Below are 109,654 nucleotides of genomic sequence, written 5' to 3'. Positions count from 1 at the left end.
GAAGTTTTTCTCATAATACTAGAGCCAACCAATCCTCTTTTAAAGCCATCGAGAGTCACCAATCTGGATGGCTTTAAAAGAGGATTAGACAAATTCATGGAGGACAACGGCTACTAGTCATGTCAACAATGTTCTGTCTCTGTTTTGGAGGCCGTATTGCCTCTAAAAATCAGCTGCTGGGAATCACCTATGGGGAGGCGGCTGAGACACTCGGGTCCTGCTTGGGGCTCCCCCCAGGCACCTGCTCAGCTCCTGTGAGAATGGGATGCCGGAGGCCTCTTCTTTTGCTCTTTCTTCTCTTCTCACTCTTGGGCACTTTCTCCTTATGTTATACAGTAAACCTCAGTCATTGAAAATGGACAGCCAGAGACTCTTGACTCAAATTAAGCTGTCTCCCTGCCACTTCCTTTTCTTCCTATGTTCAGTCTCTTATCTGAAACACAAATTTCCCTAAAGAAAATGGTTGGGACCAACTGAAGCTGCCTCTTCTATCTACCATGAGGGCTGGTTTTCCAAATCCCAGATACATTGTGGTTGGCTATGGTTGCAGGGGAAAGGAAGAGCATTCTGTGTGTCAAACTGCTGACAACACACTCCAAAACTCCGGAGGACTACACTCAGCAGCCTCATGTAGATATTAAGCAACATGAGGGATAGAATTGAGCTTTGAAGGACCTCATATTGAAGGTCCCATACTGCTGAAAATCAGTCCCCAAGCATCCCAACTCAGATAGCCTCAGATAACTCAGATAGCCTCTCCAGGGGAATACAGTAGTTGATGAAATGAAAAGCCACCAAGAAATCAAGGAGGATTAGTTTTCTCCTGACAGAGGTAACCAGGCCTAAACCCTGATTGAAATGGATCTACAGCTCCTGGATCTGGTCAGTGACCACCCACCCAAGAACACTGCCTAAGAAAGGGATATTGGCAACTGGCTGGTGATTACTTAAGTTCTAAGGATCTAGGGATGGTGTCTCAAGAAGCGCTCCTTTCACTGCCACCTTCAACTTGGCAGGAACCACCCCTCTCATAAAGAGGCACTGACCACCCCCTGGGCCCACATAGATCTGCTCCCTGATGGATTTCATTAGCCAAGAGGGGCAAAGATCCATCCAGGCCCCAATCCAAGCTCTGGTAGATGTTGTGGAAGTGGTGAGGGAGCGGGTGGCACTGTGGTTTGAACCGGGGAGCTCCCTGCTCCTGTCAACCTGGCAATTCAAAAGCACACCAGTGCAAGTAGATAAATAGGTACCACTGCGGCAGGAAGGTAAGCGGCGTTTCCGTGAGCTCTGGTTTCCATCACGATCCAGCGCTGCACCCCATCACTGAGGGGCAGTATTTCGATATAGGTAGGAAAATGAGAAAACCCCTAAACATTTATTTAGAAAAAAAAGCACTGCGTCTATCTCCATCCTGGATTGCGTCCTCTGCGCGAGGTCCTCCCGCCCCTCCCCCTCCGGCCACGTGCTTCTGCGCGACATCAGGAGCCACGTGCTCCCTCGCCCCTCCGGGCGACCGGCAACTACATTTCCCAGGAGGCACCGCAGCCCCGCCCCGCCGGCCGAACCACCCGAGTGGGGCGTGCGGGGGGGATTCCCCCTCTGAGCTTCCCCTCCGTGCCCGCCCGAGCGCCCTTTTCCCTCAAGGAACCCGAGAGGAGGCCAAGGCCCCGACCCCACCGCGCCGCGGCCCGGGAAATGCGGCGGGACGCCCGGCAGCTCGGCCTGGGGGCGCGGAGGGACCCCGCCCCCCCTCGGCCCGCGTGGTCTCGGCCGGCGCGCTCCTCGGCGCGGGGGGCGGCGGCGCGCGGCGTCAGAGGCGGCGGCGGCGGCGGCGGGAGCAGCAGCCGGAGCCGGAGCGGAGCGGGGACGCAGGCGGCGCACGGAGGGGGGGTGAGAGCCGGGCGGGGAGAGGGGGGCGGGCCGGGGGGGGAGGGAGGGAGGGAGAAGTCCGCGACCGCCCCCCCAACCCCCTCCATTTGGGGCGCGTTCCCCCGCGCGGGGTCGGGCTGGGCGAATGGCTGCTCCCAAGCCGGACATCCTGCCGCCTTTCCCCTCCCGGAGCCCCCTCCCCTCGCGCCCCCTCGGCACCTGGGAAGCCACCGCGGAGCTCAGCGCCGAGGCTCTGCCATCGTCGTGAGCGCGCCGCGCGCGACCTGCGGGGGGGGGCAAGGGAGGGAGAGGCCCCGAGCCCTTTCGTGTCTCCGTGCCCGCCAGGCACTCGAAGCCAGCTTCCCCTGGCAGCCTAAGTGACACCTGTCATTGCAAGAACAGGGTCAAGGATCATAGGATCATGCAAGGTGGAGTTGGAAAGGGCCCTGAGGCTCGTGCAAGGCAGGAATCTTTCCCCCAATGTGGGACCCACAACCCTGAGATCAAGAGTCTCACGCTCTGCCAACTGAGCCTTTATGCACCTTTGGTCTTTTGCAGGCTCCTTCCTCTCCTCCCCTCCATTTTTTTAGTCTCCAGATTATTTCTCCTCAAGCAAGGACTGTTGTTAGTACAGCTATAAGCCTGTTTTAATTTCTAAACCTAGTTTCCTTCTTTTGGAAGGAAAACCCAAAGGTATGAGACAGAGTCTCTCTGAAGTTCCTCTCCAGCCATTGTCAATGCTTGGTCTGCCCCCACCCCCTAGTTTTACTGAGCTGGTGAATGGGCTGTATTGCCAGACAAAAATCTGGCTTCAAGTCTGTGTCCGCTGGTTTTCTGTTTTCCAATATGTTTGCAGACTCCTGCCTGAAGGTTGGCTACCTGTGAATCACATTTCTAGGGTTAGGAATCAGGTCTCTGTGTCAAATAGCAGGACATCAAGGCAGCCTTGTGTGCTGACATTTTTTATTTCAATCATTAATGGATGTTTCATTCTCAGCTTGGGGAGGAAGGGGAGAATTGGGCCAAGTAGTATGGATGATCCAGACCTGCTGGCTTATATGGTTTGACCCTTTGCTATGCTTTCTGTTTCCTTGACTTGTAAGAAGGGAGCTGGTTAAGAACCTAATCTCAAGAGACTGTAACAACTTCTCTAGGGATGGGCTAAAGTGGCATGGTATCTGTAAGCAGCCTCCTGTTCTTGAACAGCTACCTAGATGCATTCCTATGCTAGTGCCTTTTGCTCCTGAAATAGTTTTTGTTTACTTTGTTTCCCTGAAAGTTTATAAATTGGACCTTGAATTTCCCCCTTCAAATATAGGGGACTGTTCATTGAATAAAGGTGTTAGTTTTTAAAAATTGTCTAGGTAACCAAAAGTCAAAGAATCAACTTAATTTTCATATTTATAAATATAATTATTTGTAAATATAGGTGCCATTTTGATATAATTAATGCTACTGTACAAATGATAATAACAGAGAGAACATTAAAATGCAATTATACATTGCATTTGCATTCCTTCCCTTAATGTTATCAAGATGGCACCTATATTTACAAATAATGATATTTATAAATATGAAAATTAAGTTGATTCTTTGACTTTTGATTACCTACATTATCTTGGTCATTCTTACAACAGCCCTGGCAAGGCAATAATATTCCCATACTGCAGATAGTGGGAGGGAGGAATGCCAATGAGGTTGCATTTGAACTGAAGAATTCCCATGTAGAGCCAAAATATAAAAAGGGTGCCCATCAGCCTCAATCCTGACAACTAATAATAATAATAATAAAATGTCCAGTAGCACCTTAGAGACCAACTTAGAGACTTAGTTGCTCTCTAAGGTGATACTGGACAATTTTTTAATTTATTTTGACTGTGTCAGACCAACACCTACCTGAATCCTGACAACTAAAACTAGCATGAATTAAGACAGTTTACCAGATGTGGTCACAATAAGAGGGGAGTGGAATAGTTTTTTATATTGAGTCAAGAGATCCTAGAGAAGATCCTAGTTATAAAAAGTTTGTGCAGGAGTAAAACTGTGGATCAAGAAGGCAACAGACTCAGAGCAGGCTAGCTAGCTGAGATGGTTTATGGCAACTTTTGACTGAGCTGCTTCATGTACTGAAATACCCCAGGATGCCAGCTGTGCTCTGTGTACTTTGTGTTGTGTGTGTGGCCTTAAAATTTGTCAGCTTTAGGCCCCTGAGTTAAATCTGCTCCTTTGTGGTGTAGTGGTTCAGAGCGGTGGATTCGTAATCTGGGGAACCGGGTTCGAGTCTCCACTCCTCCACATGCAGCTGCTGGGTGACCTTGGGCCAGTCACACTTCTCTGAAGTCTCTCAGCCCCACTCACCTCACAGAGTGTTTGTTGTGGGGGAGGAAGGGAAAGGAGATTGTGAGCCGCTTTGAGACTCCTTCGGGTAGTGATAAAGCGGGATATCAAATCCAAACTCTTCTCAGCTGCCAGCCTTGCGGCAAAAAGGGACACAAAAGAACCTGTTGAGAGGGCCAGGCCCTTCTGCCTCCCTCATTCCTCAAAGTGGATCTGCAGCAACAAGTACGTTTCCCTTGACTTGCCCAACCTGCCCCCCATCCCATTCCTGGAGAATTCCATGTCAGGTTTGGGGTTCAAACAACTCCCTAAAATGCTCTCTTTGTCTAGCCATGTTGGGAAAATATTAACTGTTCCAGACACTAAATTCAAGGTGCAAAAGTCAGCAATATTTGTGTCCTACAAGTTTGTGATTCTGTGTAGCATTTGATTTTTTTTTTTAGAATTACTATGCTGCATACCTATCAGAGTATCCAGTATAGATCTTGAAAACAACTTCAGATATGTTCATTTCTCCTCAACCCTGCAAAACCCCTTGTGGAAAATGCCCTGAAATCATTTTAGTTCACAGGGAAAGAGTCCTCATCAAATTCCATTAACTCAGACTCTGATGAGACACTAACAATGCTTGACAAAGATTTTCTCACACTGTTCCTTTGTTAAGGAGCAAAAAGCCCAACTCGGCTTCCCTTTGGCCACTTTTCTTCCTTCCCCTGCACAAACATGCATTAACCCAGGTCATTCCCCACACAGAAATTTAGCTTTTTTCTTACTGGCAGCTGAGAATGGGTAAATACTTCTGGTCCAGCAGCAGAGATTCTTGATCATCATAGACTGTCTCTAATGGTTGCTTACCCCAACTGCTGTTTGAGAGAGTTGGATAAATCCAGCTGAGAATGGAGTCTGATATTTTAGGGCAGCGGAGAGGAACCTGTGGCCCTCCAGATATTGCTGGACCTCAGTTCCCATGAGCCCCAGCCAGCCAACTAGGGCACTATCTGGTTTTCAACATTTTTAGCTGGTATATAACCAGCTAAAATCACGCTATCCCGATATATCATGATATATATCTGCGGTGGCGAAGGGCCTTGCAGGATCTCCCTGTGGCGGAAGAGGTTCCTGCGTATCTCCCCACAGCATCAGAGGGCCTTGCTGGGCCTCCCCATGGTGGTGGAGGGCCTTAAAATGTAAGGAAGTCGTAGATTTAATAAAAATATTAAATAAACTTCCATATACAGTGGTGGGACGCGGATGGCGCTGTGGGTAAAACCTCAGTGCCTAGGACTTGCCGATCGCATGGCCGGCAGTTCGAATCCCCGTGGCGGGGTGAGCTCCCGTCGTTCGGTCCCAGCGCCTGCCAACCTAGCAGTTCGAAAGCACCCCCAAGTGCAAGTAGATAAATAGGTACCGCTTTATAGCGGGAAGGTAAACGGTGTTTCCGTGTGCTGCGCTGGCTCGCCAGATGCAGCTTGTCACGCTGGCCACGTGACCCGGAAGTGTCTTCAGACAGCGCTGGCCCCCGGCCTCTTAAGTGAGATGGGCGCACAACCCTAGAGTCGGACACGACTGGCCCGTACGGGCAAGGGTACCTTTACCTTTATACAGTGGTACCTCGGGTTAAGTACTTAATTCGTTCAGGAGGTCCGTTCTTAACCTGAAACTGTTCTTAACCTGAAGCACCACTTTAGCTAATGGGGCCTCCCGCTGCCACTGCTGCACAATTTCTGTTCTCATCCTGAAGCAAAGTTCTTAAGCCGAGGTACTATTTCTGGGTTTGCGGAGTCTGTAACCTGAGGCGTATGTAACCTGAGGTGTATGTAACCCGAGGTACCACTGTAATATATTTAATATATTTTCAACTAATTTAAGAGTAGTTTAAGTGATTTACTCTTCAAGTTGCATATGCTTCCCCAACTCAGAAGTGTAAGTGGAATCTGTGCATGCATAAGCCCCACTGAGTTAAACTAAACTTACTTCTACTTTCCTGGGAGTAAGCCCCATTGAATTCAGTAGGGCTTACTTGTGAGGAGGCACGCATTTGCTTTCGCTGCTTACCAAAAAACACCCTCCCCATCATTTTCACACAGTACCCAACCTCCCATTTCAGCATAAGGCAGCCGCCTAAATCTTCTCCCCTCCATTCCCCCCCAAAGGCCCCCCAAAAGCTCTCACCCCACCAATATCTCCCTTTTTATCAAAGGGAGGGAGAGAGGGGAAGCAAGCAAAAAGAATAGTTTCTTTTAAATTTAAAAAACACCCTTTTTAATATGGAAGAAAGCTATTTAGGGGGAACCAACAACATAAACACTACCAGAAAATAAAAATAGAAGCTCTTCCCCCCTAGATTTTTCAAGGTGGGGGTGAGTGTGAGGAAGAAAGAAGTGCTTTGTTTGTTTATCTGTGGGGGTCCCTCCCGGATTGTTAGCAGGCTCTGCATAATTACTTAAGCTCTAAGTGGAAAGCCACCAGTGAAGCTGAAAGAGTTTGCTGCTTTGTGTGAGGGCTTGTCCACTTTTCTTACAGGGGGAGGGAGGGAGCAAATTATCTGCAAAGCTGAGCTACCCCCTGGGAAGCTGTTAAGTCTCCACCTTTTGTTCACTGGTGTATTGCCTTGTTGAAACACTTATCAAGATGTCATTCGCTCAGCCCTCCAGCCAACAAGGCCAATGGTCAGGGGTGATGGGAGTTGTAGTCCACAACCTCTGGAGGGCCACAGGTTCCCTAGCCCTGCTTTAGAAAGTACAGTGCTGATAGCAACTGCAGAGATGAATGGGAGCAGCGCAAGAGCACCGCCGAGGCTTGACTAGCTGCTGGCAGAACAGTGTGGGATTTAACAGACCTCTGGTTTGATCCAGCAGAGCTGTTTTTCTGTTCTTAAGCCGCTTCCCATCTGGAAATATTTTCCTATGGCTGCATTTCAAGCAGCAGGTAATATGGATGAGGATAACGAGCATTGTTCACATGTACCCTACGGAGAGTGTGTCAAAGTCCATCCTTCTTGGTTTACCCTGCTCTTTCCCAACATGTCATGTCAGTTGGATTGCTTTGTCTTTGTAGCAAACAAGGCTCTAGTCCGTTGCCTTAAGCGTCTGAAGGTACCTGCCTGTGGAGAGGCAGCTGGCACAGCTTTGCTCCGGTGCAGCTCATGCTGTAGGGAAGGAAAGAGCCACATCGCCGTGGTGTTGAGCAATCTCAAGGAAACCCTCCGGCTAGCTGAAGAAACCTGGGGAAAGATGGCAGAAAGGAAGCCTGGGACTGTCTACTAAGACTGCCCCCCCCCCCGAGGCAGATAATGTACTCCCATAGGTTAAATGTGCACGAAGGCTAAAGACATAAGAGGTTTCCTCCTCTGAGCAACTCATTATTGTTATTCATTACATTGGTCTTTGGTCATTAGGACCTCACAGCAGAAAAACTGTGGCAGCAGAGTAGCCAGAAAGGTGCTGGGTTTCTATAAGGCTGGAACCAAACGGTTCAACCTCTCAGACCCAGTGGGCTGCAAGAGGACTTTGACACAGAAGCCGCAGACCATACACTGAATTAAATTTCCATATCATAAATTAAAGTGTTTGCAATATAATTAATATTATTTAATATACACAATAGATTGAGTCTCTTGTGAAGCCAGTAAATAAATGCAGCCCATGAGAAGGAGGAGGAGGGGGCACGGGATGGGGGGCAACAGCTGCCTCATCCTCCTCACTTGCCTGCTGGTTGCCCACAGCTGCCACCATTTATCCCACTTGCCCCCCCCCCCCATACACCACACACACAGCCTCTTCAGGCTGGTTATTAACTAAGGAGGGGCAGAGATCTGTAGAGTTGGAAGGGGACGCCCGAGAGTCATCTAGCCTGACCCCCTGCAATCCCTGGCAGGCAGCCAGCAGCAGAGCCTCCCTGCCCAGGGCAGCCCAACCACCCTCAGAGGCCCCTCCAAGGCCCCCTGCATGTCGCCCCACACCGTGTCTCTGCTGGGCCCAGGCTGCATCACAGCCTCCCTCTGGCCCTGCGGCTCCACTGCCATGGCCGCTTCCCTAAGCCCACCCCTTGGGAGAGGGCCCAAGAAGCAAGCAGGGAGAAGAGAAAGCTTCCTTCTCCACATTGGGTAAGGGCTGCCTGAAAAGGCCTTGTGGGCCATAGGGTGGACCACCAGCTCCCAAAGCAGTGGGCAGGCATCATCTGTGTGACTTCAGGGTAGCCCTCGGGGTTTCCTGCTGTTCCTGTTCCCCAAGTGAGTCATGGCCAGGTGAGGAGGTGCTTTGGGAGTCTTCTGCACCTGGGAGCTGTTTACATTCCGAATCCAGGAGCATCCTCATGGCATATGAAACGTTCATACAATTTGAAACATGGGGAGAAACTGGTTTTTTTCCACTGTCTTTCCTTCATCCATCCATCCACCCTTTCAATTACTTTTGTAAATTAAAATTATGTAAAAAGAAATATATGCTATATTTATTTTCTTATCTGATTCAAATATTTCTACTTGTGGGATCTAAAAGGCATTATAATATAACAGTATTGGAGAGCTGCATTTCTTCACAGTCACAATGTCACCTTTTCTCTCTCATTCTTCTTCCCATTTTGCATTATCAACCCCTTCTCCCTCCCTCTTTCCCGGTGCCCAGGGGGCTGCAGATCGTTCTAGCCAGAGATCCGGACATTGAACCGTAGTAGCTTGAAATGCTCCATCCATTTTGGCTCCCTTCCCTCCATCACCCCAACTCCTCTAAACTGCTTGCTTGCAGAGGGTTTTTTCACCTTTCTTCCATTGTGCTGCCTTTCTCCTCTGCCCTCTTCGTCTCCCTTGAGGTTCCCCACTACTATGGAAGTAGGTTCCCTACCCCAGTTTATAACTCACCACATAAATATATATATTTGCGATATCTTCAAGTCTAGAATCATAGAATCATAGAGTTGGAAGAGACCACAAGGGCCATCGAGTCCAACCCCGTGCCAAGCAGGAAACACCATCAGAGCACTCCTGACATATGGTTGTCAAGCCTCTGCTTAAAGACCTCCAAAGAAGGAGACTCCACCACACTCCTTGGCAGCAAATTCCACTGTCGAACAGCTCTTACTGTCAGGAAGTTCTTCCTAATGTTTAGGTGGAATCTTCTTTCTTGTAGTTTGGATCTATTGCTCCGTGTCTGCTTCTCTGGAGCAGCAGAAAACAACCTTTCTTCCTCCTCTATGTGACATCCTTTTATATATTTGAACATGGCTATCATATCACCCCTTAACCTCCTCTTCTCCAGGCTAAACATGCCCAGCCCCCTTAGTCGTTCCTCATAAGACATCGTTTCCAGGCCTTTGACCATTTTGGTTGTCCTCTTCTGGACACGTTCCAGTTTGTCAGTGTCCTTCTTGAACTGTGGTGCCCAGAACTGGACACAATACTCCAGGTGAGGTCTGACCAGAGCAGAATGCAGCAGCACTATTACTTCCCTTGATCTAGATGCTATAGTCCTTTTGATGCAGCCTAGAATTGCACTGGCTTTTTTAGCTGCCGCGTCACACTGTTGGCTCATGTCAGGTTTGTGGTCAACCAAGACTCCTAGATCCTTTTCACATGTACTGCTCTCAAGCCAGGTGTCACCCATCTTGTATTTGTGCCTCTCATTTTTTTTTGCCCAAGTGCAATACTTTACATTTCTCCCTGTTAAAGTTCATCTTGTTTGTTTGGGCCCAGTTCTCTAATCTGTCAAGGTCGTTTTGAAGTGTGATCCTGTCCTCTGGGGTGTTAGCCACCCCTCCCAGTTTGGTGTCATCTGCAAATTTGATCAGGATGCCCTTGAGTCCATCATCCAAGTCGTTGATAAAGATGTTGAATAAGACCGGGCCCAAGACAGAACCCTGTGGCACCCCACTAGTCACTCTTCTCCAGGATGAAGAGGAACCATTGATGAGCACCCTTTGGGTCCGGTCAGTCAGCCAGTTACAAATCCACTGAGTGGTAGCATAGTCAAGACCGCATTTTACCAGCTTCTTTACAAGAATATCATGGGGCACCTTGTCAAATGCCTTGCTGAAATCAAGGTAGGCTACATCCACTGCGTTCCCTTCATCTACCAGGCTTGTAATTCTGTCAAAAAACGAGATCAGGTTAGTCTGACATGACTTATTTTTCAGAAATCCATGCTGACTATTGGTGATCACAGCATTCCTTTCTAGGTGCTCACAGACTGTTTTGCTTAATGATCTGCTCCAGAATCTTCCCTGGTATTGATGTCAGACTGACTGGGCGGTAATTATTTGGGTCCTCTCTTTTCCCCTTTTTGAAAATAGGGACAACATTTGCCCTCCTCCAGTCTGCCGGGACTTTGCCTGTTCTCCAGGAATTCTCAAAGATGACTGCCAGTGGTTCTGAGATCACATCTGCCAGTTCTTTTAATACTCTTGGATGCAGTCCATCTGGCCCTGGAGACTTGAATACATCTAAACTAGCCAAGTATTCTTGTACTATCTCCTTAGTTATTCTGGGCTGTGTTTCCTCTGCTGAATCATTTGCTCCAAATTCTTCAGGTCGGGCATTGTTTTCTTTATCGGAGAAGACTGAGGCAAAGAAAGCAAGTCTAGCTGCTTTGGTTTTCTTCAGACAATGATTGCAAGTAAACTTAGAGGTGAGGGGTACCTACACATAAGTTAGGTTTTGCCAATAGGAAAATTAGATTTTTGTGGGGCGGGGCATTAAGGATAGCAGAAAACAGAGCCGTTAATGTTGTTCTAAGCCAAAGGACATTTTTGTTACCTAAATTATGAAATGACCTCTCCACACAGTCAGTATTATCCAGAAACAGAAGAAACCGTTTTTAAAAATCTGCCTCTCCCCTTAACTCCAAGCAGTCTGGCCAGTGGTCAGGGATAAGGATGAGTTGTCACCCAATAACACATGGGGGGCACCACATTTGGTACCCCAGCATAGCTTATTGGGAAAGGGTTGTGGGGAGCCCGGAGCTTGTCTGCTCCCCAACCTTCGCATCGAAACAAATGACAGTTTTCCATACGGACTCTGGGAGCTGTAGTTCTTGCCAAAGCAGGACAAGGTCTGAGTGGTCTGAGCTTATGAGAGTGCCCTTATGAGCGTCACTTAAAGTTTAAATCAAGGTGATAACAGTTTCTGAAAGACCAATAGCAGCTGATTATGACCTTCCATTTTTATCTCCATGGTCTTCAGAGAGCTGAAGGTTTGCACAGATTGAAACTACCGTATTTTTCGCCCTATGGGACGCACTTTTCCCCCTCCAAAAATGAAGGGGATTTCAAAATTTTCCTTTATTCCCCCCCCCCCAAAAAAACTAGGTGCGTCCTATGGGACAGAGCGTCCTATGGGACGAAAAATACGGTACCTTTAAAATCAGCTTGCTTCTCAATTTGGTATTGTGCATTTCCAAACATAGATAAATTTCTTTCACGTGCTGCAGTGTTTGAGGAACCTGAGAAGATATGAGAGTTGTACATGTCTTAACAGAATACCGGAATTGTAATTATCTAAAATGGTAGATGAACTTATGTAGTCATGGCAGAGTTACAGTGTTGCCCCGCAAGCTGAATGCCTCGCAAGACGGAAAACCCGCTAGACGAAAGGGTTTTCCGTTTTTCAATGCGCTTCGCAGGACGAATTTCCCTATGGGCTTGCTTCGCAAGACGAAAATGTCTTGCGAGTCTTTATTTTTTTCCGCTCCCCACCCCCTTTTTCTAAGCCGCTAAACCGCTAATAGCCTTTTAGCAGCTAATCCGCTAATCCTTGGCTTCCTTGGGAGGAGGAAGAAAATCCAGCCGCAAACACTGATCCAGCAAGTGACCAGGAAGAGGAGGAGCTGCCTCAGGGCCTAATCCAGAACTCCCTGCTTCAGCTCCCACATGCTCTGGTCATGGAGACTTTGTGGGAGGTGAAGCAGCTTCTCCCCATTTTGCATTCTGGAGGTTCCCATCTCTGCTCAACACAGCTTTTCAGGGCTGTCATGGCTCACATCTTAGGAACTGTGACATGTCTTTTCATGGACATCTGACCTGGGGAACTGGTGGGGTATATGTCGGGGGTCACCAATGTTTTCCAACCACTGGACACATTTTGATTAAAGGAAAGTGTTGTGGGGGTGTGGCATAACACAAAATGGCTGGCGTGGGGGCAGAGTTTAACACAAAATGGTTGCCACAACCAAAATACAGTGGTACCTTGGGTTACATATGCTTCAGGTTACAGACTCCTCTAACCCAGAAATAGTACCTCGGGTTAAGAACTTTGCTTCAGGATGAGAACAGAAATCGCGTGGCGGTGGCGCGGCAGCAGCAGGAGGCCCCATTAGCTAAAGTGGTGCTTCAGGTTAAGAACAGTTTCAGGTTAAGAACAGACCTCCAGAACGAATTAAGTACTTAACCCGAGGTACCAGTGGTACCTCTGGTTGCGAACGGGATCCGTTCCGGAGGCCCGTTCGCAACCTGAAAAGAACGCAACCTGCGTCTGCACGGGTCGTGATTCGCCGCTTCTGCGCATGCACGTCATGGCATTTTGCGCGTCTGCGCGAGCGGCGAAACCTGGAAGTAATTCGTTCCGGTACTTCTGGGTCGCTGCGGGACACAATCTGAAAACACTCAGCCTGAAGCAAATGTAACATGAGGTATGACTATAGGGGGGAAAAAGATTTAAAAAAGACATTGAAAGGGTGTGGACACCCCCAGTAGCTGTCCCATCCTTTGGTAGGCAGGGGGCACCTACATCAGATACCACTGTATTCCCTCACAGAGAGATGCTGTTTGCACCTCTCCTGTGTTCAAAAGGGCTGGGTGGGTGGGAGCCCAGTCCGGGCATCCAGTCAGTTGAGGCATGTTTAAGTGAATGTGTTCAGCAGGGCTGGTTTTCTAGAAAAAGAGGTGCCAGAACTCACCAGGAGCTCCTCCGTCATTCTCTTAGGATGGCAGTGGCGCCTCCCTGAGAGCTGCAGCTGAACAAATGTGCTGTGTGGGCAAGGCCAAGCAAGGAAGAACAGAGAAAACAGCCTCTTGAGGCTTGTGGAGTTTTGAGGGGATATTTTCAGAGACCTTTCATGGGCTCTGGCCTGCAGATCCCAGTGTATATGACACATATTTAGTGGACAGTGGAGGGCTACTCAGATTGAGAACCAAAGATATTTTTGTTGTTGTTTTGTTGTTTAGTTGTTTAGTCGTGTCCGACTTCGTGAACCTAGGGACCTGAGCACGCCAGGCACTCTTGTCTTCCACTGCCTCATATTGGTAGCTTCAAGAACACCGTCCCACCATCTCGTCCTCTGCCGTCCCCTTCTCCTTGTGCTCTCCATCTTTCCCAACACCAGGGTCTTTTCCAGGGAGTCTTCTCTTCTCATGACGTGGCCAAAGTATTGGAGCCTCAGCTTCAGGATCTGCCCTTCCAGTGAGCACTCAGGGCTGATTTCCTTCAGAATGGAGAGGTTTGGTCATCTTGCAGTCCATGGGACTGTCAAGAGTCTCCTCCAGCACCATAATTCAAAAGCATCAATTTTTTGGCGATCAGCCTTCTTTATGGTCCAGCTCTCACTTCCATACATCACTACTTGGGAAACCATAGCTTTAACTATACGGACCTTTGCTGGCAAGGTGATGTCTCTGCTTTTTAAGATGCTGTCTAGCAGCATGTTGACATTTGGAGTATTGAATAGGAAGGCAATGAGCTTTGTCTCCAAATAAGCATAGCCTGAATTATGTTGAAGACAATGCCCCTATATGGCACTTGAGGGTGCAGACCCACAGCAAGCGAATAGGAGCTATGCACTGTGCTAGGTTGCAATGTTGGAATATTCACTGCGGCCTCACAGTGCTATAGTGCAAGACATTATTTTACACCCACCCACCCACCTGCTGTATACCCGGAGGTCTATAACCCACTTCCCTGCATTAACCCAGAGGCAGCCATTTCTCATTCCTGGCAGTTCACATCTAACCCCAGCCTTGACTCTCTTGGTGATCTTAGGCAAACCTTTCCCCCTCTTTTTTAAATCTCACCCCCCTCCCAAAGGAGTCCAAGTGAGCAAACAGCAAAATCACTGAAAAATACTTTTTCTTTTTTAAACAAACCAAATATCTTCCATGTTAACATTAATCAGTCCATTAATATTTCAAGAGTGCCAGCAACAATGTCTCTCAGCGCTGCCCAATGCCTGAGTGAATAGGAATGTTTTAAAATTCCACTTAAATGTCAGTTATGAGGAAGAGAGTTTAACCTCAGCGGAGAGGGCATTCCATAAGTGGGGGACCACTACCAAGAAGGCTCTGTCTTGGGTTGGCATGTGACAGGCAGCCATCAGCGCCAGCCACACGGCCTCCCCTGCCAGGCGGGGAATGCGAAGCAAGATGACATTGGAGGTGTTTGGGTTGCAGGCTATCGAGAGCTCTGTGCGCTAGTTTGTTTAACTGCAATCCACCGTGGTGCGTGCTTATATTTCTTGCATGTGTATTGTGCTTTCTTTCTTTTTTTATAAGTATTTTATTGGATTTTACAATAAATATAAAACAACAAAAAGTAGAACACAACACAACAAAAAATAGAAAAATACAATGACATAACATATAAACACAAAACAGCAAAAAACATGAAAAATAATAATAAATAAAAACAATCTTTATCCTCATTATATTCTTAGCATTAACTTGTGTCTCTGACCTCCCCAGACCTTCCTTCTCTGTATTCCAGATCATATATTCTGTCAGCAAATTCCTTCCCTCTGTCTTAATTTAATTTTGTCATAATTTTAATATCTTAATATAAACACATTTCCATGTGTATTGTGCTTTCAGGCCTCTGTATCCAAACACACCACAAGTGTAAGAGGCCGCCTTTTGGGTGTCTGTTAATTTGAGGAATGGTAATCCTTGGGCAAATACCTCTGTGCTGTTCTTAAGAGGCTGGTGTGCACTAAACGTGTGCCCCAAAAGCTGAATTCTTTGACGACGAATGTGTTGTGCTAATTTGCCTACTTTGTTTTTTGTTTACTATTTTTATGTTAGGCATAAAAGGGGAATACTGCTCAAGCTCAGCCCTGAATAGGAGGGGCTGTAAGTCAGTGGGAGACCTCATGCTTTGCAGGCAGAAGATCTCTGGTTAAATCCTTGCTGTCTCCAGTTAAAGGATCTCTCTCTTTTTTTTTTAATACTATTTATTAGATATTTTATACTTATAAAAGAAAGACAGTAAAAGAAAAACAATACACAAATTCAACAAACAATACATCAACAACAAAAAGAAATAAAAAAGAAGAAAATACAATACAACAATACAACATAAGAAAAAGAAAAAAAACACAAATCCAAATTTTTATATCCAAATCTTTCATTAGCTTATTTCCTCGACTTCCTCGCATCTCCCTTTTTTGTATTCTGGTTCAAATTATCTGGTTCAACAAATCCTTTCCCTCTTCTTCAATTTAATCTGTAATTTATCAAACACAATTTAACTTTCAATTTCCCAATTTAACACATTAACACTTAATGTTCATATAATTCTTAATAACCCTTCTGCTAAAACCATATAACTTCATTCCAATATACTTCTAACATTAATTAATTTTGCAGTATTTGTGTAAATATACTTTAAATTTTTTCCAATCTTCTTCCATCAACTCTTCTCCCTAGTCTCGGATTCTGCCGGTCATTTCCGCCATTTCCATGTAGTCCATCAGTTTCATCTGCCATTCTTCCCGGGTGGGTAGTTCTTGTGTCTTCCAGTACTTTGCGATAAGTATTCTTGCTGCTGTTGTAGCATACATGAAAAAGGTTCTATCTTTCTTTAACACCAATTGGCCGACCATGCCCAGGAGAAAGGCCTCTGGTTTCTTCAGAAAGGTATATTTAAATACCTTTTTCATTTCGTTATATATCATTTCCCAGAAGGTCTTAATCCTTGGGCACGTCCACCAAAGATGAAAGAAAGTACCTTCCACTTCTTTACATTTCCAGCATTTATTGTCGGGCAAATGATAGATTTTTGCAAGCTTGACTGGTGTTAAGTACCACCTGTACATCATTTTCATTAAATTCTCCTTTAAGGCATTACATGCCTTAAATTTCATACTGGTGGTCCATAACTGTTCCCATTCAACCATCATGATGTTGTGTCCGACATCCTGTGCCCATTTAATCATAGCAGATTTCACCATTTCATCTTGAGTATTCCATTTTAACAGCAAGTTATACATTCTTGACAAATTTTTAACTTTGGGTTCTAACAATTCTGTTTCCAACTTTGATTTTTCCACCTGGAAGCCTAATTTTTTGTCCAATTTATATGCCTCCATTATTTGCTAATAATGGAGCCAATCTCTCACTCTATTTTTTAATTTTTTCGAAACTCTGCAGTTTTAGCCTGTCTCCCTCTTGCTCCAAGATTTCCCAATATTTTGGCCACTTGGCCTCCATATTGAGTTTTTTCAATGCTTTCGCTTCCATTGGTGACAACCATCTTAAAGGATCTCAAGCAGGAGGGCAAATCAGCACCTTGGGCTGCCTGAGGCCCTGGGGAGCCACTGCCCACTGCAGTAACCCACTCTGCATCAGGTGGGCCAGTGGTCGGAGGTAGGGCTGGATATTGGACTATTCAAGATAGATTAGGTCAAGTGAAGCTCAAGTATTTTTAAGGCATTAAAGTTGTGGGGAAACATGAGGTTTGGTACTAATGTTAATTAATAGAAAAGTACTAACTTAAATAATTCATTACTTTTTAAAAAAAGTTATTTTTAAAATTACATCCTTCCCTCAAAGAACCTCAAGCAACATTCATTGTTCCCCTAGCCCCTTTTATCTTCACAACAAGCCTGTGAGGCAGGTTAGGTTGAGAGATGGTGACTGATCCAAGGTCAAAGCAGCCCTTTTCCAGTTGGCACTTTGAACAGGGCTTCTCCAACGCTTTGCAAGCACCGTCAGTCAGCCGCAGACTCCCTGGAGGGCAGCTGGCCTTGGCTTGGCTGAAGTGACCCGACAGGCCTAATGAGGTCTAGAGGCTGGAGGTTCACTGACTAAGCAATGACTCTTCAGGGTTTCAGGTGGGTTTTCCCCAGGCCTGCCTGGAGATGCCTGCAGAGCAGATGCTCTACCGCTATGACTCTTCCCCAAAGGAAGATGCCACTCTATAAATGAAGCTAGATTGGCATGCAAGTGGATAAGGGCATTCTCAGTGGTGGCTCCACAATTGTGAAATGAAATGCCATGGCTCATCTGGCAAGCCCCCTCCGGGGTAGGTTTTAAGACCTGCCTTTAGCAGCTACTTTAACCTGACTTGCAGAACTCCACCATTCTTGCCAGATTTTGCTGCATTGGCATTGTTTTCGGTATTACAGTGGTACCTCGGGTTACATACACTTCAGGTTACACACGCTTCAGGTTACAGACTCCGCTGTACCTCAGGTTAAGAATTTTTCTTCAGGGTGAAAACAGAAATCACGTGCGGTGGCAGCGGGAGGCCCCATTAGCTAAAGTGGTACTTCAGGTTAAGAACAGTTTCAGGTTAAGAACGGAGCTCTGGAATGAATTAAGTACGTAACCAGAGGTACCACTGTATTTTGAAATAGTGTTTTGATATTTTGTGGTGGTTTATGGTCTTAGATCGTGGCTTGTAAATAGCTTTGGGAAGAATTTTTCTTGAAAAGCCATATAGGTATATACTGTAATTAAAGAATGCATTTCTGCCCTGGATCATAGGGCTCTCATAGCACAATTCTATACATGTTTACTTAGAAGTAAGTCCAACTGAGTTTAGTTGGGCCTGTTTCCAAGAAAGGGAATACAAGCCTTCAGCTTCATTTAACTGATCTTCATGCTCCGAAGTCTGGTCTCAAATTTGTTAGATTTATATCCTGTCTTCTCAAAGGAGTGATGAAAGTTAGAGCACATATATGAGGTGATATTGCTCACTAGAGAGTAGATCTTCCTAGTTCTGTTGATTATATGGACTTGTTTCTAGCACTGGGAGGGCACCTCCAGAACCACCTCTGCTTAGGTTCTCTTGTCCTTGCCTTGAATGAGTTGGGTTTTGTGGCCTGGAATGTTTGTCTTCCTGGCACATGAGTATGGCATGAGTGATGCCACTGGGTTCTTTCCTCCCCGAGGTCCTGTGATAGGCAGTAGGAGCAATCACAACTATAACGTGCATATTTGTGGCAGCCTGTTTTGACACTGATTTAAGTTGCTGGTTATGGTCATGGGCAACAATTAGTTTTCTGAAACATTCTGAATTGTAAAATAGGGTGATTTCCATTGGGTAACCTGCATCAGAAACATTTCTGCTGTCTGAGAGCAGGGGTCACCAGCCTTTTTGAGCCAGGAGGCCCGTTTGGAAGTCTGAGAAAGGGCCATGGGTGCCAGTCACAAAATGGCTGTGTTGGGTGTGTGGCATAACACACAGTGGCTGGCATGTTTAAAATAGAGCAGGAAAGGAGACAGGAATGCAAAATGGTGTGGGTATTGCCCATCAATGGGGAGGGAAGGCACCTTAGCTCTTTGCACCTCTCTTCTGTTCAGAACAGGTGGGATGATGGTTGTCTAGGTGCCAGGCTGGCGACTGCTCTCCTAGAGAATGATCTAATTTAGCATGTTAATTTTACTTGTATTTAGTAAACAAAACAAAAAAAATTGAAACTGAAAGCTTACTTCATATTATGCTTACAATAACGTCCACTCATTGTGTTCTCTTCTGCATTGGAGCCTTAATATAGCATGATGACTGCTAGATTATTCCAGGACAAAAAAATTAATGTGGATCTGATCCTCACTCCACAAATCTGATTGGGCCAGATTTGGAGGCTTCAGTGGATGTTGTTGGATAAAGCTTAGACAGATTGTGAGTGACAGGGCCCAGGAGGAGCACATGATGTTGGTGTGCATCAGGTCAGTCTTTTGGATGAAAGATTATGAGGAGCCCCACAAAAGAGTAAATAAAAATATGAAAATGTGTTTAAAAGCAGCAGCCCATTAATGAAGATGGACCAGAGGTTAATGGATACCATGAATAAGGGTCCTATCCTCATCAGTTATAGTCCTGTCCTCATCAGCTTTATAGTCCTGTCCTCTGGATTTTTGTCCCATGTTTTGCAACATTCTGTAGCAGTGAGTTCCAAGGAGCATTCATTTATTGTTGCTAGAAGTTTTGTTTTATTTTTGCCTGCTTGTGCTCCAAAATATTTTGGAATTGCAAGTAGTTGACCCATTGGCCCAAGAGAATAAAAAGCAGGAAATGGGTACATATTTGGATGCAGTTGCTCTGCTTTTTCTGTTTTGAGCACCAGCCTTTTATTGATATTGAGCAGATATCATCATCATCATCATCTTATTATTTCTACCCCGCCTTTTTAAATTTGGGAGTTTATTTCTTGGGGACAGTTTGACTCTTAATTGCATTGTCGAGCTTTCAATTAGTCCTTGCAGACACTAATTCTGTGCCGTAGCATAGGTTTGAACTGATTGGTTCAAAATTGGGAAAGGAGTACGACAAGGCTGTGTATTGTCTCCCTGCTTATTCAACTTATATGCAGAATTCATCATGCGAAAGGCTGGACTGGATGAATCCCAAGCCAGAATTAAGATTGCCAGAAGAAATATCAACAACCTCAGATATGCAGATGACCCAACCTTGATGGCAGAAAGTGAGGAGGAATTAAAGAACCTTTTAATGAGGGTGAAAGAGGAGAACGCAAAATATGGTCTGAAGCTCAACATCCAAAAAACGAAGATCATGGCCACTGGTCCCATCTCCTCCTGGCAAATAGAAGGGGAAGAAATGGAGGCAGTGAGAGATTTTACTTTCTTGGGCTCCATGATCACTGCAGATGGTGACAGCAGCCACGAAATTAAAAGATGCCTGCTTCTTGAGAGAAAAGCAATGACAAACCTAGACAGCATCTTAAAAAGCAGAGACATCAGCTTGCCAACAAAGGTCCGTATAGTTAAAAGCCATGGTTTTCCTGGTAGTGATGTATGGAAGTGAGAGCTGGACCATTAAGAAGGGTGATTGCCGAAGAATTGATGCTTTTGAATTATGGTGCTGGAGGAGATTCTTGAGACTCCCATGGACTTCAAGAAGATCAAACCCATCCATTCTTAAGGAAATCAGCCCTGAGTGCTCACTGGAAGGACAGATCCTGAAGCTGAGGCTCCAATACTTTGGCCACCTCATGAGAAGAGAAGACTCCCTGGAAAAGACCCTGATGTTGGGAAAGATGGAGGGCACAAGGAAAAGGGGACAACAGAGGACAAGATGGTTGGATAATGTTCTCGAAGCTACCAGCATGAGTTTGACCAAACTGCGGGAGGCAGTGAAAGACAGGAGTGCCTGGCGTGCTCTGGTCCATGGGGTCACGAAGAGTTGGACAAGACTAAACGACTAAACAACAAAGCATAGGTTGCTCCACAAGAAAAGGAAGATTTGCACAAAGAGTTTTAAGTGCCCCATTCTTCCTGGCTGCACCACCTTGGTTTTATAGTGGAGTAGCTGTCTTGTGGCAAAAATGAAGTGAAATCCAGGGACTCACTGAAAACTAACCAATGCCTTTTTGTATGAGGACTTTGGAGTTGGTGACTGTGTCAACAATGAATCATGGCCTGGTAGAGTTAGAAGGGACCCCCAGGGTCATCCAGTCCAACCCCTTGCAATGACAGATGGCCACCCAAGCTCTGCTTAAAACTGCCTAGGAATGAGAGGCCACTGTTCTTCCTAAGCATTTTCCACACTGTTTAATGAATGACGATTCGCTGCGCTGCTCTTGACAGAAGGGGGAGAGGACAGGTCTCTGCCCTGAGCGGCTTGCAGTCCGGGGCTCACCTGCTGATGAGGAATAGGACTCTTGAAGCCGCCAACGCTTCTGTGGGCTGAGACCTTGAGCTGCAGCCTGTGCATCGCCATGGGGCGGGGCCACCGAAACGGAAAGTCCCGCCCCGCTTCCCCGAGCTGGGAGGGCGGGGCTTCCCTTGCCTGGGGCTTTCATCATAAAAGGAGGCAGGTCTCCAGGTCAGGGGGCGTGGCCGACGACCGACCGCCTCCCCGCGCCAGCCTATCCGGGCGCGCGGTGCCTGTGAGGGGCACAGGCCTAGCCCAATGGGGTCGCTCCGAGGGCCGGGCGGGGCCCTGTGCGGCTTGGAGGGGAGCGGAGTGGCGCTGAGGAGGTTTTTGTTCCGGGCCCGGCCGCCGCCATCTTGTGTCCGAGCGGGTCGGAAGAGGAGGAGGAAGCGGCAGCAGCGCGGAGCGGTGACTCGGCAGCAGCGGCGGCCGCGGCGGGGCCTGACACAGCCTCATTGGTAACGGCGGCTGGGGGGGGTCGCTCTCGGCTTCCTCGCTCACCATTTCCATAGAAACAGAACCCGCCCAAGGATGCCTGTCGCCATAGAAACAAGGACTCTTCCCCCCGCCCCCCTCCCAGCCGCTCCGGCCTCGGCCTTCGGACTCCCTCGCAGCCCCTCGGGCTCCTGGCCTCTCGCTGCTCCGTAGAAGGGGCGGCGGCCCGCCCTTGAGGAGCCCGGCTGGGAGGGGCGGCGGCCCTTCCGCGTTTCTGTGTCACCCGCCTCTGCCTCGTGTTCGCTTCCTTCAGAAATGCCGCCCCCCGCCACTTGCCCCTTTCCTGCCAGAACCTGAAAGGAGCCCCCCCCCGAAGCGGGAGGGTGCGGCGCTTCCTTCTCGGTCCTCGCGTGACGCGCCTGACCGGGACGCCCCTCGCGGAAGCCGGGAAGCGCCTGCGGCCTTAGCTGCTCCGGCGCCGCGGCCTCGCTTCTTCTCTTTTCCCCCAGGATGGAGGGGGCGGGGATTGCAGAGAAGAGCCAGGATAAAACGTCCAGGGGGTCAGTCAGCTGGGAGCCATGGGAGCAGGCAAGTGCGGGGCGTGCGGGGGACGGGGAGCGTTTTAGCGCCTCTCCTGGCGGGGGCGAAAGGGATTCATTCCAAGGAGAAGGGAGCCCGGGATCTCTGGATACCCCATCCTTACCATTATTGCGGAGGTGCAAAACATGGGACGAGGCAAATAATAGAGTAACAGCTCTTTCAAGCTTGCCTGGAGATGGCATGCCTTTGAAGGAAGCTCGATTTGGGGTGCGATCTGCTTTAGTCTCGGAAGAGAAATTTAAGCTGGTAAATAATTGCAAATGCTCATCGTTATTGGTTACAGGGTTGTGAGGCTGTACAGTTTTCACAAAACGAACCAGCAACTTCTTTTGCTCGGGTGTCCTCCTGCATAGAAATCCACTTTCCTGCTAGGTCTCTTTAGGCTGGAGAGCATAGGAACTCAGGATTGTTGCCTCTTTATCACTGATCCATATCCCTGTAATATATGTATTGCAGGGCAGTTTGAATGTAGGTCTGGCAGGCTGTTGCCCAGAAGGAATAGTGCCTGACTTACCCTGAGCAAGAGGTTAAGTCGGGGGTAGGCAACCTAAGGCCCATGGGCCGGATGCGGCACAATTGCCTTCTAAATCCAGCCCGTGGACGGTCCAGAAATCAGCATGTTTTTACATGAGTAGAATGTGTGCTTTTATTTAAAATGCATCTGTGGGTTATTTGCGGGGCATAGGAATTCGTTCATTTTTCCCCTTCAAAATATAGTCCAGCCCACCACATGGTCTGAGGGACAGTGGACCGGTCCACGGCTGAAAAAGGTTGCTGACCCCTGGGTTAAGTGGACAGTTGCCTTCCTTACTATGACCCTTTATTGGCATCCTTTGTTAGAATGGGCTCCAGGGTGTAAGATAAATGGCAGCTGGTTGGGTGTGGCTCGAAACAACTGAGTGTCAAAGTTCTGCGAGAACTTGCAACATGTTATATGAGTGACCTGATTTTCTTGATCAGTAGTACTGTTAACTTATGGCTAACCTCAGCCAGATACAGTATAGTCTAAATCTATAGAGGGAGAGTAAGGATCTTAGCTTTATTCTCAGAAGGGTTTGTAGCAGGAAGGCTTGGAAAGGAGTAGAACTTCATCCTTGCTAAGGAATCATCTGACAGTTCCATCTCATAATTCTTTCCTCTTACCAAACTACTTGGAATAGACTGTTTCTATCTCCCCTAATCTTGAGTGATCAGTGGTCTGCTTACAATAAGCAAATAAGGTTGGTGGAATTTTATTCCTCATCCTTGGTACAATTGAAAGGCTTGTGTGCTAAAGTTGCCAGACTGAAACCACATTTCAGAAGAGTATATGTCTTACTCTTCTAGTATCGCAGAATTAACATTTTGGCAAGGCACAGTCATCTTAGCTAGCCTCTTTTGCTGTCCAGGTTCCAGATGGCTCAATTAGAATCTTTTTTTTAAAAAAAATGTACTAGTCAAATGATGTTAGTCCCTATTTATTAATATATTAATCCTGATTAAAAGATTGTCCTTGACTAGTTGGAATTTTCAGATCAACTGTTTTCTCCAACTCCCACCACAGTTTGCATTTTGATTACGAGGTCTGGTTATCACTTATTAGTTGACAACCGTGTTCAGTGTGAATGGTTTCTGTTTAGCAACCAGCTACATGTGCCAACTTTCAAAGATCTGATTCCCTGCATATGGTCAGCCTCTGCAAATGGGCACTCATGTAAAAGGAAATAGCCACAGTAATATCAGTCAAGTATGGAAAGGACTAAATCACGTCCTTTATGCGGGCGTTTGGGTCACTCTCACTCTGTTTCCTCCCTTGTCTTTTTGTAGCATTTGCCTGGATGATCAGTTATGACCTGGAATATTTTTTGGCTTATTGCTTTTCTCAGATGCCAGGTTCTATCTGATGTGCCTTATCACATCACCCCAAATGGGTCTTGTGTCAACATGATTAGTTTGGTTTTGCCATACCTAAATTCAAGGTGTAAACATGTTTTTTCACATTGGCCTAAGTGCCTGCATGCTGGTTCTACAGTCATTCAGATTAAACCGTCTGGCTGGCTTACTTGTGTTGAATACTCCATCTGGGGTTCAAATAAGAGTTAAACTTCTTCAAACATTTCTGAGGAAGAGTACCATACTATTGGAGCTCTTATGTTTCCATCAGGCTGGTTTTTATCAGATAATAATATCTCATACACTCTTGTTTCCCGTGATGAAATAGCATTCGGTGCTGGGAGTGTTCGACCAAGGAGTGCCCAGGTTGTCTTTCAGTTCTTGCATTTAAACCAATTGGAACTTGAGTTTTCCTTTATTTTTCTTCAGTAGTTAATTGTTTCGACGTTTTGCACATGAATTTATTTGCTGGACAGCATATCTGCCACAGAATTCCTGGATTTGTGAAGCATTTTGGGGTATTGCCTTAGTTCAGGGGGTGGTACTAATCAGGTTTGTTATCCTTTGTAAATTGAGGGCATCCTAGAGTGTGCCTGACACTCCCCTGTTGCTTTCAGTTGCTGAGGTAGATCAGTAATGCTCAAAAGTTGTCCTTGTGAGAAACCTGCTCTCTATGGCTGACCTTTTAATCAGGGGCTGATAAGCTTCCAAAGGATTCCAAGGTTCATAGGAAAACTACTGGGCGAGACTGTCGCTTGTTCCAAACTCAAGACTAATATACCCCTTTGCAGTTTTCCCTATATGGTGGTACCTCCCGTTGCGGACGGGATCCGTTCCGGAGCTCCGGTTGGATCCCAAGGTTTCCGCAACTAAAGTGACCGCTTCTGCGCATGCACACACGGTGAAATCTGGAAAAATACTTCCGGGTTTGCCGCATTTGCATCCTGAAGGATACGCAACCAGAGGTGTGTGTATCCAGAGGTGTCGCTGTAATCTGTTTTATCTTTGGGGTCTATTGTTGCTGTGCTAGAAATATGCTGCAACATTGGATAAGGTGAATAAGAAGGTGGGAGCTCTTTTTGGGCTCTCCACCAAATGATTACATTGTTCAGTAGCCTTTTAATTCAATTGGATGTGGTGGACCATGCTAGAGTTGCTTTCCTCATTGGAGATGCACCTTCTTAAACAATAGTCACACTGAAAATTGCTGAGCTCACTGATTACCTGCTTTTATTAATCAAAGAGCTGACTGCTGTGGTTTTTGTCAGTCCTCCCTGCGTAGAGAATGCACCAACTCTCTCAAAACCATAGTAAGACTGAAACTTATCAGGACCATGGACCCAAGTAAAGACAAGCTTTTGCATTAAACTAATCTAAGTAAAATAAGTTTCTCAGAAAGTCGGAAGGGAATTTTAATTCTGTTTAACTTCTAGACGACAGTATAGCAAGATTCCTCATCAGTCCCTTTTTAATTGCTTGTTGTTGTATCTGGATTTGTGATGCCAGTTTCTTGGTTCCCGGTACTGCAGCATATTACCTTCTCTGCATTAGCAGGACATGTGGTTTAGCTTATTCATATGAGATTGAACCTGTTTTCCATCTACAGATTCTCCTGAAGGCAACTGATAAAGTACAAAGAACCTTTAATCTGTCTCTCTCTCTGTGTGTGCATATATTCCAGTATGTCCCAAATCTGTGAAAGCCAAAATTCCCCATCTTGTTTGATTTTATTCATTTGCAGAAAATTAACTACAGCCCAAATTTAGAAAAAAAACTGTGGTGGTGAACAAAACAAAATTACATACTTGGATAAAAGTACAAAAATGCAACAAATCACTAGTTCACCTCCCAGAGAAAGCATGGGTGAACAAGCATGGGTGTTTTCGGCAGTTGCCTCCATGCCAATACAGTGGTACCTCGGGATGCGAAGGCGATCTGTTCCGGAACCCCGTTCACATCCCGAACAGAACGTAAGACGCGTCTGCACATGTGCAGGTCACGTTTCGTCGTTTCTGCGCATGTTAAAAGTCCATAACTTGAACAGTTAAATGGTTTCTGTAAATTTTGTCGCACTACCTGGACACCTTTTAAATTATGTCAATAGACCAGGTCAGATTTTGGGCTGTTTTGCAAGTTTTGAGTTTGCTGGCAGACGATTTATTCTTTGATCAGGGATTTTTTTTCTATTCTAAAGCTTTCTCTTTCTTCCTTTTACTATATCTATATCTATCTATCTATCTATCTATATATATATATATATATAAAAGTAGAAACTCTTTGAGGTCTCAGAATCCTTAATGTGAATGCACATGGTGTGTCCATTAAAAAAATAAATTAAAGCATTGAATTTAAAATACACAACAAGGCATTAAATTTTACATCTTTATGTACCATTTATGTCGTGGTGTGTATCCCAAATTTAACTGAACTGAATTGGGTTTCCGTTTGCATGGAATGGCTTCTATTTTGGTTATGCCTTTAAGCTTACCGTTCATAGGTAAGATTCAAAAATTAATCCCATAAGCGGAAGCCTGTGCAAGAACTTCGACTTGTGCAACAGGGATTTCCCCCTTCTATCACCAACACCCTGAAATTGGCTCAGGGTGTTAAGAAGAACCCCCACCCCAGAACAGCGTGCCAGGGAGAAGTTCTTTCTAACAAGCCCAAATGATTGCACCAATGGAACAATCGCTTTAGCACAACATTGAATTCCACCCAACATGTATTTTGCCTTATTGCAGAAATAGTTTAAATTATGTTCTTGTTTGTCCTGAGATGCTTATGTACTTTATATCCTAGCCTAGAATTCCCTTTGCTAGCTGTTAAGGTACCTCAGTTCTCTTTAAAAAAAGAAACGAAGTTCGCTTCAGCCCCATTTCATTTTCTGTTTTAGTAAGCCCTTTCTTAAAATATCCCAGCCTTAACCTATAGTACCCCAAGACACAACAGATAAGTCCTCATGTCCTGCCCAATCCTGTTTCCTGTCTTCTCTTTCCTTGTCCTCTAACCTTTTAGATCTAGGTACTCTTTTCTTGTGTGTCACATTCTGTCAAAGATTGAGCAAATTGTAGATTGCTTTGCCTCTTGGAAGGCTGCATTTGTGCTTCTTTCTGACATGTCTTTCAGATCCTGGTTTTCTCCTGGTTGAAGAAATGTAGTCACTTGTCACCAACTTGCTGTGTCACTGTTGGCTTCCTGTATGGGGTGCAGAGAGGGTGTAGCTCTGCAGAAATGCAAGCAGTTGTTTATGCTGTGGGAGTATAAGGACAAAGCTGCAACTGGAGTGCTGGAACCCAGGCTACTGTCCCAGCTTGTCTGTTTCGGGACCCAAGAATAAAAGCAGTACTTGTGGATGAATTTAAGCTGCCACTGTACAAAAGAACTGGCTCAGATTCAGGACACTGGGCACTGGGATTGGTGTTCAGGGAGGAAGTAGAGATGTAGTGGTCTTTCCCTTCATCACCACTAGTTTGTGATGCTGGATGGTATTTCTTCTTCACCTCTCTTCTGCCTGCCTATGATCTCTCTATTAACAGAAGGTAGTTGATGGTCTGTTGAAAGATCATCGGCCAGTTTCTAGTGGACTACTTGGTGCCTGCCAGGAAACACTGCAAAAAATTCTGAGCTAGGTGTACCTTGGGGATGCTTGTGTCCTGAAGCAAGTATGAATACGCAGGATTGCTTTGTAAATTTTTGAAATGCATAAATGGGAATTTAGGTCAAAAGAAACAGTAGACAAAACAAGACCAAAGTTGACCTGCCTAGGGTTATATGAAGAAACTTCATTGAACTCGGTCCACTTGGATAAATTCACACATTGTAAAAGCTAATGAATTATCTCAAATCAAATAAGTGTAACTGTATATAATTCTAAGAGGTTTTCAGTATAAGCTGAGATCCTGACCATAAACTCCTAGGGAATTAGTCCTGCTGAATTCAGTGGGGTGTACGGTAATTTCTCAGTAGGCACATATTAGGATCTACCTGCATACCTCCAGTGGCATAGAGATTATTACCATTATCTCTGTTACATGGTGTGACCAAGCCCCAATTTTCTACTTAGAGTTCTTTGTTGGTCAGCCATGTCTCTACAAAGTCTCCCTGTTGGGAGAGGTCTTTGGACCTATAAAGAGGGAACTTCATTGCATTCTGCTTTTCCTTGATCTTCCAAGCCCATTGCTTGGAAATTCCGAATGATCTAACCTCTGCCAGCTAAGGCTGATTGTTTCCCAGCTGACTCATATCCAGCCCCTCCCTTGCCAGCCCTGTCTGTGTGACTTATGATTCTTCCTGTACTGAGCTGGAGAACTCTGCTGGGAGGGAGCAGCCTAGAATGAGGTCATGTGGTTCAGATGTCCACATTGCGATTTAGCAGCTTTACACAGTGAGTTAGTCTAGGCCAGATTTGATGAAGTGAACATGCATGAGGGCCGGTCAAAGTTGTTGAGCTTTTTAAAGGATTGCTCCCCTGTAAAATTATTGGGTTAGGGTTATTGGGTTGAGCTTACATTTACACTTCAGTGTTTAGGAGACAGAATAGAACAGTGTCTGTGGTCAAAGTTCAAAGAAACAAGCTGTCCGTTATTAGTGGCATCTCCTTTCCTGGGCTGCTTCAACTCCTGAGGCTCTACAGCAGCCTTTGTCAACCTGGTACCCCAGGTGATGGAGACTACAACATCCAGCAGCAGCAGCTAGCATTGTCCATCCACCTATCTTCCCATTTTTGTTCCACCTGTCTCCAGGGAGATCAAGGCAATCTACGTGGTTCTTCTCCCCTGCCCTCACTTTAACTCTCACAGGGGAGCCATGGAAGGGAGGGGGGAGGTAGGAGAACGGGATGCTGCCCCGAGCGCCCCCCCACGTGATCTTCCTGCCCGTCAGCTGTTTCCTCCACCACTCACATGGGCACACATTACCCGCTCCCTGGAGCGTCCAGCAAGGGTCGATGCTGGAGAGCTGCAGCTCTCCGTCAATGCTGAAGAAAAAGCAGCAAGATCCTCTGCGCTCTGCTTAAATGGGGTTAGGCCATGCCCCGGCTGATCAGATTGGTCGACCAAAGGAGTGACACAGGGGAGAGCTCCATGACAAGCCCGCAACACCATTTCCCTGATGAAGAGAAATGGCTTTGGTGGAGTGTTGGCTGCTGGGCAGAACAAGATGAGCAGCAGGTGCTCAGGGACCGCAACAGATTCATTTCTCATAATTGCTTGGGGGGGCGGAAGACATTGACCAGCGGAACGGATTTGGCCCCCGGGCTGGACTTTGGACATGCCTGGTCTAAGATTTCCTTCTCAGTAACAGCAGGCAATAGGGGGGTCTTTTTATGTTGATAATACAGGACATTTGGAGGGACACGGGTGGCGCTGTGGGTAAAACCTCAGTGCCTAGGACTTGCCGATTGTATGGTCGGCGATTCGAATCCCCGCGGCGGGGTGAGCTCCCGTCGTTCGGTCCCAGCTCCTGCCCTCCTAGCAGTTCGAAAGCACCCATAAGTGCAAGTAGATAAATAGGTATCGCTTTATAGCGGGAAGGTAAATGGCGTTTCCGTGCGCTGCGCTGGTGCTGGCTCGCCAGAGCAGCTTCGTCACGCTGGCCACGTGACCCGGAAGTGTCTTCGGATAGCGCTGGCTCCCGGCCTCTTAAGCGAGATGAGCACGCAACCCCAGAGTCGGTCACGACTGGCCCGTACGGGCAGGGGTACCTTTACCTTTACAGGACATTTGGTAGCACCGAACTTCCTAAGCCAACACTTTGGGAAATCTGTGAGTGCTGCAGCATCATATTAACTGTTAGGACATACTAGTGAGTACCTCCAATGGAATAGCCTCCTTTGTATAACCTAAAAGGCCAGTGGTATCAGTCCTTCAGATGAAGGAGCTGCGTGTCCCATTTGGCAGCAGAGACCTGCTTAGGACTAACATCGAGGGGACCTTCACTTTTTATGACCCATTCATTGCAAGAGTCAAAAGGTTTTGCTTCCTCTCACCCCTGCTTCACATGAAATGACAGTCTTGTATACAGTGGTGCCTCGCAAGACGAAAAGAATCCGTTCCGTTCTGTGAGTCTCTTCGTCTAGCGGTTTTTTCGTCTTGCGAAGCAAGCCCGTTAGCGGATTAGCGCTATTAGCTGTTTAGCGGCTATTAGCGGCTATTAAAGGCTTAAGGGATTAGCGGATTAGCTGCTAAAAGGCTATTAGCAGCTTAGTGCCTTAGAAAAAGGGAGGAGCGGAAAAAAACCCCAGGAATCGCAAGACATTTTCGTCTTGCGAAGCAAGCCCATAGCAAATTCGTTTTGCGAAGCACCTCCAAAACAGAAAACCCTTTCATCTAGTGGGTTTTCCGTCTTGCGAGGCATTCATCTTGCGGGGCACCACTGTATTGGGGCAGAGCCAGAATTCTGCTGCCAGAAGCCATCACAATTAAAGGACTTTGTGCCTTGCAGGCTATAGATCAAGCCTTGTATTCTTAACAAGTTGTATTTTCCCCTTTACTGCATTCAGATGTCCAGCTCGCCGTTGTCCAAGAAGCGTCGCTTGTCTGATTCAGAGACGAAGACGGGTTCAAACTGCTCCTCTGGCAAATCCGTACAGACTGATCTGCGCGAGGCGCCTGCCAACGTAAGACTTTGCGTTGAGCCCATTTCTTACATCCTGATTCTTAGTGGGGAAACTTTAGTATCTGTTCCAAGGAGAAACTAGGTCAGACCCCACAGTCTTGATATTAGTAAAGGGTTTGTTGCCATGATGGGTGGAACAGAAAAAGGGTCTGTTTGTCACCAGGAACTTCTGCAGCATTTGTACAGTGTAGTTCTGCACCATCTTTTGGGTGGAGGGTGGGCCACCCTGTCAGGGCTGAGGGTGAGAAAGATTTGACTACTGTAGTTTCTTGGTGCAGCAGTAATTTACCTTTTCCTCTGAGGTGACAATTACACAAGAGAAAACAAAAGGGCAGCCTCATTTAGATGCAAACTAGACATGCCCCAGAATTTTGCTCACAGACCTCTTGCAGCCATGACAGTGCAGTCATCCCCACCTTCCTCCCCTTGTAGATCTCAGTGGGAGTTGTTGGGAACCTTGTTATCTGCAAGCAAATGTTCAAGGCAGCTATCGTAAAATCAGCACAAGAACTCAACACTCCTATAAAATGTAATAGCTGGTTGGGACTGTCTCTGAATATATTGGAAATCAGTATTTACTAGCCAAACATCCTGCTTCTACCAACTGTTTGGAGCCTTCAGTTATGCTCAATAGCCCAGCATCACAGCCTTAAGCCTCAGGCTTTTGTGTAGATTAGGTTCTCCTGCCCTACCATAATGTGTGCAAGTAGCAGGCAACCAGCAAGAGAACCCTTCTCCTTATTCAGCAGGTGAATTTGGAGAATAAAGGCACCAGCTGCATGACTTACAGCTGCCTTCATTCGTAATTCTGGCTCAGGTCTTGATTTGAGCTGGAAAGGCCTCAAACTATACAGCTGGAAATTCCATTAGTGGGATAAGATTATGTGAATTGAATGTATAGGCATATATATAGCTTGGTCCCAGCCTCGACTAGCTGAGCTGAACTCCTATGTACCTGTCCCATTTGCTGAATGTCAAATATTAGACGGCCAATATTGTCAAATGCTACAAAATAGTTGAAAGGGTGGATGGGTTTGCAACTCTGCTTCCTGACCATGGGCAGCCTTAGCTGTTCCCTTTAGAAACAGACTGTGCATGTTAAGTTTTTGTCAGCAACCAGGAGGCCTGGAAATGCATGTATTTTTTTAAAAAAAGAATGCTTTGATTTCCAAAAAGCTTCAATAGTCATTGCATTTTGTACTAGTCAGTATTCCACTTATTCTGTGGTACAGTCAAATAGCTTGAGAGGAAAACACTGTGTTGGTGCAAGTTCTGCTAGCGATCACCCTCTTTCCTTTCTTTTTTCCAGGGTATGGCCAAGAATGGAAATGAAACGGACATTGATGAGGGTCTGTACTCAAGGCAGCTGTAAGTACCAGAAAGGCGGGGGGGGGGTGTCACCATTACAAAAGGAGTTGTGGTGCTATTCTTCTGTGGCTGTTGATCTTCAGCTGTTTTTCTGCTGCTGAGAGGCAGCAGTTTCGGGGCAAGATGCCTCGGGTTTTGGTTGGGAAGGCAAGGCCCTGAAATTAACCCTTTGGGATTCTTCCCTCCACCCTTTGTTCTGAGCAGATATGTACTGGGCCATGAGGCCATGAAACGAATGCAGAATGCCAACATTCTGGTGTCTGGCCTGCGAGGACTGGGTGTGGAGATCGCCAAGAACATCATCTTGGGAGGAGTGAAATCTGTCACAATCCATGATCAGGGTGTGGCTGAGTGGTCTGACCTCTCTTCCCAGGTAGAGTCCTCCTGCATTTACCTAAATGGCCTAAAGTGTGTTCCTTCTGGTAGGCATACTGCTCCATGCATTTCATACTCTTTCCCCTCACTCTCCAGTTCTACCTGCGTGAGGAGGACCTTGGAAAGAATCGAGCTGAAGTATCCCAGCCTCGACTAGCTGAGCTGAACTCCTATGTACCTGTTACTTCTTACACTGGGCCCCTCAGTGAGGACTTCCTTAGCAACTTCCAGGTACTGTAAAGCAGGATGGCAGCTTATTGATAACTGGTTTTCTCTTCATAGGGGAAATGTCGGCTTGGTTTTCAGAAGAGAGGAGGGTTAGATAGCAGGATATAATAATTACTTTTGAACAGATCAAGGGTCCATCTAGTCTAGAATTTTGTCTTCAGCAGTGGACAGCAAGGTGCTTCTGGAATTTCAGAGAACAATTCAGTATAACAATAGTGGTTGTGATACTTTGTCCCCACCATCTAACATTCCAAATGGCATTGCCCCATACATTAAGGTTCCATTTAATTATCAGGGCTAACAATGTGACATGCATCTCATTTGTACATATACCGAATGTCATCTTCCTCTCCATCTGCTCACGTAGCTTGCGGAGAGCCGTTTTGAATCTCTTTAGTCTACTTGGAACTTGGCCATCATGAACTGTTTGTCATTTGGAGGCCAGGTTCCTTCACTATTTCCTTGACTCTGGATAGTTTAGCAATCTTAGATAACACAAGTCCTAATACAAATCCTTGTGAAGAGGCAGGGGCTGCACTGCTTACTTTAGAGCTCTAGGCATAACTGCTGCTGCTTTTATGTATACATTTCCATGTTTTCTGCTGCAGTCAGTCTAATCCTGTGGGTGCATATAGCTTTAAGAGCCAGCTAGCCACAGGAATTCACTGGTGAGAGATTCTAAGAAAAGTAATATTACTGAAAGCAGAGCTTCTTAATTCTCTGTGCCATAGAACAGAGTGGAAAAATCAGTGTTGTGGAGAAAAGCCCTCTTGTTGTTTAGCCTTCCTGTTCTGCTAAACTTCACTCTAAGAATGAGCCGGTACAGAGCTCAAGATCTGTGGTGTTACCAACAGCGGCAGAGTGTTTGTTGCCTAGAGTAGCACTTAGAAGGATCTTTTGTCCCTCCTGCAGGTGATTGTGCTCACTAACTGTCCCTTGGAGGAGCAGCTGCGCATAGGTGACTTCTGCCATGTCAAAGACATCAAGCTGGTCGTGGCCGATACAAAGGGCCTTTTCGGGTAAGATGTAATTCCAGCTCTGTTCTTTTATCTCTGCTATAGCAACCCTTGACCGTTTCCTTTGGCTGGGCTCTCCATCCTGTCTAACATGGGCAGCTATGAGAGTTCCAGTCTTTATAGCCAATAACATGTCCAGCCCAGCCTTACTGCTTAGGGTATTGTTGCATCAGTGACAGCACTGAGAGTTGGGTTGCAGTGGAAATGGCACTATTGGCCCCTCACCCTGTTTCCTTTTCCTTACAGCCAGTTGTTCTGTGACTTTGGTGATGACATGGTTGTGACAGACACTAATGGGGAGCAGCCGCTCAGCGCCATGGTCTCCATGATTACCAAGGTAATTCCTTCCTGAGGCCGGAAGCCACAACTATTTCCTGTAATGGAGATGTGCAGTCTTCCTTATAGAGGGCACATGTATGCATTGCCTCCTGCAATGTCTTGCATTGATTTCGACTGCGGGTGTCCTTGGAGGTTTTTGTGCAGAAGTTGGCCAGCTTCTGTTAATGGATGCTTTACCTGACATTCCTGCATAGGACTAAATGCTCCCCAGGGTCCCTTCCAACTCTACAGTTCTGTGATTCCCTTGTTTCTGTACAGGGGTGCCCTGGAGAGGTAACCTGTCTGGATGAAGCTCGGCACGGTTTTGAGACTGGCGACTTCGTTTCCTTCACTGAAGTTGAAGGCATGAAGGAGCTCAACAACTGTGAACCAATGGAAATCAAAGTGCTTGGTGAGACCCTGTTGGTGCCTTGACTAAGCAGAGCAAGTCTTGGATGCCACTTGAATGGGATGCTTGCTGGGTTTTAGGCTCTCTAAGTGTCTGCAAAACTACCTGGATAGATATTAATGCCTTTCAGTGGTGTTCTAGCATTTACTTTAATTATTTGGAATTTTAGCCTGCTCTGTCCCCATATACCCTAAGAGGGTTACAATAGATTAAACATGCCAGAAACAAAAAATGTACAATTAGACAAATGTTAATTCTGACCATCCTCTTTCTTGTCCGCTTTCATGATTGTCTTCCTAAGAGCCCTTTTCTAACCTAGACACAGCCTATCAATCCCTAAATCAACAAACATTCCCATTCTCTAGCATTCCATCCCTAAAACAATCATGCAATTTAAGTCTCCTCCTACTGTCTTACACCTGAGAGCACACCATTCCCTTCACTCAAAACCGTATCAACCCCTTTACACATAGGCATAGAATAAAATTCATTTCACAACCTGTTCATGTCTCCTTTTTTTCTGTTTCCTCTGGTATATGGAGACATAACACTTCTCTCCTTCCCCAAATTATAATTTAATCCTATTAAAAGGATTGAAATATCTCTTCCATACTTTTATTATAGAGTGTCCCCAATTGCAATATTGGCAGAGCTGGCCCTCTGGGTAGTTCTACACTCAGAGGCTCAAGAGGAGTGGCAGCTCAGGAGAGGGTCTTCTCTGTGGCAGCCCCTCAGCTGTGGAACTCCCTCTCCACAGAGGTGCATCTGGCACCTTCAGTGTACAGCTTTTGGAGAATGCTGAAGGAGTGCCGCTTTGCTTTTGATACCAGTAGTGTATATTTTTTGGGCCCACTTTATTTTTGTGATGGTAAGCTGTTTTAAACTGTGTTTAATATTGTGTGTTAATGTTGTAATCTGCCCTGGGACCTTAGGGTGAAGGGCAGGTAATAAATAGTTGTACTAATAATAACATTTTGACATGGTTGCTGGAAGCCCTGACCCAAATACCGTTTTATTCCTAGTTTGATTTCTCGCATGAGACTGACAAAAACATGTGTTCTCTCTCTCTCCTTCTCTTTCAGGCCCCTACACATTCAGCATTGGCGACACCTCCAACTTTTCAGACTATATACGTGGTGGTATTGTCACCCAGGTCAAGATGCCAAATAAGATTAGCTTTGTAAGTGTTGTTGCTGACAGACTCTGACTTTTTTGCAGTGCTCTTGTGCTGGAACAGCCTGGTCCCCTTTGGGCCACGTGTGCCATTCCTTGGGAGGCATCATGATCTGGAGCTATCGACTCTCCCCTTGGCCATAGAAAATTGGAGCCATGAAGTGATCTTACGCACTTCCCATTTCACTGGATTGATAGTGCTGCCCCAATTGTAGTGAATGTTCCTATCTAGGGTTTTGGAATGTTTAACCTACAACTGCAGTGAATGTGGCAGTATTGAAGTTCCACTGTTTATATTGGATAAAGCAGGTGTCTCCATGTTCAAAGAGAATATTCATCTGCTTATCAGGGCACACTTTCTCACTCTTCTCTTCCAGAAATCTCTGCGCACTTCTCTGCTGGAGCCAGAGTTCATCATTACTGACTTTGGCAAGTTTGACCGACCAGGTCAGTTGCACTTGGGATTCCAGGCCTTGCACGAGTTTCGCAAGAAGCATGATCGTTTCCCCAAGCCCCGTAATCAGGTAGGCTGTTCCTTCTTGGTGGTAATGTGGTACCTTTATCTCCATGATTAGAAGTTCTCTATAGCTGCAGCTGCTCATACTAGCCACAGAAACCCCAAGTTTTGTAATAAGCAGAACTTCCCTCCTGAGAACATTAGTGCAGATAGCATTTTATGTAAAAAATTCTGACATTATATCAGGCAACTCAATTTTGCTTCATTTTGAAGCTGAGGGCCAAACTTGTTGTGTCATGTTAAATTCACCTCTTCACCATTAAAAATGAAAATAGCATCTGTTTGAGGCCGATAATTATCCTGACTGCAGCAGATGGAGAGGAGTTTGTTGCTTTCCTCCTTCATTACTTGCATTGGGAGAAAAGCTCCTGTGGGCACTACTTGCACTTCAAATGCAAGACTCAGAGTGTCTAGTTTGGCCCTAACCCTTTCAGTTTTTGCACAGTTGCTGTTTCTTTTCCAAAAGGTATTGTTCAGGCAGGGAGTGGAAATGGAAATGGGTGGTATATGGGAAAGAAGATGTGATCATTATTGTATGTAATGTTGTTGGGGTTTAAGTGTGTGCCTGTTTAGTTGTGAACCCTGTCGATGTGAATTGTGCATCCAGAAAAATACAATTCTACACGTGTGATTTTATCATTTTTAGTTGTCTTCATCGTTCTGGCTTTATTACTCAAGTGGAGGGGCAAGAAGTTATGGGAGGGTACTTTGTGCTCTATAACTTATTCAAAACTGCCTGTGCCTCTGTGCCAGGACTGGTCGTTGTCCTCTTCAGATCACCACACAAACGCTTCTTGTCTTTTATAACTTTTTATTGCGTATTAACAAAACAATCTTATAAACGGTTCTTAACTATTATTCCTCAGAGTCACTTCTTTCAGATACCTTCTGAGCTCTGCTTCTCGGTGACCAGCCACCCTCAAAATGGCGAAGGCACCCTTCCCTTCGCTTTCCCGCTCTTTTTCCTACCCTCCTGGCTAGAGCTGGCCTGTATCTCCCCTTCTCCGAATCTGAGCTAGAACTGAACCCTTGCCTTTCCTGGGAACAGCCGGTCCCTCCCTGTTGTTCCTGTTGCTCTCTTCTATTAGATTCACTGCTCTCCTTCCCCCCTTGGGGAATGCTTTCTCCCTCTGAGAAACTGGAAACTTCTAACTCTTCCCTGACACTCTGTGGGGTTAAATACCTACAATCCTTGTTTAATAGGTATGTGTACTTCAGTTCTTGAGTCTCCTGCAGATACTATTATATCAGTTTCAAAAGTATTGCCAGAAACTTTGTAAGGGGATTAGATGTATTTATTGTAGTTTCATTCCATTATCTTTGTCAAATCTCTGCATGCCTGAATGATCCTGCAATCTAACTGAAAATTAGGGGCTTTTCCTAGCCTATGTGTGACTTCTCTCCCTTCCTTTTCAGGCAGATGCCAGTGAGGTTCTAGCTTTGGTAAAGGATTTGAATGAGCAAGCGGCACCCTCACTAAGACAAGAGCAGCTGAATGAGGATGTCATCAAAGAACTGGCCTTCCAAGCTACTGGAAACTTGGCTCCTGTCAATGCCTTTGTTGGAGGACTGGCTGCACAGGAAGTCATGAAGGTAATGTCAGGCTCCAGGAATTCACCCCAGATATTGGGGAAGTTGGCTAGGAGCTCAGGTCCTGGGTTCTCTTCAGAAATAATTTGTAGTTTTACGTTTCCTATCATCATCAATTTCTTCTTCAACCAGGAGCTTTGTATTTGACTATTTAGAACAGCAAAATCTTTGCCTCAGTAATAGAGAGACCAAGGTGGATGAGTTTGGCATGCAGTGTCAACCCAGCCCATGTCCTTAAATGGGACACCGGCCTCTTTGTAAAAAAGCCAAATGACCATGGCATAAGATATGACTGTCTTCCTCTTTCCTCACTCTCTTTCAGGCTTGTTCAGGCAAATTCATGCCTGTTACACAGTGGTTGTACTTTGATGCATTGGAGTGCCTCCCTGAGGAAAACAAGGATGCCCTGACTGAGGAGAACTGTACCCCTGTAAGCAGTGTGGGGTTTGAGATGCATGCCAGCAGTAGGAGGGAAGTTCATTTGAGGTTGAAAGGTTTAAGCCCCGGATAAGGAACATGTTTAAATTTCTGCACTGTTCTGATGAAAAGTGAGAGCTCTAAGGGTAGCAGGACCTTACGGGTGGTATTTTACATACAAACTGGCATCTGATATGTACAGGAGTAAATATGCTGTAACATTGGCTGGAGTTTGTTTTTGGGGACCACAACAAGGTTGAGGAAATAGAGAAATCAAGCATTGGCTAGAAGAAGAGATGAAAGCTGTCTTTGTTTCCTCTCTCTTTATAGAAACACTGTCGATATGATGGGCAGATTGCTGTCTTTGGCAGTGACCTGCAGGATAAGCTGAGTCAGCAGAAGTATTTTCTGGTGAGTGCTAGTACCATTTTCCTATGCCTTGGTCAGTATCCCAAGCACCTTGTTGACATTTCTGCTCTTTCCCACTCTTAGGTTGGTGCTGGTGCCATTGGCTGTGAGCTGCTGAAGAACTTTGCTATGATAGGTCTGGGGTGTGGGCCAGGTGGAGAGGTGGCTGTGACTGACATGGACACAATTGAGAAATCCAACCTCAACCGGCAGTTCCTCTTCCGGCCTTGGGATGTTACAGTAAGTTCTGTTTATCTGCAGGTGCTTTTGCTGGGAGTGGGGTGAGTGACGCTTTAGAGGTCTGTGGTCTTCCACAGTACCTGTTCCATAAGCCCCAATGAACCCAACCATTATAAAAGATTGTGCAGATATGACTTAGTGCTTGCTTAAGCTTTTTTCCTGAAACTCTGCTTGTTCTGGTACTGCATTATGTGTCAGTTTCAAGATTCCTTGTTTGACCAATAAACCCATAATGAAACCGAGTCATAGTTATGTCTGAACATTAATACAGAGCAAAAACAGTCACTGGGATGAAGCTCGTAGCTGTAGTACTGTATCCACATTGTGTGACTTTCTGTCTGCCCAGAAAATGAAATCTGATACAGCGGCGGCAGCCGTGAAGGAAATGAACCCGAACATCCACATCACAAGCCACCAAGATCGTGTGGGCCCAGACACAGAGCGTGTTTATGATGATGACTTCTTTGAGAGCCTTGACGGAGTGGCAAATGCACTGGACAACGTGGATGCTCGTGTGTATCTGTCAGGGGTTGACTTGCTTACCTGTGCATTGCACACAGCTTTTTGCAGCTGATACATTTTCCTTGGTGTCAGCTGCAAGGCATCCTCACAGAGGATGGCTTCTCTGGCATTGTTCTTGCATTACTAGGCGGTGGATAAGAATGCAGTGAGAGTATTGGGAGTATAACTAAATAGGGGGAAAGGACAATCACTGTCTGGCCTCTTCACAGTCTGAACCAAACCCATTCATTATCCGAGGTGGATCCCATTATACAGTGGTACCTCAGGTTACATACGCTTCAGGTTACAGACTCCACTAACCCAGAAATATTACCTCGGATTAATATTACCTCAGGTTGAGAACAGAAATCATGCAGCAGTGGCGCAGTGGCAGCAGGAGGCCCCATTAGCTAAAGTGGTGTTTCAGGTTAAGAACAGTTTCAGGGTAAGAACGGACCTCCAGAACGAATTAAGTTCTTAACCTGAGGTGCCACTGTATATGGGACTTTCTAAATATGAGTGGTTTGTATAAATGATCTTATATGCATAGTCAGCTGATATATATTCCTGCAATAATACTTCCCTTTTCAGGGAGAGAAATTCAGAATATTATTTCTTCAAACACCTAGAAAACAATTTTCTCCCAACTAGTAGCGTTGGAAAACATTCCATTTCCTGTCTGATTCCCGTGCTGTTCTGGTCAGCAGCATTTTTCTGCTTTCTTGTGTAACCGCTTTCCCTCTCTTTTGAACTAGGGATGTACATGGACCGTCGCTGCGTCTATTACCGCAAGCCCCTGCTGGAATCAGGGACGCTGGGGACCAAAGGGAACATCCAGGTGGTGATCCCCTTCCTTACGGAGTCCTACAGTTCCAGCCAGGACCCTCCAGAAAAATCCATCCCAATCTGCACGCTCAAAAACTTTCCCAATGCCATTGAACACACCTTACAGGTCAGTTTGTATTCGGTTGCATTTGCAGTTTTCAAGGCAATAGTTGGTATATCGTAATAGTTAGGAACCAGAATGCTGCCTGGGTTCTCAGCAGAATGAATTTGCTGCAGGACCTTTCGTTTCAGTATGTTAGCCATATGTGACAACTGCATCTTGGCTCATAAAGGGGAAGCTAGATCCTGTCCACATCTGGTTTTGTCTGCTGAGGCAGCATTTACTGCCATGTCTAATCTTACGTCTAGTTACTATAATTTTATGCACCAGTGTTGGGAGCAAAGTGAGCTAACTGCTGCTGTGTACTATAAAACCTCCAATCTTCTCTTCCACCTAGAAATCATATATTTATTATCATTTATTTTGATAGTGGGCCCGTGATGAATTTGAAGGCCTTTTTAAGCAGCCCGCAGAGAATGTCAACCAGTACATCACGTGAGTAAAATGCTGTATTTGAGGATCTGAAAGTGGTCAGAGTTGGAGCCAAAGCCTTTCTCTGCACAACAGAAGATGCAGTGGATTGAGCACTGACCAGTAAAGTATAATGATGTGCACTAAATGAAACACAGGCATATGAAACATGGAGAACAAGCAGTTGGGGTGTGGCTTTGCAGTTTCTGCTCATTTCAAAACCTTTCAGAAGTCTGGACACATGGAAATTGCAGAGCCAGTTCTCATTTTCATTGGTATTTGGTTTTAACTATTTTTAATACTGAATTTTAAACAACTTCAATAATAATAGTGTTGATTTTTCTCCAGAGACTCCAAATTCATGGAGCGGACCCAGAAGCTGCCGGGCACCCAACCTCTGGAGGTGCTGGAAGCTGTCTACAAGAGTTTGGTGACTGATCGGCCCAAGTCGTGGTCTGACTGTGTGACGTGGGCTTGCAACCATTGGCACACTCAGTACAGTAACAATATTCGTCAGCTGCTGCACAACTTCCCCCCAAACCAGGTGAGCAAGTGAGGGTCCTTCTAGCAGTTGGAGGGGTAGGTTTTCTTAACTGCTTTCCCCTTTATAACATCCCCTCTGTATTCTTTCAGAAAACTAATTCAGGAACCCTCTTCTGGTCAGGTCCGAAGCGATGCCCTCATCCACTCACTTTTGATGTCAACAATGTAAGCACTGAGATGGGGGTGGAGAAGACAGGTGGGAGTGGGGAGGAGGTGGCAAGAGCTGGTTCCTGTCATATCTGCTGTGCTCAAAAAGTTTACTAACCGTATTGCAGCTGCATTTAGTCTTGGTATTCATAGTTCTTTTAAAAAGGTTGAAAACTGGAAGTATGGCCAAAAGGGAGAGACCCTTAGGCTACAGTTCTCCTTTAGACACTGGGTTGTTAGTTTTGGAATGGGAAAGGAGCACATGGGCATGGGGGGGTAGGGGAAGGAAGTGCTGGGTGCTGAAACCTTTGCAGAGCAAGAAGCTTTGCTAAAGCTGGGCAAACTCCAGTCAGCAACGTTCACTCTTAAGTTGCTCCCTCTTCAACTACCGTGAGTTAGACATGTGGTGGAGGACAGGTCAGAGTGGGAGAGGATGAATGGCTTCTGCTTTGTGCTCACGATGGCCTTATTTGAAGGTCAGAGAGAGACATTCCTCCAGGTCAGATTTGGCTAGAGACACCCTGAACAGAATAGAACCATGCATGTAGCTTGAGCCTTTGCTGGAATTGTTCAGTTTGTTTCATGGAACTGTTATTCAAATCATCCCAGTTCCTCTGGCATATAAGACAGCTTGTTCAGGGGCCCATGGGGTTAAACCTGAACGGAGGTGGTGGTGGTGGGTGTAGTCAAGTTGGGTTAGATTGTCTTTAAGACCATTCTACACGATCCCTTCTCTGTCTGTATTTATTACTTATTTACATATTATTGATTCAGATGAAAGAAGCATGGCTTCTGGTCAGAGTGTGAGCATCACTTAGAGAATCTGAACTCTCAAGTAAACTAGGCTCCTGTCTTAACTTTCTGTCTTTGCCTCCTCAGCCCTTGCACATGGATTATGTGGTGGCAGCAGCAAACTTGTTTGCACAAACATACGGCATCACAGGCACCCGGGACAGGGCAGCCATAGTGGAGCTTCTGCGCCAGGTGCAAGTTCCAGAATTCACTCCAAAGTCTGGTGTTCGCATCCACATCTCTGATCAGGAGCTGCAGAATGCCAACGCCTCTGTTGGTAAGGCTTCCTCGAGCTGAGAGTGAAGTGGGCTGCAGTGGGGAGGCCTCTACCTTGATAGAGAAGTAGGGAATGACAGAAGGATAATTTGAACATTCTCCCTCCAACAACTTCATATTTGTAGACCGGAGGGGTATCACATAAAGTATTTTCTGCTTGCTTCAATATTGTGCCAGATTGGATTTTTGCTTCCTGCCGAGGGAGACGCCTGCACAACCTGCTGAAACAACCTGTTTCAGTTCTCTTGGGTTGTGAAGCTTCTCTGAATCCTTCAAGCATCAGTGGTGAAATTTGGCTGCATAACTATGTTAGGGGAACTTTGCTGGGTGGGTGGGTCAGTCGGTGGATACCAGAGTTTACTGAAAGAGGAGGGTGACTTGAGGTTGTTGTTAACCTTTTCCAAGGCTCCTGTTTTCTTTTTCCCAGATGACAGACGGCTGGAGGAGCTGAAATCCTCACTCCCAAGTTCCCAGCAACTGCAAGAATTCAAGATGTTTCCTGTTGATTTTGAAAAGGTAAGGACCAGTTGAATTTCTTGGTGGCTAATCCCTAGTTTTACCTCCTGATTCCTTGGCAGGGTGGGATTGGCTGGAAATGGTCCCTAGGTTGCCATGTGGAAGTGCTTTTGGTGCCTAGTCTGGAAGCCTCCAGTCAAGTGCCTAGTCAAGCCTCCAGTGTGCAGCTCCCTGGGACATATGCGCCCAGAAGAGGTTCTAGGGAGGGAAGTGGTACGGTGGGACTATCACAGGGCTCAGTTGTCATTTTATTGCATTTCAGGATGATGACACAAATTTCCATATGGATTTCATTGTGGCTGCATCCAACCTACGAGCAGAGAATTACGATATTCCTCCTGCTGATCGGCACAAGGTAGGCTTCCCTATTGGGTGTGAAGAGTGCAACCCTGGTCAGTGGAAGGAGGTGGCAGTAGTGTGGGCTTGGCACTTAAGTGGGCTCTCCTACATCCTTTATCTCTTCAGAGCAAGCTGATTGCAGGGAAAATCATACCAGCTATTGCCACGACGACGGCTGCTGTAGTAGGCTTGGTGTGTCTGGAGTTATTCAAAGTGGTACAGGGCCACAAACAACTGGAGTCCTACAAGAATGGCTTCCTCAACCTGGCATTGCCTTTCTTTGGGTTCTCTGAGCCCATTGCTTGCCCCAAGAACAAGGTAAGTGGGGTGGCTTTTCCCTGCACCTCTTCTTTTGTTCACACCTCCCAACTTGCATTCTTTACCCCTTCTTTACAGAAGACACCAGCCGTTTAGCAATACAAGCATTGCTAAATTCTCCTGCAAGCAGGGGGAATATGTCTCCTTAGGGCAGTGGTTCTCAAAGGGTTTGGCAGGAGAGGGTGGCGGGATGATTCAAGGACAAGCAAAAGAATTTTCAAGCATTTCACTGTACAGTGGACGCTCAGGTTGCGAACGTGATCCATGCGGGAAGCACGTTTGCAACCCACAACGTTCGCAACCTGCAGTGCCGCGTCTGCACATGTTGCGTTTTGGCACTTCTGTGCATGCGCAAAGCACGATTTAGCACTTCTGCGCATGCGCAAGCACCGAAACCAGGAAGAAACCATTCCGGTACTTCGGGGTTCGGTGTGGTGCACAACCTGAAATCGTGCTACCCAAAGCTCCTATCACCTGAGGTATGACTATAGTTTAGCAAAATATTACACACACAACCAGAAACTGCATCCATGCCTCTCTTCAAGAGTATTGGCTATTACAGTTCTTCATGACATACTGTTGTCAGGGATCGTCACCACTGACAAATACGAAAGATCAGAAAAGAGAAAAGTTTCTTTGTGTTGATGAGATGAAAGTTAGTTTGTCTCAAATTAGTAAAGGGACCCCTGACCATTAGGTCCAGTCATGGCCGACTCTGGGATTGTGGCGCTCATCTCGCTTTATTGACTGAGGGAGCCGGCGTTCAGCTTCCGGGTCATGTGGCCAGCATGACTAAGCCGCTTCTGGCGAACCAGAGCAGTGCACGGAAATGCCGTTTACCTTCCCGCCGGAGTGGTACCTATTTATCTATTTGCACTTGGACGTGCTTTCGAACTGCTAGGTTGGCAGAAACAGGAACCGAGCAACAGGAGCTCACCCCGTCGCGGGGATTCGAACCGCCAACCTTCTGATCGGCAAGCCCTAGGCTCTGTGGTTTAACCCACAGTGCCATCTCAAATTAGGCCTAATATAAATGAGATTACCCAACAAAAACAAGCTCACACCTCTAATTGAGTTTGTATACATTCTTACGGTACATGTGTAAGAGGCTCGTTTATGTTTATATTTTGGGAAGAATTTGTGCTCTTCTGTAGCTGCATTGCTTTATACTTTCTGGGTGCCACCTGATGGTTTTACAAAGTAGTCGTGTTCTGTGTTATAAATCAGGCACTGCTAGGAGGAGTTTCTCCCCCCCCCCCCCACATATTCTTTATCAATCAAATATTCAGTGTGTCATGAGCATATTTTCATTCTGAAAGTGTGGCCCAGTGAAAAAAGTTTGAGAACTACTGCTGTAGAAACTTGGGAGGTGGGGAAGGAAAACCAACATCAGCTGAAGCCCTTCAGCACTCAGGTGAAATTCCAAAGAGCTTCTGTGTGGCTGCACTTCCAAGTACAATAATATTTTTAAAACTTCTTGCAGCTCAACATTTCAGATTTTTTCTTTTTTATATACTAGTTTCTCTCCTTTCACGAGGCAAATCCATTGGAGGAGGGCATTCCTATTACTGTCACTTCACCATGTTTAGGGGGTGTTACATAGGTGGGGAGGCCCTTGGAATTTTTTTATTACTGTATCCAAGAATATGCATTAAACAATTTAAAATATTAGAACAAAGAGATATACAGTCATACCTTGGAAGTTGAACGGAATCTGTTCTGGAAGTGCGTTCGACTTCCAAAGCATTCGAAAACCAAAGCACAGCTTCTGATTGGCTACAGGAAGCTCCTGCAGCCAATCAGAAGCCCTGCCGAATGTTCGGCTTCCAAAAGAACGTTAGAAAACTGGAACAGACTGGAACAGGTGAGTGTCCATGCCCACTCTTCAGAAATAATACCTGACTGCAGGTGCAGAATCCCTTTTTTTGTATGGGATAAGAGAAGTGTGCACATAAGTATGTCCCGTCATGCAGACAAGTGATCTTCCTGTGGAGGGCCTGATTGCGGAGGCTCAGCTGTAGAGACAGGATCCTAGGAACATGAAGGAAACTTTTCAGGTTTAATGTCTGTAATTCCCAAAATCTTTGTTTTTTGCCCCCTCTCTTCAGTACTACAACACTGAGTGGACTTTGTGGGACCGTTTTGAGGTGCAGGGCATCCAGGCTGATGGACAGGAGATGACCCTGCGTGAGTTCCTGGCCTATTTCCAGGTAAGAGCTGGGGAGTCCAGAGCCGTTCCCTGTCAAAGTAGCTTAGCAGTTGCAGAAGTTTTTTAGTAATGGAAGTGAAATACTTCTTGTCTTACGCAGAAGGAGCACAAACTGGAGATCACAATGCTGTCCCAGGGAGTCTCTATGCTGTACTCCTTCTTTATGCAACCAGCCAAGCTGAAAGAGCGGCATGACCAGGCGTATGTATCATTTGGCTGTGCTTAGGCTAAACAAAGGTGGACAACTTCAGCCCACGCTTTCTCTGACCATTGTCCTCTCCCGTAGGATGACTGAGATTGTCACCAGAGTCTCAAAGAAGAAGATTGGTCGCCATGTGAAGGCCCTCGTCTTTGAGCTGTGCTGTAATGACGACAATGGGGATGACACAGAGGTGCCCTACGTGCGTTACACCATCCGCTAGGGGCTCCTTTGCTAGCACCAACCACCTGCCTGCCACGGACTGTTAGTGCAGGGAAGGGTCCGCCTCCCTTCCTCACCCTTCACTGTTAAAGTGACTCAAAACATGAAATAATGTTTATACCCTTTTAGGATTCCCTCCCCGCCCCCGGTTGTTTTTGTCTCCACCAGGGCTTGGGAAATGCTCCACTCCTGTGGCCCCACCCTCCCATTCCTTGCAGTTATGTCATGTTTTTGAGGCGCCTTAACCCCCCCCCATCCTTCAATGTTAGTCGTGTTGTGTTTTGGCTCCTGCACCACCACCACCTCCTCCCTCCACCACTCTCTGGGAGTGGAGGCTGCTCCCTCCCTCATCCTATTCTGGAGAGGGGGCTTGTAACAGGAAATGCCCCCTCCTCGTCTTCTGAGCACTGGGAGGCCTTGCCCTGGCTGGCTTTGGGGGGAGAGGATGCGATGGGCCGAGAGCGTAGGTCAGAACTGGTAAGAGAAGTAAATGAGTCAATAAACGTTTGCAAAAGCCAGTGGTCCTTTATTGCTCAACCAAGGAACTCAAGAGGGATTGTTGGTTGCATGTAACTTGGAACTGTGACCATTGTTCAAATGCCTGGGGTTCTCAGGCTGCTGCTAGAAAGTGCATTGATAAAGCTGTAGACTAGGGTGGATAGGATAGGCCTGGACTGATAACTCCTGATTTTCAGTTACATGCAAGCAGTTTGTGTTTCCTTATAGACAGCTTTTTAAATGTACTGCTGCTTTCTGAAGACACCCCCTCCCCAATCCACACGTGGAAGTGTGTGTGTGTGTGTGTGTGTGTGTGTTTGTGTTTGTGTTTGTGCTTCTGCTTGCTTCTGAAGTAGCAGAGTGAAGACTACACTGATGTTTTCTTGAAGCTCTCCAGTGTTGGGAGAACGTGACGATCTTTTCCAACAAAAGAGATTGAGTAGCAACCATGCATAGTTGTGGCAGAACATTACCTGTATTGCGTTTCCACCATATGTCACACCCAAGAGGCAGGTGGCCTAGTTTCAGAATCACAGTGAAACCATTAATAGTGCTTCACTCAGATGCAGTGAAGTTTAACAGGGAGAACAATTCTCTTCGCAGAGGATTTCTTCCCTCTTTGGCTTGATGTTTGTACTGGGCCTTCTACATTGAGGTTTAGGGAGGAACCTTCAAAACAGGTGGGGGGGGTGATAGAGCATGTTGAGGGTGGTAGAGGACCACTGGTGTGCACGGGGCAGTTTTGCCAGAGCTATTGGCACCAACTGATAGCTTTCTCCCCTTCAAATAGAACTACAGGAACCTTATATGAGCTTAAGGAGCCCATTAGTTTTGCATTCCCTCAAATCTTTTTGAGGCATCTATTTTATCCAGAATCAACTGATTTGTCTTCAGCAATGCTTTATCTCTCCTATCGGTCATACATGCTTATTACTAAATCTGGGAATGCTCAGCAGAGCGTAGCCTCTGGCAGATTCCCAGTTAGGTTTGTAGTGGAGAATTAAAATTATTATGAAGCTGCTGCACCAACACCCCACCCTGCATGCTTCAGGACAAGGGTGGAATGTGGCAAGTCAGGTGAATTTTGTCTCCTCCATAGGTAAATAAGACAAGCAGGTTTCTGGGTTGGTCCATGGATATGGATTGGTCCAGAAGCATCTTGCAACTTTCATCTCCAAATTGGATAAGGGACAGTCTAGTCGGTCAGCCATCTATGACTGGTTCCTCAACTTTACAGATTATGTTCTGTGTGAAGAATCAGTTTTCATTTATATATGCTTCTGGGTTCACTTGGATCCAAAAGTCTACTATAAGGTAGAACTCCAGAGTGCTGTGGGAGGTGGAGAGTTTTTGACCACGGAAAAGAAAAGGGGCAGTTCTAGAAGAGTGACTAGTGGGGTGCCACAGGGTTCTGTCTTGGGCCCGGTCTTATTCAACATCTTTATCAACGACTTGGATGATGGACTCAAGGGCATCCTGATCAAATTTGCAGATGACACCAAACTGGGAGGGGTGGCTAACACCCCAGAGGACAGGATCACACTTCAAAATGACCTTGACAGATTAGAGAACTGGGCCAAAACAAACAAGATGAACTTTAATAGAATAATAGAAATTTATTTGTCATTGTCCGTATATACACAGTATACACAACAACGAAAATCAGACACCCACCCAAAGACCGGCTTCACATACACATTTGCACGTACCTCCAACACTCTCATCCCATTCAGACATAATCTATAAAACATACATAATCCAGAATATAACATGACCTATTGAAAGCATAACATGACCTAAACCCTATCTCATTCCTTCCTACTCCCTGCTTGCTATTTCTTACAACTGGCCCTGAGATCATTATTTAGTGCAATCAGAGCTCTTGGATAGAAACTATTCAGAAGGCGTGTGGTTCGTGTTTTCATTGTCCTATATCTTCTGCCCGAAGGCAACAGTTCAAAGAAGTTGTGAGCAGGATGGGTGGGATCTCTCAGGATATTGTGAGAAATGTAAAGTATTGCACTTGGGCAAAAAAAATGAGAGGCACAAATACAAGATGGGTGACACCTGGCTTGAGAGCAGTACATGTGAAAAGGATCTAGGAGTCTTGGTTGACCACAAACTTGACATGAGCCAACAGTGTGACGCGGCAGCTAAAAAAGCCAATGCAATTCTGGGCTGCATCAATAGGAGTATAGCATCTAGATCAAGGGAAGTAATAGTGCCACTGTATTCTGCTCTGGTCAGACCTCACCTGGAGTATTGTGTCCAGTTCTGGGCACCACAGTTCAAGAAGGACACGGACAAACTGGAAGGTGTCCAGAGGAGGGCAACCAAAATGGTCAAAGGCCTGGAAACGATGTCTTATGAGGAACGGCTAAGGGAGCTGGGCATGTTTAGCCTGGAGAAGAGGAGGTTAAGGGGTGATATGATAGCCATGTTCAAATATATAAAAGGATGTCACATAGAGGAGGGAGAAAGGTTGTTTTCTGCTGCTCCAGAGAAGCGGACACGGAGCAATGGATCCAAACTACAAGAAAGAAGATTCCACCTAAACATTAGGAAGAACTTCCTGACAGTAAGAGCTGTTTGACAGTGGAATTTGCTGCCAAGGAGTGTGGTGGAGTCTCCTTCTTTGGAGGTCTTTAAGCAGAGGCTTGACAACCATATGTCAGGAGTGCTCTGATGGTGTTTCCTGCTTGGCACGGGGTTGGACTCGATGACCCTTGTGGTCTCTTCCAACTCTATGATTCTATGACCTGGGAGCATTCTAGTGGGTCCCTTGTTCAAGGAAAACTATGGACAAGACACTGGCCTTTATAGCTTAAAGTTGCAGAATTTCAAGTTCATACATTTGGGGTAAGGGTTAAAAGAAATGCATTAGCATCTTTTGAATTTAGGTAGTGTTTTTATTTCACTTTGACTCGTCCTTATGATTATGAAAATACAATCCTGAGAAACAACGCAACTTGATTGGCTGCCATGTTCTGTCTCTTAAAACTGCTAATCATCTGACCTGCTTGGAAATGGTTCACTAGAACTCAATGGCCATCCAGTGAAGCTCAGTATTGGGGACAGATAAAAGAAAGTGAAACTATGGAATTCATTGCCAGAGCCGGCCCTGAAGACCACTAACTTGGGTGGCGTTGCAAGTGGAAGAGTCAGATTCATGGAGGTAGAAATCATGGCTACTAACCATAATGGCTGCGCTCTGCCTACATAGGCATCTGGTTGGCCACTGTGAGAACAGGGTTCTGGAGTAGATGGCCCCTGCCTTAATCCACCAGGTTCTTAGGACAATGCACTACCTTCAGGCTCCATTTATAGACATAAGAGATAAGCCTGCAACAAGCCAGCATGTTACTGTTTTTTCCTTGTCTGCTAGAACACAAAAGCTGAACTACTTCAGTACTAGATGTGTGTGTAAGGTTAACTGCAATGATTGGCCTGGATCTTGGAGGATGCAAGTGCCTCTTAGGTTGAAGTAGTTCATATTTTCATTGATAGTATTTTACGTTACTTTTCATAATGGAACGATAAATTGCACTGCTGTTGCAGACATACTGATTTTCAAAGTGTAGATTTGGTGTTCTAAGCAGGACTTCGTTTCTAAAAGGAGACATTCATTTCTCAAGCTTTCCTGGCTCCTACCTTTATGCCACAATCAAAAAGTAATGTAGAAAATAGGACCCCTACATAACTTAATGAAAAGTATGAGTTTACAAGTGTCACTTAAAGCTCTGGCTTCTGCTGTGCCTCTTCAGCTGAAACCTAAGGCACCCATGTAATACAATCTGAAGTGACTGCAGGGACTAGGCAAATTGGACCAGTGGTCTAACGTGACATAAGGTAGCTTCCTATGTTCCTATTTTACAGCCAAGCAGAGGTAACCAAAGCCACTAGAAGGGCACATATAAAAACTACTCCTGTGGACAGCCTTTCTATGGAGTCTAGGCTTGTCTTTAATCAGGTAATTCCACCAGCTATCTTGTCAAAAATCAATTAAAGATTTTTGTGTGTCCAGACTGCCTGTCAGCAAGGAGGCAACCTTTCCCTCTAACTGTTCTGTATTGCCTCTGTAGGGGGTGAGACTCTTCCATCACTCTTGGGCCAGAGACTACAGAATTGACTCTGTGTCTACTGCTGTGGATCTAATGCCTTATTGCTGGAGGCACAGGCAGAATTAAGAGTCGGGTGAACTGGTAATGTAGTATAGTTTTCTTCAGGAGCAATTATCTTCTAAAACTAAACAGGTTTCCTCTAATTGCCAGTACAAAGGCTTTTCAGCAAAGAGGAGGAAGGGTAAGCTGTGTGTTGTTCTAGACCAAGCACGTCCAACAGGTACCTGAACCCAAAAAAAGGGGGTAGATCACTCTGAGGAGTTGGCCACCCCTGTTCTAGACTATCACTGTGGTCAATATATAGACTGTGGTTGTAGTTCAGTGGTAGAACATATACTTTCCACAGAAGTACAGGCTTGATGGGTCTCAAACCGGTGTTGAATTAGGGACTTCCCCTGCATGCAAAAGGCAGGCTCCAGCAGATTGAGAAGAAGAAATCAATAATGGGTCCAACAATCAAGAAGTGGGTTTCTGCGTGTGCTGTAGAGCAAAGTGAGGGCAGATGGGGCTTGTCAACCTGGGTAAGCTCTGGTCCTAAATCTCTGCTATACTCATTTGTGCGAAAGGCTTCAGGAGTAAACCCCAAGGGAAAATCAGTACCTACACTGCCTTGTTGAAGAAGAAAAGGCTAAAGAGTAAACCCTACACAAATCCTGAGTCCCTAAGGCAGTTGGATGGTGCTTTGTATGCCTCCTTCCAGCAACTCCTGGAGCCAAGCGGCCAGACGTCTTGCTCTGCTTTCCTTTGAACTACATCAGTGAGGTCAAGAGGCTTGTCATCTGGGCAGCCCAGGACCTCATACACACTGCCCAGCCTTGAACCCTTTGGTGCTTCTAACACAGCAGTTTGACTTCACCCCTGGGGGCACAATCCATTCTCTCTCAAAAAAGATGGATGCCAACTGCAGGCTTGATCACTGGCATATCTAGGTATGATTGCGAACAACCCTGTCTGAACCTCTAGAGAGGCATGTCAAGAAATGGAAGAGATTGGTGTGTGTAGCAGGAGGGAAGGGCCTGTTGCACAAGCAGAAATCCTTGTACTGGTAGGAGCGATTAGTTGAATACCCACAAAATCTTACCTTGCACCAGCTGCAGAAGAAATACAACATAACGAAAGAAATTTATTACTGCAGCCTTCCCTGATGTTGTAAGAGAGCTGTGTGAATTGAAAGGTTGATACTATCTGGCAGCTGTGGACTATGTCACTGATTTTCATTTGGTGGGTCAGGATCCACTAGTGAGTTGTAGCCTGATCCTAGTTGGGTTGCAACAGGAGTACTGCCACCATGCAAATATAGCATGAAATATATCGTAAAAGATCCAGAAATGGGTCCCCAAATGCATGTTTAGGTTAAAAATGGGTCCTGGCTCTGAAGAGGTTGAAAATATCTGGGTTATGATTCCCCAATAACGCCGCACCTTTTCCTCATGCTTATACTTCTGCCACCCCCAAAACTCTCTGGAGAGGAGTGTGGAATTCCCCTTGAGCAAGTGTGAATTCAGCATTAGGTACCATCTGTTATTGTTTTTATTTTGTTGTTCTACGCATTACTATTTTGAGCATTGCAATAGAAATGTTAAGCTAGCTTGGGAGAACTTGCCCTAAAAAGCATGGTGGAAATAATGTAAACATAATATTATTCAAAGTATATTGCGCTCTCCTTGGCTAATGTTACTTGTTGCAGCGTTCTTTCACAATTTATCCTTGTTTACTGGCATATCAGAGGAAAATGTGACCTACAGTCTGACGCAATGGACAGTAGCTAAGCCCCAGTCATTCTGGACATCTTACAAGTTTCACTGTATCACCACTAGACCTCACTACTCTCAAGCAACAGGAAGGTGGAGAAACCAGTACAAGCCCCTAACAACAAAATGTCCCACATACTGCGCTCTCAAGCTGTACCTCAACACTGCTGCTGGATCGTTTCAAAGTGGCATGACTTGTAAGTCTTCAGATTACCAAGCTAAGAGAAGTTACCAGTATTTCTACAACTAGTGAAATTCTGTAACACATTTACAGTCAAGAGAAAGAAAAGACAGCTACTATGCTGACAAAAAAGAATAACTTCCCCTTCCCCACTTGGGTGCCCCCTAAAACTCTTCCAGGAGTTTCCCCAATCTGGGGGGGGGGGGGGAGAGGGAGAATGTCCCCCTGCACAAGTGGAGGTCATTTAGCTTGCACATTTATTTGGGTGAAAACTGCCCAGTGCCTCTAGACCACATTCTGCTGAGACTGCCTGGCACATGAACAGAAACCAACATGGCATTTTCCTATTGTTGAGGATGCTACGATTGGCAAATGCCACAAGTTCATCTTCTCAGTCTTCCAGTGCTGCCGGACAGAGACTTACTGCTCAGATACCTGGAAACCTGGAAGATTTAGAGGTGAAGGAGTGGTTACTTCTTCAATGTGTCTTAACAACACTTCAATATTATTTAATAATATTTAATAATTTATTATTTATTCCCCAGCCACTCTGGGTGGCTTCCAACAAAATATTAAAAATACAATAAAGCATCAAACATTAAAAACTGCCTTCAGATGTCTTCTAATAGATGCTGTTTATTTCTTTGACATCTGACGGGCGGGCGCCACCACCGAGGAGGCCCTCTGCCTGGTTCCCTGTAGCTTCCCCGGAAGGCCCTCGGAGCTGCCCCTCCGCGTCCGGGCGGAGCGATGGGGGTGGAGGTTTGGTATAGATCAGGCATCTTAGTGCTGCCTCAATCCTGCTTTTTTCGGGCTGGGTGTGTTCCTTAAACAGAAGGGGGGAGATGAGATCACAGAGACATTTGGGCACCTGAGGCAAAGCCCAGCCGGCAAGGGAAGATGTGCGTCGCGAAGAAGGGCCAAGTCCAGCCCGGCATCGGCTGCAGATCCTGCCGAGCAGCTGCTCCCGGACCCAGGGCGCCTCTTGCGGGGGGAAGCCGGCGGAAGGGGCGCCCTTCGGCTCCTCCCCGCGGGCGGGCGAGGCCGGGGACACCGAGCCAGCCCGGGCCTCCGAAGGCGCAGCAGCTGCTCTCGGGACAGACCGACTTCCCCCTCAGGGCCAAAAGCGCCGCCAAGACTTCTCCGCCTCTGCGCGGCGCCCGAGAGACGCGCCAAGATGGCCGCCAGGCCGACTCAGCCGAGCAACAATTGGCCGGGAAGCGCCTCTCCTCGGGCTGGGCGGGGCTTCGTCGGGAAAGCCGCCATTGGTGGCCGCTGACCCTGATGTCACCGGGTGGGCGTTTGCCCCGCCTTGGCCGGGAAATCACAAGGGCGCCTTGGTTCACGGCGGGCTCCCATTAGCGGCGCAGGCTGCCACTCGTCAACGAGGCTGAGGTGGAAATCCCGGCCTCCGTCGGCAATAGGAGCAATGTTCACTTGTGTCGAGCGCGATTGGTCAGTTCAACCTGCCTATCAGGCAATTCTGTGGGTGGGCGGCGATTGGCCGCCGTGTTCTCCCGTTCCGGAATCGGACAGCGCCCGATGACGCGACCAACCTCTCGTTTGGCACGAATGACGCTCCTCCATTGGCCGCATCATTCTGTCAATCCGACGGAAGGGAAGTCTCAGCCGCCTTTTATAAGACAGCGACGGCCTCGATGTCAGTACGGAGTTACGCGATTGGGCGGTGGCTTCTATCAATCACGAAGTGGGTGGGGCCTGCGAGGGGCTGCTGAGGAGAGTCCGGGCGGCTGCGAGTGAGCCGGGCGGAGCCGGCAGTGCAGGCCGCCGAGAGAAGCGGGTAAGAGGGAAGTTCCTACGACGGCGGGACGGGAAGCAGCTGCCCTCATGGCGACTGGGCCTCGCTTCCTTCAAAACGGAGGCGCTTTAGCCTCACGAAAAAGCTCTGGGTGAAAAGTTTGGGGGGGGGGGTCGAGAGGCGAATGTGCGGCGCATGCGCGAAGCCAGAAGACGGTTGGCTGCTGGGCGGGGTCGCGGCGGCGAAGCGGAAGGAAGCGCGCCTGATTGGGCGGCTCCGCGGGGAAGGGTTGGGGGCGAGGCCGAGGGGGCTTCGGAGCCCCTTGCGCATGTGCGGCCTCCATCCGTGGCTGGGGGGGCACAAACACGGAGCTGCCCGAGCGCCCCCCCCCGGCTGGGCGCGGCAAAGGCCGGTCTCCCTGCAGCGTGGTCTTGGCTGTAATCGCTTGCACTTTTAAATCACGGGGTTGGGGCGAGTTGCAGCAACTTGAAGCGGGTCGGCGTGCAAGGCCTGGGTGCGCCTGTGCGCCTCCTCTGGGTGGCAGGTGGGCACCATGGAGGACCGGAGGTCAAACCTATGATAAAAGTCACAGGTGGCTCTTAGTCTTGATGGAAAAGTGGCGTGCATGTTTACTCAGAAGTAAGTTCTGTTAAATTCAAAAGCTTATACTCAAGCATTCCTTGCTGGATCGCTGCCCAAGTATAACCTCTTCAATGTACAGTACATTAATTGTCCTTCCACTTTGATGGAATGGTGCTTGTAATTGTCTTGCTTTAGTCTAAATACAAGAATACTAACAGTCATCTACTTTATAGGATGTCATTATCAGCTGCTGCTTCCTCCAAAACTGATATCGGGTGTATTATTAACATATAGCTTTTTAACCCATAAAAACACATTCCCCTTTATTTTTCGAGGAGTGAATAATTTAAGGCAGAAATTAGATACTGATACACAAGTTTTGGACATGAAGCTGTAAGACCCTAAGAGGTATCTTAGTTTTTGCTAGTTGGAAAATAATAAAAAATATTGAAATTTAGACCCACGTGGTAATGAAAAGATTTTGCTATTTGATCTTAGAAGGTAGGCATAATTACACAGAATCGGAAGACATTCATATATTTAGAGAGATGATTCATAAGCACCCCTATAAGACAAACAAGAAGTGGTTCTACATGGAGAACATCATCATACTAATGCTGCAGACCTGGAAACACTCTGTTGGGAATGAACTCCATTGAACTTGGTGGGGCTTGGTTCTGTATAATCATGAAAACAGGTTGCAAAACTAGTTGTAGAGAAAGTCAGCTATCCTGAATGCAGTTCACATCTCACTTCATCTTCATAGATGATATCCTTGAAAATATTAGCACAAATCAGTATATTTGTCTTTAGCATAATCAGGGTCTGTAAGATCCATAGTTTCTGCTTCTTTATTCTTCATGTATGTCAGAGTTACTGCTCTCGTGTGTGTTTGTTTCCTGATTGTGTGTGTGTTGTATTAACTTTATTTCACTTGAAATAAAAGATGGAGTCTTGAGACGTGCAAAGGCCTTGCCACCAGGTTACAGCAACAATATGTTTGGTAGACTTGGGAGTTTGTTAAATAATCTAGACGAATACAGTAGCACTGCTGACATTACATTTAAACCTGGGTTCTGTGGCAATGTAATTAACTGCAACAATAATGCTAACCAGTTGCATAATATTGAAATATAAAATATTGCACAAGAATTCAGTTTTCTCTTTTTTGAGTTGGCAAATGAGGAAAAAAAATATTGGCAGAGGGGGATGCAGAATGGGGGAAAAACTAATTTCCTCTTGTGTTTTTTCCTGGGCCCTCAGTCCTGTTATCCCCTCTTGCATTCAAGGGATGACACTGGAGTAAATTGTGAGCATCACCTCTCTCAACTTTAGCTCTTGACCATCATATGGGAATAATATTGAACAGTTTAATTTTTCACCTTCTAGCATAGGAAGCACTAGCAAATTTGTCAAACATATTTGTCATGCAAATTTTTCAGATTTGCAAACTTGTGTCCTTTATTAGAGGGCAGGTAGACAGAAAGTTTCCCAGCACTGTAATAATGAAAACTTGGATTTCTCTATTGATTTCTATGGTCAGTTATCACTTGTACTTCTCTTGAGTCATGAGCTTTCATGTCAGAAATTTCAAGGGAATTTGGAGAAAGTGTTTTATTCCATGTCTGAGATTATTGTTCCTACTTTACTTTTCTTTTGTTGAATGCTTTATTGAAATTAAAAGACAAACAGAAATAACAATAGAAAATGCTACATCATATCACATTAAATTCTTATTACATCTATAATGACTTCCCGTCACTCCATCATGCATCTACCACCTATTTCTTTGAGCTCACTTTCCGTTTTCCTTTATTGATTTTCATTAATGACTTATTCTTCTATAAGTTCCTATTATACCACAGAAGTCATTGAAGGCCTGCCATTGACGTCATATTATTACGATGTTTCTTATTTTGTACATGTCCCATTCTTTGATAAATGTTGTTTAGTATGTCCTGTCAATTTCCCTGTCATTTTTGCCAGCTCAGTGTATTCTAGCAGTTTGCTTTGCCACTCCAGTTTGGTTGGAATTGTGTCCCCTTTCCAGTTTGAAGTGATTAATATTCTTGCAGCTACCGTAGCGTACAATAATATTGCCTTGTTTTTTTAGGTATGTCTGAACCTAGTATCCCCAAGAGGAAAGCTTCCGGCTTTTTTATAAAAGAGATCTTAAACATCTTTTTGAGCTTGTTATAGATTACCTCCTAAATTCCTTTATTTTCTTACAGTTCCACCACATATATAGCATTGTACCTTCCCACATCTCCAACATTTACTTGAGGTATTTTTATACATTTTCAATAGTTTTGATGGCATTAAGTGCCAGCAGAATTGCATTTTCAGAAAATTTTCTTTCAATACATAATCTGCGGTGAACCTCATCTCTACCTCATTTTGGGTTTCCCCCAAGCATCCATTGGGATGTTGTAACCAAAATCTTGAGCCCATGTAACCATTACTGATTTTACCTCCTCCTCCTTGACTTCCTGGTCAAGGAGGAGTCTATACGTTTTAGAGAGGGTTTTTCCTTTGGAGTTAATCTTCTTTTTCCACTCTGGAGGGCTCTGTCGCAAAGCCATTTCATTTTTCAAGTTTAAATATCTCATGGAGTTGGTGATATTGTAACCAATCTGACAGGTATACCCTAATTTCTTCAAAATCTTTTGGCTTCAGCTGATTTTCTTCCTCTTTTAACAATACTTTGTATGTTGGCCAATTCCCTTTCATCTTTTTCTTCTTTACTGCCAATGCTTCTATAGGAGATATCCACCATGGGGTTTTGGGTTCAAGCAGACCTTTGTATTTTGCCCAAACCATACATAGAGGCTTCCTTATAACAGGATTTAAAAAGCTTTTGTGTACCTTGACCTTGTCATAACCTAAGTAGGCATGCTAGCCATAGCGGTTGTCATACCCATCCAGATCTAAAAGGTCAGTATTTTGTAGTATACACCATTTCCTGATCCAGGAGAGACAGGACGCCTCGTGGTTGAGTTTCAAATCTGGCAGGGAAAATCCCCCTTTTTTAAGATCAATTTATAGTTTATGTTTGATCCTGGGCTCCTACTTTTCTGTGGGGAGGGTATGTTCTATTTTCTTGTGGCATTTAAAGAAACAAGTAGTTTATCGAATGAGAAGGCTGTATTGCAGTGGGAGCAGCAAGTTTGATTGTTGTCCAAATGTCATTGCTGTGGGGCAGCCTCGTTCTCTGAACTACAATTCCAGAAGTACTTTGGATGACTCAAAGATGCAAGTTTTTCTTTTCTGTCTCCCCCACTCCTTGCTTAAAGGTAAAGGGACCCCTGACCATTAGGTCCAGTCACGGGCGACTCTGGGGTTGCGGCGCTCATCTCGCTTTATTGGCTGAGGGAGCTGGCGTACAGCTTCTGGGTCATGTGGCCAGCATGACTAAGCCGCTTCTGGTGAACCAGAACAGCGCACGGAAATGCCGTTTACCTTCCCGCTGGAGCGGTACCTATTTTTCTACTTGCTCTTGGACGTGCTTTCGAACTGCTAGGTTGGCAGGAGCAGGGACCGAGCAACGGGAGCTCACCCTGTCGCGGGGATTCGAGCCGCCAACCTTCTGATCGGCAGGTCTTAGGCTCTATGGTTTAACCCACAGCGCCACCCGCGTCCCTCTTAAATCACTCCTTGCTTAAATCCCAGTAAATTTGTTTTCCAACTTGCTGAGTCACTTGAGGATGATGTGTTAGATGAGAATAACTTGTTCCTTACAGTTTAGTTTCAGGACATCTTTTCAGCTAGATTTTCTATTCTGCTGATTGGAAAGTTTGCATTAAGGAAAGGTTATTCAGAAGCTCTCTCTTCTTTATTTTCTACCAGAGAATCTTTGTTGTGAGCTGTCTTCCCATTAAAGGGGATTCTAAACTACGGGAGATAGAAAGTCTGACATTCATAGCTGTAATGGAGGATACCCTTACAAGAAATCTCTCAAGACGATTAATCTAGAGTTTAATTTGGTTGGTTAATTCTTGCCTTAAAACCCTTTTAAGAAAGCAGACATTAAATCTTGGCCAAGCAGACTGAGCCCTTTTTCTTTTCTTTTTGAAGCGGGAAGTTTGCTTAGAACTACAGATATGGGTGTAACTTGTCTAGCTTTATATATCCTCTCAGTGTACATCCAAACTAATTAGTCACCAGGGTATTCTGTTCCTCCCATCATAACCCCAAGTTCTGGCATAAAAGCATTCTGGCTTTTGAAAACAGCATGCAGGCTTCCAGCTAAGCTAGACTTGGCTATGAATCCCCAGTACCATGTTTCAGAACTGGGCAGTGGTTTTTTTTTCCTAGAGAAAAAGGCTTCTATTCTGGATCTTATGAGTCAAACTAGAAGAAGAGTGAACTAGCTCATTTGGTCCCATTTCATAAACAGCATCAGTAGGGCAGTTTTCAATATTGTGTGTTAATAGTTAATAATAATAATAATTTTTTATTTATACCCCACCCTCCCCAGCCAAGGCCGGGCTCAGAGCGGCTTACAAGCAATAATAAAAACAAGATGAATGATTACAACTTAAAAATAAAATACAACATTAAAATAATAGAACATTAAAATATTAAAATGTAGCCTCATTGCAGGAGGAGAAGGAAAAGAAAAAAGAGAGGGAGGGAGGGAATCAAATTGGCTCCAAGCCAAAGGCCAGGCGGAACAACTCTGTCTTACAGGCCCTGTGGAAAGAAATCAGATCCTGCAGGGCCCTGGTCTCATGAGGCAGAGCGTTCCACCAGGCCGGAGCCAGAGTTGAAAAGGCCCTGGGTCTGGTTGAAGGCAATCTAACTTCCTTAGGGCCTGGGACCACTAGGGTGTTGTTATTTATGGACCTTGAGGCTCTCCGTGGGGCTTTAAAGGTCAAAAGCAGCACCTTAAATCTGACCCTGTACTCCACCGGGAGCCAGTGCAGCTTGAAAAGCACTGGGTGAATATGCTCCCATGGCAGAGACCCCGTGAGGAGCCTCGCTGCAGCATTCTGTACCCGCTGGAGTTTCTGGGACAGCTTCAAGGGCAGCCCCGTGTAGAGCGAATTACAGTAGTCAAGCCTGGAGATGACCGTCGCATGGATCACTGTGGCCAGGTCGGGGCGGGAAAGGTAAGGGACCAACTGCTTGATGCAGTGAAGGTGGAAAAATGTCGCCTTGGCTGTTGCTGTAACTTGCGCCTCCATGGAAAGGGAGGCGTCAAGGATTACACCCAAACTCTTAACGGCAGGCAATGGCACTAATTGGGCCCCCGCAAGAGAAGGGAGTTGGTCCCTCATCCCCATGCCATCCCGACCTAGCCATAGGACCTCTGTCTTCGAAGGATTTAGTTTCAATCGGCTCCCACGAAACCATCCAGCCACAGCTTCCAAGCATCTGGTGAGTGTGTAAGGGGCCGAGTCGGTGTGGCCATCCATCAGCAGATAGAGCTGAGTGTCATCAGCATATTGGTGACAGCACAGCCCAAAGCTCCGGATAATCTGGGCAAGCATCAGGGAGAGAATTGCGCCCTGCGGCACTCCACACACCAAGGAGTGGCGCAACGACATTTCCCTCCCTAGTACCACCCACTGTCCCCGACCAGAGATAAAAGAGCACAACCAGTTACGGGCTATGCCCTGTATCCCCACGTCTGCGAGGCGGTGGTCCAGAAGATCATGATCGACCATGTCAAAGGCTGCTGACAAATCTAAAAGGATCAGCAGTCCTGACCCGCCTCGATCCAGTTGTCTACGGAGATCATCTGTTAGGGCAACCAGAGCCGTCTCCGTCCCAAAACCAGGATGGAAACCGGACTGAAATGGATCTAATGCCGATGTTTCCTCCAGAAACCTACCAAGCTGTTCAGCAACCACTCTCTCAATTACCTTACTCAGGTATGGAAGATTTGAAACTGGGCGGTAATTGGATAGGTCTAAGGGATCTAATGAAGTTTTCTTTAAGAGTGGACACACCACTGCTTCCTTCAGTTCCCCTGGGAATGTCCCCGTGTCAAGGGACAAATTGATAATTTCAACCAGGGGGGTCCGCGCAACATCTGGACACTCCCTAATCAGCCAAGACGGGCACGGATCAAGGAGGCAGATGGTGGGCCTACCAACTTGGAGGAATCTATCCACGTCAGTAGGGAGTATCCGATCGAAATGGTCCAACACTGGACCTGAAGTCAGTCGAGGGGCCACTGTATCTAAATTGGCAGGGAGGCCACGGCGGAGCAACAGGACTATAAGTTGTAGCTTATAGTGAATCATTGTACTCTTAATGCAGTGACAAAGGGAGCAGACATCTTTATCCTTTTAGAATACGTGTGGTCAGCAAAATTTTACTCAGACTAAACCTGTTAAAATTAATGAACATGACTAAGTTAGGCCCATTAATTTCAGTGGGCCTGAAGGTTGACTGTGATTAGTATTTCAGCATCTATACTTGGTGTCTAGATGTAAGAAGTAAAACTAAGCTCCCAAAAACAAATTTAGCCAGTTGCCATTGACTACTTCACGTTCCAAAACAAAGCAGTTCCTGTTTATTTTAGAAGGGCATCAAGTAAACTTCAAAATGATAAAGATCCTTCTACAGAGTGTGCATACGCACAGTCATGCGAGTCTCCTAAATTCAGCCTTGATCTCACTTTTGGAAATATTGTGCATCCATACTTTGTCTCTACATCAATGCACAGAGTATGGGAAATTGGAGCTTTTAGTACAGGGTGGCAAATATGACCTGGTAGGCATTACTGAAACCTGGTGGGATGAGACTCATGACTGAAATGTAGGAATTGAGGGGTATAACCTATTCAAAAGGAATAGACCAAACAGGAAGGGAGAAGGTGTAGCATTATATATAAAGGATGTGTTCACTTGTGAAGAAATCCATGACCTGGAGCATGAAAAGCAGATTGAGAGTAAAGGGCAGGCTTCCTTAACTTTGGCCCTCCAGATGTTTTTGGCCTACAACTCCCACGATCTCTAGCTAGCAGGACCAGATTGAGAGTATAAGGCAGAGATAAAAGAATACCTGGACCAAAATAATTTCCCAAAAATTTCTAAAGAACAAAACAAAATTCTGAATGACCCAATCACAGTTTTTGAAGTCCAACAGGCAATTAAGCATTCCAAATCAGGAACAACACTGGGGCCTGATGGCCTCCCTGCAATTTACTATTAAAAACTTAGAAGAGGTATTGTTCGAACCCTTGAAAACAACAATGACCAACATCCTAGAATATGGCATAATGCCTGAATCATGGAAGGAAAGTTACATCACACTGATCCCAAAACAGGGAACAGACCAGCTGTCAATAGCCAATTATAGGCCTATTTCGTTGTTGAACAACAACTATAAACTCTACACCTATATTTTAGCCGAAAGAATGAAAAAAATTCTCCAAACCGTAATACAGACCAGGCCGTAATAACAGACTGTAATAAAGACCAGGCTGACTTTCCCCCCAGCCGCCTAATTCAGAGTAACATCAGGAATATCATAAATGTGTAGGAATATCTGGAATCACAAATTGATAAACCACCAATCTTAATGGTGGTCTGTTGGCCCACGCCCCCACCTTCCTCACCTGTCCTCCAGTCCAGCAGGACCAGGCTAAGAGAGAGAGGTGGGCCAAATTACTTTTATTTTTCAGGACAAAACACAACAGAAGGGTAGATGCTGCCACCACACCCTTGCCTGGGATAGCCCAGAAGAATAACCCAAGGGAGATGTTACTCTTCAGTGTTACGGGCTGCCCCACCCTGCAATTGCTTCACCACAAACTGCAGGCAGAAATTCAACAGGTTCAGTAGGCGACTGAGTGGTCAGACTTTGGATTCAGACTTTCCCCACGAAAGGCACACAGAACAAAATGGGAAAATCCTTTTTTAAGATTTCTTTAAAAAACAAGATTAAACATACTTAAAAGTAGGCACATCTCTTACAGGGTTTCAGACAGGAAAATAAAAACATTGTAAAGCATCCCTAGCTAAACGTACTTACAAAAAAACAAAAAAAACCGAGAACACAAGAAAAGTTAGGGTGTTCTCGGCTGAATCCGCATCTCAAGAAGACAACAGGAATTCTACATCACAAAGGACACACATATCAATATAGAAAGGAAGTGACTGCCAGCATGGCGGGTGCGCCTGCAGGCTCCTTTCCTAAAGTTTTTATCCTTAAGACCCAAGGACCAATCAGGATTTCTGATTAATTCAGAATTTACCAATGGTCATCTGAGAGGGTGATAACTCAGCTTGTGGCAGCTGAAGCTCCTTTGTTCTCAAGACCTTGGGGATGAAAGGCGTTCCTCCCAATTTCTCAGAGACACAGCAGATCCTCCTTTCTCCTGTAATGAGGCTTGATAGCCCTTATTCACACAGGGACAGCACTTAGATAACCAGGTGTTAAAACACCACTAATCAACTGGGAAGTTTTCCTTCCTGCAGATGCCTGAGATAACATATGCACACTCCCAGAGCCAATTAGTCTAAGGTTTTAAAGCAACAAATGTACATTTCCCATAAATCCTTTGGCCTTTGGTTTTCCCACAGTGCAACAGTGCTTCAGCTTGACCAAAGTTTGTCTACTGAGATTTCCTAACTTCACTACACGGTCGATGCGGAGAAAGCATTTGATAATTTTTCTTGGAGATTCATGACAACTATGCTGTGGCATATGGAGATCGGAGACTCATTCTGTAATGGAATTCAGGCTATTTACACAAAACAGAAGGCAAAAAAGTATAATAAATGGGAACATAACAGAAGTATGTGAAATTAATAAAAGGACAAGACAGGGCTGTCCGCTCTCTTCACATATTTATTTTAGTAATGGAGTCTTAAGTAAGAAAAAATAGAGATGAAAAGAATATTAAGGGTATAATACTGGGAAATAATATATATAAACTATGGGCATTTGCGGATGATATTAGCATCACAACCGAAAACCCAGAGTCTAGTGAAAACCTTGGAAATAATCAACAATTATGGGAAGGTAGTGGGATTCCAACTGAATATAAGTAAAACCAAACTTATGGCGAAAAACCTTTCCCAAGTAGAGAAAGAAGAAATTGAAAAGATAACAAATCTTAAAATTTGTCAAAAAATAAAATACTTGGGAATATTTTTAACTACTAAAAGCATGCAGTATATCTTTACGAAGACAATTATGTCAAGGCATGGTCTGAAGTTAAAAGGAATGTGGAGATTTGGAGCAAATTATATCTATCTTTTGGGGGGGCGTATCTCGGCTGTTAAACTAAATATTTTGCCAAAGATGCTTTTTCTGTTCCAATCCATTCCTGTTATAGGGAAAACAAGCTGCATTGAAAATTGGCAGAGGGAAATATCTAAATTTATCTGGTCAGGGCAATTTCAAAAAGCTGAAGGAGCTACTGGGTGAGATCCCACGGTCAGAAATACTCAAGGAGAAGGGAGTCCAAGAAGGATAGGAGTTTCTAAAGGGAGAAATATTGAACACCCAAATGCAGACAATACCAACAAGAAAGAAAAGTGGGAGGTATCTAAGGCATCTAAGCTGCATAAGGAATTTACAGATGAGCTGAGAGTTAAGAAGGGCGTGTGTAAGAAATGGAAGGAAGAGGAAATCAGAAAGGAGGAGTATACATGAGTAGCCAACAGTTGCAGGGGGAAAGTTAGGCTGGCTCAAGCTCAGAACGAGCTCAGGCTTGCAAGAGAAGTTAAAAATAATGTTAAGAAAAGGTTTCTTTGGCTATGTCTGAAATTGGTGGAAGAACAAGTACGTGGAAGCTTCTCTGTGTGGAGAAGACTGAGAAATGCTATTAGGTGACAGAGAAGAAGGCAGAACTAACTACTCAACACCTACTTTGCCTCTGTCTTCACCCAAAAGGAAAGTGATGCCCAGCCTGATGATAAGAGAATAAACGATGTAAGGAGGGAGCTGCAGCCCAAGATAGAAAGAGAGGTAGTAAGCGAACACCCAACTGCTTTAAATGAGTTCAAATCTCCAGGGCCTGATTAGCTGCATCCAAGGGTACTAAAGGAGCTTGCGGGTGTAATTTCAGAGCCTTGGTCTGTTGTCTTTGAGAATTCTTGGAGAACAGGTGGTGTCACTACAGACTGGAGGTGGGCAAATGGTGTCCCCATCTTCAAAAAGGGGGAAAGAAGACATAGGTAACTACCAACCACTGAGCTTGACATCAATACCAGGGAAGGTCCTAGAACAAATAATTCGACGGTCTGTAAGCATTTAGAAAAGGATGCTGTGATTGCTAAGACCCAGCATGGGTTTCTCAAAAATAAGTCATGCCAGACCAATATGATTTATTTTTATGGATGGAATTACAAACGTGGTGGATCAGGGAAATGCTGTGGACATAGTGCATATTGATTTCAGTAAGACTTTTGACAAAGGTCCCCCATAATATTCTCACGAGAAAGCTGGTAAAATGTGGTTTGAATGAGGTAACTGTTAGGTGAATTTGTAGCTGCTTGACTGAACCTAAAGAGTACTCATTAACAGTTCCTCATCATCCTGGAAAAAAGTGAAAAGTGGGGTGCTGCAGGGTTCCGTCCTGGTCCTGTTGTTCTTTAGCATCTCTGTAAATGGCATGAATGAAGGAATTGGGGGGGATGCTCATCCAATTTGCAGATGACACCAGACTGGGAGGGGTAGCTAATGTCGCAGAAGACAGAATCAAAATTCAAAATGACCTTGACTTCTGGTGCTTCCTGCCATAATGGAGGCAGCTCCCGCATTAGCAGAGATTGGTAGCAGATCGTAAACAAGTATGAATAAGGGTAATTGTCCTTGCAAGGCCCCACCCCCCTGATCAGGGGGGTGAGCACCACTCACAGATCGTCTGATACCTGGCGGGAGGACCTGAGTGCAAAGCAATTCGCTTATCAATAACCCTCTGACACAGCCACTAAGGGCAGGGGTTTTTCTGTTTATTAGTAAGAAAAAAATTGGATTTAATTTGCAGACGTGTACTGGATTAACGGGACAAGATAATCTGCTGAATCAGCCACTGAGTCGCAATGTTTTGATCTGGAGAGATTTTCTTCATAGCTAAGTGTGGTATGTTGGGGGAGGGGAGCCTTTACCCTTTCTTTATATACCATGTTTGCTGCTTTATTGATTCGGCAAACCTCCCCCTAAGAGTTAATGGAGTGAGAAAAAGCAAGAGGAAATCACTGATAACAAGATAATATTTATGGATTATTACAAAATATATGGAACTGTCTGAGAATATTGATAGGATTTAAAGCATCGAGTTTCCACTGAATCGCTTTTGAAGATCTACCATAGCTTTGGTGGGACACCAGATCATTAGCTGCTGAGTATTGGATGAGAAAGATAAGTGGAGAACTGCCCGGGGCTATGGTGGGACGTCAGACCTTTTGTTAGACTTTGATAAACAAGTTGGTGCGTCACACAGGGAAAAATGCTGCCCTTGTGCAGAGAGTGTGAAAAAGTGGAAGCAGAGAGCTGTATATGTTGAATTATAACAGGAAGAATGAAGAAACAAAGGGAAAATAAACATCTCACACGGAAATTTACAGGACATAAATTTCTCTTGCAGAAATAAAATTTATTAAATATGCAATTACGAATGAAAGTCATGAAACCCGTGGGTGTTAAATAAAGGATCAAGATCAGAACTGTTGTAATTGGAATAATCAAGATTATGGAAGCAGAAAGAAATAAAAACTTTGTACCCTGAAATCTAGCACACGGGAAGTCACCCAAAATTGTTTAATTTGGTATTTGAATAGTTGGCTATTTAATTGTATTGTAATTTTGTATTGTGATAATGTGGCTCTTTTGGATCATTGTAATTAAAAAAAATTATACCAAAAAAATTCAAAATGACCTTAACAGATTGGAGAACTGGGCGCAAGCTAACAAAATGAATGGCAATAGGGACAAATGTCAGTTTCTGCACCTAGGCAGGAAGAACCAGCTGCACAAATAATAGGATGGGTTGGGGGTTTCACCTGACTTACTAGCAGTACATGTGAAAAGGATCTAGGGGTCTTTGTGGGCCACTAGCTTATCATGATACAGCAGCAAAAAAAACTAACGCTGTTCTAGGTTGCATCAACAAAAGTATAGTGTCCAGATCAAGGGAAGTAATAGTCCCTCTATTCTGCCTTGGTCAGACAAACACCTGGAATACTGTGTCCAATTCTGGGCACCATAATTTAAGAAGAATGTTGACAAGCTGGAACGTGTGCAGAGGAGGGCAACCAAGATGATCAGGGGTCTGTAGACTAAAACTGATGAGGAGCGGTTGAAGGAGCTGGGTGTGTTTTGCCTGGAAAAGGAGACTGAGAGGAGATATGATAGCCATCTTCAAATATTGTAAGGGCTATCACATGGAAGAGGGAGCATGCTTGTTGCCTCCTGCTTGTGTGGGTAGGACTTAGTTACAAGAAAGGAGATTCTGACTAAACATTGGGGAAACTTTCTGACAGTAAGAGCTGTTTGTCAGTGGAACAGACTCCCAAGAGAGGTGGGGGACTCTCCTTCCTTGGAGAGCTTTAAACAGAGATTGGATGGCCATCTGTCAGGGATGCTCTAGCTGAGATTTGTGCATTACAGGAGGTTGGACTAGATGACCCTTGAAGTCCCTTCCAACTCCTAAGATTCTATGATTCTAATATTGATGCATCAAATGGTACTCTCCAGTCTGTTTTGGAAGTGCATTTGTTGTTCTCCCAGGCTGCAAATTCCATTTGTATTCTGTTACTTAGCGGTTTTGTTCTCATCCTACATAAAAACCAGGAAGATCCAATACCCAAGAAGTCTTTTCGAAGCAAGCAGGGAGGGCAGGGCTCAGGTGGCACTGAGGTCGTAAAAGAAAGAAGTTCTCCCAGACTGGCTCAGGCACAAAGGAAATGACCAGAATGTGACTTGTGAATGGAGAGTTTCGAACACTGGTGATCTCTGATCCCCCAGATTTTGTTCCTCAAAATTCACTTGGAAGTTTTGTAGGCCTGATCCATCTGCATTGTAGGGGTCAACAAATGAAGGCTTCATGAGCCCAAATCTGGTTCCTGGGCGGAGTCCCAGTTGGCCCTTCCAGCTGCCAACCCAGAGGCAAGAAAGATTTGTTGGTGGCATGGAGTCTCTGCTTGAGGGGCTTTCTAATGTATTGGGTCATGAGTGAAGGTAAAGCCCATCTCCTATACACACACACACACAATCATTTTTATTAGTTTTCCAATAAGAACATCCAATTAAATCCATCAAATCATAATCCAATTAAAAATAATAAAATAAAAACAGCCAAATTACAATCCAACTTATTAATTATTATTTTTTTGGGCTTCCCATACTCTGGACCTCTGAAGTATATCTCCAGTATTTTCATTTCGGCCTTCTTCCTGTTCTCATATTTTCCACATTCTGATCTTAACACTTTAAAGTTCCCTGTCCCTGGCTGTGCGATTCTCAGTCATGTCAGAGATCATATATTCTTTCATCCGTCGGGTACAGTTTTATTTGTGTATATATATTTTTTCAACTGTCAATTTGCCAGCGCAGCTTTTCCTGACTTCATTCCAATCTTCCAATCCAGGCTGTTGTCCAAACCTGTAACTCCCAGGTTGTTAAATTGTTGCTGTTCACAATAAATTCCCAATGTTAAGTTGTTAAGCATACTGTTTGCAATATTGAAATGTAAATGAACTGTATTCCACAGATGTAGGTCATTTGGCGATCGATCAGCTTTCCTGGAGGCCACCCCCCCCCCCTCTGGGCCCTAGAAGGGGGGTTGCTAGACATCAACTTAGCCTTCTCTCTCGCTCATAATGAAGAAATTCTGCAAACAGATGCACTGTACGTTGTCCCAAATTGTTCTCAAGTCATTATAAAGTAAGCTAGCAAGTATTTCCCACTTCCCTCGAAAAAGGGAGGAATTCTCATTTTTCTGTACTGTGCCATACTAACAAGCGCCATCTTGTTTCTTTTTTTATCTTTATCAAAGCTGCGCAGCTGAATACTTAAATTATAAATAGAAGTTCATCTGTACTCTGTTTTTTTAAAAAAATAGGTTTCTTAATGAGGCTTGGCATAGAAAAACAATTGTAGGTATAGAGAAGAAAAAAGAACATACCACCCACCTCCGTAAATCCAAACACCATGATGAGAATCTATTGGAAGTCTGAGCTTAAACACCAGGGACTGTGCAATTCTGCAGATTTTTTCTCAATATTCTTCGGTCCAGACTATGTCTGTTTATTGTCCAAACCCAATTATTTTATGAAACAGATATTTCCGGCTTATGAGAGTGACTTTGGAGAGTGCCAGCCGTGCTGTGCTCTGGGACCCAGTGTCCTTGCCGCTTGCACCTTGATGCCAGCTGACAAATCTTGGACGATCTGCGGGTCTACGAGACAGTCCTCCCCCACCCTAGGAAGTCTGCCAGGGCTAATTACCCCCATATCAACCCGAATTACCGGCACGGCTGAGGTCCGATTGTGTGGGAGTCAGGAAGCCCTCGCCCATCCCCAATTGCTAAGAGGGTGCTGCTTTTCTTCCTTCAGGAGAGATGGCTGCCATACGCAAGAAACTTGTCATTGTAGGAGATGGAGCATGTGGAAAGACCTGCCTCCTTATTGTCTTCAGCAAGGACCAATTCCCAGAGGTCTACGTCCCCACCGTCTTTGAGAACTATGTGGCTGACATTGAGGTGGATGGAAAGCAGGTAATACTGATGTTGGGAGCCGGCCGGGCTGGGCAGATGCCTGGGCGCAATGATAGGGCCTGATATCTCCACCATCTGGCTGGCTGGTGTGTTTTTTTTGCTACCATGCTATGGTGCAAGTCAGTTGGCTCACGCGGTAGCACTTCAGCAAAAGAGCAGCAGCTTCTGCAAGCCACCTGACTCACACAGCAGCGAAGCAGCAGAAGATTCTGCGTATTTTGTAGAGCATTATGAACCATTCTACTTTTTCCATTTCTCTGAGGCCCAGCTGGGGTCCTGCTGCAAGCTCCTGTGCTGAGCCCAAATTGGAGGGCAGCTGCTTGCCCACTATATATATTTATATATTGTCTGGGGCATTTGGCCTCCTTCTCTGAGTTGGTCAGTGTAATGTGTGAAATAGCCCTCTTCCTCTCCCCACTCCCAAGAGCAGAGAGGAATTGATTTGAGAGAAATGAAGAATAGCTGCAGAAAGAACAGGTGGTTCTTTTGGAACTGCATTTCTTGGTGGTAACAGGGAGTAGAGTTTGGAGTATGCTTTTCTGATTGAATTACAACAATACCAGCATCTTTCCACTTTGGTTGTGATTCATTACAGAATCACATTCATTACAGATGCGGGTGGCGCTGTGGTGTAAGCCACTCAGCCTAGGGCTTGCCGATGGGAAGGTCGGTGGTTCAAATCCCCGCGGCGGGGTGAGTTCCTGTTGCTCGGTCTAAGCTCCGGACAACCTAGCAGTCCGAAAGCACGTCAAAGTGCAAGTAGATAAATAGGTACCACTCCAGCGGGAAGGCGTTTCTGTGCGCTGCTCCAGTTTTGCCAGAAACAGCTTAGTCATGCTGGCCACATGACCCAGAAAAACTGTCTGCGGACAAACGTCAGCTCCCTCGGCCAGTAAAGCGAGATGAGCGCCACAACCCCAGAGTCGTTCGTGACTGGACTTAACTGTCAGGGGTCCTTTACCTTTACCTTTAAGGATCTAATAGGGAAGACACTAGCACATCACAGAATATGCTTTTGTTTAATGGAGTGATGACAGCACTTTGAGGACTTGCCCCCATTAAGTTATCATATTTGCATTTCTACAGGTAGAACTTGCCCTTTGGGATACAGCTGGCCAAGAGGACTATGACCGCCTGAGACCCCTCTCCTACCCAGATACAGACGTCATCCTCATGTGTTTCTCCATTGACAGCCCTGACAGTTTAGGTGAGTCTCCCCTGAGTATGTGGGAGGGCTGACTGAATAAGAAGCAGCAGAGACTTCTGTAGATCTCTGGCTCTGGTCTCTTCCCAGATGTCAGATTGCTGATGGGAGCAGTTAAACTGTCATAGTAGTTGATTAGCTGGTCATATGCTGTGTATTACATCACACCACGGCTGGCGTTCAGTGTTCTGCCGCTTGTCCCTCCCCATTTCCGTCTTTTCCTCCATTGCCTCCCCCCCCCCCCATGTACACATGTCCCAGCTTTAACATTGGCTGCACCACATCCATTTTCTGAGCTTGCTACTCCTGTACCCACAGTGGTAGAAGTCCTTTACATTTCATCCTGGTGGTGTCTGAAGGAACTCAAGACAGTTTCCCAAATCTTTGCTTTGGGGCACAAGTGGCTGACCACGGTCTTCCTAGGTTTATGCTTATGGTTTTACTTTGTGCCCCTACAGAGAACATCCCTGAGAAGTGGACTCCGGAGGTGAAGCACTTCTGCCCCAATGTGCCTATCATCCTGGTGGGGAACAAGAAGGACCTACGTAATGATGAGCATACACGCCGGGAGCTAGCCAAGATGAAGCAGGTGCAGAGAGGCAACTGACATTCTTTGCTGGGATTTAGTATTGCCATCAGAATAGGAGGAGGGTACAAACAGCTATGCATATGGCCATTTGGGGCTTGAAAGGAATCTATGTCCTTTCCATTTACATCTGAGCAGAAGCACAAGCCTATCCAGAGAGGCATATTGTGGCCGCCTTCTCATTTTTGAAGGGGGCTGGGCGAAGCACAAAGCTACTGGTTTCCATGGGGTTCTCAGTACCTTTTCACAACACACTCTATTTGGACTGAAGACAGCACTTGGCTTGCATGATACCATAAAATAACCTCCAACTTCACAACCCTAGCAAGGGCTGGGTACCAGTTTTCAGCAAAGGATATAGTCCCAGGGAGTTAGTATTGTGTGGTTATAGGAGCCAGGAGTTCTGATAGCTAGGCTCTAGCTTTGATTGCTAGATTCTACCTCATTTCCCTTACCAGGATAGATCCCAGGCAACCTCACTGTCTGTTTCGCCCTTCCCTTTCAGGAACCAGTGAAGCCAGAGGAGGGACGTGACATGGCAAACAGGATTAGTGCTTTTGGCTACCTGGAATGTTCTGCAAAGACAAAGGATGGAGTACGGGAAGTGTTTGAGATGGCCACCCGGGCTGCCCTGCAGGCCAAACGTGGGCGCAAGAAGACCTCATGCCAGCTGCTGTAATTCCTTCCCAGCCTGCCTTCCCTGCCAGCCAGCCAAGCCTTTGAGCTCTTAGCTTCCAGGCTTGCCTCTCTTGTGATACCATGGACTGGCAGGTCTCCTCAGAGAGGGGGCTTGCTAGAGCTCGGCAGGGGCTCTTCTGGAGCATGACAACTAACTTTGGAGGTGGGGTGGTATTTCCCCCTTCTGTCACAGGCTTCTGACTCCCTCATAACAGGTCAGAAAATTCTGGCCCTCAGTGGGTCAGTGGGAGAGCTCCTTATCTTTCCGCGTGCTTGCTCACAGCAGTCTTGATTCTCGTTGGCAGCCTAGGGCACTACACTGCTCCAGGCCGTTTCTTTGTAGAAGACTTTTTGCCAAAGTGTGAAAGCCCTTTGCTTCAATAAAGGTCAGAGCCTTGAATTGGAACATCTGGCCCTGCCTAGTAAGGGACTCTTGACATGTCAACAAGTCATTCATTGTGAGTGGAGCCAGTGCTCCTGCACAGTGGGCAAGCAGTTACCCTTACCTTGGTAGACCCATTGATCCCTTAGCTGGCTTTTCTGCTCTTTAGGCTAGAGCAGAACCACTTTGGCGCTTGTCCCCTTCCTCAAGGCAAACATAGCCCAGTTCAAAAGCCACCCACTTTGTTTCTTGAGGGCTGTCTCAGTAAAGTGACATCAGGTCCTCCACCTTCTCTCTCTCCCACCCCAGAACAGAATTGTCTCCACTTAAATATTTATCTCCCGACAGCAGAGCAGACAGCTGCCTTTCCTTCAAACTGGCCCAAGAGACTGGGCCTTGCAGCCTGGCCCCTTTCTAGCAAAAATCTATATTTGTAAGCAGAGGTGCTATGAGCCAGTTTGTTGCTGTTTGGAAGCTCTCTGGATAGCTGGTAACTGGAGTAGCCACTGCCACAGCTTCAAGTGCAAAGGACCTCCTCTGTTGCTTCTGTCTCGCTGCTCCCCGACACTCCTGCTTCTCTTCCCTTCCGCCTTCTTTGTACTCACTGCATTGCCACCGGGGTGTATGATTTTGTGTTTAATTTGTATTCACATGTTTAAAAAGTGGTTGTTACTTTTCAAAATGTACTTGAAAGAAAAATCTGTAATAAATTTGTAGCAATGTTTAGTACATGGTGGGGCTTTGCTTTTTGCCTCTTAAAATCTGCTGTGGAAAGGGAACCAGTAAAAAGGTGAACATTGATTTTTCTTACAGCAGTTGTAGAGCACTGTCCCACCAAACTGCTGATCCCATGAAGTGCTTTGGTTGGAGTAAATTGTGATGGCTGGTAAAAGTAACCATACACCTTCATGAGGAAATAAGTCTTACCTAGAAACAAAAAATGTTTTAAGCAAGAACCGGGATGGTGGTAGAAGCAGTCCAATAGACTGGGAGCTAATCAAAGCATAGAGAGCTTGGCTTCAGGTAGGCCTGCTGCCCCTTTGGATTCCTGAAGCTCTGGAAAGTGTAGGGCGCTCTATGGAGAAAATGTGGTGGAAAGAACACTTTCCAAACAGTTCTGTTAGAAATCACTTTGCAAAACTACTGGAGACATTCTCATAGTTGATTATTTGCTGATTTGTACACACAATAGCAACACGGGCCTTCTCACTTTCAGCCTTTCTCAACCTGTGGATCCCCAGATGTTGTTGAACTACAACTTCCATTATCCCTAGCTAGGAAGGCCAGAGCTCAGGGATGATGGGAGTTTTAGTCCAACATCATCTGGGGACCCACAGGTTGAGAACCACTGGTAGGTGAACATTATACAGTACACTGCCTGCCTTGTCCTTGTGCCTACTCTTTGGAGTCCAAGATTGTGACTCTGCTGTCTTTCTCTCCTGGTTCTCCCCTTTTGTTAATGTGAAATCCGATTTCTCTTAGGCGCCTTAAATGGTGAACAGGCACTTAATTGACATTCTGATGAAATTTTTTAGCTACAGAAAACTACCAGCAGTGTTTCTTCTCCTTGTGGTGTCAATTCATGGTATCAGTATTGGATATATGTATCCATGGCACCATTTAATACTACAATGCATCTGCAGCGTAAGTCTAGTGACCTTCAGTTACCTAAAGCCAGGCCTATTTAGGATAACTTCTGCTTAATGGCACAGCTGAGCAACCTCAACCCCCCCCCCCCCCAATTCTTCTATGCCACTGGAGTTTATGCTTGTTTCATTATCTATTGTTTGCAGCTTCTAAAACATTTGGCCTACTTTCTCTGTAATTTTAGGACAAGCGGAAGGGACAGTATTTTATCAACATCTATTTTTACTTTTTTCCCCTTGTATGGTTTTAGGACAACCAGATTTTTTCCCTCAGCTGTTTGACAGCAAATGGTAGTCTTCTGACTTAAAAGTAATTCCTTTCTGAGTTGCCACACATTCTAATTCCCAGAACAGTAGCTGTATTGCTCTGTTATAAATATATCCTCTATTCTTTTTTTTAAAGTAACCTCAAACTCAGTGTAGTGCTGAGGTTGATAGAGCCAGTCATGGTGAAAACTGAAGTAGGAGAGTCTCTAATTCCAGAGGCCCTTCTTGTAAGGGAGGTCACTCCTTGCCCTCTAGCTAAGCAGGTTTCCAGCCACTATGGAAGTTAACACCTGGAAAAACCAGGCTAATGTCTAAAAGGAGTTCAATAGCTTCTGAGCAATGCGGTGGAAAGAAACTTATGGTGCTTGTAATTTTCATTTTAATGCAAAATTTAAAGCTTCCCATGTTTTGCTTCAGAGCCTAGGGTGGGTAGCAAGTCAGATCTTGCTTTATCTCCTTAAATGCAGTTTAGCCGCTTTGAATGCTCTAGCCCTTCTTTCAGAGGTAGGAAACAGAATTTCCAATACAGAGGTCAGTGCAATAGTTTAGATAAGGTGCTTACTAATCAAATATTTGGCCTTTTAGTTTTTCCCACCCCTAAAAAGCAAAAGTTCTGAAAATCTCTATTGTATACCTTTATTGCACAAGATGTACACCGCTGAAACAGCCAGCAACACAACATTTGCCATTTCAGTTGCTAAATGATGATCCTAGTCCAGTCTCTTCCTATTCCTAGGATGGTCAAGTATGGTCCCTCCTTATCACAACTGGTCCAGATGAGACATGTACTTGCCGACTGCGGGTAGAATCAATGCTTCGGCCTGGAAAGGGAGGGTGGAAAAGGCAGCATTACCACATTCATTTACATCCTCCTAAAGCAGAGGGACTATGCAACCAGTATAATGTAGCTAATAAGCTATGCAGATTTGAAATCCACTTTCCATCAAAATGTATCATCTCACACTTTCAATGTCTTTTTACCATCTCAGTTGAACATGCTGACAAGCATTTTTTTGCACTGGCTAAGGATCAACTGCACGTGTTCTACTCCATTTTTTCTTTACTATTGCATAGGTCCCAAAATGCCATTAGTTTATAGAAACCCAATGAACAAAAGCCATTTCCTGAAATGCTACAGAAAGTTGTAATAGTCCAGCTTGCACTGTGGTTCTCCTGGAGAACTGCGTGGTCCGCAGCATAGCCTCAGCCAGGCTGCTCTCCTAAGTTAGATTTCCAGAGTCATAAACAGATGCTTTCATAAGTAGTGCCATTATGTCTTCATGAGGTTTAGACTTAATATCACAATTCCTCATTATAAAGCAATTTCTATTATAGTTGTGTTTTAAGGAGCAGTCTAAATGATATGTTTAGCTTGCATGAACCTGTAGCCATAAAAAGGCCTCTGAGGTATGGCAACAATAGACATCTCAGTACTGAGACTATCTGCTCATCAGTTTAAAACAAAAAACTCTGCCTGTGCATTATATCCATGTGCGCACATGATAAGACATCAATTGCTGAGTGCATTTCTTTTTGAGCTGACCCATCTCGGATATTTGTTGGATGTCAAACTCAGCCAAGAGCATAAGGTCAAACAGATTCCTCACTGGCCTTGCAGACAACTTCATTGTCCAGAAAGTGGGAGAAGCAACAAGAGGAACAGCCATTTTAGATCTGGTCCTAACCAATGCTGATGACCTGGTTAGTGGGGTAGAAGTGGAAGGATCATTAGGCGCGAGTGATCATGCTCTTCTGAGGTTTACTATACAGCGGAAAGGAGCAGCCAAGCATACTAGGACTCAATTTCTTGACTTTAAGAAAGCCGACTTCATAAAACTTAGGGAAGTGCTGGGTGAGATCCCATGGACAGTAATACTAAAAGGAAAGGGAGTTCATGATGGCTGGGAGTTTGTTAAGAGGGAGATAGTAAAAGCACAACTTCAGGCAATACCAATGAGACGGAAACACGGAAGGTGCCTAAAGAAGCCAGGGTGGCTATCTAAAGAACTTCTAACTGAGTTAAGATTAAAAAAGGATGTGTACAAAAAATGGAAAAGGGGGGAAACCACCAAAGAGGAATTCAAACAAATAGCCAGCACATGTAGACACAAAGTCAGAAAAGCTAAAGCACAGAATGAACTCAGGCTTGCTAGAGAGGTTAAAAGCAACAAAAAAGGCTTTTATGGGTATGTTCGTAGCAAAAGGAGGAACAAAGAAACAGTGGGGTCACTCAGAGGAGAAGATGGAGAAATGCAAACAGGGGACACAGAAAGGGCTGAACTCCTCAATGCCTTCTTTGTCTCAGTCTTCTCCGATAAAGAAAACAATGCCCGACCTGAAGAATTTGGAGCAAATGATTCAGCAGAGGAAACACAGCCCAGAATAACTAAGGAGATAGTACAAGAATACTTGGCTAGTTTAGATGTATTCAAGTCTCCAGGGCCAGATGAACTGCATCCAAGAGTATTAAAAGAACTGGCAGATGTGATCTCAGAACCACTGGCAGTCATCTTTGAGAATTCCTGGAGAACAGGCAAAGTCCCGGCAGACTGGAGGAGGGCAAATGTTGTCCCTATTTTCAAAAAGGGGGAAAGAGAGGACCCAAATAATTACCGCCCAGTCAGTCTGACATCAATACCAGGGAAGATTCTGGAGCAGATCATTAAGCAAACAGTCTGTGAGCACCTAGAAAGGAATGCTGTCATCACCAATAGTCAGCATGGATTTCTGAAAAATAAGTCATGTCAGACTAACCTGATCTCGTTTTATGACAGAATTACAAGCCTGGTAGATGAAGGGAACGCAGTGGATGTAGCCTACCTTGATTTCAGCAAGGCATTTGACAAGGTGCCCCATGATATTCTTGTAAAGAAGCTGGTAAAATGCGGTCTTGACTATGCTACCACTCAGTGGATTTGTAACTGGCTGACTGACCGGACCCAAAGGGTGCTCATCAATGGTTCCTCTTCATCCTGGAGAAGAGTGACTAGTGGGGTGCCACAGGGTTCTGTCTTGGGCCCGGTCTTATTCAACATCTTTATCGACGACTTGGATGATGGACTCAAGGGCATCCTGATCAAATTTGCAGATGACACCAAACTGGGAGGGGTGGCTAACACCCCAGAGGACAGGATCACACTTCAGAACGACCTTGACAGATTAGAGAACTGGGCCCAAACAAACAAGATGAATTTTAACAGGGAGAAATGTAAAGTATTGCACTTGGGCAAAAAAAAATGAGAGGCACAAATACAAGATGGGTGACACCTGGCTTGAGAGCAGTACATGTGAAAAGGATCTAGGAGTCTTGGTTGACCACAAACTTGACATGAGCCAACAGTGTGGCGCGGCAGCTAAAAAAGCCAATGCAATTCTGGGCTGCATCAATAGGAGTATAGCATCTAGATCAAGGGAAGTAATAGTGCCACTGTATTCTGCTCTGGTCAGACCTCACCTGGAGTACTGTGTCCAGTTCTGGGCACCACAGTTCAAGAAGGACACTGACAAACTGGAACGTGTCCAGAGGAGGGCAACCAAAATGGTCAAAGGCCTGGAAACGATGCCTTATGAGGAACGTCTAAGGGAGCTGGGCATGTTTAGCCTGGAGAAGAGGAGGTTAAGGGGTGATATGATAGCCATGTTCAAATATATGAAGGGATGTCACATGGAGGAGGGAGAAAGGTTGTTTTCTGCTGTTCCAGAGAAGCGGATACGGAGCAATGGATCCAAACTACAAGAAAGAAGATTCCACCTAAACATTAGGAAGAACTTCCTGACAGTAAGAGCTGTTCGACAGTGGAATTTGCTGCCAAGGAGTGTGGTGGAGTCTCCTTCTTTGGAGGTCTTTAAGCAGAGGCTTGACAACCATATGTCAGGAGTGCTCTGATGGTGTTTCCTGCTTGGCAGGGGGTTGGACTCGATGGCCCTTGTGGTCTCTTCCAACTCTATGATTCTATGATTCTATCTGTTTCCCCAGAAAACCACACCCACCTTTCAAGAAAACAGGGTTGTCTGCTGATGGGGGTGGGGTTCAATTTTGCATTGGCTGTGCAGGCTAGTCCTCCTTTCAGGTGACTGACAGATGGGTTGGCCTGCAAAGCAGATCCTGCCAAGGACATGGCGTGCAGAGTGAGAAAGGTTTCCCACCTGTGTTCTAGGGAAAGCCATGCTGGCCTCTGGCAGGGGATTAGAAGAGAGGTGAGGAATTTGCGATCCACTATTAAGAATACAGTTCCCATTGGCCACGTTTCTTTGAGAGCCACAGATCTCCTGCTGCTGTATTTGAAGGTAGAGAGCTCTACAGAAGCCATTTACCTCACAAGACACCTACCAACTCTCTGCCTTCTGGGAATGCAGCGCCGGGCACAAAAGGTGTCCATGGCCAGCCAGCTGGAATCACAGATGACTGCACTGCAGTGGAAGTAGATCTGAGGACAGTAAAAGCAACATAACATAGCAGGAGAACCAGGAAGCAAAACTCCCAACTGTCAGGATACCGACAACTACGTCCTCCCCTCCCTGCCCCCAGCACGTGTCTCCTTGTGCCAAAATACATACCAGCTCAGCTTTAATTTTATTGTTTTAAATCAATATGGTGCCCTTAACTTTAATTCCTATGGCAGCTTACAAGAATAAAAAGTAATAGTTAAGACTGTTTGCATCCACAGAAACCATCAGAGCACAGCAGGCAAGTCTGTACTCTTATGGGACCACGTGTGGGGGGGGGGAGAGTTCAATAGCAAGCATTATCCCATGGTCAAGAGCTTCCCTTACCTGCCCCTGAAGTGCCTGGTTGTCCACCATAAATGTAAACATTTTCACTTCAAACCGCTTCAGGTGTGTAGGGAACGGGACAGAGTCCTCAGTCACTCCATGGAATGTGGTTTGATGAGAGTCCTCTGTGTTCTCACAACTTGGGGTGGGGGAAACATGACAGAGAAGGTAAGAGATACAAGCCTTGCTGCCACATCATTGTGGGCTAGCAGCCCCATGGCAATGAACACACCGGGGCAGCCTGAATGCCACAAGAAAAGCTGGAGCCTGTGACCTGCTATTATGCACACTTGTGATGCTCAGCACAAGCCTAGTACCCCTGTCTCTGGCTTCTGAAATTTACTAAAACTCCCTTCCCCCTTTAAGAAATGTTTGTTTCAATATGGTCAGGTACTTAAGAGAATACAGCAGCAGGTAGTACTGATTCTCATGCTCCATTCTGCCTTGTGTTGTGTTTTTGTATTATTTCATTCAGTTCTTGGCATCACTCCTCCACCCAGAAGTGCTTTTCTATTTTTGCCCCAGATACCTAAGGGAACGATATAATTTTAAAATGCAGCCAAACCAGCCAACCACCTCACCCCTCAATTAACAGGCTGTGAAAACATCATCCTTGCTCTTAGAACTAGTAATGTATTATTCAGACTCTTACCTGTCCATCACTATGTTCCACTGCGGAAGACTCTTCCTGTCAGAAGATGCTGTAGCCCAGCAGTCCTCCAGAAAAAGTTCTAGCTGTGGGTCCTCGCTGTGGAGAAGCTCAACCTGGAAGTGAAGCGGTTCTCTAAGGTAGCGAGTTACCGGGTGCTCCATGTCTTGGTAGAAGCTGCTGTAGGACTTATCTTGCCAGGGTGCCGCAGGGGGGAAGAAAAGCACATATCAGAACCTTAACAAACCCAGAGGAATTAGTTGCTTTTAACAAGCCAAGGCTGGCACTGAGCAGTCCAGGTCAGCCTTTGTCTCTCTCTTTTTAAAAAAATAATTTTTATTAAATTTTCCATTTTAACAATCCAATCAAATCACATTAAGTATTCCAAATTATACAAATACATATCATATAGTCCAAATATTCTGCCAAATTATAAATTTTTGTTGGGGCTTCCCATGCTTCAAGTTCAGTGGTGTTCCAATCATCTTACGTTTCTACTGCCTTGAGTTTCCAACCAGGTCAGCCTTTCTCAACCTTAAGCCCCCATATATTGTCGGGCTACAACTCCCATCATTCCTAGGCAGCATGGCCAGCAGTCAGGGGTGATGGAGTTGGGTCTCAAGGTTGAGAGCAGCTGGCCCAGGCTATTTCTCCCTAGTAGGTTCTGTTCTCCAGCACGAGAGCCAGGCTGGTGCAATGCAAGTGGCGCCTCTGCTTTCAGCTCTGGTACCAGGGCTGAGAGATCACAGAGAACTATGGCAAGACCTCATACCAGTGACAGAGAACAAGCTTTTTAATTGCCTGAATCTAGAGCAAATCAAATGGAAATCTGCCCAAACAGATCCTCCACCATCACACAAAAAGCTGCTCCCAAGGATCAAGGTGGGAGAACTCCTGAGGAGCTTGGAAAAGTGACTTTGAGCAAAAAGAATCCCTTTCTGCAATACATCTCTGTGTATTGCATCTCTGCTAGGTGGTCTGGGAAAGTCTGGTGCTCACTACCAAACCACTTGCTGTGAGGAATCCCAACTAGGCCACTGATAACCCCACCCCCACCCACCCAAAACAGCCAAGAGATGTTCCTGGCTGCTCCTAAAATGCCCCTCCACATGCTTTTGGGGTGATGGAAGAAAATGCAACAGAACTTTTCAGCCCACAATGCATAAACTAGGTATTCAACACTCAAAGACTGTAGGCTGGATTAAATCTCCCTACCTTTGGGGGGGGGGAGACAATGTGAATACTTACTGCAATTGCATTTGACTAGCAACATCTTAAGAAGTATTCTCCCTCAACACACAGGAGTAGCATCAATACAATATTTGTATTATCATGTAGATCTGTCCCTACAAATCTTTGACTGCATCTCCTATCACCCACAGCCACTGGCCATATTGCCTGAGGCTGATGGGAGCTGCGGTCCAACAATGTCTAAAAGGGCCACAGGTTCCCCATCCCTGATGTCAGATGAAAAAATGTTCCTCATAGATGTTTTATCTATTCCTGTCTGCTGTTTTGAGATAAAATTCACAAATTTTGAGATAAAGTTTGGTTGCAGCCTTAACCTGCAAGGCTCCCACAGAAGGCTGTACTGTGACATTACCTCTGGCCAGCTTAAGGGCAAGCACCAGCACCCCCAGCCCAGGCAGGATGCTTGGCGATGGGGCTTCTATTGGGCTGTACTGGAGCAACAGGGTATCACCAATAAAGTACCGGCAAGCACATTTCAACCTTGAAAAATACAAGTGAGAGAATAGTCCATTCGTTACCCTTCCAGTCCAGAACAGTTCTGAGGGCATAGCCCTGCTTTGAGGGGTGGAGGGGGAGAAAGGAAGCTGCAGCAGAAACTGGCACAAGAGTTCTAGCTGGTTATGTTTAAAGGCAGGATGCATCTCCTTCTAGGACAAGCTTGCACATGGGGGCCATGTCACCAAGTGACCCTTGTATTACAATGCGGTAAACAGCTTCCTTCCCCAGTCCTTCGCCCAAACCACGAGTACTCACTGATAGATAGGTGCTGCTTGGCCTGTGAGAAAATAGAGGACTTCGTTTTCATAGGACATGGTGGCATCTTCAAACTGCAGATGAGATTAGACGATAAAACAGGAGGCGGTTTCAACCATCTTCTAGAGCAGAGGCTGGGCAACCTGGGGTCCTCTAGATGCGGTTGGGCTACAACTCCCAATATCCCCTTCCCACCATGGGCCATGCTGGCTCCTGGGTATTTGGAATCTGGCAACATCCAGAGAACCACAGCTTACCCCACTCCAGTCTTAATGTTCCTTCCCCAAGGAGCTCAGCGTAGCACTTGTTGTGCATGTACATTGTCCCTCCATCTTCCCAACAACCCTGAGAGGCAGGGAGCCTCAAGTACCAGACTAAAAGACTTTGTGCCAAGCTTCACAGTCATCTCCAGTAGCTAAGGAAGAGGCAGGCTGCTTCAACCCAAGACAATCCAAATCAAGAGCGAGCATGGTTTTTTGAGCTTGACATGAACTGATGGAGCAAACATTCAGGAACCATCTTCTTCTAACATGAGTGGCCTCATGGACTCTGCTCCTGACAAAGCAGCTATTTCTTACCTTGCGAGTTGTCCCACAAGAGGTCACGTTGAAGATGAACGTTGCTCCTTCCTCTGTCACCGAAAGTGGCCTGCAGCGTCTGTCTCTCAGCACTAGGCCAGAAGGCACCAGATCTGGGGTGCCAACTAGCTTCAAGGCAGAGATCCTCACTGTGCCATTAGCCAGGCAATCTGCAAGGGAAATATATTATATATGCCAGAGCATAACAGACAAGCAGTGGCAGACCTTGGGGTCTCAAATTTCAACAGCACCCTGAGGGACACCCAAATTCCACACACCCTGCCTCTCACCTTCCATTCTACAACATAGTTGTGGCACCCCCAAGGCTCCACATGCAGTGCAAGCCAACTGGTTGTGCTCCCTTAAATCTGCCTCCACAGACTAGTCAAGAAGCGGAAGCGACAAGAAGATGAGAGAAGGTGGCTTGCTGAATATAAGCAGAGTAGCAAGCAGGAGACTTCAATACAGCGGTACCGCGTGTTACGTCCCGTCCCCCTTATGAATGCTGCGAGTTACGCGCTCCGCTAACCCGGAAGCAGATGCCCCTTGTTGCAACCTTTGCCCTGGGATACAAGCGGAAATCGCACTCCGGCGGTACAGCAGCAGCGGAAGGCACCATTAGGGGAAGCATGCCTCATGGTACGAGTGGTTTCCTGTTACAAACGGACCTCCGGAACGGATTAAGTACGTAACACAAGGTACCACTGTACCATCAAATTAAACCATTTTCTCTGCTAATGAAAATGAAGAACAAATAGCTGGTTGCCAGGATGGACATGATAGAAATTATGAACTGACATTAGGAAAAGCAAATAAAAATACAGAGTACAACACAACAGAAATGCACATTGCTATGCAGAGCATCAGATGCTCTATCCTCTTTTGTTTCTTGCTCCACCCACCCCTGGCATGTGGTTCCCAGAAGGGAAGGTGGCCCCCATATGGGAAAGGGTCCCTTGCCCCTGGGCTCGAGAGAGAGATTACCAATGAGGTCTTTTGGAGAGAAGTTGCAGGCAACGGCAAAGTCTATCATTTCAGCGAGACGATAGTCCTTCAGCTGCAACCGGAAGGTGACCAAAATCCCAAAAGAATCTATTTCCTACAAAGCAAAGGGGACCAGACTAGTTGCACAAGTTAAGAGCCGGCTGCATTGGGAGGCTTAGACAACCTCACCGCCACCACTTCCAACCCAGGGTGGATATTCTGCAGTCCTCAATTACCTGCTTGCACCCTTGGTTTCAGTCATCCTCCCTCTGGACAAAGTGGGAGGTAGCAGCATGAACGGCCCTTTTAGACCCGTATCTTGGATTAATGGAAGAGGATATCCAGCAGCCAATGGACGAGGTGGGCACCTGCCAAGGCCCAGGCCAGACTGTGGACATCTTTCACTGCCAAGGATGCTCCCCACAACACACAAATCCCATTTCAGACAAAGCACCAACAAAGATTCAAACTATCTCCTACACAGTTTCTAGTCATCAGCACTCACACATTAGTGTGCAGAAGACTGGAACATCAGCCTGTCTTCTGCCCCAGATTCTCAAGGTCACCTTAAGCCTTAGATGGATCTCTAGCAGAGGCAAAGAGGTTCCTCCTACAAAGCTCAAGGGCCTGGGTTCAGGGCTACTGAAAGCAAAGCAGGGCCCTTAAAAGGATTTTTTGTTGGAGGTGGAGAATAGGGGGTAAGTAATTCCTTTTGCTGAAGCAAAGAGATTTGCCGTTCTGGTCATGGTACCCAGTGCCAAACATGCTCAAGAGCAGAGAAGGGAAGAAGGCCTCTTGTGGTGCCGCTGCCGTCAAGGCCAGCTGCCTGTGGTCCTCTCTCATCATACCACTAGAATCATTTACACGCCAGCTGTTCATTCATGCACCAGGACTAAGAACTGGCACCTGCGGTTCCTCTAGCTCCATTCTTGCTTCCATGTACATCATGTCTTTTTAACAATAACCTGGAAAGAACCGTCTTACTACTGACTTTTGTAAGCTGCTCTGGGAGCATTTTCAGCTAGGGAGCAGGGTGGAAATGTGTTACATTTAAAAGTACTTGTACAGTACAAGTGAGCTTGCCAGAGAACCATATTATTGGCAGGAGTGCCAGCTTGGCCCCATGACTGTGGGTGCCCAGGGCCTGGCACCAAAATTTGTGGGTGCCCGGGCACCCAGGGCGTTGGCGCCTATGACTCTTGGGAAACAATTACCCCAAGGAAACCAACCACCGTACCCCTCACAGCTGCTTCTTGTTTCCCCGCTTCATGGCTGGGCAACCCAAGCTTCTACACACCCCCCCCACACACACACACCATGTTCCCCTTACCTCATAGCGCACGTGGGCTGCCTGCCTGGGCACCCTTAAGGCCAAGTGGGTCCCATTGTCCAGCAAAGTATAGCCGAGTGCCTGCGCCTTCTCCCGAGTCAAAAGATCGTCCCCCGCAAAGGGAAGCCAGTCCTGGTCCACGTTGCCTCGTTTCACCACTAGGTAGAGGGCTTCGTCATCACAGAATCCCTCAGCCTGGGGCAGCACTGGGAGGGAGGCAGTAGGAAGAAGCAAGGCTTTCAGGAGCAGGAACCCTCGTCCATTTGCATTCTACCTGCCCTTCCGATGCCACCGGCATGATTTAACAGTAGTACAACTTTCTAGGCAGCCGAGCAGCAGACAAGGACAATTCCTCCAAAAGGAATATTTGCATGAGGCTGGAAGCAAATGCTCTTCAGGGTAAGCCACCTGCCAAGGCTCAGGTATTGCACAGGTGCACGGAGGCACACCACTTCAGGTCGCATTGGGTCTAGGTAGGTGGGACACAGTGCCTGGCCACTCACCTGGAAAGGCCCTGCACATGTTTGTTAACCCTTCACTGGCCACACCTCCACCCCATTCACACAGTTAAGGCTCTTTGTTGTGGAGCACCTACAAAGACAAGGTGCTCCCTGTGGATTCTCAAACAGAATGTGATCCACACACAATGACAAATCATATCTGTGTTCATTTAACATGCTTTTACCACCTAGCCCACTGAAGAGTACTTGAAGTAGAGCTACTGATTATGAAGTGAAAAGGGCCATCAATTCTCACCTTGCCTAGAGCAAAAGAATCCCACAACCATTTGTCCCGCCCAACCTTCTCCTGGAAGTCCTCTCTAAGGGCCAATTTGTTTTATGCTTCTAGGCACAATTTCTAGAATAATTATTGCAGGCTAGAAACTAATCTCTATTTACTGAAAATTGCCACTCTAGTACTTAGCTATATTTCCAGGAGTCAACAGAATAGTGGCTGGCACCCACTGGGACTGGTAAGGCAGAAGAAACCAGAGCCAATGACCAGCAGAGACAACTGATTCCAGCTTTACCCCCATCCTACTCCCTGCCGAGACTAAGGAGGACAAGCAAGCAGGCAGGCAGGCAGGGCCTTCCCCTGCACCAATTGTAGACAGGTGAGGGCTGGCTGAGGGAAGACTAAGGTGAGTGGGACAGTGTCCCCTAGTGGACCAGCATCCCCTGCAACAGGAGGGTGCCTCTTACATTCAGCAGCTCACAGAATTCTGTAACATTGCAACTTTCTTCCAGGAGCTGCCCAGGATGGAGAACTGGAGTGCCCCACTTTCGTTTTGTCCTCCCCATAACACTTCAAGGTAGGCTAAATCACCCTCTACACCAAGCATCAACATTACAAACAATACAAATAGTTATCTAAACCTTAGCATAACTTCTCCATTTAGTCACCACTGTTTTAATGATGCCAAGCTATTCAATATTCATAGCTAAATATTGGTGTTCTTTACAGGCAAACCAGAAGTACCCACCCCCTGGACTTCCGGGTCGAGCGCCATCGGTAATGGCGGCTTCCCTCTGATCTGTGGAGGGAGAGCTCCGGAGAAGCCAGGGTCCTACCGTTACGACGACGCGGTGGACCCTTGAAATCGTAGGCGGAGGAAGCCTACGACCGTGGGACTCGGCGGGCACCATTTGCGCCCCCCCAAAACGTTTTAGGAGTCCGGTACGGGCTCCGGAGCGTGGCGGGGTTTGTGGCGCGGTGCTGAGAGTCGATCGCTACTTCTTTGGAGCGACGCCGCACAGCTGTTACCGGAGAGCGGCGGCTTTTTCCTGGGACAATTTGGATTACAAAAAGAAGCACCCGTGAGTAGGGGAAATACTAAATTTAAAGAAAATAAGGACTGTAAAATTTGGATTTGAATGGGACTCAAAGTAAAATAAATACTTAATCGGAAACCGAGGCGGTAAGGTCTAAACAGGAAGTCAGCCTTCCACTCTGTAAATAGTTTAAAGCAAAGACTTTGCAAGCTAAAACCTTCAAAGACATCTTTGAAAGGATTAAATCCGAAAGTCTAGAGAAAGATTTCCCCCCTCTGGCAGCAGGAGAAGAGGAGGGAAAGACGGAAAGATATTTTGCCTGTTTGAAAAGACTTTTACGATTAAGAAACATCGCTCGGATGCCTGGACAATAAAAGCCTCTGGAAGGGATCACGGAAAGATACTTTGTGACTTATAACTCTGCAATTTACTACAGTGTTTCTGTTGGGTCCACTCGGATACTAAAGTTTCCGGTTAATAACCAGGGGGTCCAAGGAAAAGAAGGGAGACATTTTTTCTCTACGAAAGTAACAGTTTGTTAACATTGTGTCCCCCTAGTGGACGTTGGAACTGTTATAAAATAACTGAGGAATTTTCCACTGTCTTCTAAAGCTGTGTAAGTTAGCTGCAGCTGGGAAAAGACATTGAACTCTTATCTTGTGTGGTATGGCAGATGGGAAAGGGAAACTAGAGCCGCTTCAGGAAAAAACTACAAGGCAGATCTGGCAGATCTTTTCACACGGGAAGTGGACAGAGGAGAGTTTCTATATCTGGCCCATCAGGAGGTGCTCCTGCACAGCCCAAATCAAAAGGCATGTCGACTGAAGAGGTTCTAGCCGCAGGGTTGGCTAGGATCCAAGAATCAATAAATAAACTGACAGAAGAGGTAGCTGAAACAAATAAAAGAGTTGCAGAAGCATCATCTAAAATAGACCAAAATACTGTAAGTATTAATCAAAATACAGTGAGCATTAATAATTTGGGCCAACAAGTGAATTATAATACAGAATCTATACAGAAATTACTGGAGGAATCTGCCAAGACCAGAAAAACAGCTGAGGAAGCGAAAGAGATTGCGGTTGCTACTGACGAGAAAATACCACCGATTAACAGACAACTATTAAGTTGGAATTGCAACGGTTTGAACTCGGCAAGAAAGAGGAAATAAATTTTTCATATATTAAAAAAGGAACAATTAGATCTGATTTGCTTGCAAGAAACTCATGTGATAAGGCTCCATAGGAAAGTTCTAATTAATAAGAATTGGGACAAGAATTTATTTCTTCGGACAAAGTAAAAAAAAGAGGAGTAGTTATCTATGCTAAGGAGAGCCTATCACCGAAATTCATTTTTAAAGATGATCATGGAAGATATTTGGCAATTGAAATTCAATATCATGGAGAGAAATATTTGATAGTAGGTGTATACGCACCGAATGAAGGAAAATCTGAATTCTTTAAAAAGTTGCATGAGACACTGGCAGACTATTTGGACTACAATGTGATTTTGATGGGAGACATGAAGGGTGTAGTTTCTACGAATATGGATAAGGCGCAACGGCAGGTAGTCACCAAAGATGGTAGACTACCGAAAACTTTCTTTGAGTTGACTGACAACTTGGATTTAATAGACATTTGGAGAACAAAGAGAGAGGGAACTTCTAGGGAGAGAGGGAACTTTCTTTTCTGAAGCCAAAATGACATGGACAAGAATTGACCAAATTTGGATTACTAGAGTGCTGGCACCAAAAATTAAAAAAGTGGAAATCTGCCCAAAGACTTGCTCCGACCATAATGCAGTAAAGATGGTGATGAACTTAATACCAATTGGTTCCTTTAGATGGAGGATGAATGACACTTTGTTTAGAGATGAAGAAGTGACTAAAAAGGCCCAGAAATCCTTGAGAGATTATTTTGAGATTAATTTGAATACTACAGTTGAGAAAAGAACAGTTTGGGACGCAAGCAAAGCTGTTATGAGAGGGCTCTTGATACAACAAAATGCATTAAAGAAGAGATTACAACAGGAAAAGAGAGATAAAATATTGGAGAAGATCAAAGAAGGAGAAAAGAGACTAAGAGCAAGACCAAAGTCACAGGAAATTTTGAGAGAGATAAAGTTATACCAAGTTCAATATATGCAAATGATAAATCAAGAGATAGAATGGAAAATTAGACAAATGAGACAGAAGACTTTTGAATCGGCAAATGAGTGTGGAAAATTACTAGCGTGGCAAATGAGGAAGAGACAAAAGTTAAATACAATTACTAATTTGGAGGTTGAAGGAAGAATTATACAGAACCCAGTTGAAATTAGAAGTTCTTTCCAAAGGTATTTTAAACAGCTATATTCACAACAACCACAGAAAGAGTTGGATATAGAGGAATCTTTGAAAGTAAATGGACTACAAAAAATCTCTCAAGAGAATAAATTAAAGTTGAACTATAGAATAACAGAACAAGAGGTAGAAAGTGCCATCCAGAGTATGCAATTGGGCAAATCTCCAGGGCCCGATGGATTGACTTCTAGATATTATAAGACGTTGAAAGAATGGCTGATCCAGCCCTTGAAAGAAGTCTGCAATGATATACTGGAGGGGGGGAAAGCACCAGAGTCGTGGAAAGAGGCATTTATTACACTTATACCAAAGACAGAGTCTGAAAAGACACAGCTTAAGAACTACCGCCCTATATCATTACTTAACGTGGATTACAAAATTTTCGCAGACATTTTGGCCAGAAGGCTAAAGAAAGTTTTAGTAGAGGAGATTCATAAGGACCAAGCAGGTTTTCTCCCGGGTAGACACTTATCTGATAACGTGAGGAATGTAATAGACATTTTGGAACTTTTACAGGAGAAAATCAACGCGAAGGCAGTTCTGATATTTGTGGACGCGGAGAAAGCCTTTGACAATATTTCTTGGAGCTTTATGAAGATGAATCTCCAGGGGGTGGGGGTAGGCCAAGAATTTGAAAATGGTATAGGTGCAATCTATTCTGAACAAAAAGCTAGATTAATTGTTAATAATGTTGTAACGGAGGAGTTCGGAATAGAAAAAGGAACATGACAAGGTTGCCCCACTGCTTTTTATATCGGTCCTGGAGGTTTTGCTGAATATGATCAGAAAGGACCAATTGGTCAAAGGGATACAGGTCGGAGCCAAACAATATAAATTAAGAGCATTTGCAGATGACGTTGTTTTGACTTTACAGGAGCCAGAATCTAGTACAAGAAGAGTTTTAGAACTGATTCAGGAGTTTGGTCGGTTAGCAGGATTTAAATTGAATAAATCAAAGACAAAGGTTTTGGAAAAGAACTTAACAGAAACTGAGAAAGAGAGGTTTCAGAATGAGACAGGTTTGACAGTGGTTAAGAAAGTGAAGTATTTGGGGATTAACATGACAGCTAAAAATGGGAATCTATTTAAAGACAACTATGATAAATGTTGGACAGAGATAAAGAAATATTTAGAAATATGGTCAAATTTGAAGCTTTCACTGTTAGGCCGTATTGCTGCGATAAAGATGAATGTATTGCCTAGAATGTTGTTTTTATTTCAGACACTGCAAATTATTGACAAAATGTACTGTTTCAAGAAGTGGCAGAAAGACATATCCAGATTTGTCTGGCAGGGCAAAAAGCCAAGAATAAAATTTAAAATATTAACTGATGCAAAAGAAAGAGGAGGCTTTGCCCTGCCAGACGTAAAACTTTATTACGAATCAGCAGCTTTCTGCTGGTTGAAAGAATGGTTGCTTCTTGAAAACACAGACATTTTGGATTTAGAAGGATTCAACAATTTTTTGGTTGGCATGCATATTTATGGTATGAAAAGGTTAAAGTGCATAGAATGTTTAAAAATCACATTGTCAGGAAAGCATTGTTTAATGTCTGGACAAGGTATAAAGATTTACTTGAAAATAAAACCCCAAGGTGGTTGTCACCAGTGGAAGCAAAAGCTCTAAAAAAACTCATTATGAAGGCCAAATGGCCAAAATATTGGGAAATTTTGGAGCAGGAGGGAGATAAACTAAAACTGCAGAGTTTTGAAAAATTAAAAAGTAAAGTGCGAGACTGGCTTCACTATCACCAGATAATGGAGGCATATAAATTGGATAGAAAAATTGGCTTCCAGGTGGAAAAATCAAAATTGGAAACAGAACTTATAGAACCCAAAACTAAGATCTTGTCAAGAATGTACAACTTGCTGTTGAAATGGAACACACAGGATGAAACAGTAAAATCTGCTATGATCAAATGGGCACAAGATGTTGGACATAACATAATGATGGCTGACTGGGAACAGTTATGGACCACTGGCATGAAATTTACGGCATGTAATGCCTTAAGAGAGAATATTATGAAAATGATATACAGGTGGTACATGACACCAGTCAAGCTAGCAAAAATCTATCATTTGCCCGATAACAAATGTTGGAAATGTAAAGAAACTGAAGGTACATTTTTTCACCTTTGGTGGACGTGCCCAAGGATTAAGACCTTCTGGGAAATGATTTATTCATTATAAAAGCACCTTTTTATAAAAGTACCTTTTTTAAGCACCTTTTTCAATGAAAAAGGTGCTTAAATACACCTTCCCGAAGAAACCAGCGGCCTTTCTCCTGGGCATGGTCGGCCAACAGGTGCGAAAGAAGGATAGAACTTTCTTTATGTATGCCACAACAGCAGCAAGAATACTTATCGCGCAGTATTGGAAGACACAAGAACTACCCACTCTGGAAGAATGGCAGATGAAGGTGATGGACTACATGGAATTGGCAGAAATGACCGGCAGAATCAGAGACCAGGGAGAGGAGACGGTGGAAGAAGATTGGAAGAAATTTAAAGACTATCTACAGAAATATTATAAGATTAATGAATGTTAGAATGACATCGGATTGAACGTAAAAGGTTATTAGTAATAAAGTGGTGAAGGAGTACAGAAAATTCAAAGGTTAAAAGGTGTAAAATTAAAAGGCTTAATTTCTTAAGATATTAAGGAGATTAAGATATATTAAGATATTAAGATCAAGATAAAGATTAGGTAAGATAGAGGGAAGGGATTTGCTGATCAAATATATGAACTGGAATACAGTGAAGGGAGGTGTGGGGAAGTCTGGGAAATAAGTAAATGCAAGGAATATTATGAAAATGGAATTGTTTTTATTTGTTCTTCTTTTTCTCTTTTTTGTGTTGTTCTTTTTGTCGTTTTGTATTTTTGTATTTTTTTGTTGATTTTTCTTTTTATGTAAAAACCTTAATAAAAATATTATTAAAAAAAAAACCAGAAGTACCCACCCTGACCCTGGTGAAATCCTAGATGCCACTTCAAATTGAACAATAGGTAATAGGTACATCTCCCCAATATTTAACCTTCAGCAACAAAAGTTAAGCTCACCATTTCCACTAACCGATTCTTGAATCCAAAATGGAAAGTGATAAGAATGTTGGTTCCAACCGACTCACCTGCATCCTGGACCAGGGCTGCCAGAGGAACAGGGACATCAAAGGTGTCTCCCTGAGGAATCACACTGAATCCCAATATGGGGTTTGTAGTGTAGTTTCTGATGTTATCTGGTACATACTGGGAAGATAATTTGAGCGGAGGTGAGCTCTGGTTATTCAGCATCATGACAAACCTTTGTTATTATATCACCATCATTTAGAGAGTAACAGCTCTCAAGGGAAGGAGGCTCTGTTGTGCTCATGAAAGCGAGGCATGATAGGCACCTACACTTTAACCTACAAACCATGCATTGTGGCCTACTAGATTTCATACCCTTGCAGTGTTTTTAGTTTTAATATGCTCCAGAGAGAAGGTATCCATATATTCCATCCCATCAGCTATTGACTGCAGGGACACATTTGGAGTGAGAGGCAACTTGGCAGCTCCAGAGGCATAAACAAGCACCATCCCTTACCAAGTCTCAATTCAGTTATAGGATACAGGGGGGAAGAGATGCAACCTCCTGGAAAGAATTAGACGAAAGAAGCTCCATGTTTCAAGTATATTCTTTTGAGTTAGACCTTTCTCCAAGGATGTCATGCCAAAATTTGTTTTCCTAGCTCAGATGATTTAAGGATGGATAGTTGATGTATCTACAAGTGCTTAAGTGTTATTTAAATGTCAACTCTGAAGTTCCCCAGTCAGCAGGACTACCAGCACTTCCACTCTCTATGCTTTGCCCCTTACAACTGCAATACACTCCCCTCCAAGAGCCCACAGACTAGGCTTGGTTGGTGGCAGCACTCACCTCCCTTCCAACTCCAGGGGCATCAAAGGGGACTTGTACCACATAGCCCCGACTTCCATTGGAATACTTAGCTTCATAGATCTTATAGCCCTTCTTCTCAGCCTCAGGTAGTGGCAAGGGCCCTGAAGCATCCACAGTAATGCTGACCAGCACTACATCTGGCAGGAAGGTGCCAACTGTTGCATTGAAGAGCTGGAGACTGGCATTAGTATCTGTATGGAGAAGAGAAATAGTTTTTGTAAAACAAAACCTTTTTCTAGGCCAGTTCCCCATATCAATTTTGCTCATCAGGCTTACGAGTTAAATTTGCTCTCTAATGGATTTCCTCAGTTGTTCTGTCAACAAGCCCCCACAAGTATATGATGCTTCTCCTTTCTATAAATCCTTCAAGGTTGCCATTTTGCAGACATTTTCAGGACCATAGTAAGCTAGACAAGTTTCCTATTTAACAAAGCTCATCCTTCCCACAGAACATGTTTGCTTATTTGTTTATTCCTTCACCAATCCAATGTTCTTCCTTCAAAAACAAAGACCAAGGGTGGTCAACCTGTGGCTGTCCAGATGTGGTGGGTTGGCAACTCCTGGCATCCCTGACCACTGGCGGGCTGAGGGGAGTCCAGCAGCATCTGAAGGCACCAAATCAGCTAGCCTCCAACAAAGAAAATGGAATCCAATAATTGGACCATCTAGCCCTGTACTGACTGGCAGAGGCTCTCCAGGGTTTCATATACAAGTCATGTCCAGTCCTACCTGGAGATGCTAACATTTCAACCTGGGACCTTTGGCAATGTATGTGCTCTGCCCCTGAGCTACAGCTCTTCAGTGCAGGTGGGGAGGACCCATTTAGAAGGGGGGACTGAGGAAGCTGTCTTATACCAAGTAAGATCATTGGTCCATCAAGCTTAGTAATGTGTACACTGACTGGCATCAGCTCCTCAGGTTTTCAGACAGGATTCTCATCCAGCCCTACCCAGAAGCGCCAGGGATTGAACCTGGAAATGTCTGCATTCAGTGTAAAGGCTCTACCATGGAGCGACAAGCTCTTCCCTGAATTGAAGGATCAAGAATAGACATATAGACATAGACACACATACACACACACACAGCAATAGTGAAGTGGTTCCTGTGCTCAAGACGAACATTGTAAGCCAGTGTACTCTTTGACCAAGAGTATGATGCCATCTCTAACTCTCCCACTGAAGAGTTAAGAACAATTTGATCTTGCTAGAATAGAAGGCATAGACAGCCATATGTCAGGAGTGCTCTGATGGTGTTTCCTGCTTGGCAGGGGGTTGGACTCGATGACCCTTGTGGTCTCTTCCAACTCTATGATTCTATGATTCTAAGGCATCTACTAGCACACACAGTTGTCTGTGAAGCAGCCATCACCAATGTTTCAACAACTTTATAGAACTATTATTTACAATGAACACTCACAATCTGTAACTATGACCGGCACAAGTTGCAGAGGGGTGCTAATATCCTTCAGGATGGTATGTTTCGTAATACCCCTCTTGTCATCTTCCCACAGATGCTCTACATAAGGGGCGATTTTGTAGGTAATCATTGGTTTCCCATCAATCACATAGGTCTGGAGCAAGAAATAAACAAGTAGACATCGTTAAAGGGACCTAATGTTAATACAAGCCATGTTGTGACAGGATGTGTGACAGAACCTTGTCTCCCAGGTTCCCACCTTGTTGCTATTTCAATCCCAAAACATGGGCTCTGGACTTTAAGATTTGTTAAGGATTTCTAATACAGGTGTACACTTGACACATTTCATCTCCCTCATTTTGTAAGAAAGTGCCATTAAGACCATTTTGTACAGCAGGAGTGAGCATATCTACATTGTTTTTTTCTATAACTCTTTTCTAGAGCTCTGCCAACCAAAGCCAAGTGCGAAACAGTGGGCTTGTCCACATGGCTGCTTATCCCATGCCAAGAAATCACAGCTCCAAGCAGTCCTCAGTTTGTCCCGCTGCTTTCCTGGGGGAAACCCGCTCCCTAGTGCTGAAGTGGAGCAAACATCAATCTGTAGAAAACCTAACCTTGGGCAAAAAAAATGAGAGGCACAAATACAAGATGGGTGACACCTGGCTTGAGAGCAGTACATGTGAAAAGGATGTAGGAGTCTTGGTTGACCACAAACTTGACATGAGCCAACAGTGTGATGCGGCAGCTAAAAAAGCCAATGCAATTCTGGGCTGCATCAATAGGAGTATAGCATCTAGATCAAGGGAAGTAATAGTGCCACTGTATTCTGCTCTGGTCAGACCTCACCTGGAGTACTGTGTCCAGTTCTGGGCACCACAGTTCAAGAAGGACACTGACAAACTGGAAGGTGTCCAGAGGAGGTCAATCAAAATGGTCAAAGGCCTGGAAACGGTGCCTTATGAGGAACGTCTAAGGGAGCTGGGCATGTTTAGCCTGGAGAAGAGGAGGTTAAGGGGTGATATGATAGCCATGTTCAAATATATAAAAGGATGTCACATAGAGGAGGGAGAAAGGTTGTTTTCTGCTGCTCCAGAGAAGCGGACACGGAGCAATGGATCCAAACTACAAGAAAGAAGATTCCACCTAAACATTAGGAAGAACTTCCTGACAGTAAGAGCTGTTCGACAGTGGAATTTGCTGCCAAGGAGTGTGGTGGAGTCTCCTTCTTTGGAGGTCTTTAAGCAGAGGCTTGACAACCATATGTCAGGAGTGCTCTGATGGTGTTTCCTGCTTGGCAGGGGGTTGGACTCGATGGCCCTTGTGGTCTCTTCCAACTCTATGATTCTATGATTCTAACTGATATTTGCTCCGGCGGGTTTTCCTGGGTGAAAGCAGCGAAACAAGTGGAAGTGTAGATGAGCTCAGTGTCTGAGGATAGAGAAGGGCAACATTCACTTTCTAGAATTCAGGAGTGGGGTGGCCCCAAGCACATGCTCCGTGCCAAGGAGTAATCTAATTCCAGAACCACACTCAATATTTTCACAGACAAAAATCCACTACTGATTTCCCCCCTCTCTCTCAGCAGCCTGCTTCATGGAAGAAAGCCTTTTAGTGACTGCTGTCAGCAGGCAATTGCAGAATCACCCACACAGGAGTTTAATGTGGATTTGAAGCAGCTGAGTCTCATCCACATGACCGCCTCCTCCTTGAACCTTAGCCTGCACTTCCTCATATTACATCTGGATTTTCAAATCTGAGGATAATCCAATAAGGACAGTCTAGCTAATATAAATGTGCATGTTACCCAATGGTGGACAAACACATGTGCACTGTTTGGGCATGTTAGGGGTTTTTTATATGTGTGGTGCCATTTCACTGGGGGTCATCTGTGCACTATACTCCTTACTCCCATTTGGTTTCTGTCCCAAAGGAAAAAATGTATTCTGCGTGGTTATTTTTTTGAAATTTAAAAATCAGCTTCTTTCTTCTTTTTTGCAGAGCTGCTCTAGCACAAACAGATGTATTAAAAATAATATTTTTATGGAAAATTAAGTTAAAATTTAATGATTGTATATTACTAAAAGAATTATATGAAAATGATGTACAGATGGTATATAACTGGTAAAAATGGCAAAAATATTTAGAACAAGCTCTAACAAGTGCTGAAAATGTAAAGAAAAGGAAGGTACCTTTTCCCTATGTGGTGGAATTGTAAAACAATTAAAAATTATTGGGATTTGATTTATAATGAAATGAAAAGAATGTTTAAGATAACATTAGTTAAAAAACCAGAAGCTTTTCTATTAGGTATTTTAGGTCAAGATTTACCAAAAGACAAGAAAAAATTATTAATGTATGTGACTACAGCAGCCAGAATTTTATTAGCTCAAAGATGGAAAAGTGATGAAATACTAACAAAAGAACAATGGCAAGAAAAATTGATGGAATATGCTGAAATGGTAAAGCTGACGGAGAGACTTAAAGATAAGGACAATAATTATTTCAAGAAAGATTAGGAATCTTTTATGATGTATATACAGAAACAATGCACTGAAATGGACTCACTTGCAGGATTTGATTAAGACACCTACAATTAATCAATATAAGCAGAAAATATAAATATGAGGGTAAAATGTTAAGAAAATGTTAATAAGGTATAATTTCAATTTCAATATATAAGGTACATAAAATTATAGGCAGAAGAAATGAATATGTGATAAACCAGAAAGGGAAGTTGGGGGAAGTTGAGGGGGGGATAATAGAAAATATAAGATGTAATTTGTGTTTGTTTTTAGTATTGATTACTGCATTTTCTGGCGTATAAGACTACTTTTTAAACCAGGAAAATCTTCTCAAAAGTCGGGGGTCGTCTTATACTCTGGCTACAGCAGGAGTTCCTGCAGCAACTCCCCACCAAAGGATAAAACGACAGCAAATTAAATCAGAGGACACCAAGCTCTCTAGATAAAGCAGAAATATGCTTGAAAATTGGCCCCAGAAGCTCCCGGCCACTGGGAAGTGGAGCGGATTTCCAAGCTGGACTGGAGACTGGTTTTTTAAATTTTTATTTGGTGTGCGTTGGAAGAGAGGTAGTCTTATACAGCGAGTATATCCCAAACTCTATATTTTAACTGGAAAAGTTGGGGGGGGGCATCTTATACGCCCAGTCGTCTTATACGCCGGAAAATACAGTATGTGAAAATTTTGTTGGAAAATCTTAATAATAATAACAATAACAATAATAATATTTGCCCTTGCATGTACAGAAAAAAAGAAAGGAAGATCTTTCCCAACAAGACAAAGTAGGACCTTCTCTCTCTCAGAAACGAGAGCAACATCCTTTTATTCAAGCACAGTGCTTGCATGGCCCCATTGATTCCACCCCAAAACTTTTAAGTCAATGATCAGAGACACCCATGCTCCTCCCTGCCTGGTCATTCTTTGCCCTTGTGTGGCACAACACACACATCTCTCTTTTGACTTGCTCTTTTGTGCAAATCTGATAGACTGAAAAACTTGTATTTCTTTTTTTAAAAAATAAAAAAGTCATGCTTCAAATTTGGCTTTGATGGAAAATTGTTGCACAATTCCACTATGAAGGTGCATGCATACTGGTAAACAAATACCTGCTGTCATGGCCACAATGGACCCCAGGTTTCCTGACCTGCAGGGAGAGGGGTTGGAAGAACTAATTGTGGGAAAGGGGCAGCACAGAGTGTGAACTGAGCCCATCTAGGCATGAACAAGAAATATTGAGATTTTGGAGGCATAAAATGGAAAGCACTCCTATGTTGACAATGGCGCGCACACAAAAAAAATGGCCCATATAGGCATCAACACCTTGTATGAATATGCCTTGTGAGACAACCCCCTGCTGAGCCATTACAAACAATCCAGAAACTACCAGTAGATCCCAATCCACCTTCTGCCCACCCCTCTTGTAGAGTACATAGTTTAGGAGTGAAGCAACGCATGGCCATCCATTTGCCTCCCTGCCACTTAACAAATTACTCCCCATTCAAAAACACTTTGTGCTAGACCATTGAATTATCTAAAGCATCCAGGAACAACATCCGTACCCACCTTGTATTTACCACCCGGTGCACCAATGGGCATCTTTAGTACAATAGCATCCTTGTCACTAGCCAGTGAGTATCCCCAACTTCTGATGTCTTGTGTAGACAGTTTGTCCAGGTTGACCCCCATGTCCACTTGCAGCTCCTTGACAATGCCAGCTCCAACCAGGAGAGGAGGGATGCTCTTGGGAATAGTCCAGGTAATTGTTTCCTTCGAGTAGTACACACCATCTGGCAGAGGGGAGTGAGGAGGGAGAGAGGGAAGATTAGGGAGTCTCCAGATGGTCACTCTTTTGTGGGAGAGACTGAAGCCCATTCCAGAAGTTTAGACTTTCCAGTTAGTGGCTTAAAGGGTTCTGTTGCCCCAGCACAACAAAACCACTTTGAAAAAGAAACGGGCTCTTTGAGGGTCGGAAAGTGACAGAGAAAGGCACTGAAGTGTGGGATGGATGAATGAGCAACAGGAAGACATACTGCAAGCAAATTGGAATGAATGCAGGTTGGATGCTCATTGGCAAGTAACTACCCAGCAAACAAATCAGAATGACAGAGACGGCATGTAATCTAACCTCCACATAAGCTTTTTGTGCAAGCAAACCAGGATGAATGTTAAGCAAACAGTTTGTCTGTGGATGGAGGAACATGCCAGTTTGGGCTCCTCTTGGGGCTGAATCCACTTACTTGCCTTTTGCCCTTTTGCTCTTTCTAAAGTCTGGCAGAGGTCCTTGCTTCAATACTCCATGTCCAAGAGCTCTCTCTCCCCCCCCCCCCGCAAAAACCCACTATTTAAAGCTGAATTCAAGCAAATGTCAGTTCTGATTTTCTGCAGATTGACCATTTGATCTGACTGAGCTTTATGATTGGGTTTTCACAGGGAAACCTCCAGAACAAAAAAAGAAAGGGGGGCACTCAGACACAGAGCTTTAAATTACAGACTGTGCCTGGAAAGAGTGGAGGGAAGGTGTGAATAAGTCCTTTGTTTCTCGTTTTTCTAACCTCAAATTTAGTTCTCAACATTAGTTTGCAAAAGATAAAAAAGGGAAAGGCTAAGTCCACATGAAAATCGTTCAGCATTCACCTTGTTCTTGTACAATTGCAATGGCACCAACCTGAGTAGAGCTTCAACTGAGTTCCAGTGAGTTCTGGCAGTGAGTCGTCCCCCCCCCCCCCCAATTTTCACTAATATGAATGTTTATACACACTTTATCCCCAGTATAAGCAATGCTGTACACCTTACTTGTCTGAAGAACTGTACTGCAAAATTCAGAGAAGCAATTTTTTTAGTATAGCTGTGTTTGTTTTCATATTGTTTCAGAAGATGTGAAGAAGGTAGGTTCACCTTTCAATGCAACTGTTTTGAATTCCCATCAAGGAGGGAATCCAAAGCATGGAAACTCTTGTGGGCTTAAGGGGTCAACAGCTCAAAAGACAGATCCCCTTGCTTACATACCTATAGGGCAGGTCACTGCTGTGTCCACCATTAGGAGCATCCAGCGCTGCTTGTAGTAGGTGCTGGACCTCACAGAGGAGAAGGGAATCCCATTGACCTGAAAACAGAAGCAGCAGCTCCTATCTCTGTCATTTGCCATGTTTCAGTGCCTCACAGCTCAGTCCCTTTTCCCATGAACTAGCAAGAGCAGAGTTATTTTCAATGGCACTGCAGAATTAGGCACATGCCATTCAAATTGCGCTTAGTTTGCATCATTTATGTTGGCCAAATAGTTCAGCACCTCTTGTTGCTCAGTTCAAATCCATTCATGCCAAGTTAGTACAGATACTGTAATGAGTCTACATAAAGCCCTGGTCAAGGGTCTACCTTCCATCACCGTCATTAGTACTATTCCCACTTTTCTACTTCAGTTGCAGAAAGATATCATCTAACACTCGGAGAGACTTCCTAGTCAAGGCATTCTGCTGACTACATGCTACCCACCCACTACATTTCTCATTACTAAAGTGCACATTTTCCAAGCTCAAAAAGACACAGGTGTCCCTGGCCATGCCAGGAATGCTCCATGCTGAAGGGATCAAGGTAAATATATGTGCAAAATTTATCTTATGCAAGTTCTGTTTTTACTTTACAATTTTATAAGTTGCTTTACAGCTTGAGGCCATCAAAGCAGTGTAAAGACACACACACAAAAATACAACTCTTAATTCTACAAACCATTCAAGCTCTTGCTGTTTCCTTCTGACATGCACCTCCTTATTTTTTTTGGGGGGGGGGGTATGCACTTACCTCCACCTTCTGAGCCTCAGTGGCATTGTAGGGAGCCCTGAGCACGATCCTCGTGTCTGTGGTGTTGACTCCATAGCCAGCAGCATGAGCTTCTTCCACCCGCATAGCCTTCCTCCTGGCATCCATGTGAAAGACGATTTGCCAGATGGAGGAGGCCCCTGCGACAGCCTATGGGGGAGGGAGGAGAGGGAAGAAATAATTTCAGAGTTTTAAAATAACCTCCCATAGGGAAGTCTGCTGCCCCCCCAGTTCTTTCTCAGTTGTGGCAAAGGAGAGAGATACCTCCGGAAAGGCAGCAGCCCAGTCCTCAGGGGGACCTGCAGGTTGATCTTGAAGAAAGCCATCTGGGATTGGTGGTACGTTCCTTCTTACAGAGACCTTGAGTGGGGAAAGGGGACATTGTAATTGGGAGAGACTTCACAGCTACTCTCTGTACAGGATCTCCCACGTGCCTTATCCGAGTCTCTCTCTCTCTCTCTCTCTCTCTCTCTCTCTCTCTCTCACACACACACACACACACACACACACACTTTGCAATTAGGATTTGCCAACTAAACATTTTTGCTTCTTCTGGCAACCGACATGAAATCAAGGAGCAAGGCTCCTGGCCTTTGAAGTGTATACCTCAAATTATTTTTGGCATCTCATATTTGTTTCTAACCTTTAAGCCTGCCACCCACCTCTCCCCATGTGCATCTGGAACACACAATTTTTCCTCCACATTCTACCCCCAGATCAACTTTCACACATGACATAAGCAGAGTCAGAGAGGTTCAAGAGCATTTTAGTGTACACCTGTAAATACAGGCTGTGTACACTCCATACATTCAAAGCACATGGTTTCCCCCAAAGAATCCTGGGAACTGTAGTTTACCCCTCACAGAGCTACAATTCCTATCACCTTAAAAAAAAAGAACTACAGTGCCACGGTTCATTGGGGGAATCTGTACACTGTGTCTGCAACCTCCTGCTCTAGGAAGTGAAAGTCTTCACGCTCAGAGACTTGGCTTCTTGAAAGGCGGCAGCAGATCTCAAGGTACGCCTCTCATGCATTTCAAAATGCTGCTTGGCTCCCTAATATAAAAATTTACCTCCATATAGTTTGCCTCACAGACTATTTCTCGAGGCTGCCACGGGCCATATGAGCAGCTCACTGGAACGTTAAGCACCACCGCATGCTGCATCCCAGGGTCTGTCGCTGCCGTTATCTGGATGTTCAAAGTGAAGTGCTGGCCATCCTGAATGTGGGAAGAAGAGGACCAACAGTTATGCTTGCGGTGGTGGAAGCGTGGATGAGCTGGATTAAATATGTAACAAACATTCCAGCTGCTCAGAGAACAAAGCTGCTAGAATGTCTGCAGTCCAGCAATTATGCAAGAGGGAAAGTTGTCAGTTTGGCTGGAGAGACAGGCCCTAGGCACAAGACAGTGTTTGGGGCAGGTCAAGGACTGGCATATGTTTCCAAGGGTGTTTAAAAGGAAAGCGGCTGAAGGAATTTATAGACACTGCATTACGAAATGCCTACTAAAATGAACTTGACACAACATTTATTTGTGGATATTTTCAAATGTTAAGAGATTAAAAAGCACCTGCTTTCAGTTAGCTGTGCTTAGCTTCGTACACCTAGTGGAATAACTAGATATCGAGGTGTTCCTGAGGACTAACCATAGGTGGTCTGAAACATAATACAATGACTCCCCTCCCTAGATGGCACCCTTGTTTGTATTCTTTGTGTTCTCCTGGTTGTTTTAAATTGCTAGTCCTCAGGGAAGCTACAGGGCATTGCATGCAGATCCAACTTTAAGATGCTCCCAAGACCAGGAACAGTGACTGCCTTATTTCCCAACTCCGTCACCTTCTTCTAGCAGTCTCCATGCTTAAGCACATACTTCTGCCCATAACTTTCACTCCCATCAGGAAGACTTATGGGTTCCAGGCACTGCACAGACTCAGATGCAGAATTCAAAGGCCATCACACAGGTTCAGCCGCTTTGGTCAGAGCAAGCAGATAGCACAGCTCTGGCGGGAGGTAGTCCTGCATGCTCTGGGCCATCTGAATGGTAAATTAAGGCCTCAGTGCTTCATAGTGCCTTGCCCTTTTGATCTGAAACGTCCCCAAGTCTCTCACAGACTGTCAGAATTGCCTAGGCTTCAATCCACTCTGCCTCAAGAGCCAATGGAGAATGCCCTAGTGCGGCCCATCCCAGTGGGCCTTCCTGTCAGCGTCAGTCAGCAGTATCAAGGAACTCCATTTGCAAAGGAACAATGGGGGAAATGGCTTTAAGGACCCAGCTGTTCCTTTTGGACTATGTCTACACATGACATCATAGATGACATCAGGCATGGGGGCAAGTGGGTGTGTTTTGTGGTGGAATCACCTCACAGGCCAAACTGGGACCCACGCCAGGCCTCATTATGTTGGCGGCTCCTCACCGCTGTGCAAAACAGTTTGTTTTGAGGATTAAGACAGCTTCCCACACACAATCCCTGCAGCATACAGCTTAGCCCTATATCCCACCATCAGAGTATAACAGCCAAGCAGCGAGGCACGGAGCTCTATATTCCCCCAAACGTCTTGGGAAATGGTGTATCCACATTTTGCTGACTGGACCTCGTCTATAGGCCAGGGCCTGCCAAACTGGTCTGGAAGGACAAGAATGTAGATCATTAGATGAGGTAAAGGGAAATCGCTTCAGAATAGTTACCCACAACAGCATTGTGTGCATTAATATTTCATTCTTTAACATACCTCATTGAGACCCTGCTGCAAACATCTGACTGTGGGACAAGAGGCACCTACAGCCTGTGGCACCAGATACTCGATAGTTGGCCAGGTGGGCTTTGCATGCTAACAAGAGTCATCATGCACCAGGAAACAGTCTTGCAACCCTCAGTGATGATATCAGCCAATGCATCTCTGGAGAGGTTGTCTCAAGCCAGTGAAGCAAAGCAAACATCTGGCCACTGGCCAGAACCTGGTTAAGGCGCACATGTGGGACCCATGCACCCCTCTCTCCAAAGGTGAAAGAAAGAATGTTACATGTAGAACAACGCCCAAGTCTTCTCTTCATCAAAAGCAGGAAAAGAAACTGAACTCACCAATGGCAGCAAAGCTGATGTACTTGTTTTGGAAATAGGCTGACCTCAATCGGAGTCGGGCAAGGCTGCCTAGACACTGCACGTTAACCTGATCTGAAGGGCAAGGAGATAACAAAAAATCAAAGTTGTTAGCAAACTGGGCACCGACCTTCTATCAGGCTCAAGTCAACATAGGAGCAAAACTCCTAAATGGTTCACAAGCCATGGTCCCAGTATCAGGTTGAGCCTCTTGGGGATGCTCAACACATCTATACGGGCTTGCTCCTCATTTCCCTTCCCTTGCCCTCTATCCTACGACTGCACCCTCTAAACAAGAACGAAGAGGAACAGCCAGAGGGGAGTTAAAAGGTGGCAGCCCTAATTCCCTCCAGCGGCATCTAACAGTAGCCCACTTACTGACAGCCAAATCTTGTTTTCATGTTGCTGTTCTTCAATAAGTCTTTCTTTACCTCCATCTGTTCACAGCTGTGTTTTATGCCCCAGGTTGACAATGACATTCCAAAGGGTTTCCAGAATGTCTACTCCAGAAGGACCAGCACGGACTCTTTCTCCAAGACAAAGAGCCAAGATAGGAAACTGATTTGCTCCTAGGGTTGACTTCTGTGTTGCCCGCCCTGTGAACTTCAGTTTTCCTTCTCCCTGGCCACATGAACTGGGTGGAAGATTGCCTAGTCTTTTTACACAGCAGCTCCAGGGCTCTCCCACCATATATAATGCACCCACTGAGTTTCCTCCTCTTGTGGGAAGACTGAAAGCAGGATCAGCACTAGATCCATTTTTGTGAAGTACAGTAATCCCTGACTACTGGTCTTGCTAGCTAGGGAAGATGGGAGCTGTAGTCCAAAAACAGCTGGAGACCCAAGTTTGAGAAATGCTGGTCTCGCTATTTGAGGAGGGGGGCAAAAGGAGCCAGGCTGCAGGGGCTATTTAGCAAATGGGCAGGGGAAGAAAAAGAAATGCAGCCAGTTAAGTAGGATGGGGGGGGGGGGGAGGAGTGGAAACATTGTAGAAGTTCAGTTAAGTGTGCCACATAAAGAGGGAACAGATCGATTCTTAAGGACTTGCATCCTTTGCTTCTACAGCAATCAGTAGACTTATCTTCAGCGCAAGTCTTCAAGACTAAAAATATGCCCTGAGCCAGCAGTGGAGAACCTGCCATCCTCTGGAAGTTGGATTCCACCCACTAACAAGGTGCAGCCAGCATGGCCAGTGTCAGGGATGATGGGGGTTGTGGTCAAGCAACATGCAGAGGGCCACAGGTTCTCATTGTAAATTTTGGTGGGCAAAAACTCACTGAATTAAATGTACTCAGGTCCCTTGTGGCAGCAGATGGTGTATTTATTCATGATGTACTCTTTTCTGCATTGCTCTCAGGGCCTCAATAAGTCAGATGTTAGCAAGCAGTACAGTGGTACCTCGGGTTAAGTACTTAATTCGTTCTGGAGGTCCGTTCTTAACCTGAAGCACCACTTTAGCTAATGGGGCCTCCTGCTGCCGCTGCGCCGCTGCCTCGCGATTTCTGTTCTCGTCCTGAAGCAAAGTTCTTAACCCGAGGTACTATTTCTGGGTTTGCGGAGTCTGTAACCTGAAGCGTATGTAACCCGAGGTACCACTGTATATGCTAACTTAGAGTATGCTAGTGTCCCAAGTGCAAAGAGTAGCATTGCCTCCAGCTGGGTGGCTCTCAATGGGTCTGGGCTCACCCAGCAACTGCCAAATCTTGGCCAACCCATGACAGGAGCTGCAAGTATTATGATCATCCACTCCATGGCAGACAGACGCCTGGAAAAGGACCGAGCCGCCAACTCCTGTCCTGTTTACTTTGCATGAATAAGCAGTTCAAGAGTGGGACACACCTTCTTTAAAGAGGAAAATGAGGTACCCTTCTTCCTTCCCTATTAACAGACGGTTCGCAACAAGAAGGAAATCAAGGGCATGCAAAAGCTTTGAAAAACACATTAGGCATTATATTCACGTAGCCAAGTGGTTTTTACCTGTTACAGGAACAAATTGAAAGCACACTCCAGGAGCCAGAAAGCCAAGAAGCAGCAACCTGAAAAGAGAATCACGGAAGAATGGTTGACGCTGCATGCAAGCAGAGGGAGGCAGAGGGAGGCCAGCCTTTCCTAGGTTGCTCCCAGACTGTCACTATTTTCTTTTCTTTTCTTGTAATTTAATCTTAAACTGCCTCAGCTATTAGAAACCTGGCAAAACACGGAACAAGAGTGGGGGAGCTAAAGGGAGATAACACCAAATATGGTTCTGCATCTTTACTGTTGCTCCAGAAGGGTAGAAGCAAAACTATAGGCGCAGAAGTAGCAAGGGAACAGATTTCAGCTACATGTTTGGAGATGTTGCTTAACAGCAAGAGCCATTCAACATCTTTCATAAGATGGCAACATCTCCTTTGCTGGAAGTACTTAAGCACAGCAGAGGCAGACTTTGGTAATATGGCGCCCTGAGGGAGGGCAAATTCTGGCACCCCCCTAAATATTATTTTCATGCCATCCTTGCTCTCACATGCTCTGTGCATGCTCTCAAGTGCACTACATCATAATTGTGGCAACTCAATTGCCTGTCTGGCTGCGGCCTAATTTTGAGTTGGTCCCCATATAAACAAAGGTTTTTTTGGTTGCTTTTGGTGTTGTTCTTGTGTGTCTCCTTGGCTTGGTGTCCTGTGCAAAGGAACCACCCGCACTGCCCTAAATCTGGCACTGAGTAGAGGCTTGGCAACCAACTGCCAGGGATACTAGCTGCAAGTTTCCTGAACTGAGCAGAGGGCATTGACTAGATGAATCCCAAGATGGCTTCCAAATCTGGAAGAGTTTTCATAGCATAGCACTGTAGAGTTGGAAGGGACCCTGAGGATCATCTAGTCCCACCCCCTGCAATGCAGGAATATGCAGCTGGTCCATACAGGGATCGAACCTGCAACCTTGGCGTTATCAGCACCATGGTCTAACCAACTGAGCTATGCTTGGGCATCTTTGCTAACAAAGTTTTCTATTAATCTGGAGCATGCCCAATGGGCTGTCTCCTCTTTCTCTCGGGGTTGGGGAGTGTGAAAAGAGCAGCCGGCTGGGAGGAAAACATAGTCTGTGGAGTAGAGAAGCCTAAGGTGTTCCAGGCTAGGACACGCTCCACACCCCAGTTGCTACACACACCCAAGAGAAGACTGAGCCTTAGCCAGTGGCCCAGGCAAGGTGAGACAGCCACCAGAGGCTGCCAGTAGTGGAGAGGGAGAGAAGGCAGAGCCCCTGCGATGGTTGGCGACCACAGGTGTATGGAGGATGTAGCGCCTGACCTGCAAGAGTTATTTGCAGCTTAATCACAAATATATCAGAACAGTTTCCATAAGTGAAAAACCTAGTGAAAGCATAGAAATCAAGACGACTTTAAGAAACAGCAAGCTAGAAAACCAGTGAAGTCAGATGCACATAATAGCATCGCATGCCCGGCCAGGGAGTCTCGCTTTAACAAAAACGCTTCTGTTTGTCTGAACCGACTAGCCGTGGCTTCCCCGAGCAGAAGCAGCGGGGTGCGGAAGGCAACGGGACTCCTGGGGGCAGCCCTACAGCTGGTAGGTTCAACATGAAACCTCCTTTATCCGTGGAGGGGAGTTTGCACCGGGCGCCCCCCGCGCAGGAAACCTTGCTGGCCGCTCATTCCAGTACAAGAACCCCCCTCCCCCCCCCGCCGACTCACCTGGCCGCGGGGCTCCAGCTCCCCATCTTGCCGGACTAGCACCGCGTCCCCGCCCCGCCGCCCCGCGCGCCTTTCAAGGGCTCCGCGCCCGCCCAGCTGCGCCCAATTAGCAGCTGCCCCGCCCGCAGGAGGGGGCGGCGGCCCTAGCGGGGAGCCCGCGGGCAGCAGCATCTCCGTCCCACCTGGCCCGGTTTTCACCCCGGCAGCAGCCCCGCCTGGGAGAGAGTGGCTGCCCGGTCCTCCTTCTGCTGCCCCAGTGCAATCACGAGCAAGGGGGGCGCCGCAGCTTCGCCTCCCTGTGGCCCAGGGGGCAGGCGGGGGGGCTTATTTCAAAACACAAGCTTCCTCCAGCAGCTGCCTGTTGTCTTTCCTGCCCTGTCCATATTCATATATATTTTTTTTTTACATTCTCTTTATTAATTTTCATTACACACCAATACACACAAGACAAATTCATCACAAACAAAAAACAAACCAAACAACACAGCTAAATAGAAAAAAACCAAAGAACAAAAACAACATATAACTGATTGACTTCCCTCCACCTCGGTTTTGGGTTATATAATGAAGGATTTTTTCCGCAGTTTATCTTTAAGACTTCTGCACGTCGGAGGGTTATATTGAGCCTACTGTGATCTTTAGATTTTTTAAATCTGCTTCAATATATGTTATGAATTTATTCCATTCCTTAATAAACTTTGTTTCTTTCTGATCTCTGATTTTTTTGTGTTATTTTTGCCAATTCTAAGTATTCGAATAGTTTACATTGCCAATCTCTTACCGTTGGGATACTAATTGACTTCCAATTTTGTGCTATTAATATTCTAGCAGCTGTTGTTGCATACTGGAATAAAGTCTGGTCCTCTTTCTTAATTTCATTACCAATCATCCCCAGAAGGAAGTTTTCCGGTTATTTAACAAAAGTGTATTTGAACATTTTTTAAAATTCATTATAAACAAGCTCCCAAAACTTTTTAATTTTTTCGCAGGTCCACCACATGTGGTAGAAACTTCCTTCCTTATTTTTGCACTTCCAGCACATTTTGTCTCCAGTCTTATAATTTTTTTCTAATTTCACAGGGGGGTTGTACCATCTGTACATCATTTTTTCCATGTTTTCTCTTAGTGCGACACACGCTGTAAACTTCATATCTTTATTCCAGAGCTTTATCCAACTATCATATTCCAAATTATATCCCAGGTCTATCACCCATTTCACCATAACTTCTTTTATCTCGTCGTCCTTAGTATCCCATTCTAACAATTGGTTATACATTTTTGATAAAAGTTTTGAATTTCCTTCCAATATTTCTATCTGAAATCTGCCCTGTCCATATTCACCCTCAGCTAACAAATCAGAAAAGAATTCCAAGCGTTTCACCAACCAGTCCTTCAACTGCATTCGAATCATACATCTTCTTCATTTGACCTTTTTAGGCCACCCTTCACTGAAATCATTTCTGGGGCTGTACACATCATTTAAAAACTGCAGCACCTAAGAACAATCTCTGAATATCTCACAGTCTTCACTTAATGCAACTGTTGAAGAGCAGAACCCTATTAATCCGTTACTGCTAAAGGATTCCTCAGGATTCCCATGTCACCCTGAAGACTTGATTTCTTATCGCAGCCAAAATTTAAGGGACCTTTGCTGTTAAAATGTCTGCCAATCAAATTCCATACATGTCTGCTCAGAAGTAAGACCCGCTGAATTCAATTGGGCATGCTCCTCTGTAAGGGGGGTTAGAATTGCAGGCACATTCCATTGTGTCTTGAGGCAATGCCAACAGCATTACATCAACAACATGTTGCAGAAATAGTCCTGCAAATAACGAAAGAGAGAAAGAGAAAGAAACCCATTTGGACAAGCACTTGGCGAGAGAGCCACCACCTACACTTCTGACTGGAGCTTCCAGAAGCTCACCAGATGGGCCACAGCCTTTGCATTCCAGGGGACGCACTCAAGAGCCTCTTGATCCCCCTTGGCGGCCTGCCACTGAGGTGGAAATGCAAAGGGATGGGAGGAAATAAAGCCAGGACAGGCATTTAAAATGAACATGTGAACATAGCATTTTGGTCAACTCTTGGTCATGTGATGTCATTCTGTGGCTCAGCATGCCATTAGATGAGTGAGAGTGGAGGGAAGTATTTGAACTTGCCTAGAGTGGCCAAAAACCACACCCATCGCAGCCTAGACCATCCCTTGAGTTATCCATTTCATCTGATACATGAAGTGGTCTGGAAACTTTATACTTTTTATAGAGTATGGAGAGGAAGAAAGAAGATGTCATAGTTTAAGAACCAAGGTGAATGGGTGCTGGAGCTTATGCTTGGCTGCAAGCCATACTCCCTGAACTGGAGGACCCACCTCACTGATTTATTATAGGTGATGGAATG

General features: G+C 45.3%; 3 protein-coding genes across 11 annotated transcripts; 2 read left to right on the top strand and 1 right to left on the bottom strand.

Moving 5' to 3' along the window:
* Positions 1–1,683: 1,683 nt before the first annotated feature.
* UBA1 (ubiquitin like modifier activating enzyme 1) lies at positions 1,684–46,540 on the top strand. 3 transcript variants are annotated; one of them, XM_083420959.1, is made up of 26 exons: positions 1,684–1,893; positions 30,429–30,545; positions 31,854–31,912; positions 32,117–32,285; positions 32,384–32,518; positions 33,428–33,534; positions 33,778–33,868; positions 34,129–34,261; positions 35,341–35,438; positions 35,809–35,955; positions 37,365–37,541; positions 37,861–37,968; positions 38,286–38,366; positions 38,448–38,603; positions 38,950–39,115; positions 39,860–40,056; positions 40,421–40,485; positions 40,810–41,005; positions 41,095–41,169; positions 42,031–42,220; positions 42,647–42,735; positions 42,998–43,090; positions 43,201–43,392; positions 45,501–45,602; positions 45,702–45,802; positions 45,888–46,540. In XM_083420959.1, exons 1-26 carry the CDS (start codon positions 1,699–1,701, stop codon positions 46,021–46,023), a joined length of 3,375 nt encoding a protein of 1,124 aa, XP_083277085.1. In that variant the 5' UTR covers positions 1,684–1,698; the 3' UTR covers positions 46,024–46,540. The 3 variants fall into 3 exon arrangements, with proteins under 3 accessions (XP_083277085.1, XP_083277087.1, XP_083277086.1); XM_083420961.1 differs by lacking the exon at positions 1,684–1,893 and adding an exon at positions 19,727–21,480; XM_083420960.1 differs by lacking the exon at positions 1,684–1,893 and adding an exon at positions 21,417–22,045.
* Positions 46,541–53,882: 7,342 nt separating this feature from the next.
* LOC310668153 (transforming protein RhoA-like) lies at positions 53,883–73,173 on the top strand. Of its 4 annotated transcripts, none has more exons than XM_083421180.1 (6): positions 54,229–54,374; positions 68,590–68,726; positions 69,434–69,594; positions 70,681–70,801; positions 71,257–71,387; positions 71,890–73,173. In XM_083421180.1, the coding sequence occupies exons 3-6, from the start codon at positions 69,439–69,441 to the stop codon at positions 72,061–72,063; spliced, it is 582 nt and encodes a 193-aa protein (XP_083277306.1). In that variant the 5' UTR covers positions 54,229–54,374; positions 68,590–68,726; positions 69,434–69,438; the 3' UTR covers positions 72,064–73,173. The 4 variants fall into 4 exon arrangements, with proteins under 4 accessions (XP_083277305.1, XP_083277306.1, XP_083277304.1 ...); XM_083421181.1 differs by lacking the exon at positions 54,229–54,374 and adding an exon at positions 54,581–54,971; XM_083421179.1 differs by lacking the exon at positions 68,590–68,726 and having other exon boundaries at positions 53,883–54,374.
* A 1,804-nt stretch (positions 73,174–74,977) lies between these two features.
* LOC310668095 (zona pellucida sperm-binding protein 2-like) lies at positions 74,978–107,514 on the bottom strand. Of its 4 annotated transcripts, XM_083420976.1 has the most exons (21): positions 107,258–107,514; positions 105,547–105,605; positions 103,553–103,645; positions 102,972–103,096; positions 101,545–101,691; positions 100,736–100,831; positions 100,454–100,621; positions 99,665–99,761; positions 98,222–98,445; positions 94,139–94,292; positions 92,702–92,913; positions 91,914–92,031; positions 84,676–84,881; positions 83,346–83,460; positions 82,362–82,531; positions 81,784–81,857; positions 81,383–81,510; positions 79,783–79,972; positions 79,131–79,269; positions 78,688–78,784; positions 74,978–75,178 (listed from the first exon to the last, which is right to left on the bottom strand). In XM_083420976.1, exons 1-21 carry the CDS (start codon positions 107,281–107,283, stop codon positions 75,099–75,101), a joined length of 2,718 nt encoding a protein of 905 aa, XP_083277102.1. In that variant the 5' UTR covers positions 107,284–107,514; the 3' UTR covers positions 74,978–75,098. The 4 variants fall into 4 exon arrangements, with proteins under 4 accessions (XP_083277102.1, XP_083277103.1, XP_083277104.1 ...); XM_083420977.1 differs by lacking the exon at positions 78,688–78,784 and having other exon boundaries at positions 107,258–107,377; XM_083420978.1 differs by lacking the exons at positions 102,972–103,096; positions 105,547–105,605; positions 107,258–107,514.
* Positions 107,515–109,654: the final 2,140 nt, after the last annotated feature.

Source organism: Podarcis tiliguerta (genome assembly GCF_965153285.1).
Source record: "Podarcis tiliguerta genome assembly, chromosome: 17".
Classification (NCBI taxonomy): domain Eukaryota; kingdom Metazoa; phylum Chordata; class Lepidosauria; order Squamata; family Lacertidae; genus Podarcis; species Podarcis tiliguerta.
This window is presented reverse-complemented; position numbering and strand designations above follow the sequence as displayed.

Bases quoted from the DNA above. Each gene is read 5' to 3' on its own strand.
- UBA1 (XM_083420959.1), top strand. From the start codon at position 1,699: ATGCGGCGGGACGCCCGGCAGCTCGGCCTGGGGGCGCGGAGGGACCCC. The intron at 40,057-40,420 runs GTCAGTTTGTAT...TTATTTTGATAG, and splicing joins CCATTGAACACACCTTACAG to TGGGCCCGTGATGAATTTGA. The intron at 41,170-42,030 runs GTAAGCACTGAG...TTGCCTCCTCAG, and splicing joins TCACTTTTGATGTCAACAAT to CCCTTGCACATGGATTATGT.
- LOC310668153 (XM_083421178.1), top strand. From the start codon at position 54,941: ATGGAAAAGTGGCGTGCATGTTTACTCAGAA. The intron at 54,972-69,433 runs GTAAGTTCTGTT...TTCTTCCTTCAG, and splicing joins GCGTGCATGTTTACTCAGAA to GAGAGATGGCTGCCATACGC. The intron at 69,595-70,680 runs GTAATACTGATG...GCATTTCTACAG, and splicing joins TTGAGGTGGATGGAAAGCAG to GTAGAACTTGCCCTTTGGGA.
- LOC310668095 (XM_083420976.1), bottom strand. From the start codon at position 107,283: ATGGGGAGCTGGAGCCCCGCGGCCAG. The intron at 83,461-84,675 runs GTAAGGGGAACA...TTTGCTTTGTAG, and splicing joins CAGCCCACGTGCGCTATGAG to GAAATAGATTCTTTTGGGAT. The intron at 81,858-82,361 runs GTAAGAAATAGC...TCTCATCTGCAG, and splicing joins CTTGTGGGACAACTCGCAAG to TTTGAAGATGCCACCATGTC.